At 45.1% G+C, this 144,179-nt stretch overlaps 3 protein-coding genes, 1 long non-coding RNA gene and 1 pseudogene across 7 annotated transcripts; all 5 read right to left on the bottom strand.

Moving 5' to 3' along the window:
• Positions 1–1,335: 1,335 nt before the first annotated feature.
• Positions 1,336–2,441, bottom strand: LOC140589033 (uncharacterized; annotated as a pseudogene).
• A 36,977-nt stretch (positions 2,442–39,418) lies between these two features.
• Positions 39,419–82,828, bottom strand: LOC111852564 (MAM and LDL-receptor class A domain-containing protein 2). Its single transcript, XM_072711706.1, has 49 exons — positions 82,705–82,828; positions 81,133–81,232; positions 80,350–80,512; positions 79,274–79,517; positions 78,697–78,828; positions 77,966–78,093; positions 77,254–77,488; positions 76,338–76,600; positions 73,637–73,727; positions 73,380–73,523; positions 73,161–73,289; positions 72,723–72,850; positions 70,930–71,098; positions 70,400–70,519; positions 69,526–69,680; positions 69,160–69,255; positions 68,532–68,622; positions 68,185–68,307; positions 67,742–67,844; positions 67,089–67,239; positions 65,767–65,983; positions 65,497–65,623; positions 65,284–65,413; positions 64,898–64,973; positions 64,598–64,759; positions 62,411–62,536; positions 62,116–62,331; positions 61,872–61,991; positions 60,989–61,156; positions 57,823–57,899; positions 57,530–57,703; positions 56,543–56,707; positions 56,274–56,382; positions 56,010–56,126; positions 55,455–55,569; positions 55,107–55,269; positions 54,753–54,861; positions 53,740–53,883; positions 43,559–43,746; positions 43,048–43,213; positions 42,661–42,867; positions 42,384–42,565; positions 42,036–42,267; positions 41,758–41,917; positions 41,517–41,631; positions 41,229–41,340; positions 40,985–41,081; positions 40,815–40,881; positions 39,419–40,239 (listed from the first exon to the last, which is right to left on the bottom strand). Exons 1-49 carry the CDS (start codon positions 82,757–82,759, stop codon positions 40,150–40,152), a joined length of 6,951 nt encoding a protein of 2,316 aa, XP_072567807.1. The 5' UTR covers positions 82,760–82,828; the 3' UTR covers positions 39,419–40,149.
• Positions 82,829–82,959: 131 nt separating this feature from the next.
• Positions 82,960–84,324, bottom strand: LOC111859696 (uncharacterized). The gene is made up of 3 exons (XR_011990221.1): positions 84,172–84,324; positions 83,215–83,262; positions 82,960–83,071 (listed from the first exon to the last, which is right to left on the bottom strand). It is a non-coding gene; the product is annotated as an uncharacterized lncRNA (long non-coding RNA).
• A 5,786-nt stretch (positions 84,325–90,110) lies between these two features.
• Positions 90,111–103,513, bottom strand: LOC111852554 (voltage-dependent L-type calcium channel subunit beta-2-like). The gene is made up of 14 exons (XM_023828613.2): positions 103,389–103,513; positions 98,799–98,888; positions 97,974–98,096; positions 97,644–97,780; positions 97,251–97,300; positions 95,829–95,845; positions 94,945–95,025; positions 94,783–94,841; positions 94,315–94,412; positions 93,900–94,051; positions 93,597–93,692; positions 93,247–93,435; positions 92,043–92,090; positions 90,111–91,458 (listed from the first exon to the last, which is right to left on the bottom strand). The coding sequence occupies exons 1-13, from the start codon at positions 103,404–103,406 to the stop codon at positions 92,085–92,087; spliced, it is 1,116 nt and encodes a 371-aa protein (XP_023684381.1). The 5' UTR covers positions 103,407–103,513; the 3' UTR covers positions 90,111–91,458; positions 92,043–92,084.
• Positions 103,514–111,914: 8,401 nt separating this feature from the next.
• LOC111852555 (macrophage mannose receptor 1-like) lies at positions 111,915–139,868 on the bottom strand. Of its 4 annotated transcripts, none has more exons than XM_072711003.1 (31): positions 139,687–139,868; positions 138,573–138,971; positions 137,978–138,151; positions 137,671–137,826; positions 136,991–137,110; positions 136,743–136,886; positions 134,691–134,873; positions 133,692–133,849; positions 133,468–133,578; positions 132,681–132,796; positions 132,449–132,597; positions 132,042–132,241; positions 131,730–131,845; positions 130,700–130,829; positions 130,070–130,211; positions 129,509–129,547; positions 129,243–129,409; positions 126,627–126,706; positions 126,457–126,557; positions 126,210–126,349; positions 125,976–126,090; positions 123,551–123,690; positions 123,369–123,404; positions 122,439–122,550; positions 121,126–121,355; positions 119,146–119,311; positions 116,971–117,111; positions 116,205–116,321; positions 115,879–116,040; positions 113,463–113,495; positions 111,915–113,040 (listed from the first exon to the last, which is right to left on the bottom strand). In XM_072711003.1, exons 1-31 carry the CDS (start codon positions 139,751–139,753, stop codon positions 112,811–112,813), a joined length of 4,374 nt encoding a protein of 1,457 aa, XP_072567104.1. In that variant the 5' UTR covers positions 139,754–139,868; the 3' UTR covers positions 111,915–112,810. The 4 variants fall into 4 exon arrangements, with proteins under 4 accessions (XP_072567104.1, XP_072567106.1, XP_072567107.1 ...); XM_072711005.1 differs by having other exon boundaries at positions 129,243–129,406; XM_072711006.1 differs by having other exon boundaries at positions 130,700–130,784.
• Between the last annotated feature and the right edge of the window lie 4,311 nt (positions 139,869–144,179).

Here is a 144,179-nt window from a genome sequence, read left to right as displayed (position 1 = left end):
CCAAAATGCGCGCGGGAAGGAAAGTGATCTCGCGTGACACCGGTGTATTTCACGGGAACACAGAAAATGCATTTACACAGGAAAGACATGATCAGTAGGGGGCAGTCATGTAACGCACTGAACTGAAGCGGCAGCGAACATCACCGCGAGCTACTGTACAGTAAAAGGCTCGTTTGAGATGAGCCAAATCTGCGCAGAATCGATGGGAAACGACTGGCTGACACAGTAATATGAACCAATGAGCAATAAACTATCAAAATCTAAAATACATGTTTGTGTTAAAGTAAAAAATGGATGATAAATACGCCTTTCGTATGGAATTAAATGGCAAGCAATTTGAGTGTCTTGTGTATTGTATTTATTTCCATATAAAAGCAACAGAACTGAAACTCATGTTTATCAGCAACACAGCACGTGAATGTGAATAAAGTGATATCCACATTTGATCTCGTAGGTATCTGGTCCGCTTCGAGCTCTGTTCCACTTTTTTAACTTGACAACCTGTTCATTATCAAAATCGAATATAGTTAAAGGAACATATAAAACGTTGCACTGCTCAATTTAAATAGTCCATACAGTCTGTGCCATTCAGCATGAGCACCACCTCACTGTGATTAGGCCTGTAAGTAGTATTTTTAACCAGCAATATAAATAAAAATTTAAAATATCTTGAATTACATTTTAACCCCCCAGAGCCAAGCCTGCTCTTCTCACCTTTATTCATAGGGTGGGGGAAGGTGAAAGGTGAATTGGCACGTTTAAAAGTGACAGGAACGACCCCCTCATTAACATTTGTGAGGTTAGATCTTGTAATTTGAAGGGTTGTGAATGCCATAAGGTATTGCTAGGGTGCAAAGTCCAAGAAGCAAGGAATATCTGCGCTGTGTTACTCGTTAGTTGTGCAGTAATATTTTATGAATCACAAGAATAGGCTAACATGCAATTACAAAATACAATGCTCTGCAGTTTTTAATTTAACTTCTGAAGGTCATTTTGCGATCTCAATCGTCATACACCAGCATAGACCACCGTTTTCTCAATTACTTTCTTAGATTTTTGTTTTAATATGCCACTCAAACGCACATAATGCTATGCCTTTATTCTAAAAATAGACTATTACGATCTCATATTGCTACAACTTTGTACACAACAATACGACAACAACTTTACAACGGGACACGTTATTTTTATCATTATTATTTTATGTTTTTGATAACAGCAGATTCTGAACAACAATGCCAAAAAAACTTTATTTAAGTGATCAGAAATGTACAGTATATTTTCATTTTACAGTTTTGCCAATGCTTAGACATTTTTAAACAACTTTAGACATTGTTACATTCCAGTATGTCCACCCTGACGCTCCACCACAGCCGGAAGAACTTTAAACAATCTGTTTATGTACTTGTTGCATGCCATTGCTGCAAGTTCCTCGAACCAGAATTTATTTATGGCAGCAATTAAGTCAGACTTTGTAGTTGGTTTTGCTACCTTTCGAATATAATCTTTCAGAGCATGCCACACCATTTCAATGGGATTCATGTCGGGGGATTCGGCGGGAGTCTTAACCCAGTTTATACCCTGTTCAGCAATGAGTCTGTCTGCAGCAGTGTGCTTCGGGTCATTGTTTTGGAAAAAACGGTGATGTGCTCCGAAGTTTTCCCTAATGTATGGGGCAGCAGTTTGTTACATTAGCATTTTCAAAGAAAGACCGGTCCATTACACCTTCGAAGATTGCAATCGGTCCCGGACCCAGTCTGGATATTGCTCCCCAAACATGAACTTTTAGCGGGTGCTTTGGCTTTGGTTTAGACACGTGTCTCCCACTCTTACGAAATGACATGGTGGCAAAGCGGTCCAAAGCCACTGTTGTTTCATCAGTGAAAATGACATCGTGAAATGACTCCTTCTCAGCAATCCATTTGTGGGCTTGTTGGAGACGTAACTCTATTTTTGTCTCTGATCATGGGACAATGTTAAGTTAAGTTTTCCCATACTTCCACCCAAGCTTTTGCCTTATCCTCCGAATGGATCGCTCCCTTATTTCCACTCCGCTGTCACGCCATAGCTGTTTTTTCACGGAACATGACACCAGTTCATCATTCTGACGAGTGATATTCTCTATGGATAGGACAATGTCCCTAAAATCAAGGGCAAAACAGAAAATAGTTAAACATTTGACATTTTATGCATAACCACCACTTAGCATTAACCAGTATTTAGGCTAGTGTTTGTGTTCGCCTCATGCAGTGGGTAACTTACTCAGTTATTTTGCGAGGATTACGTTTGTGCGATGATCGTTCTTTGTAATGTCTTCTGATAGTGTTCAATGTAGCGTGTACACCAATGGATTTCAGATGTCGGGATATTTCTTGAGTAGAACTTCCAGCAGACCTCATCACCCTGATGTCTTGGGAATGCAGCTTGCAGATTTTGGTCATTGTGAGATGACTTTACACGTGGACGGACTGTATTTATCCGTACAGTGTGTCAGGGGTGTGGATGGTAATGTTTTGTGAAAAGAGGGTGCGTCATACTGTAGGTGGAGCGTGTGAGGAAAGCTTTCCCCTTTTCCCTGGCATGCATTTGAATGCTGAATCCGAAATGAAACTGAATGCTAGACAGTCAGAATCAACCCCCCCCCCCCACAAAAGAGTCTCCAATAATATGTTGATTACAAGGCAACAGACAGCATTCAGCCCCCCCACCCCCATTCTGCTATTCATAAACATTTCACTCTATATAGCACCTGATAGCCCCTCCCTAGTGCCACCCATGCCGTTTTACTGTCTTTTAAATGCGAGTGAGCAACTGATAAAATAGACCTATTATCAAATTGTCACTGCATGCATTTGTATTAACTGTGGGAGAAAGAAATGGAGGCTACAGCATTTTATTCAAAGAAGAGCGCTTCCACTTGGAGCAGCAAGCGAAAGGTATGTAGGCTATAAATTGCTATGTATTTGGCTATATTTTTTGCCTAACGCTTCCTTACATTTTTTGTACACTCAGCTGTTTGTTGTGTGCTAACCATCATACATATTGTCTCAATAGAATTCTGGCAAAGGGAACAAGCAGAGCCCACAGACCAAAAATAAAAAACAGGGACTACCCGGCTTGTAAAAAAGAAAAATCAGTGGGTATTTGCCAATTTATTATTACGCAAGCAGCGCCATGTGCAATATAGCTTCATATGCCTGTCTGCGGTGTGAACATGTTACCATCTACAGGCTGTTCTAATTGAACGTAGATGTTCTGCTGCAGTCACTGTTTCCAAGGAACAGATATCACAATTCACAAGAAGGCTTCTGAATTTAGGGGCAAGGATTGGTTTGTTGGAGGCGCATTTCTGTGAGAAAACTCATCCTCCGACAGTGGATCAATCCACATCCACAGATCCATCCGTTGTTCCTTCAACGTCTGTGGATACTCAGATGGACTGCCAACAGTCTTTTGAGATGTGGTCATCTCCTCAGTCTGCTCACGAAGACCATTCACTGTCAGCGCACCTGGGTAATGCTGATTTTGGTGTTCCTTCTGCAGCCTCTACACCATTAACTGTCCAGACTCAACCTACAAACCAGTCCAGATCATTCGTTAGCGGGCTCAGCATCTGTAGGATTAACCAACAACCCAGTGGTGACTAATTCGATGCTCCTTAGTGAAAATTCGCCGAATCAAAATTATTCAGCATTTTCTCATCCTTCTGTGATGACACTATTCCATTTGAGTTTGCCTGAAACACCTCCCGTTCTCATCACCATCATCATATTCGCCGGTCTCATGCAGGGGGTAATCCTTCCAGATGTACTTTTAAATCATGTTTCAGTAGAGACCGAGAATAAACTATCTGGACTCAACAGGACCAGACGGGAAACCAAGGGCAGATCGTTTCGCTGTTCTTTTGTTTAAAAGGTTAATTCCTCTCAACCTTTATCAGAACTGGGCAGGTTCTGTTAATTTTGACGGCTCCAGGAGGAAAAATGCACTACCCAACAACCTTCGTCAAGCACTTTCAGATGCTGTTGGTCGGAGATTCAACCCCGCAGTTTGTGACTGGAAGCTGATAAGAGACAGACTTAACGAACTTCTCCGAAATAGAACAACTTTTCCACTTTTTTTTTGGTTTGTTTTTTTTTTTTTTAAACTTTCAGAACTCACTGGAGCACTTGATACTTAACAGTTGTATTCGTTGTCAGTCATATAATAAAACCTTTATTGTTTTGAAAAGTGAGCCTTCTGTTTATTTGTCTAAATTATTTTCAATATTAGGATATAGGGCCGGCATGGGGATACTAAATTGCCCGTAGGTGTGCATGTGTGAGTGAATGGTGTGCGAGTGTGCCCTGTGATGGGCTGGCCCCCCGTCCAGGGTTGTTCCCTGCCTCGTGCCCGTTGCTTCCGGGATTGGCTCCGGACCCCACACCCCCCAATAGGATAAAGCTGGTTGGAAAATGGATGGATATTAAGATATAATACTAGGGTAGGCTGTAGTATTTACATGCACATTAGACCAAATCTAAATGGGTTTCTTCCCTTTTCCTTCAATTATTTTTTAAGAAAAAAATAAATAAAAAACTGCATGGGCAGCACGCCATTATAATAAACAGCACCAAGAATGCAAAAACAAATCTAAAGAAAATACCACTACCACTACCACCACCACCAAAAAATAAATCTAAAACTACTAAAACTATAGTTTATATTTCTCCTCTCTACCCAAATCAATCAAATCAAGTGTATCTAAAATTGTATATATGGTATGAAAAAGACGAGCTACCTCTCAAACATGCATATCTTCATTTGATGCTTTAAAATGTTGAAATTTATAATGAATTTCTGATCGCGCTTGCATCTTCATGTCCGAAAAACGTGTTTTACCTTTCACTCTCCGCACAAATGATTGGATATGCACCTAATAGCGCACATTTATATCTATTATTTATATCTATTATTTTACCTCTATAGATTTTATTTTATCCAATTCGTGATTTGAGAAGGCAAATTGAAACAGAGTAGGTCAACTCACTGTCTGCCGCTTGGTCTTTAAGAAACAAAAAGCTTACGTTTAACGAAAAAAATGCTCCAAACTTTTTTTTTTCCCTAAATTAACTTAAAAAAGAAACGAAATTATAAATACCTTGCCATTACATACAGAATGAATTACCGATATGGCGCGAGACATAATGACGATATGGCGCGAGAAACAATGACACCGGGAAAAAAATCCAATTCTCTCTGGCCTGCGGTGAAAACAGACATAAATACTGCCCAAATAGCCATCTTTGAGCGCGGAATCACTGCTGAGTTTGAAACGACCGAGGCATTGCTGTCTTTGCAAGCCATACCAAAGGTGATGATTTGTTTGAGCAAGTTGTTTTGGCAATGAACAAATTTGAATTACTGTACCATTTGACAAGTTAAGTGGCCTTGCCACCGATTGAGCTTCAGTCATGCTTGGCCAGCAAAAGGGACTAACTGCAAAAGGGACTTTAAAAAAAAAAAAAAAAAAAAAAAGAGGTTAATGATATTGTAAAGTGTAGCGAACTAGAACTCCTATGTCCGCTACAACTTAAACGGGTTCACTGGTAACCGCTGCCACCCTTTGTTATATGTACAAAGTTGCACAATTTTTGCCATGGTTTTTTTGTAACAAGTAAAAACAAAATGACCATGGCAACCATCTTTAAACGGGTCGAGTGTCCGGAAGTGAAATATAAGTGTTAATAAAATGAAAACTAAGCACTTCGAACTATTTCTTTCACGACCAATAATTCATAAGCTGTCACAGTATTAAGACAAAAGACACATTTTTCCATAAATATGATGTCAATGCTCTCAAATAGCTAGCTCACTTCGCAGAAAAATGTCAGTCGGCATTGTTTACATTCGTGCTATGTTTTTCATCTTTGGAACTTTATAAGAAAACCATTGAATAGAATGACAAAGTTACCCTCGTTTGAAAGCTTGATCTATTATGTAGATAATTCAATCACTGTCATTTTTCATTGTCAAGTATTTTTTTTTAGATACATGCTCTGATTTCCTGCTAGAATACCATTTTTTTTTTTACACACTAAACCTTTGCCCATGGTTGTGTTTCACCATAAACTTTTTGTATGAACATCAACTTAGTGTCATCTGCTTCATCCAATAGAGGTGCGTCTAAGGTTTGCAAAATGGTATGGGGTGTGCTGATTGGGCATTGTTTTTCGCACTGGGGACATAAATGTGCAAATTATTCTCTGCCGGTGCAGTAGTTGTGGGAGTGTCTCGAGTACGCATTGCGCAGACAGACAATCTCCGTGACTTTACCCAGTAATTTTAGGACAACCACTTTTTTGACCGAAGGAAAAATGGCTCGGAAGACGTTCACTGCTGAGGAGGCACAGGGGATGATTTTGGAGAGTGATTCGGGGGAAGAAAGTGAGGCATCCATCGCTGACTCCGTCGATTCGATGGAGGAGGATGCTTTTTTGCGAGGAGAGGATGTAATCCTCGACATGCAAGTACATTTATTTACAGTTTACATTTTACTATTGTATAGATTTTTATAATTCCGTAATTCAAATTATAATTAACATTCCCTTTGGTAACAACTGTATTGTGGTACATTGGGAAAAGTTCCGCATCGCCTTTGTCAAGCTTTTGGCTGTTACTTGTCAGGCTTTGCGCAAGGTTACGCGGGGCACTTCTTCGGCTTTCTTATGTCCGGGGCACTTGTCGGCTTTGTTATGCATACAGCGATTGTACATATTTTTGTTGCTTATATCCTAAATATTTTTCCTTTTTCTTTCTTTTAGCCCCCAGAGGCCGGCTTCTCCACCTGCACGTCACACGCAATCTACTCGTGCGAAGAGAAGAAAGGTTAGCCACCCCAGCTCTTCTGGCCCAGAAAGCAAGGGTGGATGGCACAAGGTGGAGACTTATGATCATGAGCCTCAGCCATTCATGTTCTGCCCGAGGAGGGATCCTAGAGTTCAGCTGGACCTACATCAAGAATATAGCCCTCTTGATGTTTTCCGGCTGTTCTTCACGAAGGCTGTGCTGGCAACCCTGTGCCTGTATACTAACAAGTATGCAAGGCATAAGCACAGCCAGGGATCCAAGCAGACTTGGAAGAACATTGACCCAGATGAATTGCTGAGGTATCTTGGTCTCAGCATTTACATGGGTTTGGTAAGGTTTGCGCACATCATGGACATGTGGAGGACTGAAGCTGCACCACCACCCTTTCCCATCTTCTGTTATATCTTCCAACAGGTTCAAGGCCATCTCTTCGTTCCTGCACATGAGTGATCCAGAAGCTGATGTCACCAACGACAGGCTGAAAGGTACTCCCGGCTATGACCCCCTGTTCAGATTGAAGCCCCTGCATGATGACATCATATCCTGCAAAGCATACTACCACCCACATCAGAACATCACCATTGATGAGCGCATGGTTGCTTCTAAAGGTAGGCACAGGATGAAACAGTATATGAAGGATAAGCCAACAAAATGGGGCTTCAAGCTGTTTGTCCTGGCAGACAGTCTGACGGGGTACACATTCAACTTCAGTGTGTACCAGGGCAAACAGCTTGCACCTAGTGGGAAAGGACTGAGTTGATTCTGTGGTCAACCTTCTTCCTGTGTCTTTTCTTGGAACTGGATATAGACTTTGTGGATAATTTCTATACCAGCACTGCTCTTTTCACCCATCTGTATTCTCAAAACATTGCGGCCTGTGGCACAATCAGGCAAAATCTGTTTTGCAGAGTGGCATTTGCAGAAAAACACAGATGGGCAGTGCACACAGGGGCACACTGTCTTGGTTAGGTTTGGCACAAGTTGTGTAGTAATGTGACGAAATGTTTCTTGTGTTTTGCGTGCAAACAAAATGCAGTTTTTCCCCCAGCATGTGTGGTCATTGTGTGAAATCATTTTTCTTGAGTTGTTTTGGACATGTTTGGCACAATTTGCATGAATAAAATATAGATTTCCCTCCAAACGTGTGGTGGTGATGTGTGACAAAATGTTTATGACCAATACGTGGTAATGCATTTAGAGAGAGAGATGCTATCCCAAAAAAACACTGCTAGTTACACTGTGGCTATGTGGCCATTTGGATAGATTTCGGATAGAAAAGGCTCCCAGTTGCACCATTTGCTCTTTCCTCTGTAAAACCTGTTGGGCTGCATCAAATATGAAATTGGGCACACATGTAGAAAACAAGTTTGGGAACCAGATTTTTAAAATTGAACCTAATCCATCATGTAGTTTTTGAAATATTTACAAAAATCCAAGACACAGACAGGTTTTTGTATTTTTCCAGCTGTTTGTTATATTCGCCTGTCCATAAATTACACACAGGTTATTCATTTCGTTATTGAACTTTCTACAATCCATTGTAAAGGGGTCAGCTTTGATTTTAGGTATCAGGCATGTGTCTGACTTTTATATCTGAAGTTAAGGTAATTATTCCAAAGAGGGAAGAAATGCCCCCCCATGCAAGGGGCCCCTGGTTCACTGCATAGGGTTAAAGATATACACTCACCTAAAGTATTATTAGGAACATCATACTAATATGGTGTTTGACCCCCTTTCGCCTTCAGAACTGCCTTAATTCTACGTGGCATTGATTCAACAAGGTGCTGAAAGCATTCTTTAGAAATGTTGGCCCATATTGATAGGATAGCATCTTGCAGTTGGAGATTTGTGGGATGCACATCCAGGGCACGAAGCTCCCGTTCCACCACATCCCAAAGATGCTCTATTGGGTTGAGATCTGGTGACTGTGGGGGCCATTTTAGTACAGTGAACTCATTGTCATGTTCAAGAAACCAATTTGAAATGATTCGAGCTTTGTGACATGGTGCATTATCCTGCTGGAAGTAGCCATCAGAGGATGGGTACATGGTGGTCATAAAGGGATGGACATGGTCAGAAACAATGCTCAGGTAGGCCGTGGCATTTAAACGATGCCCAATTGGCACTAAGGGGCCTAAAGTGTGCCAAGAAAACATCCCCCACACCATTACACCACCACCACCAGCCTGCACAGTGGTAACAAGGCATGATGGATCCATGTTCTCATTCTGTTTATGCCAAATTCTGACTCTACCATTTTGAATGTCTCAACAGAAATCAAGACTCAGACCAGGCAACATTTTTCCAGTCTTCAACTGTCCAATTTTGGTGAGCTCGTGCAAATTGTAGCCTCTTTCCTATTTGTAGTGGAGATGAGTGGTACCCGGTGGGGTCTTCTGCCGCATACTGGATGTTTTTCCCTTTGCACACCATTCTTTGTAAACCCTAGAAATGGTTGTGCGTGAAAATCCCAGTAACTGAGAACATAAGAAATTTACAAACGAAAGGCCATTCGGCCCATCAAGCTCGTTTGGGGAGAACTTGGCTAATAGCTCAGAGTTGTTAAAATCTTATCTAGCTCTGATTTAAAGGAACCCATGGTTTTAGCTTCCACTACAATAGCAGGAAGACTATTCCATACTCTGACTACACGCTGTGTAAAGTGCTTCCTCAAATTTGTTTTAAAATGTTCTCCCACTAATTTCCACTTATGGCCACGAGTTCTAGTATTTAGACTAATATTGAAATAGTCATTTGGCTGAACAGCATCCAGACCCGTTAGAATCTTATAGACCTGAATCATATCCCCCCTTAGTCTCCTCTGCTCAAGGCTGAACAGATTCAGTTCCGCTAACCTCTCCTCGTAAGACATTCCTCTAAGACCAGGAATCATTCTCGTAGCTCTTCGTTGCACCTTTTCTAAGGCAGCAATGTCCTTCTTGAGGTATGGTGACAAAACCTGCACACAGTATTCTAGGTGAGGTCTTACCAAGGAATTATACAAGTGTAACATCACCTCCCTTGACTTAAACTCCACACATCTAGAGATATAACCCAACATTCTGTTCGCCTTTTTTTATTGCTTCCCCACATTGGCGAGAGTGGGACATGGAAGCATCAACATACATACCGAGATCTTTCTCGTAATCAGCTACCTTTATTTCAGTGGAACCCATAAAAAAATACACCCACCTTACTTCCATAAAGATATTAACCCTTAAGAACCCAGACCTATTTCTACTTTCATGAAAATTACGGGGGTTGTAAGTTGTAAAGGGGCGGTGACACCAGTGTCATTGTGGGTCCTTAAGGGTTAAATCACCTTTCTTTCCCATTCTGACATTCAGTTTGGAGTTCAGGAGATTGTCTTGACCAGGACCACACCCATAAATGCATTGAAGCAACTGCCATGTGATTGGTTGATTAGGATAATTGCATTAATGAGAAATTGAACAGGTGTTTCTAATAATCCTTTAGGTGAGTGTATGGCTGTTTGCGTTTGTCTAAACATGCAATTAATCTGCTGCTTCTGAAATGCAGATGGCTGTCTAATTGGTCTTTGTAAGCTGACGTAACACTTGCTATGGCCACAGTTTGTTGTGGGTAGAATCGCCATTTCGGGTGTGTGCTACTAAAGAGCGACCATTTGCAGCGTGGCATTGCTCGGATAAACGTAATCTGCCGGTTTGAAACGAACGCTGCTGTTACAATGTATAACGCTGTTTAATTGCACGTTTAGACAAACAAATCAACAATCGGCGCCTTAACAGTCGATTGTGCATATGTCGCTTTGAAGTTAATGCTTAGTTGCCTTCCAGTTACGTCAACCCCTTCCTATACAGTACGTGCGTTACCACAAGGTGTGCCAGTTCTTCCACCAATGGGTGTATGCTCTCATTTAACCTATAATTGAAATTAAATGGTTAAATAAAATACTTGGTACCACTAGATGGGTAGAGCAATGGACTCTGAACCATATGTAATCAAGTGTGCCTCTTTCTAGATGGTTAATTTTGAAATTTCTTCTTTATTTCAGGTACTGTTTTTCCATCATGCCCCGCAAGCCCCAGGCCTGCCCCCTTTGCCGGGTTATGTACAAGAACGTTTCGGTCCACCTCCGTGACGTGCACAAGGTGGACAGCAACGCAGAGAAGAGGCTGCTGAACTCCGTGTCGTCAGGCAGATTTGCCGGGCCGATAGATTGCCCTTTCCCCTCTGCCTGGCGACAAACCTCAGCCGAGTTGACCGCCATCTGATGCTCTGGCACTCACTGGACGGCGACGAGCTGAAGCGACTGGTATTCCATCCCATTCCATTTAATTGTATCTGTATAGGAAATCTCTGCAGCAGTTCATAGTCTTAAAGAATCTCACATGATTATCTCCTGCCCAAAACCCAGATCGGTCGCCAAGGTGGCGGCACGAAGGTCGTTGCACGACTTGGAAAGCACATGCAAGCAGAGGGAGGATGAAATGGCACGGCTGAAACGCAGCTCCGACGCCTGGAGGAGGAGGTGGCCGAGCTCAAACGACAAAGCTCCTCTGTGCCACAGGGGTCGGGATCCGGGTCACATTCTCAGCATTCTGGCGGTCGGCAGTCTCGGAGTGAGGGCGGCGTGCCCTCCCTCAGCTGCAGACGACGACGATCAGCCCCTGTACTCATCACCTCCTGGAGGAGGTGGTCAACACAATGGTCCAGCTCTCGGGGGAAGGCCCCAGTGGCGCCACATGTAGTCAGGGTGAGTCCAGCCAGGTGCAGTTGCTACCCCTAATATGTTCCACAGAAGGTGGAAACGACATGTCAATCAGTTCAGCAAGGGAACAGCTATGGTGAGGCTAAAACAACAACATTTCTTCCAACAGGTGGCACTGCCCAGATGGAGGGAGACCTGGGGGCACATGGCGCGCAGCCATCGTGTAAGGTGGTGGTCGTCCTCCAGCAGCAGGAGTCGGAGCAGCTGTAGGAGTCGGAGTTTGAAGTAAGTTTAACCGGTTAATTATTTTGGTAATTGAAGCATTAATAACTTGTGTGAACAGATGTGTACTGTATATACACATCAAACTGAACACCTCTTTGACGGGTCCCAAGTCCTCTGCCAAAAGCAGTGCCGTTTGCTCGGGTAATGCCAAGGCGTCAGATTTTTTTTTAACTTTTAAATTTATGCCTCTGTGGTAATATGCAGTGATCAAAGAAATGCAATTTCTTTAAAATCACAGAAGGCACTCGTCCGACGCAAGATGATATATCCTGAGACCTTGAAGGATATGCTTCGGCAGGAATTCAAGGACCATTGGCAGGAACGGCCAATAAGAACAGACATGGTTAGTATGCTGTTTGGTATGATATCAGTTACTGCCACCGATGTATCACACGACTGAAATGGAATACTGTCTTTCAGATCAACAGAGTCTTGTCCCGGTCTCCCAGCCTCCTCCAGCACTGCAAAGACCTCCGACTGATGATTGACAACGTCCGAGGCTTATTGAAGCAAATGCAACAGTAAGCCACCTTCACCGAACATTTAAAATGTTTAAGATGGTGGTTGTCACTACTACTTTACTGTTGTGCTTGCTGTTGCTGATATGCTTTTTTTTCTGCTTGTCTACATTTCAGATCAATCCTTCCATTATTTATTTTATTTATGTTTGGTCACAGCTGCTGTGTTTTTATTTGTGTTGCTTTGCACTTAAGCTTTGAAGTTAAAGGAAATGTGCCACAGGAATAAAAGGCCTTTGTTTAATTAGTGTCTCAGTTTTCCCTTGTCATCTCCTCCACGAATCACTGTGCATGGGTTTATGGTAGGCACACTTTTTAACTGATGGGTTCATTAAACACAAGGTGCTGATTGCAAAGTGTCCAAATGACAGACTTAGACATTACAGATTATTAAACATTATGGCATTACGTGGTTTTAAACAACCTCAGTCCGGATACTTTGACATTGTGGCTTTCAAATATTTTTTAATTCCTGGATTTCTAGTCATCACAGCTTTTAGACCTTGAGTGAGCCATGGGCGAGGTGCTGCAGAAGACTGGGTGAAATCTGCCTAGCGACCGCTTTCTTTACTGGTCAATTTTTGGTGGGAATCTGACACCATTAATGTTTCACTGATTTGGGGGGGGGGGGGGGGGGGGGGTGTCTTGGGTAAGGGGCAAGGCTTGCTTGTGTACAGCGCAGGCTGGAAGACAGTCTGAGCAGCTTCTGGTAAGTAATGTGAAACCCTTTTTCCATCGCATTTAATCTTAAGTTTTAAGCCATGTCACTACTAGACAAATATTGCACTCGATCATTTTGCTTGCACTGCCTCTGGTTTCCTCAACTCTGGCTAATACACAATTTCTTACTTCCTCCCTCACCCCTTCTGGGGTGTGCTGCCTGGAGCACAATGTCGTTGAAGAATTTATGCCTCTGCTGCCTACAAGACAACTACCTCCACCACCGGCAACTACCCTCCAACCTGCCTGCCCTTGGCTCAACACGATGCCTCGCCATCCTTCCCTGCGGCTGTGCCTCTATTAATCCTGCCATCGTGCATCAAGCACCACGTGCCTGCACCGGTCGGCCGCTGCATTGAGACATATTTCAACCCCTGTATTAGCTTAGTCGTCATTTCATCTTGTTTGACTCATCTGCTGGCCCCTGGAGGATGGGCTCCCCCTTTGGGTCTGGTTCCTCCCAAGGTTTCTTCCTCTTAGGGAGTTTCCTTGCCACCGTTGCCTTTGGCTTACTCAATGGGGGGTCCTTACGAGGCAGAAATGTAAAGCGTATTGAGACAATGTAATGTGATAATGCGCTATATAAATAAAATTGAATTGAATTGAGATGGTTGGACTCAAATCTTTAAAGTCGATCAATCACGCTGTACCTGTTCTAATACTGAGAAATGCTTGCTTAGCTAACGAAGACACAAAACAAAAACACTATAGCTTTTACAGGTAATTGCTTAAAAAAGATGTAAACAAATGGTAAATAAAGGGTGTTTGTAAACCAGTGTCTCAAAGTTTATCATCTCTCCTGTGTCCATGGGTCATAGTAAGTATGCAAACACAATAACTGAGCAGTCAGCTTTGCCATGACAGTCAATACAGAAGTGTCTTACTGATCACTTAATTTAACAGAAGGCACTAATTGCAAAGTGTTAAAATGACAGACTTAGACCCAGTCCCTTTCCCACACTCATACCCAAGTTAAGGTTTGGTGCTTGTAAGTCATTCCAGTTAAAAATTTGAGCATTTGACAAGGCCTCTTCCCTCAAGTCAGAGTCCCGGCAACACGTGTTGCTGCATCTGATTCTCAACTTTCCATTCTGTTTTTTTTCCTGAGGGACCGTTGGCTCCAGAGACTTTGAATTTGGTAGACGTGGCTCTCAGGCTATGCCCATTCAGAATCTGCAAGTCCCCAGTCTCCAAGTCGCTACATTCTCCAAGTGGCCACCGGGTGGCACTACGGCAATGGGGCTAAGTGCATCCCAATCCCATTTCCACACTCATGCCTAAGCTAAGGTTTGTTGGTTATACTAACCCTACCCAGATTTGCTAAGTAAAATTACAGATTTCAGGGTTAACCTTACCCAGATTTGCCAAGTCTAAGTTACGGATTTGATAGTTATGCTAACCCTACCCAAATTTGCCAAGTGAAATTATGGATTTCAGGGTTGTGGTTATAGCATGCGGTCAGTGGAGAGGTGTTAGGGAAGAGTGTTTTATGGTTAGGGTTATGGGATGGGGTTAGGAACCCCAGAGCCTGCGACCCCAGCATCCCAGGGCCACAGTAATGCATGGGCAAATCTGGGCCTATCCGTGCATCCACCCGCTTGCACCCCACACATCCCTTTGGTTGGGACTTGTTTATAAATTTTAGTTTGTTTTTTAGGGGGAAATGGAGAGAAGATCCAAGGAGAATCCAAGACACCAGGACCGACCGGAGGAACGACACCATCAGGTAGGTATTTGCCTTTAAACTTGACTTTTACTAGTCATCTATCCCTTTTATAGGTTTCATTGTTGGACCCATCAACACTGGCCTCCAGGAATCTGGAGCCCCACCATGGCATTGTATCCCCCCCAGATGGAGGTACCTCATAATGCCCAGGACACCCCACAAGGTCAATCCACATCCATCCTGGCCCAATAAATAAAACTTAATCTCACCAGCACTGTGTCCCGCTTTCTTCCTCTACAGAGGCTTGATGGTTATGATGATGTCACAGGATTCATATATAAAGGGAGAAGGTCAGTGGTGTGGTGTTAGGTTTAGAGTATGCGGTCAGGGGAGGGATTTTATGGTTAGGGAAGGGGGTCTTCGGGATAAGTAAAGGTCAGACATGGGGGTTATTTTGTGGTTACGGCTGAGGATTGGGGTGAGGGGTTGATCGTTGGGGATAGGTTAAGATTAGGGGTATAGTTTTGGGGGTTTGGGTAAGGGTTAAGTTTAGGTACCGGAAGTGGGTTGGGGGTTAGGTTAGGAGTTTGCGGTTAGGGAAGTGGTTTGGGTAAGGGTTTGGAGGCCCCCATGCTAACATATATGCACTGGCCAATTATACCATTCACTAGACCAGGCCCCCATGGTGTCAGGGGATACATAGTGCCTGATCGTTGATCCTTATGCATGCCTATTTTCCTTCCATCTGTCCTTTCAAGAAGCCATGTCCTGCTTAGTAAATTTGGTGTCACCTCCGACATGGTCGTCTGCCATCTGAGCTTACCCTTCAGGGTATTTGCTTGTGACCCAGGTGGTGTGCTGAAACCAGGCCTGGTGTTAGAACCAGCTTGCGCAGGCACCCTAGGACGGGTATCGGCTTGGGACAGAGGTGGCGTGCTGTCACTAGGAGTAGTATTGAGGCAGGTCTGTACAGCTGCCTTAAGACTTGTAACCTGACTAAGGCTTAGGGTGTCGCCCTGAGGATTGGTTCGCCGGGTGCCCCCTTGGACTTCAACTAGAATTATGTCCTGATCTAGTGCAACCTCAGGGTTAAGTTGTGTGGCCATCTGTAGGCCTTTTGGAGTGGCTTGTTCCTTTGGGGGACTAGTCTGGACATGGAATTGACCCCCTGGGGAGGTCATAAGGAGGCCCAGAAGACTGTCTAGGGGGCTCTCCACAAGTTCCTCTACCCCAGGGGATGCTTGCCCTGCTGGGTCTGTTATGGTGGCGACCGTTGCCTGTGACTGCTCCATCTCAGGACCAGGTGCTATGAGCTGGGACTGTGGATTCACCTCAGCCTGGACTATAGCCTCAGTAACCACCATATTGTCATCTCCACCTTGTATGAGGAAGGACGGCTATAAGTCACTCCGGAAGACTGGTTCCTGTACACTGACTCTGTGGCCCTCATTTGGAACAGGCCATAAATCTTGCAACATTTAAAAAGCTTCATCACATGTTGCTTCCTTAAGCCTTTTGCCCATGTCCCTTCTAGCCCATCTACGGGCTAAGTAGAAACAGTCCTCCCAGTCCTGTGGAGGAAAATTATAGATTTCTAACATCTGTGTATGCAAAGCAGTTGCATAATGTCAGTGAAGGAGCGACATAGTGGTAACGGCCCAGTTTTTGGCATTATCCTTGATCAGGACTTGTGTATCAGGATTGGGCAGGGCAGGCTGGATAATCTCAGCCAAATATTTATCTAGTTTGCTAATGGCAGGGGGTTGGCCCTCTGCTCTATTGTTCATGTGATGTATGAGCATAATTAATTTCAGGATGCTCTGGGTTCTATGAATAAATTCTGGGTCATTGGGGTCTAATATTCTGCGTACTTTTATCCTTCCCTTGCAGATGTCTACAACCACCCCCATTTATCCCCAGTCTCCCTACTACGAAGCCCTGTCTCAAATGCAGCCCTATGGGGGGTAAATCTGGCAGGTCCTGGTTGGACCTGTGGTTAAAAAAAATAAATAAAAAATTGTGGTCCATTTGACCATTGGTGAGGATTCTGATGGTAAGCAGAAGTGAACCTTCTGTCTGTACCATATCTGGCTGCATTTGCATAAGAGAACCTTGCTCCCTGCCGTGCGCACTGCTGAGTCTGCCCATGTGGATGGAATAAGGCCCTATCCAGGCTTTGTTTGGCACGCCTGTGTCTGCATGCTACCGTCGTCCAGCCTTCCCTATCCAGAGTGGCATTATTTTAAACAAGCAGATAAGTAAATCAAAACAATGCAAATAAGTAACTCAAATCAATAGTCGATCAATAACTGTTTTTTTTTCTCTCCAACAGGTAAACGAAGATAGGGGTGCAAACTCAGGTAAGTAATGCTACAAAGAAGTATAATTAAATAAGGTTCAATTAATATTCTCCTGTTTTATTACCCAACAGATGTATGGACATCATGGGAATCACACCACAGGTAAGTATATCCTCTGGACCTATCCAGGTAAGTACTAGTAATCCAATAAATTAAATTAAATTCAGTTCAGTTTGTTTTATAAAGAAAATGGACAAGCTGTTGAGCAATGTTTCGGTCCACCCAGGACCTTCTTCAGGCAGGCTTGCTAGATAATGTTAATAGGAGTAAAGGAAAAATAATGCTCAAAGCACTAACCAAGCTTTCTGATATTTAGAAAATAAAGAAAAACTGTTTAAACTTTTGCTTCAAAAGTGTTAACCCAAACTTAATATAGAAAGAAAGAGGGCTCATTTGTGCCTGCAATATAAGAGGCTTCCTCTCCCTGCAGTTGCCAATGTCCAACTGACACTCTGTGCCTGCAGTGCTGTTTTTATAACCGCAAGGGCGGGACTTAAGTGCATTTTTTGAGGGGGGCCAATCAATGGCTTCAAAAGTGTTTTAGCACTGAATATTATTTAGAAGGGTTTGGAATATATAACATATCTATTTCAACAATTAATAGATCTAAATGTTTTTAAACAAAATTATTTATAAATAAACAGGTTTTAGTAAAAACCAAACCCACTAATTAAGTTTTACAAATCCATAAAACTCCACTAGTAATAAGGATGAATTTTACAGTGTGTTCTTATATATTGTGACGGTTTCGCTCTTTTATTTTAACTTGTCAATGCAAGAGTGATGACAATACCAGAGAATGAACTCTAAAGGAGAGAATCTCCAAGCTTTTATTTTTTAACTAGCGCCAAGCATGTAAATAGGAACAATTTATGCTCAGCACCAACTAACTCCTTGGCTGAAATCTTGCCCCAAGGCATACAAACAACACAGCGTTTTGCCGACGGTAACTTTCACACATTAAATGAAACTAACTGAAATTATCTAAACATTACCCATAACAAAAAACACTAAGAACTCTAATTTAACCACTAAAACAGACCCAAAACAACCCAAACAAAAACCCGGCAGGAGCAGTGCATGCTGGGAGCTACTCCCCCCTGTCCCAACTCCGTTACACTGCCCCCACCTAAGCTGTGGATGTCCCCAGACACTTAATCCAACACAAAGTCTGTGAGGTGCTGAGGCCGCTGTCGCTTCCCCCGTGGCCGGCCTCCAGCACTTTCAAAAGCAGGAGGAGAACAAACAGGGGGCTAGGGCTTGTCCTCACCCCGCGCCCCCACCTGAATCACACCCATAGGCCGGTAAGGCGCAAGACGGTCCCGGTGTAGCACCACCAACCTCGCCCTCCTGCTGAGTCGCACCCGATAAGTCACTTCTGAAAGTTTTTCCAAGGGGCCTTCCCAGTGAGACATGAGCTTAGGTGACAGCCCCCTCTTTCTCACAGGATTGTATACCCAAACCTTCTCCCCAACCCCAAAATCCCTGCCCTGGGCACGCACATCATACACCGGCCGCTGTTTGGAACCAGCCTCTGCCAGCACCTGGCGGGTGAGCCCATGCACCACCCGCAGCCTGTCACGCAGGTGGTACAGGTACTCCAAGCCCAGCTTACCAGGCACCTCTGGCTCTGGCAGGGAACCAAACACTAAGTCCACAGGCGTCCTCAGCTCTCTCCCGATCATCAGCGCCGCTGGGGTGGATTGTGTTGACTCCTGGACCACGGTGCGGTACGACCACAGCACCAGCGGCAGGTGGCGATCCCAGTCCCTCTGGTGTTGGCTGGTCAGCATGGCAAGCTGCGTGGCAAGGGTCCGGTTGAAGCGCTCCACCAGACCGTCACTCTGTGGGTGAAGAGGTGTGGTGTGGGTCTTCCGCACCACCCAAACCGGGCACGGACCTCTCCAAACACTTCCGCCTCAATGTTCCAGCCCTGGGCCCTATGTATGACGTGCGTAGAATTCACACTAAAACATGGCGTACGGACAAAACTAACAATGTGCGTAAGCAAGAAAAAATCCAGATGCATAAAACTTTGCGTAAGCACAGATCTACGCACATTCCCTTTATAAATCCCAATGAGCGCAAAATTTTACGTATGTGAACAAGCCCACAGCCACACCCCCGACCCACCCATAATTATGTATATTTGCATATGTAAATCTGTATAAATGCCCACTTTGTTCTATGTTTTTCTTAAACAATGGATAAACCACGAGGGAAAAAGTATTTCAGCGAGTGTGAAATGGAGGTCATGTTAACAGAAATCGAGAAAAGAAAAGTGATATTATTTGGTGGTATAAGTGGCATCAGCAATAAACGAAAGTTGATGGAGTGGCACCAGGGCTGTGGAGTCGGAGTCGAGGAGTCGGAGACAATTTTGGGTACCTGGAGTCGGAGTCGGGGCGGTACAACAAAACGTCCCGGACGACAAGGTTACTCCACTGAGAAACTAGTGCGTTTAGTTCCTGGTCAGCATTGGAGACATCAGTGTTCCCGTGCAGGCGACCGGCACGGTGCTGAATCTCAAAGTCGAAGGTCTGGAGAATCTCCAGCCAGGGAGCCATCTGGCCCTCCGGCTCCTTGAAGTTCATCAGCCACCCCAGCGACGCATGGTAAGTACGCAGATTAAATTTCTGCCCGTACATGTAAGGGCAAAAGTGTTTCAGCGCCACCACCACAGCCAGCAGCTCGCGGCGTGTCATGCAATAGTTCCTCTCTGAACAGGAAAGAGATTGGCTAAAATAGGCGATGGTGCGGCCATATCCAGATGCCTTCCTGACCGCTCCGCACAGACTGTGCTCTTTTGTAGTTTTTTATTTATTTATCATTTGGTTTCATGCTCCAAACTCAGCTGGTTTAATAGTTTATGATAGCAGAACGCTTTTCAATATTGGAAATAACTTTGCACACTTAATTTCGGACACTTTTAATCCCGAACCGTCGTGGCCGACTGAGATACTGCACGACTCCGACAACAACAATGGACGCGACACTCGCCCGGGGCGCAGAACAAAGAAACGCCGGGGGACACGCGCTGGCGTCCGTGACAGGCTGAGACAAGCGCACCATGCACCACTGCCCAGTATCCTGCTGGCTAACGTACAGTCACTGGAGAACAAGCTGGACGACCTAAGGGCCAGAGTTACTTTCCAACGAGACATGAGGGACTGCAACATTCTGTGCCTCACTGAGACATGGCTGACCCCCTCCATACCGGACCGTGCTGTAACTCCGTCAGATGCATTCTCAGAGTTTCGCACGGACAGAACAGCAGAGTCAAACAAAACCAAAAGTGGAGGAGTGTGTCTCGTGGTTAACAGAAAGTGGTGCGATGTCAGGAGCATTTCAACTCTCTCCAGTGGCTGCTCGTCTCATTTGGAATATCTGAGCATTAAGTGTCACCCTTTCTACTTGCCCCGCGAGTTCACCTCGGTCATCGCCACAGCGGTCTACTCCCTCCCCACGCGGACACAGGTATGGCTCTGTCTGAACTACATGATGTGCTGAGTGCGTTTCAAAACAAAGATCCAGGCACAGCCCTCATTGTAGCAGGAGACTTTAATAAAGCAAACCTCAGACAAGTTATGCCGAACTTTTACACGTTACGTGTCCAACGATGGGAGACAGAATTCTGGATCATTGCTACACGCCATACAGGCAGGGCTACAAAGCGGTTTCACATCCAGCTTTTGGAAAATCCGACCACAACGCCATTTTCCTCATCCCTCAGTATAAACAAAGCATACGTAGGGATGAAGCAGTCACGAGGGAGGTGAAAGGCTGGTCTGCCCAATCAGAAGCTACGCTACAGGACACGCTCGAAGACGTAGACTGGGACATGCTCCGGTCATGCGCGGACGACATCAACGAGTTTACGGAAGTAGCAGTTAGCTTCGTAAGCATGCTAGCGGAGGAGATCATCCCTACAGTGAGGGTCAAGTCGTTCCCGAACCAGAAACCGTGGGTGGACAGATCGATCCACGCTGCAGTGAACGCCAGGACCGCCACGTACAACGCGGGTCTCGCCACCGGCGATATGAGGGCCTACAAAGTGGCTTCATACGGCGTTTGGCGCGCAGTGAGGGATGCCAAACGCCGGTATCGGGAACGCGTGGAGTCTCACTTCCACCAAGGTAACACACGGAGCATGTGGCATGGACTGCGCACCATCACAGATTACAAAGCCAAGGTCACCGCGCCGATTAGCGCCGATTCTGCATTTACCAACGAGCTGAACGAGTTCTACGCCCGTTTCAAGGTTAGCCAGGCCGCTAGTGCTAACTACAGCCTGACAACGGAGGACGGTGACGTCATCAGAGAGGACCGGGTGATCAGCTTCGCAGAGTGCGATGTCCAAGCGGCGCTGAAGAGAGTGAACACCAGGAAAGCAGCGGGACCAGACGGCATCACCGGTCGTCTGCTGCATTGCTGTGCTGACCAGCTAGCAGGTGTGTTCACCTCCATCTTCAACGAGTCCCTGGCAAAGTCCGTGGTCCTCACGTGCTTCAAAAGATCCACCATCATCCCCGTGCCCAAGAACAACAAGCCCTCATGCCTGAACGACTACCGGCCAGTTGCACTGACTTCGTTGGTAATGAAGGTGTTCGAGAGGCTGTTGAAGAACATCATCTCCTCCTCCATCCCAAGTACCACAGACCCACTCCAGTTCGCCTACCGACCCAGCAGATCCACAGAGGACGCCATCTCACACGTCCTGCACACCACTCTCAGCCACTTGGACAAGAAACAAGGCAACTATGTCAGATTGCTGTTTGTAGACTACAGTTCATCGTTCAACACAATAGTGCCCAGTAGACTGTTCACAAAGCTGAGGGATCTAGGACTCAGCAGCCGTTTGTGTGCATCGGTGTTGGACTTCCTCACTGGCAGATCTCAGGTGGTGAGGGTGGGTAGGTGTGTCTCCAACAGCGTCTCCACCAATACTGGGGCGCCACAGGGGTACGTACTCTCACCACTGCTGTACTCCCTCTACACTTCTGACTGTGTGGCCACTCATGGTTCCAACACCATTGTGAAGTTTGCCGATGACACAGTGGTGTTGGGCCTCATCTCCAACAACGATGAGGAGGCCTACATGGACGAAGTGAAGAACCTGACATCGTGGTGTCAGGACAACCACCTCCAGCTGAACGCTTGCAAGACCATGGAGCTGGTAGTGGACTTCAGAAGGAGTCAGCAGCGAGTCTACAAACCCCTCAACATCAACGGAGCTCCAGTGGAGAGGGTGCTGTCCTTCAAATATCTCGGTGTCCACATCTCCTCTGACCTGACATGGTCTGCTCACATTCAGGTCCAGTCCAAAAGGGCTAGGCAGTGCCTGTACTATCTGCGACAACTTAGGAAGTTCGGGGTCTCTCCAGTAATTCTCAGGACTTTCTATTCAGGCGCTGTGGAGAGCATCCTCACACAGAACATCACATCCTGGTATGGGAATAGCTGTATTCAGGACCGTAAAGCTCTTCAGAGTGTGATCCGGGTGGCAGAACGCTGCTGCAGGTCTATCCTACCTTCCCTGCAGGACATTTACATTAAGAGATGTTGGTCCAGAGCAGTCCAAACATTGAAGGACTCATCCCACCCCAGTAACGGACTATTTCAACTTCTGCAATCAGGCAGAAGGTTCCGCACTATCAGGGCAAAAACAGAGAGACTCAAGAGGAGCTTCTATCCTCAGGCCATTCGAGTCCTAAATCAGAACATGCCCCCACTCCCCTCATAGCATTCCTTAACGGACTGAAACAGGACTTTATATGCACTCTGTTTTTATATTGCGGTGCTATTATGGCACAATGCACTTTAACACTATTACACTGCCCTTACATTTATACATTTATACTTATTTAATTGCACTCATTTCTTTACTTATTTTTTTACTTTTGTTCATAATGTTTGCACAGTCAAGGAGTGGCTCAGGGTACATTTCACTGTGTGTTGTACTTGTATGACTACGCATGTGACAAATAAAGATCTTGAATCTTGAATCTTGACATGCCCCCTCTCCTGAGACAACATGACCACAAGTCCGACAACGCTCGCGTCGGTATCCAGTACAAAGGTCCGCTGGAGATCCGGATAACCCAGAATGGGTGCAGAGATCAACGCGGTTCGCATCGCGATAGTGGCAAAGTCTTTTACAAAGCGCCGGTAGTATGACGCTAAACCCAAGAAGCTCCGGAGCTGACGGATGTTAACCGGCATGGGCCGGTCTCTTACCACTGTGATCTTTGCTGGGTCAGCGGCTACTACTCTCTCGCTAATCACATGCCCCAGGAACGTGGTATCATGGCAGAACAGATGGCACTTTTTCGGGTGCAGACGCAGATTAGCGTGGCGTATCGCCACAAAAACCTTGCGCAGATTCCACAGTTCAGTCTCAAAGTCTCTAGTGTGTACCAAGAGGTCATTGAGGTACACCACACAGCGCGAGCGTGGAGTACTTCCAAGCACTTTTTCCATAAGCCACTCGAACGTGGCCAGTGCGTTGCATAATTAATCCGAATAGCATGACTCTGAATTGCCAAAGACCCTGTCCAATAGTTAATGCCATCTTCGCCCGCACCTCTGGGGCTAATTCCACCTGGCAGTAGCCGTTTCGAAGATCCAACGAGCTGAACCAGGAAGAGCCGGACACACAATCCAAGGCCTCGTCAATATGAGGATGCGGATACGAGTCCTTCCACGTCACCGCATTCAGCCACCGGTAATCCATGCAGAACCGCCATGAATCGTCGTTTTTCTTCACCAGAACCACTGGAGCAGACTAAGGACTGTCAGACGGTTCAATCACCCCCGCCTCCAGCATTTCCCGTACCTTTTGCTCTGCTGGAGCGTGGAAATTAGCGAAATCATGGACCCGGTATCCACCAACGCGCGGCATGACACACCGTTCAGTGTACAGTCCACATATAACCCATTCTGTCCCAAACGCGCACTTAACCCAACATATGGGGAAGAAAGCACCGAGGTGGGTGGCGGGTTCCCCTCCTCGCCACCCCGCCTGAGTTTAACTGCTGCTGGGGTACTAAGTCCACTGGTGTAGGAGCTGGGCAGTAGCATGCGACATGCCCTAGCTCGCCACAATGAAAACAACGGCACTCTGCTCCAGTTGCATCGTTTGATGCTCCCCTCCGTCTCTGCCAAGGTCCAGCCGTGGAACGCCGCAGCCAGCCGTACCTGGGTGAGGAAAGAGTCCGGCGGCTCATCCCCTCTGTATAGCGGTAGTTTTACTGGTGCGCCGCCGGCTCGGCATCGTCGCTTGATGACATCATCAGCCGCTGGCAGTGAGGAGGGCACGCTTCCGTCTTCCCAGTGTTGCTGACCTTCACCGTCGGTGATCAGAAAACGCTCTTTAGCTTCGCCGGAAAACATTCCACCGTCCTCTGCAGCTCTGCTTCTCCCGGGATTCTCTCCTTCGGCCTCGCTCCTGCCAAATAAGCTTTTCTAATCTTTAACCCCCTGGGGCCTGAGGCCTTTTTTCCACTTTCGAGATAGTCTGACATGCCTTGACATTTTAAAATATCTCACCTATCTAAAAAACATTTATCCCAAAGTGATACATTTGCTTTTATTCAGCACAAACTCAGCACCAATAACCTGAGACCTCTTAGAATGTTATTATTCTATTTTTTGTTAAAATAAACTTTAAACATATACTTTTCAAAAACCTATTTTCAGACATGCTGAGAAATTGTAAAAAATCACATTATAGACATTTCTAGGTAAGACTTTTGAGCTCTGAAACTTATAGACACAGGGGTTGGCTACACATAGGTGAAAGTGACATTCTGAAATTTTATGTAGTTTGATTACTAAAGTGTTAGTACTTTAGAGTGACACTCTTTTTCTCAAAGTCAGTGGCCTTCAAAATGAATATTGATGAGATAGGTGTCCTCACACCTGTAGTAGTTTGCATGCTGTCAATGGCCCATCAGTCTGGAATGTCACTGCACCCCACACCCATCACTTTGGAAAGGCAGTTTGAAACGCAAGAAAAGTAGCAACAATAAAATCCCTTTCACAGTTTATTGGTAGATGGAATGAAAAATGAAAAACTGTTACTATATAAATATAGAAAGCGATAAATATGATGCAGTGACTATTATTAACGCTCTGGGGACGAGGGCATCGTCGACCGCGTATCTTTCTCGTGTATTTCAGTTTATATCTCGCTGAAATCATTATGTAAAATCATGAAAAAAACACTGACTAAATCCGTTATCTGTCTTCTTTTCAAAACTTCCATTGTCAGAAGTATTAAAGTTTTTAAAATTAGGTTAAATAGGCAAAAAGGCAAATCGTGTCACCTTTCTTTGTTTTACTTGTATCGCGAGCGTTTAGTACCGCTCTCAGCGGAAGATCGCTATTCATGTTCTAAATACGCTGCGTTTGAATCGGCGACCACGTGATTGCAGGCACACAGGCTTAGCCCACTGAGCCATGAACGCAGTTATGAGCTTCGCTGCTGAAAGTGGCAACACTGGCGCAAAGCTTCAGCGGCAGAGACGTATCCGTGTGCTATATTGTAGCCGATCAGTGTAAACACTACCCAGACATGTGCTCTTGTTTATTTCGGTCAAAATGGGCGTATTCACATATTTCGTTACCCAATACTAACTGTCGGATTATCATGTTATTATCATGCGAATAGTGCGATTTGCAAGTGGGTGGGCGATCAGAGCCGCTTCGAGACGCAGACGCTTAAGTCAGTCACTCTTGTTCTTTCTATTCGTATCACGAAGCTGTAAAAATATATGAAACTAACTGAAATTATCTTCTAAACATTACCCATAACACAAAACACAAAGAACTAATAAATAATTTAACCCCTAAAACAACCCGAACAAAAACCCGGCATTAGCCGTGCATGCTGGGAGCTACACCCCCCTGTCCCAACTCTGTTATACTATGTATTTTTGGTCCTTGACCTTGTGTGTAGGATCAAAATGACAAATGGCCACAAATGACTGTATTAAACTGTGGATACTTATTGTGGACAAAGAAGAAGGCGATAAAAAATATTTTAGGTCGAGTTTACTGGCATGAGGCACGGGCTCCATCTGGTTAATTGATTATTTTAAAATTTTAACTTTTCCATTTTGTTTTCAGGGGGTGATGAAGACATGAAGGACCCAGAAGAACTGCAGACGCCAGGCAGCCAACCCGGAGGAACACACGGCGCAGCGTTGACACCGACAGGTAGGTATTTGCCCTTAAGTTGACCTTGAATCAGGTTCAATAATCATATAATAATGCTTTGTATTTTCCCCTTTTGTTTACATGAATTGGCACCCCTTCAGATCTGACCTTCAGGATAAATTGGCTTCAAGCGTGGCAACCACAACCAACGCAGCCTCAGGGACAAGTGGCACCCCCAACAGATCTGGCTATCCGCTCTATTTTGAGAGGATGATCAACTTCACCACAGGTCTCGTGTATGCTCTGCCCTTGATCTTCACCTCTGCAGTCTGTACTTGGCCGTCACTGCCCTGGAAGACCTATGTGACTTGACTAATCGCCATTCGGCCCTTGGAAGTTGGTGATCTACTAGCATGACCACTGATCCGACTGCAAGAGTCGTTACCAAGCTATGCCACTTCTGTCGGTACTGCAATGTAGGTAGGTAATCCTTAATAAAGGCAGTCCTGAAGCGATCGACAAGGACCTGACTGTCGCGCCATCTCCTCCGACTCAGTAGCTTAGCTGCTGGGTAGTGAACCATCTGGCCGCCCCATGAGGAGGTGATTTGGGGTGATTGGATCAGGATCCGCTATGCTGGAGGAGATGTATCCCAAAGGCTTAGCGTTGAGAATGGCCTCCACTTCTATCAGAACTGTGGCTAGAACCTCCTCTGTAACAGTTTGGCTGCCCAGGGCGGCACGCAGTGCGACCTTCACAGATCGAACTTCCGTCTCTCATACACCTCAGAAGTGAGGAGATGCTAGGGGATTGAAATGAAAGGCGATCTTCTGCCTAGCCAATTTGTGGTGCAGCTCAGGACTCATGAGCTCAAAGGCTTCCTTGAGCTCCCTTTCCCCACCACGTAAATTCGTCTCCTGATCTGAATACAGTTCGGCTGGCGTACCCTTCCTAGCCACAAACCTCTTCAAACTCATAAGGAAGGCATCTGCTTCTATACTTGGTAGGAGATCCAAGTGAACTGCTGACGTTGTGAGGCACTTGTAGATGATTCCCCACCTCTTCTCCTGACAACGTCCGAGCTTCACGGTAAGCGGCCCAAAACAATCTACTCCTGTCGAATAGAAGGCTGACTTGAACAGTTGTAAGAACATAAGAAATTTACAAACGAGAGGAGGCCATTCGGCCCATCAAGCTCGTTTGGGGAAAAATTAACTAATAGCTCAGAGTTGTTAAAATCTTATCTAGCTCTGATTTAAAGGAACCCATGGTTTTAGCTTCCGCTACACTAGCAGGAAGACTATTCCATACTCTAACTACACGGTGTGTAAAGAAGTGCTTCCTCAAATTTGTTTTAAAATGTTCTCCCACTAATTTCCAGTTATGGCCACGAGTTCTAATATTTAGACTAATATTGAAATAGTCATTTGGCTGAACAGCATCCAGACCCGTTAGAATCTTATAGACCTGAATCATATTCCCCCTTAGTCTCCTTTGCTCAAGGCTAAACAAATTCAGTTCCGCTAACCTCTCCTCATAAGACATAAGACCAGGGATCATTCTCGTAGCTCTTCCACACACCTGGAGATATAACCCAACATTCTGTTAGCCTTTTTTATTGCTTCCCCACACTGGCGAGAGTGGGACATACATATCGAGATCTTTCTCGTAATCAGCTACCGTTATTTCAGTGGAACCCATAAAATATCTGTACTTTATATTTCTGCTCCCTGCATGGATTACCTTACATTTATCTGTGTTAAATTTCATCTGCCAAGTATCAGCCCATTCACTAATTAAATCCAGATCCCGTTGAAGCCTCTCTGCTGCTAGATCAGTATCTGCTACACCGCCCACCTTGGTGTCGTCTGCAAATTTAACCAGTTTACTGTATGTATTTCTGTCAATATCATTAATGTAAATTAGGAACAATAGTGGTCCTAAAATTGAACCCTGCGGTACCCCACTATGAACGGAGGCCCACTGTGACATTGTGCCTCTAATAACTACTCGCTGCTTGTAGGCATGAAGGGGGTAAATCGCCCATTCTTACAAGTGTGTTGGTGTCGTTTAATTGCTTCACATCCTCTCAGAATCCAAAGGGAACGATGCATCTCAGCAAACATGTGTCTTGGACCAGGGAGGTACAGGCAGTGGTCGTAATCCTTAACTCTTTCACTGTCGCCGCCTAGTGGTTCGGACGCAAACGTCCAAATTTTCAATAACAAAAAAAAATGACGTTCAATAAAAGAAACAAATGTATCACATCAACCAAAAACGGCTTGTTACACTACAAAACACCTTTCAGATAATATCTGTAGAAAGTTGTGCAATTTTTGTGCCATGGTTTTTTTGTAACAAGTAAAAATAAAATGACCATGGTAGCCATCTTTAAACGGGTCGAGTGTCAGGAAGTAAAATATAAAAGTGTTAATAAAATGAAAACTAAGCACTTCAAACTATTTCTTTCACGGCCAATACTTCATAAACCGTCACAGTATTAAGACAAAACACGCATTTTTCCATAAATATGACTGTAATGCTCTCAAATAGCTTGCTCACTCATCGCGGAAAAATGTCAGTCGACATTCTGTACATTCGTCCAATGTTTTTTATCTTCGGAGTTTTAGAAGAAAACCAATTAATAAAATGACAAAGTTACCCTCGTTTGAAAGCTTGATCTCTTATGTACATAAATCAATCACTGTAATCCTTCATTGTCAAGTATTTTTTCAGATATATGCTCTGCTTCCCTGCTAGCACATTATTTTTTACGCACTGAACCTTTGCCCATGGTTATGTTTCACCATAATAAACTTTTTACATGAACATCAAATTACAGTGTCATTTGCTTCATCCAATAGAGGTGTGACTAAGGTTTGCAAAATGGTATGGGATGTGCTGATTGGGCATTGTTTTTCACGCTCGGGACATGAATGCGCAACTTATTCTCTTCAGGTGCAGTATTTGTGGGAGTGTCTCGAGTACGCATTGCGCACGTAGTCTCCGTGAGTTTACCCAGTTATTTTCGGACAACAACTTTTTTGACTGAAGAAAAATGGCTCGGATGACTTTCATTGTTGAGAAAGCACAGAAGATGATTTTGAAGAGTGGTTCGGGGGAAGAAAGTGTCGCTTTTATCCATTGATTCGATGGAGGAGGACGCTTTTTTGCGCGGAGAGGATGCAACGCTCGACATAAGTACATTTATTTACAGTTTACATTTTACTCTTTTATTCTATAGATTTTTATAATTCCGTGATTCAGCGAATTACAATTAACATTTGCTTTGGTAACACTTGTATTGTGGTACATTGGGAAAAGTTCCGCATCGCCTTTGTCAAGCTTTGAAGTGTGCAAAGTAATGCAGCGCTTTTGGCTTTCACTTGGGCAAAGTTACGCGGGGCTTTGTTTGGGCAAAGTTATGCGGGGCACTTGTCGGCCTTGTTTGAGCAAAGTTATGTACAGTACTTGTCGGCTTTGTTTGGGCAACATTGTGTACGGTACTTGTCGGCTTTGTTTTGGCAAAGTTATGCGGGGCACTTGTCAGCTTTGTTTGGGAAAAGTTATGCGGGGCACTTGTCGGGCTTTGTTTGGGCACAGTTATGCGGGGCACTTGTCGGGCTTTGTTTGGGCACAGTTATGCAGGGTTAGGGTTAGAAACAAAATGTTTCTTATGACCCATAAGTGGTAATGCATTTAGAAAGAAAGACGCTATCCCAAAACACTGCTAGTTACACTGCGGCCATTTTGGATAGGTTTTGGATAGGTTTGGCACAAGTCGTGTGAATAAAATATAGATTTTCCTACAAATGTGTGGTGATGTTGTGTGACAAAATGTTACTTATGACCCATAAGTGGTAATGCATTTCGAAAGAAAGACGCTACCCCAAAAAACACTGCTAGTTACACTGTGGCCAGTTTGGATAGGTTTTGGATAGGTTTGGCACAAGTCGTGTGAATAAAATATAGATTTTCCTACAAATGTGTGGTGATGATGTGTGACAAATTGTTACTTATGACCTATAAGTGGTAATGCATTTAGAAAGAAAGTTGCTACCCCAAAAAACACTGCTAGTTACACTATTGCCATTTTGGATAGGTTTCAGATTAGTTTAGGCTAGGTTTTGGATAGGAAAGGCTCCCAGTTGCACCATTTGCTCTTTCCTCCGTAAAACCTGTTGGGCTGCATCAAATGATATGAAATTGGGCACACATGTAGAAAACAAGTTTGGGAACCAGATTTTTAAAATTGGACCTATTCCATCATGTAGTTTTTGAAATATTTAGAAAAATCCAAGACACAAAGACAGATTTTGTATTTTTCCAGCTGTTTTTGTTATATTTGCATGTCCATAAATTATACACAGGTTATTCATTTCGTTATTGAACTTCCTACAATCAATTGTAAAGGGGTCAACTTTGATTTTAGGTATCAGGCATGTGTCTGTGACTTTTATATCTGAAGTTATAAGGTAATTATTCCAAAGAGGGAAGAAATGCCCCCCCATGCAAGGGGCCCCTGGTGCACTCCATAGGGTTAACAGATATCACGTTTAGTGCCCTATAATCTACTACTGGTCGGAGACCACCATCCTTCTTCTTAATGAAGAAGAAACCAGCAGTTACGGGTGATGTTGAGGGCTGGATGATACCTTGTTTTAGCCCCTCCCGGATATAAGTGTCCAACGACTCTCGTTCCTGGAGGGAGATAGGATACAATCTACTTCGTGGCAATTGCGCCCCATCCAGAAGATCAGTCGCGGTGAGGGGGAAGGCTGAAAGCTTTCTCCTTACTGAAGACATCCCGGAAATCCCGATACTCCTTGGGAACGAGGTCGAGGTTTTCAGGTTCAGGACTCTCTATACCTGTAGCTTTGCAGGGGAGAGACATACATTCGCATCGACATCTATCGGACCAGGCTGTTATTTCCCCAGTACGCCAGTCTAAGCACAGATTATGTTTCCTTAACCAGGGAAGTCCCAGAATCAGTGGATCTTTAGTCTGGGCCACCACAAATACTTCTATTGACTACTTTTGAAGGGTCCCCACCTGCATTTCAAAGGGGTGAGTACAGTGGTGGATGGTACCTTCCTGCAGACGCTCACCTGTTACTCCGTGCATCACGAGGGGATATGTCACTCTTTGAAGGGGAACCTGCTGCTGACGTGCCAGGGTAGCATCTAAAAAGTTCCCCGCTGCTCCGCTGTCAATGAGTGCTTTCACCTTACAGCGTCTCCCATTCCACCCTAAAACCACAGGTATAGTGAGTGAGAGAGGAATATGGTAAGGAGAAAACACCTACCGGAAGAGGGGTCTCGTCATGGCGGGGACGAATAGGACAAGTCGGAAGGGTATGGCCAGCCTCTCCACAATAAAGACATAACCTTTCTCTTGTTCTTCTTCTGCGTTCGGTCGAGGTGAGCGGGGATCTGCATGGGTTCAGATGCATCGGCGCCCGGTCCGGGTAAAGCACGCGTGTTCTCAGCCTGGTGTCTGTGTCGCCTGCGATCCCTCACGGTGTTGTCTAGCCGCACGGCTTGGCGCACCAGCTCTTCAAATTAAGGGGTTTCACCTCTTGCAGTGAGCTCGTCTTGCAGATCCGGATTGAGGGCTCGTATGAAGATAGTCTGCAGGCAGTCATCCAGCCAGCATAGGGTGGCAGCGATGGTTCGAAATTCCAGGGAGAATTCAGCGGCGGTTCCATTACCCTGCCGGCAATCCAGCAGGCGCATCCCTGGTCTTCTTCCCACCGCCGGATGATCGAACACTTCCATTAACGCCCGGTGAAATTCTCTTCCAGAACCTAATAAGGGGCTGCAATCCGCCCATTCGCGGGCTCTTCCAGTCAGCAGGGAGATGGTGAACCGTACCTCCGCTCCTGGAGTAGTAAACATCTCGGGGTGCTCCTCCACGTATATGCCCACCTGCATCAGGAATCCCCTGCACTGGTTGGGGTTACCATCATACCGTTCAGGTAAGGCTATGGGCAAGGGAGCGATGGGGCATGGTGGAGATGCTGGGAGTGGAACTTGAGCAGCTTGAGAAGAGAGGATTTGCTCTACAGCTGTGATTCGGGTCTCAAGATTCCCCGCTGGATTCATTCTTGTGAGGCGAAGTATTCTGTTATACCAAGCTGGTGAAAGAGGCACAGGTCCAGTAATGCGGGGTAAGCAGAGCTTTAATGAAGCTGACAGGTAAGCACGGGTGTTCAGCAATAACACAGAGCCCCGGAGGGAGAGCGCCGCCGTCCAGAAGAGTGGGGCGGCTGCACCCGGTAAACCGGCTTCTCTAGAGATGTCACTCAAGCAAACAGTACGGGTGCGTGGGTCGTCAGCCAGAGGGTTAGTCCAATGGAGAAACACGGGACTGGAGTACAAGAGGAGAGGAGGACAGGAGGTACTGGACTCAGCAGGGCAGGACGAAAAAACGCTCGGTACGGCTTCTTTGCATCGGCTCAATACTTCGCGAGTAGAAGGTAGCTGAGCTCTTCTTTTAAGGAAGAGCTAATCCTGGGCTGTGGTGTTGCACCTGCTTGACACCGCCCTCGTGGGCGTGACAAGAAGTCATTGAAATTTATATACCTATACAAGCTGTGAACACAAGACTAACTAAGTGTTCTGTGAATGGTTATGATCTGCAACATTGCTCTCAGCATTGCAAAAACATGCTATATGATTTGTTCTTATGTATGTGTACTGTAATGTGTTGTACATTTGCATGTAGAAATAAGTAAGTTCTGACATGGTATTTTTAGTGCACTTCAAGTCAGGGGTTCAAATAATTCTGAAGCTCATTTGCATATGCTGAAACACTGTCATTTTGCTGAAACAAAGGAATCTGCCAAGTTCAGATCTAGACGGAACAAGAAGAAAACACTTTCATATAGTATACTGCTAATTCACACTGTAAATTCAATTTCTTACCAGCTGCTTTGTACAGCATCCAGGCCCCATCCAGAGCTGCCATTTTTGGGAAGGATTCTATGAGGAGTGCTGAAATCTATGGGATTGAATGCGAATACAAGTTGGGTTTGATATAAAAAAGATGTGGCTTTTTATATCTTTTGAGATCATTTCAATATAAAGGAAATAACCTAGTGCCAATTTTCACATAAATGATGACAAAAAATTCCCACTAAGGGAAATTCTAAGAATACTAACAGGAAAATATATCTATGAAAATTAAAATTTTGGACTTGCCTCAGAGTGGTCAGCATCTTCTGGAATATAAATGGTCCTCCGGCCCAGCCCAGCCTGGAGAAGTACTATCTCTTCACCTGTCTTGGGGGTACCATCACTCATTTTGTCCAACAGAAAAAAATGAATAAGTTTGGACTTCATTGGCATTTTTCGAGGTTTAATGTAGTTTTTCTTCTTAAAGAAACCAGGAAAAGCTCTGGAAACAACTGTTCTTCATTGCTTTAAATTTTCAATAAATTCAAACCTGGCCATATTCTCGTCCAGTCTGCTGCATGACCTGCCTGAGGCAGCGACGTGGTTGGCTGGACCTGCCTCATGACCACTTCTGTTCTTTGGCCTGCCTGCTGCCTTGTCCTTGGGGGTGCCTGTTCCCTCCGTGTTAACGTATGGCCTCTCTGAACCTGAGCTGGCATCTAAATGATTAACGTAAACTAAATGGATAAAGTCAGTACTAAAAACATTACACTAAAGTCTTTATCTGGAACTAGTTTGGAACAACTCAGTGTGTCACCATGTGAAGATATTTTTTGTAAATCAATTCCCAAAGGGGCATTATATTGCAGATTTAAGTACTGTAGAACAGAATAGTTTATCTAACCCACAACATTCAAATAGCTACTGAAAGCTTCGATACAAAATCCTACAACTATGTTAGTAATACTCATCGTATGTGATTGCATGACGAGGTGTAGAAATTATGTATTGTCTATGGAAACTCGTAACACATGATAACGTTACTTTACCATATGGAGATGCCGAACCTAATGCCTGCCTCAGCATCCCAATGACTTGTGTCACTGCATTCTGTAACTGTATCTGTTTTATATTGATGGGGAAACAGGCAAGGGGGCAATGAGAATCGGTGAAAATATACTTATAATATAGATAAACCATACTTCTCACTTAACCTACCTGTCGCCGTTCCTCTTCGTCCACCATTTTCCTCTTCTACTTCTGCAGATTTTATGCCAGATTAGACTCTTTCGGGCGCAATCCTGCCACTTATAGTCGGCAGTCATCCTGGAAAGCTTACATCCAATCACAAAGCCAGGAGCCACCCGGCAATAGCATTCGCTGTCAGAGATGGCATGACTCCGCCCCCAAACTGTCAAAACCTTCCCCTGGCAGAACGTGAGCGCAGAAATTTTCTTCAAGGGCAGAGCGGCCGAAAGATATTATGATGAATGCGCATGCAGCTCTTCGTCCTGTGCTCGCGAGTTTCACTTTTGCGCTCGCGAGTGGCATATTTACGTGTGGGAGTTTTGACTTTGCGCTCACGAGTGGCATATTTACGTGTGTGAGTTTTGACTTTGCGCTCGCGAGTGGCATATTTACGCGTGTGAGTTTTGACTTTGCGTTTGCAAGTGGCATATTTATGCGTATGAGTTTTGACTTTGTGCTCGACAGTGGCATATTTATGCGTGTGAATTTTGACTTTGCGCTCGAGAGTGGCATATTTACGTGTGTGAGTTTTGACTTTGCGCTCGTGAGTGGCATATTTACGCGTGTGAGTTTTGACTTTGCGCTCGCGAGTGGCATATTTACGTGTGTGAGTTTTGACTTTGCGTTTGCAAGTGGCATATTTATGCGTGTGAGTTTTGACTTTGCGCTCGCGAGTGGCATATTTACGCGTGTGAGTTTTGACTTTGCGTTTGCAAGTGGCATATTTACGCGCGTGAGTTTTGATTTTGCGCTCGAAAGTGGCATATTTACGCGTGTGAGTTTTGATTCTAATGAGCGCTGTCCCGTGCTCAACCAATTGTCATGCCGAATGGTCGGCTCCACCAAACTCAATTGCGGTATCCCAGTGAGTCTGTTAATGTGAGACTTAAATGGGATTCACTAATTACCAATATCGCTTAGTAACCTGGGTTAGAAGGCTCGTCCAGCGAGCTGCATCACCAGGTAGTGTAAACGATCGGTAGCGAAGCTCTCCTCACAGCTGATGAGAGAAAGTCTCGCGATATTTCAGGCCAGTTTGAGGTTTCACAGCATGTAGCAAGATCGCACAGAGGCAGGGACTATTGTGAGAACTCAATGAAGGGAGGCTGAAATTGTGTAAAAGACATGCATTTATTCCTAACACACTACAACTAACATAAGACAAACATTACACTTAAGACAAACAACAAACACAAAATAACGGAATAGAAACAAACAATGTAATTGTGGAAATGCAATGACCGGATTTAATTGAGTAACTTTAAAAGGAAATACTGTTCTGCAAAGCAAGCCCAGTTTGTGGAAACACGACCCAGTAGGCATTCAGTAGGGTTAACAGCACAGCTTAGGTTGTTAGAATGAAAGGAAGTTGGTTTACTTGGTTGCAGAGCAGGGGGGGGGGGGGTTCTTGGCAGTTGGTTGCAGAGCTGATGAGCGGATGGGATGATGACACTCAGGAAGGCATGGCGTTTGGAGCAGTATAGTATATAGTATGGTAGAACACAGAAACTTGCTAACGGACCACCAAGATCAGATAAGGACCACAAGGGAATGTTGGAAGAAAGGGGGGGGGGTTGTCAAACAAAGAAAGAAGAATCTCTGAAAGGTAGGACACACTGGTTACACTAATTTTCCAGATTCTTCTGGTATACCATGAGAACATATATACAATGGTAGCTATACCTATTTATTTATTCAAATTTATATGTGTTCAAGTGCAAAGGGGTAAAATAGGTGATACTACGTGAACATGGTTATAAGGGTGGCACACAAATCACTAAGATTGTTTATGGGTGGAGAAGATGTCAGTCCATTAAAACCAGTGTATCACTGTGTAGGACACGTCACAGGTCAGAAGCTGACGATCCCTGAGCAGTGTCTGAAAACTTTTTGAGGGGCAGGTGTTCAGTACTCAGTACATTTAAAGCTCGTGAACAAGTTTACATGAAATAGTTTGGGAAAAATAGGCAGATGCTCAGGAAAACAAAGACCCTCTTGCTTCATATCTCTGTGAATGACAGCTGTCAGCCAGAGGTGTGGACGTAGCTTTAAGGTGTTTCTATCTGCGAAGGAAAAAATATACGAAGGAAATTATATTAATCCATGCTGTGAATCTGACAAATTAACAATGACAAAGAGGAAATATGCTTTTAAATCAGGGACTGCAGCAAACATTTTCTTTTCTCAAACCAATACTGAATGATTGACTAAAGCTTTATGCACTCATCACAAAAGCATTTATTCTATTGTACACGGAGGACAGTAAGACATTGAGGACCACCTGTGCACTTCCAAGCACAAAAGATGGCTGAGGACTGTGAACGGAACCAGTTCAGTATTTCCTTTGGCACTCTGACGGTGAGAGGGAGCTAAAACGGGCCACTCGAAGGGCACTGTAGCTCACCGTACTGCGAAACACAAGCGGCGCTTCAGGTCAATGCACTGCACATGTGGGATAATCAGGACGTTCTGTGTTAGAGTTCATATGTTAGAGTCTTATTACCAATGGATTTTGCACAATCGACTGACAATGGTCAATGAATGCATGGAGGAGCTTGACAAACAGAAATCCACCATAGTTTACTTAGTATTCCTCTTGAACAGCCTGCAGGAGAAGCTGATTGAGAGGACTGCATGCTTCATTGGACTGAAGGTCTCTTTGTCCTAATGGTCTGTACCACACCATTATTATTTGCATTTTAGAAATATGCATAAAATAATAACACTAATTTAAATTGTTTTATATCAGGAAAAAAGCATCCTGACCACCTTAGATGACCCACAAAAGCAGTAGGTCCATAGATGAGATGTGTAGCTTTTATGACCGGTGAGTTGGGGGTCAGTGCTTTGCACACTGCTTGTGAGTATGGCCCAAAGGCAGGAGGTAATGAACACTGTTTTTAACACAGTGTCTTTTGGTTTAATTATGAATACACAAGGAGAATCTATGTCCTTGTGCAGTACTTGCCTTATGAACAATGGTAAGTAAACCAATCAATACAGTTATTTTTCTTAGCTGTAACAGAAAGACACAAAAGATATTTATGTTGGGTGACAGAATAAAGAATCCTGTAAAATGTGTTTCAGCTGAATGAAATGTTTGGCATTATAGACTTGAAATGGTAACAGCTGAAATGATGGTAATGAACTAATATGTACCAAATATTTTTCTGAATTTCAATGAAGTATCTGACCTCAGAGGTCCAGTGCCAGATCAGTGACTAGGAGCTCTTTGATAGGACAACTTGCGTCAGGAAGGATGCAGAGGAGAAGTTGCCAGAGTGCATGTACCCCAGCTGAACACTGGGTGGATACATATGAACCTTACAGTAGGATATAGACCTTTAGAAACAAACTGAATGCACTGGATTTGTCCAGAAAGCAATAGTGAATGTTTGTACACTATTGAATAGCCTTAGTTTGTCCATAGTCAGTATTTATACAATGCGCATACATTTCTTTTTAAGTTTCTTAAAAAAGCAACAGTGAATGTTAATGCACTACTAATTGCACTGAGATGTTTAAAGGAACATTACAAATTATCATAAATTATAGAATTAAATTTTTTAAAAGTATAGTGATTTGATGTAGAATATGTGTTTATTTGTGTAACTGATTATTCCCCTGATCCCTTCCTGATAATGATGATGATGAGGAGGATGAGACAAACTTGTCATTAACTGACTGAGGAAGGGCGCTATGTGTGCACATGAGATAACACATGTACAGACAGCAGCTACACAAGTGTCCTGTTTGGGTGCTTTGAAAATGTGGTCACTCTAGTTAAATACTTAACTTGTCATGTCCCTACATGAATTAAATTATTTGATGAGAATCGGAAAGTTTGACTGGCCTCTGGACCTCCATCCTCTCAGCCAACCAAGCAGGATCGTTAATTTCGTTATTGCTTCCTGAAGGCTTTTATAAATGTCAAGAGTAACTATTATGAAATAGTAAACCTGAAACAGACTGTTCCTGAGGTAATGTACTCTATGCCTTAAGAGAGACTCCAGCTGGAATACACTTAATCTAATGAACGCAACAAAGGTAATATACAATTTCAGGGTAATGTAATACATAGTCTTACTCTCCAGCTAATAGGCAAGTGAAAATTGAGGAATGCCCAGTTCATTGTTTTTCATTACTTTTTTACTGAAAGATGCTTTGAAGATCATAATAGTAACAAATTAACTTTTTACTCAAAATATGTTCTGAAACATTCTGCCAAAAATTTTTTTTTTTTTAAATTATGCACTTTGAGATGAGCTACAGGGTGGCACGTGGTTAGCGCTGCTGCCTCACAGCAAGAAGGTCCCAGGTCCTTTCTGTGTGGAGTCTCTCCCTGTGTTTGTGTGGGTTTATGCTGGGGGCTCTGGTTTCCTCCCACGGTCTGAAAGTGTGCTGGGCAGGTTGATTGACGAGTCTAAATTGGATGTGTGTGTTCTGTGCCCTGCGATGGGTTGGTTCCTGCCTGTGCCCCTTGTTCCTGGGATAGGCTCCGGTTCCCCCTGCGACCCCAGTTGGGATTAATTCAATTCAATTTTATTTATATAGCGCATTATCACAACATTACATTGTCTCAATGCGCTTTACATTTCTGCCTCGTAAGGACCCCCCATTGAGTAAGCCAAAGGCAACGGTGGCAAGGAAAATCTCCCTAAGAGGAAGAAACCTTGGGAGGAACCAGACCCAAAGGGGGAGCCCATCCTCCAGGGGCCGGCAGATGAGTCAAACAAACAACATGAAATGACTAAGCTAATACAGGGGTTGAAATATCAGTCTCAATGCAGCGGCCGACCGGGAGGCACGGGGTGCTTGATGCACGATGGCAGGATTAATAGAGGCACAGCCGCAGGGAAGGATGGCGAGGCATCGCGTGAGCCAAGGGCAGGCAGGTTGGAGGGTAGTTGCCGGAGGTGGAGGTAGTGGTTACAGTGATGGATGGAGATGAGTTACTATAATATCTAATTGCATGCTGTGCACTAACATTGAATAACCGCAGTGTGATTAACACAACAGAAAGTAATTTCCTATATTTTATTGCTCATAGTTCATATTACATGTGTGGAGGGCCTTGACATGTCTTGACCACATTGTGGAACTTCTCATCACATCCAACACTTCTGTCCATCATTGATCTCCGTACCAGTGTTTGAGTGTGACCAGACCCCATACTTTCAGAAATTGCAGTAAGAAATGACAAACCCATCAAATGCTGAAGTGAATATGGACAAAACGTGTACAATGTATGGTTTTATCATCCCATCATGTCTTGGATTGCACATGCGGGTGTAGAGGCTTTCAGGAATATTTCATTATATGAAACATTTGTAAACCCTCACTAGCTGAACCTCACCAAAAACAAACTAGTATGAAATGCTGAAATAATGTCTCTTAAAAGAATTAAACTTCATAAATGTACTGTGTAAACATCGAGGGGGGCGTGTCCTTCCAGAGTCTCCTCTGCCAATAACCACATTAACCCCATAATACATGAGGTAAACGTGTACTAACAGTACATTTCTGAGTGACTGTTGAAAGTCAACATAACAGTTAACGTCTAGTGATATTGCCCTCTTCATGATAATGTAATTTTTGAAAAAGATTTGGATAAAGGGATCTTGCAAGAAAAAAATGCTTTGGCCTGGAAATCTTTCCGCTAGATATCCGAGGTCATGCTTGGAGGGTCCCATTCATATCGGCAAACTTTTATCTAACTTTAAAAAAGTCATCAGTGTTGATTGTTTTTTCCTGCTAGGCTTCCGATGACGATGTTTCGGTGTCCATGTCAACAGCGGGGGACATATTTGTCAGCTTCTCAGAGGAACCTGTGGTCTCCAGTTCCTGGAAAAGGGAGCCCAAAGACCAAACATTACAGGTCTTGAACATTTCAAACTTTTTTTCCATAACCACTTATCCAGATCAGGGTCTTGGGGAGACTGAAGTCCCCGGAGAAGAGGCAAGGACACCAGTCCATTGCAGGGCAGACACTCACAAACTTTGCATAACTCTGGTTCATCATATTTTTGGAGGGAAATACATAACAGACTTACGGAGAATAAGAATTGATACAGCAACAAACCTGAGCCTAGGAATCAAACCCACATCCCTGGAAGACATTAGGCAACAGGACTACACAAAGTATGCCACTTTTGAGCCTGAACAACCAAAATGTGCCACCTCAGCATCTGAAATTATTCCTCTTGCTTCAGAGCGCAAGGTAAGCCAGCATGCAGAGCATTTGAGGTTATGTCCAATGCTCAAGGGCTGAACAATGATATGATTATTTTGCTGGTCATGAGATTCGATCTCACAAGTTTCTGGATGGACAGCAGCACGGAGCCATGACCCATAGCAGAATTATATATAATAGATTTTTTAGGTATATATTTTCTGTCTGTTCACCACTGCTCACTCACATCTAGTTTGCAGTCATGCATGTGGAAGATGATGTTGTCCAAGTCACGGTCTCCCGCACTGGGTATCCTACACTCACAAAACAGAAGACGACGTCATGGTTACAGAAGCAGGCATTCGTCACTATCATCCCCAATCTCATCCTCTTAAATGCCTCGATGAGTCAACTTACATGGTGGACAAACTCCTCTGCAGTAAGACCACGCTAGCGATGACCCCCAGTGCAACAGAAAGCACGAGACCCAAACCCACGCCGACATAAACTGCAGCTGAGTGACCAACATGGAGAAACAAAGGGCTCACCTGCTAAAGTCCTCTTACATTAACAACAGCATTATAATTATTAATAATGACGTTTTGCGGAACTACCAGCCTATATTTAACAGACCAATAGTAATAAAATGATCAGCTAGTACCTGGAGAAGACAGGGATGAATTGATGGTGGAGCATCTTCCTTTGATGAGCTGGATGTCATCCAGAGCCAGGTGTCCCAGCCCGCCCTCCCCTCTCTGGTATATAAAAACAAACTACAGGGGGGAGGCAGAGTATTAGGGTTATCTTTAGAATGTTACTGAAGGTATCTCAAAGAAATACTGCTGGCTACATACCATATAGGTCTGTTCCAGGAGTGACATAATAGGTATGACTTTACATTATAGACAGGTGGTTGTAAGCTAGCTTTAGAACATGTATGTTCATTTACCCAAAATGGCTCCATGTTGCTGACTGCCACAGTGGCCTCTATCCAGGTGTCCCCTTGGCTGCCGGCCTCTGTCCACAGCAGTGCCAAGTCCTTCTCGTCATCACCAAAGGGGTTCCTGGGTTTTTCGAGAGTGCTGTGAGGACCCAAGACTAGCCAGCAGTCCTTGCCTATGAGGTGTTTATGGGAGGGGCTCTTTTGGGAGACTTGGTTTTGTTCATCACAGATTTGCTGTCTGAGCTACCTGGTGCCGCTGTAGAGGCTGAGGTTGCCGATGTTCTGACCATGCCTGTGGTACCAGAAGCTCAAGCAGCCATCTCCCTGGGTTGGTTGGAAGACCTCACTATACAACATGGCCTTGTCACCCTTCTGTCCCACTGCACTGTCCACGTACACGTAGTAGCCTGGCAAGAGACCAACTGTCAACTCAAACATTCTCAGAGCCTCTCAACGTATTGTTTATAAGTTTGGCTAATATCGTTCTGCCCTTGTCTTGCACCACGTTCTCCATGGAGACACCACCTTGGCTGGAGCCCATGGTGTGGTCCACGCGGGGCCCCGTGCTGGGAAGAGGGGAGGTCCCTCTCCCTCGTAGCCAATCGGCTTGGTCGCCTGCCTCAATGTTGGTCCACCCGCACAGACTCCCCTGGAAGTCACAGACTCCAGGTGGTGGGCAGGCTCCATTAGACAGCACCACATCGTCAATGGCGACGCCTCCAGATACCCCTGTCCCCCAGACACCCTCTACCACAATCTGAAACATGATAATGACAGGAATTGTCCAACAACCTTATCTTCAGAGAGAGTTTGCTATGTGGTGACATGAAGATCGCAAATCTATCAGTCATGACCCAACTAAGCCAGCCTTACCCGGAATGCAGATGCCTCCATATGATCCAGCCTGACATTGCCAAGCCTCCACAGCTCCCCCTGGCTGCCAGTCTTTGAAAAAACAAGTTTGCGACCGCCATCCTCGCTCTGCTGATACATGTTTAGAGTACTTATGCTGTCCCCATCCATGTGGTACCAGACCTGTAGACAGTCACCTTTTCCTGTGATAGGCAGATACAGAAGGTGAGACCATCAAGCACATGGAGTGGGACAGCGAGACTTCAGCAGGATGTGGGTAAATTTCACTTCGATTTACCTGTAGCGAATTGTGGGGAGATCAGTGAGGCCATGTGACTGGGGGGGTGGGAGCTTGAGGAGCCCAGGTAAAAGTAACGCCCATGGGGCGTGTCGGTGGTGTGATCGGATCCTGGCTCCCTACTGGGACCACCACCGGAACGCCGCACCCAGCTCTCTGAGGTCCAGTCACAGTCACTCTCCTCAAAGTCACACCGGTCTGTGGGTCCTGGGTCCGTGGGATGCATGCAGACCAGAGGAATAAGGATGAGATGATTGTGGTCCCAAAGCCGCGGATCAGCACTGGACATCCTTAACATTTAACAGTGTTATTCCTTCTAGGTTAATACATCATAGCTGATAACCAAGCATGGGTATCAACAGCCAAGGTCACCAGCAAAGGGTGTACCGGAGTGACGGCAAGCTCCAGGGGTAAGGCTGATGTCATCCAGAGCAACGTCTCCCGCCCAACCACCCACCGACGCCTCCAGCACCACCTGATGGACCTCTTGCAGGGTCACATGACTCTGGGTCATCTGCCACATGTCGCTTTGCATGCCCTGCCTCTTCCACATCTGTGGGGGAGGGGATGCGGGGTGGGAGAGGAGGTCTAGTGAAACAGAAGCAACTCAAAGCCATCTCTAATAACTGCTCATCTCGGTCAAGCCGATTTCTCAAAAACTTTAATTGCTAATTATCACTGCCCCCTCCTTGGGTGACACACTTTTCCCACATGTTAGCTGAGGGCTCCTTTAAGCCCTGAGACATATACCTTTCAGTTGCTTACTTTCTATTAGTGACCTTGACACAGGGACCAGAATTGCTTGTTTGTAGAAATCCCCTTGTACAGTATGTTGTGTCCGGTTTGTTAACTGTAACTGCCCCCCCACATCCCAGGCTTGATCACAGACCGGCCTTACCAGTGTCCTCTGTAGGGGCTGAGTTTCTTGCAAGTACAACCTTAAGCTTCCAACTGTGGCACCAAACATGTGGTACCAGAGAGTGATGCAGTAGCCTTGGGGGCCAGCAGGTGGCAGCAGAGGGGACTTCAGCTGGGCCACGTCCCCTACTCTGCTTGGAGAGGAGCTCTCAACATATAGGTAATTCCCTATAGACCACATCAAATAAGGGCAAATGAGAAGTCAGCAATAATCCACTTAATGATCACTTATCAGGATGCAGTACAGGCTTCCCCCACTATCCAGAAGTACAACGTTCCTATGACACCTTTTGTAACCTGAAATGGCGTAATGTGAATGACCAATTACCATTAATTTATATGGAAAAAAGTTTTTAGCATTCCCAGACCAAAAAATAACCTACGTAATCATACCAATAACATATAGTAAAAGCAGCCTATATATAGTAGAAATAATGTATGTACAATATAGTATAGCCTACTACACACCTGCGGGGTGTTCCACAAAGCAAGGTTTCTCAGTTAGCTGGGTTAATTTAAGCTATAAGTCATGATTGTCCAATAGGAATGCTCCTTACTTATTTTTTTATTAGACAATCATGACCTCTAGCTTAAGTTAACCCAGCTAACAGAGATATCCTGTTTTGCAGAACATCCCATAGGCTATATGGCATAGCCTAAATAGCAATAAAAAGTACAGTGTAGGGGGTTCATAGTTGCTCAGAATTCCAATTGCAGACATGTTTTTATTTTGAAGTTTTGTTTTTCTTCCGGCCAGTTTTTTGTGCTTTTTTTGCACTTTTTCTGCCCCTGGTGTTGTCGCTGCAGCAAAGCGTGGCTCTAAAACCGCTTACTGTTTTTATCATGCCCATTTTGTTGTGCGCGCCAAGAAATGCATCCCACCCTGCTCTTTCAAGCCACCAGAAACATCAGGATCTGCGCCCTGTAGCTGTGCTGGGCGTTGGGGGGCAAGACAGTTTGCTGTTTATTGAGGACTCCATTTCTGGCTGGCGTTTTCTTTGTGACACTGGTGCTTTGGTGCGCATTCTCCTGGCGTCATAGCTGAATAAACGGTCTGGAGAGCGTGGTTTTCCCCTAGCGGCTGCCAACGGAACCTCGATTGACACTAACGAAGAGCGGCCAGTGGACCTCTGTTTTCATGGGCAGTGTTTCCGGTGGGTTTTTGTTGGCGTCTGTTTCCACCCCATTCTTGGGGGCTGATTTTTTTGTGTGCCAACAATTTGCTGGTGGATGTCAAAAACAGGCATCTGATCAATGCGGAAACTTTTTGCTCTTTTCCGTGCACCCTTAGTGAGGCTGGCCCTTCCAACCTGTCTGGTATTTCGAATTCAGCCGACATTTTCCAGCACCTCCCGGCAGAGTTTCCTAACCACACCGTGCCCACCTTTGCCGTGTCCTTGGTTAAACATGGTGTGGAGCACCACATCACCATGGCAGGCCCACCAGTGCATGCCAAGGCTAGGCGCCTGGACCCTGAAAAGCTGGCTGTTGCCAGAGAGGAGTTTGCCATATCTGAGCGTTTAGAGATTGTTCTGACAGCCCCTGGTCTTCTCCTCTCCACATGGTGCCCAAACCTGGGGGTAGAGGCACCTGCGTGGCGATTATAGGCACCTTAATGATGCCACCACCCCTGACCATTACCCTATCCCTCACATCCAAGATATCTCTGCCCGTTTGGCAGGAACTGTCATTTTTTCAAAGGTGGACCTGGTTAGGGGCTACCATCAGGGCCCAGTACACACTCAGGACATCCCTAAGACTGCTGTCGTCACACCTTTTGGTTTGAGTTTCTCAGGATGCCTTTTGGGCTAAAGAATGCGACCTAAACTTTTCAGCGTTTGATGGACAGTGTTGTGTGGGACATGCCTTTTCTTTTTGTTTATTTGGACGACATCTTGGTTGTTAGCAACACTTTGAATGAGCATTTGAGGCATTATTTGCATGTCTCAGTGCTCATGGGTTGATTGTGAATTAGGGGTGGGCGTTTATTTCTGAGTTCACCACAGACATCCATGATGTCACTGGCAAACACAATGTAGTGGCTGATTGTCTCTCGCGTTGCCACCGTCCCGTGGTTACACACACCTTTTGACCATCGTTGATCGAACGACTCACTGGCCGGAGGTGGTGCCATTAACCTCCACAACCATGGCAGATGTGGCTCAGGCTTTCATCAGCTCTTGGGACTCTTGTTTTAGTGTGCCTGCTGACCTGTCGTCTGACGGTGGAGCACAGTTCACCTCCGACTTGTGGAGTGCAATTGCCTGTGAGTTAGGGATCACTCTCCACCGCACCACTGCTTATCACCCACAAGCTAACGGGTTGTGTGAGCGCTTTCACCACTCTCTGAAGGCTGCCCTTTGTGCATCTCTTCAGGGTGCTTCGTGGTCTGACAGGTTGCCGTGGGTTTTGCTTGGTTTGTGGACAGCGATTGGTTTTTTCGGACACTGCAGCCGCTTTCGGTCCAACACCCACGTCGCGCCATGGTTTTCCGCGGTCTCATGTTCTCCCGAAGCAGGCAGATGCTTGTTTTGTTTTTGTTCGGCATGACGCCCGTCATGAACCTTTGCGGCCCCCATACGAAGGGCCTTTTCATGTGCTGCAGTCTGGGGACAAGTTTTTTGTTTTGGACAGGGGTGGTAAGGCCGACCGTGTTTCTGCGGATCGTTTGAAGCCAGCCCATTTGGATTTAGATGCTCCTGTGCCGCTGGGCCAGCTTTTTCATAGAGGTCATCCTCGCTGTTCAGTCCTGGCACCAGTCCCGGTTGTGCCTGCTCCTGCAGGAGATACTGTGAGCCGGTCCGGGCGAGTGATCCAACCCCTTAAGAGGTGGTTTCCTCTGCCCCTGTGAATTCTGGGGGAGCCTGTGTAGCGGGTTCTTAGTTGCTCTGAATTCCAAGGGCAGATGTGCTTTTATTTTGAAGTTATGTTTTTCTTCCAGCCAGAGTTTTCTGCACTTTAGTGGCAACTGGATATGTTCCTTTTTTTATTATTAATAAAGTTTTCATTCAAGCTGTCTCCTATCTTTTCTCCCCTCTCCAGAACAGAATAGTAAATACATAAATTGTTGTTTATTATCATTATCAAGGATTATGTACCATATATGATTATATGTGATATACTTTTATCCAATGGGCATTCAGTAGGCTTGTTTACACCAGCATCACAACAAACACGTGAGTAATGTGTTGCACTGTGACTTTACAATGGCTACGATGTCACTAGGCAATAGGAATTTTTCAGGTCTATTAAATGCTTAAGGACAATATGTGACAGATCCATTTTAATCTTACGGGACTACTCTCATATATGTGGTCCGTCATTGACCAAAACGTCATTATGCTGCGCATTAGGGTGGGGTGGAAAAAATCAAAATTTCCAATAGCAATTTCCAATAGTGCGGAAAAGTTGTCGCTGGACCTCGTTATTATACGTGCAAAATATCTTTGAAATAGGTTAATATTTTCAGGTTCCAAAATGCGATCGAAGTTTTCAACTGTCACATCAATGCGTAGATCCACGCTACGTATCATACATATCATAACGCAATGTAAAATACTGGCAATATACTGTACACTATCCATTATCTATACCGCAGGAGCATGCTTACACTGACATACTGGTAATATACACTATCCATTATCTATACCACAGGAGCATGCTTACACTGACATACTGGCAATATACACTATCCATTATCTATACAACAGGAGCATGTTTACACTGACATACTGGCAATATACACTATCCATTATCTATACCACAGGAGCATGCTTACACTGACATACTGGCAATATACACTATCTTTATCTATACCACAGGAGCATGCTTACACTGACATACTGGCAATATACAGGTACACTATCCATTATCTATACCACAGGAGCATGCTTACACTGACATACTGGCAATATACACTATCCATTATCTATACCGCAGGAGCGTGCTTACACTGACATACTGGCAATATACACTATCCATTATCTATACCGCAGGAGCATGCTTACACTGACATACTGGCAATATACACTATCCATTATCTATACCGCAGGAGCATGCTTACACTGACATACTGGTAATATACACTATCCATTATCTATACCACAGGAGCATGCTTACACTGACATACTGGCAATATACACTATCCATTATCTATACCACAGGAGCATGCTTACACTGACATACTGGCAATATACACTATCCATTATCTATACTATAGGAGCATGCTTACACTGACATACTGGCAATATACACTATCCATTATCTATACCGCAGGAGCATGCTTACACTGACATACTGGCAAGATACACTATCCATTATCTATACCGCAGGAGCATGCTTACACTGACATACTGGCAATATACACTATCCATTATCTATACCACAGGAGCATGCTTACACTGACATACTGGCAAGATACACTATCCATTATCTATACCACAGGAGCATGCTTACACTGACATACTGGCAATATACACTATCCATTATCTATACCATAGGAGCATGCTTACACTGACATACTGGCAATATACACTATCCATTATCTATACCGCAGGAGCGTGCTTACACTGACATACTGGCAATATACACTATCCATTATCTATACCGCAGGAGCGTGCTTACACTGACATACTGGCAATATACACTATCCATTATCTATACCGCAGGAGCATGCTTACACTGACATACTGGCAATATACACTATCCATTATCTATACCGCAGGAGCATGCTTACACTAACATACTGGCAAGATACACTATCCATTATCTATACCACAGGAGCATGCTTACACTGACATACTGGCAATATACACTATCCATTATCTATACCACAGGATCATGCTTACACTGACATACTGGCAATATACACTATCCATTATCTATACCATAGGAGCATGCTTACACTGACATACTGGCAATATACACTATCCATTATCTATACCACAGGAGCATGCTTACACTGACATACTGGCAATATACACTATCCATTATCTATACCATAGGAGCATGCTTACACTGACATACTGGCAATATACACTATCCATTATCTATACCACAGGAGCATGCTTACACTGACATACTGGCAAGATACACTATCCATTATCTATACCACAGGAGCATGCTTACACTGACATACTGGCAATATACACTATCCATTATCTATACCACAGGAGCATGCTTACACTGACATACTGGCAATATACACTATCCATTATCTATGCCACAGGAGCATGCTTACACTGACATACTGGCAATATACACTATCCATTATCTATACCACAGGAGCATGCTTACACTGACATACTGGCAATATACACTATCCATTATCTATACCACAGGAGCATGCTTACACTGACATACTGGTAATATACACTATCCATTATCTATACCGCAGGAGCATGCTTACACTGACATACTGGTAATATACACTATCCATTATCTATACCGCAGGAGCATGCTTACACTGACATACTGGCAATATACACTATCCATTATCTATACCGCAGGAGCATGCTTACACTGACATACTGGCAATATACACTATCCATTATCTATACCGCAGGAGCATGCTTACACTGACATACTGGCAAGATACACTATCCATTATCTATACCACAGGAGCATGCTTACACTGACATACTGGCAATATACACTATCCATTATCTATACCATAGGAGCATGCTTACACTGACATACTGGCAATATACACTATCCATTATCTATACCGCAGGAGCATGCTTACACTGACATACTGGCAATATACACTATCCATTATCTATACCGCAGGAGCATGCTTACACTGACATACTGGCAATATACACTATCCATTATCTATACCGCAGGAGCATGCTTACACTGACATACTGGCAATATACACTATCCATTATCTATACCGCAGGAGCATGCTTACACTGACATACTGGCAATATACACTATCCATTATCTATACCGCAGGAGCATGCTTACACTGACATACTGGCAATATACACTATCCATTATCTATACCGCAGGAGCATGCTTACACTGACATACTGGCAATATACACTATCCATTATCTATACCGCAGGAGCATGCTTACACTGACATACTGGCAAGATACACTATCCATTATCTATACCACAGGAGCATGCTTACACTGACATACTGGCAATATACACTATCCATTATCTATACCACAGGATCATGCTTACACTGACATACTGGCAATATACACTATCCATTATCTATACCATAGGAGCATGCTTACACTGACATACTGGCAATATACACTATCCATTATCTATACCACAGGAGCATGCTTACACTGACATACTGGCAATATACACTATCCATTATCTATACCACAGGAGCATGCTTACACTGACATACTGGCAAGATACACTATCCATTATCTATACCACAGGAGCATGCTTACACTGACATACTGGCAATATACACTATCCATTATCTATACCACAGGAGCATGCTTACACTGACATACTGGCAATATACACTATCCATTATCTATGCCACAGGAGCATGCTTACACTGACATACTGGCAAGATACACTATCCATTATCTATACCACAGGAGCATGCTTACACTGACATACTGGCAATATACACTATCCATTATCTATACCACAGGAGCATGCTTACACTGACATACTGGTAATATACACTATCCATTATCTATACCGCAGGAGCATGCTTACACTGACATACTGGCAATATACACTATCCATTATCTATACCATAGGAGCATGCTTACACTGACATACTGGCAATATACACTATCCATTATCTATACCGCAGGAGCATGCTTACACTGACATACTGGCAATATACACTATCCATTATCTATACCGCAGGAGCATGCTTACACTGACATACTGGCAAGATACACTATCCATTATCTATACCACAGGAGCATGCTTACACTGACATACTGGCAATATACACTATCCATTATCTATACCGCAGGAGCATGCTTACACTGACATACTGGCAATATACACTATCCATTATCTATACCGCAGGAGCATGCTTACACTGACATACTGGCAATATACACTATCCATTATCTATACCGCAGGAGCATGCTTACACTGACATACTGGCAATATACACTATCCATTATCTATACCACAGGAGCATGCTTACACTGACATACTGGCAATATACACTATCCATTATCTATACCATAGGAGCATGCTTACACTGACATACTGGCAATATACACTATCCATTATCTATACCACAGGAGCATGCTTACACTGACATACTGGCAATATACACTATCCATTATCTATACCACAGGAGCATGCTTACACTGACATACTGGCAATATACACTATCCATTATCTATACCGCAGGAGCATGCTTACACTGACATACTGGCAATATACACTATCCATTATCTATACCACAGGAGCATTCTTACACTGACATACTGGCAATATACACTATCCATTATCTATACCATAGGAGCATGCTTACACTGACATACTGGCAATATACACTATCCATTATCTATACCACAGGAGCATGCTTACACTGACATACTGGCAATATACACTATCCATTATCTATACCACAGGAGCATGCTTACACTGACATACTGGTAATATACACTATCCATTATCTATACCACAGGAGCATGCTTACACTGACATACTGGCAATATACACTATCCATTATCTATACCACAGGAGCATGCTTACACTGACATACTGGCAATATACACTATCCATTATCTATACCGCAGGAGCATGCTTACACTGACATACTGGCAATATACACTATCCATTATCTATACCGCAGGACCATGCTTACACTGACATACTGGCAATATACACTATCCATTATCTATACCGCAGGAGCATGCTTACACTGACATACTGGCAATATACACTATCCATTATCTATACCATAGGAGCATGCTTACACTGACATACTGGCAATATACACTATCCATTATCTATACCACAGGAGCATGCTTACACTGACATACTGGCAATATACACTATCCATTATCTATACCACAGGAGCATGCTTACACTGACATACTGGCAATATACACTATCCATTATCTATACCGCAGGAGCATGCTTACACTGACATACTGGCAATATACACTATCCATTATCTATACCGCAGGAGCATGCTTACACTGACATACTGGCAATATACACTATCCATTATCTATACCGCAGGAGCATGCTTACACTGACATACTGGCAATATACACTATCCATTATCTATACCACAGGAGCATGCTTACACTGACATACTGGCAATATACACTATCCATTATCTATACCGCAGGAGCATGCTTACACTGACATACTGGCAATATACACTATCCATTATCTATACCACAGGAGCATGCTTACACTGACATACTGGCAATATACACTATCCATTATCTATACCACAGGAGCATGCTTACACTGACATACTGGCAATATACACTATCCATTATCTATACCACAGGAGCATGCTTACACTGACATACTGGCAATATACACTATCCATTATCTATACCACAGGATCATGCTTACACTGACATACTGGCAATATACACTATCCATTATCTATACCACAGGAGCATGCTTACACTGACATACTGGCAATATACACTATCCATTATCTATACCGCAGGAGCATGCTTACACTGACATACTGGCAATATACACTATCCATTATCTATACCACAGGAGCATGCTTACACTGACATACTGGCAATATACACTATCCATTATCTATACCGCTTTATCCATCTGGCTCTTACCAAAAATATTGGGACACCCCTCAAAATCATTGAATTCAGGTGTCCCAATATTTTTGGTAATATAGTGTATCTAACCATTTTGACTGTCATGCTTAATGGCGCTGGGCCTGGGCGCTGCTACGGGTGGCTGCCCTTCGCGGACAACTTACTCTGCAAAGAGCAAGCTGAGGGAGGCGTAAAGACAATTTCCCCAAGGGGATCAATAAAGTATCTATAATACTTTTCATTTTAGTGGCACTGAGGAACAATTTTACATTGCGTTATGATATGGATGATACGTGGCGTGGATCTGCGCATTGATGTGACAGGTGATTAATCGTAATGCACATAGAACCGCAGAGCGATGTAATGTATGTGTATGGCTGATACCCAGTAAAAATCTGCGTTACCTGAACGTTGGTATTTTGTAGTGATTATCATGTTGTGAAAGAGCACAAACACAACACCGATGAGTACAGATAATGCATAGTGTATATTGCCCATTGATGAGAGAAGTAAAAACTTCGATCGGGTTGCAGAACTTGAAAATATTAACCTATTTCAAAGATGTTTTGCATGTTTAATAACGAGGTCCAGTGACAACTTTTCCGCACTATTGGAAATTGCTATTGGAAGTTTAGATTTTTTCCACCCCACCCTACTGCGCACACCTATACCTGTACCTATACCTGTACCTATAACTATTCCTGTATCTATACCTATACCTGTACCTATTCCTATACCTGTACCTACAGTATACCTATACCTGTACCTGTACCTATACCTATAATTGGTTCGCTGATAAACAAATGATAAAGGCTATTTTGCTTTTCTCCCTTTTTCGTAAAAGCAAATATCCTCTTTGGATTTCTTTCGGTTAGGGAAAACAGGGCTAAGTGGAGTAAAACAGGGGATACCTGTAATAAATCATGAATACAGGTGAATCATCAGACCTGCAGTTACTGACTGCCGTACAGTACTGTGGCATAACATGTAGTTTAAAATGAACTTTTTGTCACTAAACGTTTAGCCCTTCTGCTTAGTAATGGTGGACTGTAGCTTTCCTTCCCAAGGAACAATTACAATACTGGGGACTTGAACCCACAACCTTTGCATTGTTAGTATAATGGTCTACTTGTTGAGCCTCAAGAGCTTAATGTGTAAATTTGTTTGTGGTAATGATGACAGGGAGCAGGTCTGAATCCCGCAGGCCCCCCAAGCCCATGAGAACTGTTTGTAATTCCTATCCATTACTTGCTCCTGTGAATTACTGTTCAAAATATACTGCATTGTTTGGCCAGAAGGTGGCGTGTTGGTTAACCACCTGGCCTGCAGTACGTAAAATTGTAATTGAATTTTCTTTACATCCAGATACTTAAGAGGTAACCAAACGATGGCCCTCAGCTGACCTGAGCCAGTGGTGTGGTCCCCCGCGGGTCCGGTGTTAGCGGTGACTGAAGGTCCGGTCCAGCGCTGCCAGTCCAGGTCATCACTGGCTGCCTGGATCCAGCCACAGGAGTGGTCCTCAAAGGAGCAATTGTGAGAGGAGGGGTCTGTGTTGGGGAGGGAGGCGTTTCAACACAAATAGGAGCTGTACCTGGCCATTGAAAAATTATAGAAAATAAAGTAATTTAATTAATTTCCTTATTATTGCAGCAGCTCAGTGGGAGTAACACCAGCTGGGTGGGAGTCCAGTCTGCATGGACTCACTGGGTTTGCACTGCATTCCTCTCACAGTCCAAAAGACATGCAGGTGGGTGAACTGGTGCCTCTGAATTACCCCTGTGTGTGTGTGTGTGTGTGTGTGTGTGTGTGTGTGTGTTTATGTGGTCCACGTATACCTTACCTTGTGGGGACAAAATGCCCCCACATCGTGATAAATACCCATTTTTTTTACTTATGGGGACCAGTTTCCTGGTCCCCATATGGGAAAACTGTATAGCCATGACTGCAGTAAAAAAACTAAAAATGCATGACTGCAATGAAAAAACTAAAAATGTTATGGTTAGGGCTGGGTAGGGGTTAAGGTTGTCATAGTTAGCATTAACATTTTTCCCATAGAAATGAATGAGCAGTCCCCAAAAAGATATGATTACACGACTGTGTGTGTGTGTGCGTGTGTACGTGTGTGTGTGTGGTTGCCTGGCATTGCTTTCCGGTAATTCATTTTTGCCCTCTGTAGAGGACATTATGTTTTGCTCAAACCCCTCATACTACACATGCCGCTCTATTAAGACCTGCTGGTCCTTACAGAGGGCAGGTGAGGACCCTAAGATGACAGCACATATGTAGTGGTGCTAACTTCTGCTTCCTGTCAAATCAAAATCTGATATATGTATGAATTAATATGAATTAATATGGATCTCTTTTATCCTTCACGCTCCCATTTCTCACAGCACTAGGTATGGGACGAGGGTGCCACCTGGTGGCTGGTAGGATGCCTCGCAGTTGTGGAAGGAGATGTCATCCAGGGAAATGCCCAGAGAGCCGTCGCTGTTGGACGTCGACACGAGGGAGCTGTTGAAGACAATCTGCAAGGGGAGGGGGGCACAGCCAGCAGTCAGGAGGAGGAACTTTAATTTGTATTTAATGGGGGGGGGGGGGGGGGGGCGTGGGACTGAACCATGATTTTTGTGGCACACTGTGCCATTGCAAATGTATACCCTGCATTTGACATCATTAACATGCACGTGCAAAGCTAGCCAGGCAGAGAGGCTGGCTTTTTTCTATTAAACTCTGGTCAATGAGATGAAGGGGCGGGTCCTCACTGACTCACTTTGTATGGCTGAGGCATGGAGCCCACATTGAGAATCTCTGGAACCCACTGGCCGCTGTCCTGCTTAGGGCGGGACCAGAGCAACGTCCCTGATTTGGCACCAGACTCCAACAGGAAGACATACAAGCCAGCCCCTCCTCCAGGGGTCACCCGGAAGTGAAACCTACGGGGGGGGGGGGCAAACCCAGAGTGCGTAACGTCAGCAAGCTGGGGGTCATGCCCCGCCTACCTGATCGGTGGTCAGAAGTTCCATTTTTTGGATCTTCCTGACACCCATCTGTCACCCCAAGGCATGTTACACTGTTACACTGCCACCACTGTGGAGTTTGTCTGCACATGTTAACTCACATCATCTGGCAGTAGGGGCTTGACGGGGGGAGCCTTGGACTCAGCAGACGGGCATTGCCCCTGGATTTGCTTTGGCCAATGTTGGATTTTCCTTGGACGATACTCATGTAGGAGCCTGAGGAGAGAGCAGGACGACGCATGACTGGGATGCTTAAGCTGGGGCTTCTTTGAGAAATACAGTAGCAGTCAAAGGTTTGGACACACCCACCCATAGAAAGGTACATTCGTACTATTCTCTACATTCTAGAATAATTATAGAGACATCAAATCTTTGAAATAACATACATATGAGTATTATATACTGACCAGAAAAAGTATGACACTTTTTTCCTGCTGTCCTGAAGGAGGTCCCACATACAGTATATGCTGAACACTCATTGGCGGCTTTTCCTTCACTCTCTGGTTAAACTCAAAAACCTTTTCTATTTTCTTTAGGTCAGGTGGCCAAGTCCTTTGATACAACACTGTCACTCTCCTTTGTAGGCAGCTTTGTGTGTCCAAACTTTTGACTGGGACTGTACATTCTCCCTGCTCCAAAGTCAGAAGGGCAGGTACCTGTGCCTGTGGTATGGTCGGGGTCTGTGGACACAGTCGCTCTCTGTCTCTGCCACCTGATGTCCCTCTTACTTACATCCGTCCATCCACACTGATTGTTCTCAAAGGTACAAGGTCCTGGAAGAGACATAAAGATTTAATATGTTGAAGATGCAATTTAAACATTATTACTGAAGTGTACAACTTGGCTCCCTACTTGGAAGCAGTCTAGGAATCGTTTAAAGGGTTTAAGATATTTGTACTAAAATTCAATGTCTGCCTCACCGCAGCTTTGCTCATCTTCCCCTAGAGGGCAGTCTTTGGTGTAATCACACTGAGAACTGGCAGGGATACAGGCCACATCCTCTGACAGCCAGCAGAAGAACTCATCTGCCTGGGGTGCAGAAGGGATGGGAACAACAGACACACAAGCAAGATTCAAAGAAGTCATCTTGAAGCACTGTGGTGATTGACTGAGAGCCAGAAGCAGGGTTGTTTGCAAGCACTTGGCACTTGGGCTTAACCTTTGACCCAGCTAGCTCTGGTGGGCTGACCTTGCAGGGTGTGGTGGAGGGTGGTGTAGAGGGCGGGGCTGTGGGGGTAGCTGGTTGGGGTAGTGCACTGTTGTTGGGATCATGGGCACACTGGAGGGAGAAGGAGACGTCGTCCACTGCCACATCAGCTCCAGCGCGTGCTGGTCTCTCGTAACGCAACACGACCTGAGAGCACACAGCACAGGACTGGCCTCAGTATGCTGACCCAGTATGCTGACCCAGTATGCGCCAGTACTGTGAGCTGCTACACTGTGAATCAGGTCTGCTTAAGAACAACACAATGCTCTTTCTGCCTTAAAACAATGATTCATGAGTAGCAATAAACAAAAATTAAAAATTAAAAATGTCTTCAAAAATGAAGCAAACATAATCCCAAATTAAAAACCTCATATTTATCATTTTTCTTTTTCTAAATAATTCATTAATTCTATATGATCAGGGCTCAGGTACCAAACAGGACTATTCCTGCTTTCTGGGACTAAAATTGCCGCTAATTCTTTTCAATCAGCAGGTCACGATGCATTCTGATGCTGATGAAATTCATCACACTGTCCATGCTAGTCACTGACCTGTTATGCAGAGAAGGGGCAAGAAAGACCACCTGCAGGACTGTGTCCCCCTGTGTCCTCTCACCTTGCTGCGCACAGTGGTAAAGACCACCTGCAGGACTGTGTCCCCCTGTGTCCTCTCACCTTGCTGCGCACAGTGGTAAAGACCACCTGCAGGACTGTGTCCCCCTGTGTCCTCTCACCTTGCTGCGCACAGTGGTAAAGACCACCTGCAGGACTGTGTCCCCCTGTGTCCTCTCACCTTGCTGCGCACAGTGGTAAAGACCACCTGCAGGACTGTGTCCCCCTGTGTCCTCTCACCTTGCTGCGCACAGTGGTAAAGACCACCTGCAGGACTGTGTCCCCCTGTGTCCTCTCACCTTGCTGCGCACAGTGGTAAAGACCACCTGCAGGACTGGTTCCCCCTGTGTCCTCTCACCTTGCTGCGCACAGGGGTGGAGAAGGTGACCTCCGCTCTCTCCCAGAAGAAGGCCCGTGACCCCTCTCTGACCCACAGCACCTGGTCGCTGCTTGCACTGAAGATGCTTCTCAGCCTCACTGTCAGCTCTCCAGAGCCCTGCCCAGTGTTCTGGCTGTAGTGGTAAAAACGCACCTGTAGGGGGCAGCAGAGATCACCTCCTTGGAGCTTGGTTCGAATCACCATGTCCCAATAAGGAATGGGGTGCATGTGGCTTTTCCCACAGGATGTAGAGGGAGGACCTGCTGACGTACAGTGCAGTTTACGCTGGGCAGTAAAGTGGAAGAAACCATCTCTGACACGTCACTCCGTCCAGGAATCGCATAGTGGCCTGTAAAGAGATCTAGTTTGTGATTCCTCACACCTGCAGGAAAAGGTTACATTTCTGACACTAAGGCTACGTTCACACTACAGGACAAATGTGGCCCAAATCCGATTTTTTTGCTCATATGTGACTCGGATCACATTTTTTCATGAGAGTGTGAACAGCACAAGTCACATGGAATCCGATTTTTTCAATTCCGATTTGGGCCACTTCAGTATTTGGTCATAAATTGGATACAGGTATTTTTTGCAATGCGACCTCAGTCTGAACAGCGAAATCGGAATTCATGCAACTTTTACGTCACTCTCGTTCGACGTTCGTCACAATTCTGCGCAGGCGGAAGTCACCATATTTTTCCGTCAGAGTGCCAAACATGGAGGAGAGCACAGAAGTTGGCCAGTGGAGGGACAGGGAGGGGCTGGATTATATTTTGAGCAGACACGCCGGTGCCTCCATGCTGGAGATTGACTTCCTGCATTTCTTCATTTTTCTTTTGTTGTATAAAAAGAATAGATAGCCTCACCTTGTAGGAAAATTTTATGTAAAACGATTTCATACACCCCTAATGTGGACCGTACCATTTTAACCACCTCGGCGCTAGAAGCAGTCAGTCGGTTGCGTCATTCATTCTCATTGAGACCTGTTCATTGTGTTCGTCTGTCATGGTACTGTTTGTCGTGCATTGGTAAATGTAAGTAGGCAGCAGAAGTCTAGCCTGTTGAAAATGTGTTATTTTACAACCTTCATTTATTAGTTTAAGTGTTTCATCTACTAATGCAAGCTGACGGCTTTATAAGTTGAATTACTTACCATTGTCCTTCTGAGGCCGGTGTTCTGTCGAGTTGAGCTACTTTGTTGAGGTAAGCTACTGTAGTGCTAATCGATAGCCCTAACCATAGCTTACCTCGACAAAGTAGCTCAACTCGACAGAACACCGGTACAGTCAATGTTAGTTACGTTAACTAGCAAGATAAGCTAAGTTCTCTATTTAAACCAGGCTTATTTGGTGAGGTAAAATCGATCATGTAAATGAAAATCGGTCATTTTCCAAGGAGATGACCTCCCTATGCTTTCATTCTCACTCTCACGAATAAATTGTGCCTTTCTGAAATTAATTCACCACTTAGCCTGTGTGGTTTATTAGGCTAATGTTAACGCATAAGAAGGTCTAACGTTATGGTCTGAAAAAACATTACTATAAGTGAAACCTATAGGGGCAATGTAAAAAAAAAATAGCTAGCAAATAATAAGCCTTATTATTTTAATTTTAATTGTATTGATTCTGCATTCCACAATTTTATATTTATAGACATTTTTTTGAAGCTTCATCTAATAGCCCATATACTGTACTGTTTTGTTAAATATAGATAAGATTTTATTCACAGACACACTATGAGGAAAAGGAAAGATGGAGACATCAGACACTTTTTTGGTGGTAAAAGAAGTAGGAAGATAGTAGTGTTAAGAGCTACAGAACATTACACCAAAAGTATAGGTGCAGTTTTGAAAACTGTTAATGTGTATGAAGGAAAGTGGTGGTCAGCAGTAGGCAGGAGGTGAGTTCGAAATTAGGCTGTACCTTAAGATCTACTGTATCATCAGGACAGATATTAGCCTAATAGGCAGATATTTATTTCTGAAGGCTGTTCTGTTTGCCTGGCGATTGGAGGGAGCGTTGGCACCAGCTTGCCATCTTCCCCCTGCTCCCCGTTTGTGTCTCAAAATTTACTGTATTTGACTCTCCCTGCCGGCCCCTGGAGGATGGGCTCCCCCTTTGAGTCTGGTCCCTCCCAAGGTTTCTTCCTTCTAGGGAGTTTTTCCTTGCCACTGTCGCCTATGGCTTACTCACTGGGGGCTTTGGGTGGGGATGCTGTAAAGCGCCTTGAGACGATGTAATGTTGTGATAATGCGCTATACAAAAATAAATTATTTGTTGTTGTTGGAGCTGGGGGGACTGAGAATGCAGAAATAACACCAGACTGCTGGACCAGACCAGGCTGTTTGTAAATGTATAGGCTTATTACTTTTACTAGTATAGTTCTTCTAGGATAATTCCTGGGAGTTATCAAAACCAAGTTCTTTTGGATAGGGATAAGGATAATGATATCTTCTGTATTGATTCTCATTGTGTCGCATGTTCAGACCATGACCGTGTGTTGCATACTGTACATGTTAGTAAACACCCCTCGCGCATCTTGCACTCTTAACATTGATCCTGGTGGCTATTCGTATTGACGCGGTAGCGGACCATAATGGTCATAGAAGTATTATGAAGGCAGTACCCCCCAATTATGGAGGGGTAATTCGCACTCTGAATAAAGTGATGCCTTTGTTTTTGCGCATGCACATCATTGTGTCTTTGTTGTTTTGTGTGCACGCGAGCCAGTTCAGTATAGTGAACTGTTCACATTGAAATCTGATATTGCCCACATTAAAAATAGTAATGTGAACAGGCAAACAAAAAATCCGATCTGAGCAGAAAATCAGAATTGAGCATTAAGGCCTGCAGTGTGAACAGGCAGCACTTGACTTACCTAAAACTGACTTTGGTAAATCAGGGCTTACGGTACATTCACAGCATTTAGGAGACACTCTTATCCAGAGCGACTTTCATTTTTCCAAAATTCAGGGACAGTCCCCCTGGGGCAAGTTGGGGTTAAGGGTCTTGCTCAGGGACCCAATGATGGTAGTGCCAGAGGTGGGACTCAAACCAATAATCCCTTGGTCCAGAGGCAAGCGTCCTGACCACCAACACCCCACCCCGATACACATAAAGAGTACGAGTAAAGACTCCAAGGTTGAGCTTACAGAAGCATTAATGCAAAAAGGTGACATATGTGTTCTTTAGTACGTACTACTAGTAAATTTTAGCTTATGTGTTTTTTGGCCTGAATGATAAGATAAGGTAAAGCGAACATGTTAGATTTGACTTACACAAGGGTTTTTAGAACAGATTACTTATGTTATTCAAAAATTGCCTGTATTTTAATAATATACAGTAGATGGAGGAACCATATAAAAATGTGTGTAAGCACCGATACGCGCTTCTGATCTCAGCAGCTTTCTTGAAGGAACAGTCCTTCAACAGCTCTTACCCGCTGCCGAGTTTCGGGTGTGGTCCACAGGGGGGGCAGAGGTGAGGGGGGTCCAGCTAGGCGGGGCTCTCTGCCTCACCCACTCGGCTCCGGGGGCCCCCATGCTGCTGGGCTCCCAGGCACACAGGCCGTGCTCGAAGCTGCACCTCCCCAGGTAACCCTGTAGCTCTGCGTGGAGGTCGCGCCATTAGAGGAGGGCTTCACAGAGCTGGTCTCCATGAAGGTGCTGCCTAATTCTGCCATTACTTCAGGAAATGTTAGCATTTTGCATTGAAAAAGGCCCCTCTCCACACACACACACACACACACATACACACACAGATTAGTAAATATATCTTTGTGGGGACTCTCAGTTCATTTCTATAGGGAAAACTCTAATCCCAACATGAAGACCTTAACGCCTACCCAGCCCTAACCTTAACCATAAGTAACCAAACAAAATACAAAACTTGGAATTGTTATAAAATTGAATTTCTCTTGTGGGGACTGAAAAAATGGTCCATATAATGTCAAAATATTTTTTTTTTTAAATCAAAATGTCCCCACAATGTAATGTATACTTGGACCCCCCAGCCCTCCCCCCCCCCAACACACACACGCACGCACACGCACATGTAGGGTAAACATATCCTTATGGGGACCGCTCATTCATTTCAATGGGAAAAATGCTAACGCTAACTATGACAACCTTAACCCCTACCCTGCCCTAACCATAACCATAAGTAACCTAACAAAATACAAGAGTTTTTGCATTTTTAGTTTTTTCATAGCAGTCACCGATTTTTATAAAATAGAGTTTTCCCTTATGGGTTCCTGGTCCCCATAAGGGAAAAAAACGGATATTTATCATGTTATGGGGACACTATAGGTTGTCTGGCCTCACCGCAGTCTGTCTCATCGCTCCGGTCCCCGCAGTCATCGGTGAAGTCACACACCCTTCTGGGCTCGACACACACGCCACTGGAGCATCGGAAATTATCCGAGGGACATTGGGCCTGGGGCTCTGGGGCAGAGAGAAGAGGACTGTGACACAGCAACTCTCTTCCTGCCTCTGTCCTGCCCTGGCATCCAGGACATTTTTGTCAATAATATTTTAGTTATAGCGAGACAGTATGCAGAACTGTTACCTGGCAGTGAGCAATGCAGAAGGGAGATGTCGTCTATGGCGATGTCTCCCAGCGTGCTGTAGGTGCGAGTCGCCTCAAAGAGCAGCCGGAACACCCCCGGGATGCGACCCACTTGTACGGAGGCGCGCCTCCACTCCCGGTCCTGGTCCCCCGAGAGGCTCCAGAGCCACGTGAACCCGGAGATCTCATGAAGGCGCACTCCCAGCTGCCCGATGCCTGGACACCCACACTGGACTGAATGATTCCCACGCAGACAGAAGTAAACACTCACAGACAGAACCAAACGCACACCTACCTTTCCCGTACATGTGATAGTAGAACTCCAGTTGGCACTGTGAGCTCGCCTCTTTCATAGCTGGACTCCACAATGCCGCAAAGCTGTTAACGTCTCCCTGGCTCGCATCCACCTCCATGTACCACCCTGAGATGGTCACAAGTGTTTATATAAATGTACTGTAAGGGGCAGTCTAACCAGAATCAATGTCTGTAGTGTATACTGTACGTCATTCACTTGTACAAAAGTGTTCGATAAATAAATATAAATGTAAATGTACTCAAATAGCCTCATATAGCTGAGTGTGTAGTGCTTACTGTAGGGGGCAGTCTCACCCAGCTCAGTGTGCGTAGCGCTTACTGTAGGGGGCAGTCTCACCCAGCTTAGTGTGTAGTGCTTACTGTAGGGGCAGTCTCACCCAGATCAGTGTGCGTAGTGCTTACTGTAGGGGGCAGTCTTACCCAGATCAATGTGTGTAGTGCTTACTGTAGGGGGCAGTCTCACCCAGATCAGTGTGTGTAGTGCTTACTGTAGGGGGCAGTCTCACCCAGATCAGTGTGTGTAGTGCTTACTGTAGGGGGCAGTCTCACCCAGCTCATTGTGTGTAGTGCTTACTGTAGGGGGCAGTCTCACCCAGATCAGTGTGCGTAGTGCTTACTGTAGGGGGCAGTCTCACCCAGCTCATTGTGTGTAGTGCTTACTGTAGGGGGCAGTCTCACCCAGATCAGTGTGCGTAGTGCTTACTGTAGGGGGCAGTCTCACCCAGATCAGTGTGCGTAGTGCTTACTGTAGGGGGCAGTCTCACCCAGATCAGTGTGTGTAGTGCTTACTGTAGGGGGCAGTCTCACCCAGCTCATTGTGTGTAGTGCTTACTGTAGGGGGCAGTCTCACCCAGATCAGTGTGCGTAGTGCTTACTGTAGGGGCAGTCTCACCCAGCTCAGTGTGCGTAGTGCTTACTGAAGGGGGCAGTCTCACCCAGCTCAGTGTGTTTAGTGCTTACTGTAGGGGCAGTCTCACCCAGCTCAGTGTGCGTAGTGCTTACTGTAGGGGCAGTCTCACCCAGCTCAGTGTGTTTAGTGGTTACTGTAGGGGGCAGTCTCACCCAGCTCATTGTGTGTAGTGCTTACTGTAGGGGGCAGTCTTACCCAGCTCAGTGTGTAGTGCTTACTGTAGGGGGCAGTCTCACCTAGCTCATTGTGTTTAGTGCTTACTGTAGGGGGCAGTCTCACCCAGCTCAGTGTGCGTAGTGCTTACTGTAGGGGGCAGTCTCACCCAGCTCAGTGTGCGTAGTGCTTACTGTAGGGGGCAGTCTCACCCAGATCAGTGTGCGTAGTGCTTACTGTAGGGGGCAGTCTTACCCAGCTCAGTGTGTAGTGCTTACTGTAGGGGGCAGTCTCACCCAGCTCATTGTGTTTAGTGCTTACTGTAGGGGGCAGTCTCACCCAGCTCAGTGTGCGTAGTGCTTACTGTAGGGGGCAGTCTCACCCAGCTCAGTGTGCGTAGTGCTTACTGTAGGGGCAGTCTCACCCAGCTCAGTGTGCGTAGTGCTTACTGTAGGGGCAGTCTCACCCAGCTCAGTGTGCGTAGTGCTTACTGTAGGGGCAGTCTCACCCAGATCAGTGTGCGTAGTGCTTACTGAAGGGGGCAGTCTCACCCAGATCAGTGTGCGTAGTGCTTACTGTAGGGGGCAGTCTCACCCAGCTCAGTGTGCGTAGTGCTTACTGTAGGGGGCAGTCTCACCCAGCTCAGTGTGCGTAGTGCTTACTGTAGGGGGCAGTCTCACCCAGCTCAGTGTGTGTAGTGCTTACTGTAGGGGCAGTCTCACCCAGATCAGTGTGCATAGTGCTTACTGAAGGGGGCAGTCTCACCCAGCTCAGTGTGTGTAGTGCTTACTGTAGGGGTAGTCTCACCCAGATCAGTGTGCATAGTGCTTACTGAAGGGGGCAGTCTCACCCAGCTCAGTGTGCGTAGTGCTTACTGTAGGGGCAGTCTCACCCAGATCAGTGTGCGTAGTGCTTACTGTAGGGGCAGTCTCACCCAGCTCAGTGTGCGTAGTGCTTACTGTAGGGGGCAGTCTCACCCAGCTCAGTGTGCGTAGTGCTTACTGTAGGGGCAGTCTCACCCAGCTCAGTGTGCGTAGTGCTTACTGTAGGGGCAGTCTCACCCAGCTCAGTGTGCGTAGTGCTTACTGTAGGGGGCAGCCTCACCCAGCTCAGTGCCCGTGGTGTGGTCCGTGGAGGGACCTGTGTTGTCTGTGGCTGAGCCGTTACGCCCCCTTTGCCACACGAACTGACCCGAACTCACGTCTTCCCAGCCACAGATGTCGGTCTCAAAATCACAACCCGTAAAATTTGCTGACGTTTCATTGTCTGTGAATATAAAGAGCAAAATCAGTTCATAAGGGAAGAAAGTTACAATAAAAAAGGATCGCTGTAACAGTAATCTAGCAGTAATCCCACTCCAACGAAGGCTCAAGGCTTGGGAATGCCAAATGGACGCCTGGGTACCATGACAGGGTCCTGGAGTCACTAGGAGGTCGTCGATGGCAACGAACCCTGTGGTGGTTTCAGCCTCGATCAGCACCTGTGAGGTCAGAGCTGTGAGAGAGAGCCACACCCACTCGCATAGGCAGATCCTGACAGATCATACAACCCTGGTTTGTGCGTCTTGCATGAGCTAGTCAGCTACCATTGTGTATAAATGACCAACTAACTTAATAACCAGACCCTGTTCTGCTTTGTTTGCACCCAGTTGCCTTTGGCTATGTTTTTTTTTTCAAGCAGGTCCAAAGCCCATAACGTGAAATTTGATAGCTGAGAACGATCAGTCAGTGTATTTTTAATAGGATTTACAGGCTATAGTAACACAATACCTCCACTTTCAATACCAATACCTGGAATCCTTTGGGCCCTAGAACTGTGTGGGAAACCTGGGTCCAATTGCTCCAACCTTCTGTGGTCTCGTAAAACTGGTCCTTCTTGGTGACCCCAGACTGCAGATGGAGCCTCAGGACCCCGGGCCCACTGCAGGCACAGGTGATCCATCAACTCCAACAAAGACCTCTCAGGATGCTCCTTCAACTAAATACACGAACTTTCAGGTGTACCTGACATTCATTTGGTACCAGAACGAGAAGCATGTGGTTCCACTGTTCTGGAAGCGCTCAGAAACCAGGATTGCCTTCCTGCTTTGGTTCTGGACCTGGTTCCGAACTGAGCTCAATAAATACCTACCTAGAAAATCCATTAATGCATTAGTATCTTTTTACAAGTAACAGTGCATTTAGGCAAATCATGTGCTTTGCCTAAAGTCCATATAAAGTTAAGCCACTGGATGAGCACAGCCAATCAGAGCGACTATACTAGGGGAGGCTTACCCTCAGGGGTCTGGGTGGTGTGGTCAACACTTGGCCCATGAGAATGCCCATCTGCCTGGACCCAGTCATGACCATCGTCTTCTAAGTTCCTCCAGGTGCCCTGACCCTCCTCGAAGTCACAGCTTCCTGTGGGGACACAGGCTCCGCCCCTCAGTGACACCTCATCCAGCTGCACTGAGGAGCCAGGGGCCGCGTCCATCTCCGCTCTAAACACCACCTAGGTCAGAATGGGCTAAAGTCAAGGCATGCAATCCTAATGAATTGGATTTCAATACAATGCTGTGATAGAAAATGTTTATGAGAAAGGATCCAGGCCAGGAGTGAGAGTGTAAAATTAGACAAAAATGTGCCAAACAACAAAATGCATGAAAATAAAAAGAGGACTAAATACACACACCGACACACATGCATATATATAGATAGATAAAATGAACACTTCCTTCACAAACAGCAGAAGGCTGCCCTCAACAGTCAGAAAATCAGTCCAGATGAGTTCATACTTCTCTGCATCTGCCATAGCCTCTTATCTACAAAAGTTCTCAGAGGTCTCTTATACAGCGGATAGCAAGGCAACAACTCTGAACATGACATAGACCACCAACATGGCCCCCGTGGCTGAGAACAGGTAGGTTAGTCTGTCCTCCCTCTATAATCCAAACAAATTTACCTCAGTTTTCTACTGGCACTCACCGGCAAGCTAACAGGGAGACAGAATCCCGTACTGTAGTTTTATGTATTTATTTTATTTTTTTTTATTTGAAGTTGAGGTCTTTGAAGTTTATACGTGCTTATAGGGTATGAAACGGTGTGTGGGCACTGGTTCTTATGTGTGGCCTGACTTATAACCATCACACTCACTCTAAAGTTTCATGAAGGAGGTGACAGGAGGGAATTTTCCTAGGAGGAACAGGATGGTAAAAAATGCTAAATGGATTGCATTTATATAGCACATTTTTGCTACTCTTTTGAGCACTCAAAGCACTTTACAGTTATGCCTCACATTCACCCATTCATACACACATTCACCCCTCCACACTCACATTCACACACCAGTGGTGGAGGCTGCCATGCAAGGCACCAACCAGCTCACTGGGAGCAATTTGGGGTTCAGTGTCTTGCACAAGGACACTTTGATGGGGTCAGGAGGACCCAGGACTCAAACCTGCAACCCTCTGGTTGCAGGACGGTAGCACTACCTCCTGCACCACAATTGGGATTTTAGAGTCAACTATGAAATTCAAAAAGGGAGAAATGGAAGAGCTCAACATTAATTGGGAAGATTCAGCACTGAGACTTTGAGATTTATGGAATGGGAAATTTACCCTGAATTTGGAAGCAGCAGAGACTGTAACCTCCGCCACCTCCCAGTTCTGACAGGGGGCGCCAGAGAGGACCCACAATGCGGGGCTCAACTCCTCACCCTGCGTGACATGCACTGAGAGTGTGTCATTACCACGCGCTGACAGCCAATACCTACAAAGAAAGGACAATTTATAACCAATCCAAGATCAGTGTTGGGGAAATTACAAAAGTAATTCAAGTACAAATCCAGACCAAGGTTTTGTTTCAACCAACCAATTGAGTACTCTGCAACAGTGACTCTTTATACTCAACTGGTTGATTGAAACCAAACCTTTGTACGGATTTCTACTTTCTGGACCTGAACTTTCCACCTCTGTCTGTAATGGGTTACTTTTGTGAGTAATTTCCCCAACACTTTCGATGATAGCCAGTTAGATACACCAATAATTGGAGTCATTTCCACATGTTATAAGCCATTACACCTTGCTGACACCTAGTTATACAGTATATACAGATAGGGAAGTCATTACCACAATCATGTAGTCTGTTAGATATTTAGGGTCCTATTACAGTCAGCTACAATCACAGTCATCGAGTCATTGCCCTGGCAGTGGATTCATGGTTCCATTAAAGTAGGTTCTACACCAGCACTGCATATGTAACAGACACTCACCAGAACTGTAGACAGGACTCTGTCGTGGCTGGGAACTCTGGGGTCCTTAGCATGGTGACCTCTCGCTGATGTAAGTCTTTTCCAAACACAGCCATGGAATGGCCTGTCAGAGAGAGCAAACAGCGTGAAACCATCAGGGTTCGGATCATTCCGGAATGCATTCATCAATTCCAATCCAGGTCAGGAGATAGAACTGGAGTTGGGTTTGGAAAAAAAACTATAGGGAACAAGAATTGGAATTGAATTTGAATTTCAGGGAGATTTAAATTCCAACTCCAGTTCCATTTCCTGATTTAGATTGGAATTGATGAATGCATTCCAGGAAAGCCCCAACTCTGCAAACCATCTCTCAACCACATGCTGCTACAGCAGAAATGGAAACAGCGATAATGTATATCTGGCAGTAACACTGGTCCTGCCTGAGTAACACTGCATCCTCTTACCTTGTTGCGTCCTGTAGGTACGATCAAATTGGCCATCTGGGCCAGTGGTGCGGACCCAGTCAACTCCATCTGTCACGTCCTGTTCATACTCGCACATAAAGGGGCTCTCAAACCCACATGGGTCTGGTAGGGGGGACACAGGAATTAAGAGTCAAGTCAAGGCTGAACACACCATGCTGGGTGATCATTGACAGCGACTAGTTAGTTTGTGGTTGAGTTAGCTTAGTGACCTAACTCATTGGTATATGGCTCATGGTTTTGAGAAAATGGGGAATTATTTCAAGAACAAATCTGCAATTGTGGCTCTTGGGTCATCTCATCTCATCACTATAGCTGTCGATCCTCACCTTGATCCACACAGTGCCCCTCTCTGGCAGTAATGTCGTCAATGGCAATGTATCCGATACTGAAGGAGTTCCATCTACCAGACAACTTTATCTGTAAAGAGTAATCACTCAAGGTGATGTCATACGATTACAAATACTGAAGTGTGTGGAGTTTGCATGTTCTCCCGATGTTGTCATGGGGTTTCCTCTGGGTCATCTGGTTGACCCCCCCATGGTCCAAACATATGCTGAGGTTAATTGGAGATATCAAATTCCCCGTAGATGTACATGTGTGTGTGTGAATGCCCTGGGATGGGTTGATGTCCCATCTGAGTTGTTCCCTGCCTTACGCCTGTAGCCTCTGCGATAACCTCCGGAACTACCATGACCCTGAATAAGATAAGTGGTTACAGAAAAATGCACGAATGTTGAAGATTGAATATTGGGTTTTGTGGATGGCTGTTATGTCTTCAGTCCAGATATTAGCTGTTGGGTATCAGGTATTGTGGCTGGGTGTTGGGATTAGGTAGTACACTTTAAGTACTGAATGCTGGATGTTGTGAGGTGGGGTCTGGGTTTAGGTTGAATCTTTCCATACATCTTCAAGTAGCAAAAGAACAGGAAGGAAGATCGACAGCAGTCATCTTACTTTCTGCACGTTGGCCTTGCTTATGGTGACCTGTGCATTCAGCCACTCGGCATCCTGGGTACCGTGTCTTCTCCACATGACCGTTTCAGATTCGCTCTATGAAAAAACAAAACAAAACAAAAAACAGAAGAATTATATTGTAAATTTAAAAATGTTTGATATATCTGTGGTTACTTTTACTTGTCTCATATGAGAGTATTTAGTAAATCTATCTGAAATGTTAAAAAAGATAAAATATATGAAAACATAATCAAATATTAAGCATATAAATAATGATGTTCATGAAAATCCATCACCAGTGTAGAACAGCTGATGTTTTATGCAAATGATGACGCCCAGACTGGACATTGCTATGCGCCCACTTACGGTCTGCACCAAGAGCTCCAGGCTGGAGACAGACGAGCCCAGCATGTGGTACCAGAAGCTGATGCACACATCTGTGGACTGGAGCATCATGGGTATTGATAAGACAGCTGTCTCTCCATCCTTGGAGCCCAATGCAGGGATGATCAGGTAGAACCCTATCAGTTCATGCCAAACACGTGTCAGAGAAGGCAACAACATTCAGCTTAAATTCTAGAATTAGAATAAGATTTTTTCTATATGCTACACATTCAGACATATTGTCCATATGCCATAGGGACTATGCCTCATTGGGTAACACTGTTCCCTCACACCTCCAGGGTTGGGGTGGAGTTTGCATGTTCTCCCTGTAATGTGTGGGCGTCCTCTGTTTCTTCCTGCAGTGCAAACTTAGGTGAAGTGGTGTCTCTAGACTGTGTACCGTGTGTGAGCATATGTGTGGTGTTCCATGCAACGGACTGGCATCCTGTCCACGGTGTCCTTGTCATAGTTTCTGGTGTTTCTAGGTTAGGCTCCAGGTTTTGAGAGATTCTGCACTGGATAATTGGAATCTTGAGCATGACAGTTAACATTCAAGGCAAGGGATCCAGTACAATTTTTTTTTGACAAGCCAGGAAACTGTACCCTTTGGACAGAAGTGCACAAGCTTAATGATATATGTAAATTTCACTGAAGATAGCGCTTTCACAACATATAACACTGCTTTCAATTTACTGAGCACCCTTATAACGTCTCTGCGGAAGCTTATTAGGAATATATATTGTAATAAAGTAAAGGAGCCTTGTTGAGTCCATTGAATGCAAGTATGAAGACATGCAGAAGTCTGTCTCTGTTTGTACTTATGACCCATAAGGTTAACAGCAGCTAGGGGGCGCACCTTCTTCATTGCCGACACTGTGATCATAGCGAGGCCCATCTGCAGGAGCCTCCACCTCCCGTCCTGCTTGCCTGCTCCAGTCGAAGGAATCGCCAGTCTCCTGGGACCAGCGGCATAGTCCTAAGGACCAACACCAAGACCGATATGGGTCTTTACCCCTGAGCAATGCACTTAGCCAGTAAAAAATGCCACAGTACAGTCATACAGTGTATAAGCCAGCTTATCATGATACCAAATTGAAATGGATGCAGGAATCAATGAACTTCTGGGGTGTAGGTTTGTGGGGGAAGGGGTCTATGCCTGAATCTGGATTATCTTGGGTTTGAATCCCATGGCTGATAGAGTAATAATTTCACTGTAGGGCCCATGATCAAGGCTCTTAACCCTGACTGCTCCATGGGCACTAGAGGATGATTGAGCCGGTGCTCTGACCCCTAAACTTGCTCTCATCTGGCACGTGTCTGTGTCTATCATGTAGCACAAGTGCAGCCTGTTCCTGTAGCCTGTTCCTGCATCCCATAAGCGCTCACCCTCCTCAAAGCTGCAGTCCATCGGGCTTGCCGGGGCAGCTGTTGGTATTGTGGTGGGGGCCACCGTGGTGACTACGAAACCTGCGCAGGTCTGGTTTGTCACGATGTAGATGTCATCCAGGGCGACATCCACTGAACTGCTGGATAGCGCTTTCGCTTCAAACAGGATCTACACCCCAAAATAATAGTAGGTTCACCAATTCCAACACGAAAAGTGTTCAAATTGTGTCTGAAGTAAGAATTGGCCGACATGTGACTTTCAGACCTTTTCTTCACCAGGATGTCCATCTGGAACATTCTGTCTTTGTTATTTACTGCTGAAAACTGGTTGCACACAGGTCAAAATTTACTGATTCCATAAAACCAGTGCAACAGAGGTGATCATTGTTTTTTCCTCTTTGGTTACTGCTTTTGTGCTGACCTGTTTTCTGCCATTATCTCTTAACCTTCCTGTTCCTGATGCAGGTAGATAAACGTATCTGTGCTTAAGTGCAGTACTGGCATAGAAAATTATGATCAGCAATAAAACGCTTAGTCTGGGGTTCTATAAATCTTATGTAGCTGTTAGTAAGTCGGATTCATTCATTCATTCATCTTCAATATCACTTGTCCTATGCAAGATTGTGGGGGTCCGGATCCTACCCTGGACACAACAGGAACAAGGCAGGGAATAACAGGGAATGATGGGGCGCCAACCCATGGCAATACATATTCTGTCAGGGTCAGCCCCTGCTGTGGTCCTACCGTGTCCCTTCCCTGTTTGACCAGCAGGCGTTGCTGGTCATCTCATCCTTCATGTTAGTCTTTGTTCTCTCCTGTTACCTGTCTGGTCATGTGGCTCAATGTGTTGAGCATGTGGTTGTCTGTGTACCTTCTGTCCTGTGTTTGAATCCCGACTCCTGTTTTTGTATTTTGCTCCCTAGTGTTTCATTTGAGTTTCTTTAGTTCTTGTGTCTGATTTTGTAGTTGGTTTTGGTTTTGTTCCTTGTGCCCCTGCTTGTGTCTTTACCTGTTTAAGTCCCTAGTGTTGGTTTCTGTTTCCCTGTGTCCTTGGTTAGTTCTTAGTTTCCCTGTTTTTTAGTTCCTTTGAGTTTATTAGTTTCACCTGTGCCCTGTTTCCCTGGTCTGTGTTAATTAGTCTCAGCTGTCCTGTGTTAGTCTCGTTACCCCTTTAGTATTTTAGTTCCTGCTTCTGTTTAGTTCCTCAGTGGTTCGTTGTGTTGTTGTTGTTTGCGATGTTCAAAGGTTTTGCTATTTTCAGTGTTTGATCTGTATTATGTTTCCCTGCCCAGTTTATGTTTATTTGTGATTTATAGTCTTTATTTATCCCCTTTAGTTTTTTGATCCCGCGTGGTCCTTTTGGTTTAGTTGTGTTTGTAGTGTTTTCTGTTTTATTTAATAAACCCCATTTTTGTTCCTGGAAGCCACCAGTGAGTCGTCCACCCTTTGTTGTGCACCATGCCTCGTTCTCAAGCCCGAGCCGCCCGGATCATGACATATTCACACAAACTCACTACTATGGATAATTAGACAATTCACCTTGTCTCTTTTCTGGACTCGGGGGGAGTACCCAGATCGGATTCTTTTTAATTTAAGAATTTTTGACTATACTGCCAAACAATATTGAAAACTTCATAGTTCATAACATTTTGATGAAAAAAATCTGTATTTGATGAGGATAAAGTGAATGAAAGACACTAAATATTATACAGGATCTGCACCACAGAAACGTTACAGTGATGTCTCTGAGTGGAATTTTGAGTGAAGCTATTGATTGTGGAAGATTGACTTACCTGGTGGCGGCTTGACGTGGAGTAATCCACCATGGACTTCAGCCAGACGTTCCCTTGGTATCCCGTGTGGTTCCAGATTAAACGGAGACTCCCAGACTCATTCAAGTGCACTGTAAACTTCACGTCACCTGGAACAAGCACAAAAAGTCAGCAGACCACTGCAGTAGATCAAAGCCCAAGTAGCGTTGGCATAAAGTGTGGACATCGATGAGCTTCAGGAATGGGAGTGACCAGCATTTTGGGGATCATAAGCATCCCAGCAACTAGCATCTATGTCACCCAAACCAAAGGCCGGAAGTCATACTTATGGAGAACAATATAAAGCATTCATATTCCTTCTGAACAAAAGATGGGGTCAGAAGGGGTCCTTAAACAGTTTGCAATAGTAATATAGTGCAGCTTTTGTTTTCTGATTCCACAATTTTCTGCCTTGCTTACCATGATAGAGCACACTGAGATGGTACCAGAAGACAAGGCATCCCATAGTGGTGGGATCCAGGTATTCACTCTGCAGGTTAGTTGTCGTGGGGGACGTCAGCATCGATTTGCTATAGTACATGTAGTGACCTGCAGGAAGTAGGTCCAGGTGTATGTGTCATAACAACTACAAGTAAGAGTGAGCGACAAAGGCAGCCATCTTGGTTCTTGTGGTCCTACCTTGACCTGAATTTGTGGTGTGGTCCACGGGTGGGCCGCGGCCACCTGCAGTGCTAGACGCCGAAGTCCAGTCCCAGTCCATACCGCTGACTAATGGACGGACACTCAGCCAACTGCAAGGATCTGACTCAAAGTCGCAGAACCCTATTGCCCAGGATGGGCACAAGTCAACACCCAGACAGAACCTTTGGCTCCCTTCTATATTCTTATACCAAGTTCGATAAGGATTACCTATATGCTAGGTACAGCCCGCTTACCCTGAGGGGGGCATGGTCCATTCAGGATCAGGAGGTCATCAATAGCTATGTCCATCCCAACACCATCTCCAGTAACAGCCTCAAACACAACCTGATGACCAGACAACCAGCTGTGTCACAAATCCACATATGCCCACAATATACCCAGACGTGCAACCCCACAATTTAAACCAATTGTGGCTCCAATGCACCAACATATCTACCTATGTTAAATCTATATATCTATCCAAAAGTCACAAACTCAGATGCTAAACTGGTCTTCATTCCCACATATAACCAATCCAATATCCATTTTTTATCTAGTAGGAGAGTCAGGCATCTTTAAAGAAATGCACCCTTTTCTCCAGGGGTTCCAGAAGGGATTACCTTCACTGGCCAAAGACTGGCTGAAGATGATATCCCCCCCAAACATTAAAACCATTAAATGTGGAGAAGAGGGACAACATATGTTACCAGCATGCCATCTAAGTCATGTATGTTCAATTCAGATGTGAATTTGCAGTGGCTTTTAAATCCTGTTCCTCTATTCATCTTCAATTGTAAACATCACCAATTCCAATATGAAAAGAGTTAAAATTGTGTCTCTAAGTGCCTGAAGTAAGAATTGGCTGATATGTGACTTTCAGACCTTTTCTCCACCAGGATGTCCATCTGGAACATTCTGTCTTTGTTATTTATTGCTGAAAACTGGTTACACAGGTCAAAATGCCCAGATTCCATAAAACCAGTGCAACAGAGGTGATCATTGTTTTTTCCTCTTTGGTTACTGCTTTTGTGCTGACCTGTTATCTGTCATTATCTCTTAACCTTCCTGTTCCTGATGCAGGTAGATAAACGTATCTGTGCTTAAGTGCAGTACTGGCATAGAAAATTATGATCAGCAATAAAACGCTTAGTCTGGGGTTCTATAAATCTTATGCAGCTGATAGTAAGTCGGATTAATTAATAAGAATTAGAATTTGGTGATCAGTGGTCATTGTTAACACACCACAGCACACAGTGCGCAACAACAAAATGTGTCCTCTGCGTTTAACCCATATGTGACAATGTGACATAGCAGGGGGCAGCTAATTCAGCGCCCGGGGAACAGTGCTTGGGGGCGGTACCTTGCTCAGGGTACCTCAGTGGTGCCTTGCTGGTCGGGCATTCGAACCAGCAATCTTTCAATTACAAGTGCGCTTCCCTAACCATCATTCAATTAATTAATTAGTTCATTCATTCATTCATCTTCAATATCACTTGTCCTATGCATGATTGTGGGGGTCCGGATCCTACCCTGGAAACAACAGGCACAAGGCAGGGAATAACTCAGGACAGTGTGCCAACCCATCACAGGGCACATTCACACACTACTCACACACACATTCACTCCTACGGATTATTCGACAACTCAAATTCACCTTGGCTCTTTTTTTTTTCAGCTGGGGGGGGCACCCAGATCGGATACAGTTTCTTTTTAATTTAACACTTTTTGGCTATACTGCCAAACAACATTTGAAATGTTCATAGTTCATATGATTTGGATTAAAAAAAATCTGTATTTCATGAGGATAATGTCAATGAAAGACACTAAATATTATACAGGATATGGGTGGTATAAAGACAGAGAGACAGATGTAATGTTTCTATGTGTGGTCACAACAATTCATGCATTGAGAATATCTGTCTTTTAACATATTAACTTAAGCAGATCATTATTTAATGCATTTGGGCCAATGGAAATAGGTGAATTATTTAATTTAATTTAGCACATTCTCCATTTTTCCATTTTTATGCTATTTATGCTCTATGGATTCTGCCGTATAATAGATCAATCAGTATTAGCAGTATATTTTACAAGGCAATGTCTGGTTTTAATTGAACTCCAAACTTATACCTATAGGCTGAAATTTTCAGAAATAGGCTTGAGAATCATTTTTTTCCATTTTGAGAAAACTATGCAAAAAGTACCTGCTTATTCTGCACAAAGTCCAGGGTACTGACCTGATAAGGCATTTTTTTCCAGAATACATGCTTACATTCATGAAAGAGAATGGAAATGTAACTCTTGTACTGCATGTCAGATAGCGTGTTGAGCGTGATGTCAATATACAGAATATGATAAGGAGATAATCAGCTGGGGTCAGATGCATTGAGGTGCATAAGTGCAGCACACACACATTTTATATGATGAACCTTTCTGAACTGCATTCCAGCAGCAATCATGGAGAAGAACAAGGAGCCATCTAAGTAAGGTTCTACAGTCTTAATAGACCAGGATGGCACAGTAGGTTACGATGCTAGATCTCATATCTGATGGATGGTCGGCCATATGGGTTCAAATCCTACTCTTGGTACCGGGCTTTTGGTTGGGTCCTTGGCAGTACATTATTATTGTCTTTGAATTAGCAGACAGCCACACTTTCTGAACTCTGGTAAAACACTTTAGTAACAGAGGAGTAGCTATTGGGACTGGTGTGTCGCTTACTGGGTTAGGATACTGTGCTTGGGATTGGAAGGTTGCTGGTTCAATTCCCAGGATCAGCAGAGTGATTTCACGGTTGAGCCCTTAAGCAAAGCCCCTACCCCAATTGCTGTAGGGATTGGCTGACCCTGTCTTCTTAAAAATGTATGTCACTTTGGATAAAGGTGTCCCCTAAAGAATAAATAATGTAAATGCTATAGGAACGCCTAATGAACTGTGTGACGAGTTGGGTCTCACCTGGTATGGGGCATCATGGCTAAGGACCGTAGTCCTGCCCTGCCTCCAGAGGTCCCCCTGGTTCCCATGCTCGCTCCACAGAAGCACCCTGGACCGGTCCAGCTTTTGCAGGTAGATGCTGAGGGTCCCGACACCTTCGCCGTCCATGTGGTACCAGAACTTCAGACATTCCCCACTTTTCGGAGTCGGGTCATGGAGGCGGGTCAGCACTCGGCCCACGTCACCAACGGACCAGCGCCAGATCTGGGCACTCAGATAGTAACCTGAAGGCAGAAGCATGACACACCAAGAGTCCTCTGTGGGCTGAAATTTTTAAGCACCAACCCATCGCAGGGCACACACACACACACACACACACACACACACGCACACACATGCACACACAGACACACACACACGGACACACACACACACACACAGACACACACATACACACACACGCACGCACATGTAGGGTAAACGTGAAATCATTCATTTCTATGGGAAAAATGCTAGTGCTAACTATGACAACCTTAACCCCCACCCTGCCCTAACCATAACCATAAGTAACCTAACAAAATACAACAGTTTTTGCATTTTTAGTTTTTTCATAGCAGTCACCGATTTTTGTAAAATAAAACAGATATTTATCACGTTATGGGGACATTGTGTCCCCATAAGGATAGGTAAACCCACTCGCATATCCATATATTTTAAAATTTATCTTTAATATATATTTTAATAAAGAGCAGATGTAATCATTTGATTGAATCTTTGGTTACAGTTTACCCTGATATGTCAATATAATTATAAATCACTCTGTCTATAGTCCAGACTCATATATTATTACATATATTTCTTACATACATAACTAATATTAAAGAGATTGAATTAAACAAACAGAAGTTATTAAGATCATAATGTTTTTCACTCTCACCTTGAGCCGTCCCCAGGGTGTGGTCGTGGCCGGGACAGGAGGTGTTTACAGACTGCTCCCCTGTGGTTCTGCTCCAGTTGAAGTTCCCCGTGTGGTCTTGCAGTAGGCCGCAGAGGGAGCCCTGGAAGGTGCACTCTCTCTCGGCGGGGCATGACCCGTCCGCGGCGGCGGAAACAACCACGTCGTCGATAGCGATGCTCCCATAGGCCCCGCCTACTGTGGCCTCAAACACAAACTGGGACGTGCCGACCATAAAGCTGGTTAAGACACATCATCAGAAGCTGAGCACAAACCCTCTTACATGCACCTCGTTCAGATGCTCTGCCATTTAGCAGTGAAACAACTGGACCTCATTGGCTTGCATATCATTGCCTACCCTCCCATCCATTTTCCAAAGTCACTTCTCCAGTACAGGGTCACTATGAGCCCCAATTAGCCTTAGAGCAGGAGTGTCAGACTCCAGTCCTGGGGGGCCGGAGTACTGCACATTTTTAGGTTTCTCCACACTTAACACACCTGATTCAACTCGCTGCAGCTCCTTGTGCTAATTACCGCACTTGAGCTGAATCATTTGTGGTGGAACAGGGAAATAACTAAGCTACACAGGGCTCCGGCCCTATAATAATAATAATTATTATTATTAATAATACTGTACTGAGCTTGACAGAAGAGATATAGGGGACAAGGTGGGCTGGATGAGGTGACCCTGTACCTGTGCTGGTGTGTCACTCTCTTCGATTTGGAGGTCCACAAAGTGCCACTTGTTCCCCTGTGTCCCAACTCGCACCCACTGCAGTCTGTCACCCCCTCTGGCATGTCTGGAAATAAACTTCAGGGATCCTGGAAAGGAGGGGGGGGGTCCAGTCAGATTTATTATCTCTAGCCCAAACGTAGGTTAAGCTGCTCACTGAGCCTTTGCTATGGATGCAGAGCTACAATAAAATAAATAAATGTAGTTATTGTAATGAGTCTTATTGATAAACTGTGACACTGCTCCAGTGAGTCAGTTTTAACTATTTGATTAAATAAAAAATATATCAAGTCATTCTAAGGAGCTGTGCTTCAATCTGCTCCAGTGAATTAGTTTTTACAATTTAAAGTATAATCACACTAAGTCTTAACAATTGACAGTGACTCACTGCTCCACTGGGTCAGTTCTTATTGTTTAATTAAGTACATAAAAATCACATTGTGCCTCGCACTGCTCTAGTAAGTCAGTTATAATTATTGTATAACAACTATAAAATCACACTGGTAGAACTGCTAGGTGCTGTGAGTCACCTGTGGTATCTAATAAAGTAACCAATGAAAAGAGAGTTAAGTGTGATTGACAGCTGACAATGAGGCTCCGTGGCTTTGGAGTTTTGTTTTCCCCATCCTGACTGGCTAGTTCCCCACAATGCCCAGGACCACCAAGCAGTGCAGAGGAGAAGCTGCTCTCACCAACGGTGCCTCCAAACATGTGGTACCAGAAGCTGAGACACTGTGCTTTTCTGGCATCCTGGGGGTAGCTCAGGAGTTGGGCTTTAACAGCGGGCGCTGTTCTGGACTTTGAACCCACAAACATGTAGTAACCTTGAAAGACAAAAACAGACAAACACAAAAAAGACCAATTTCGCACACCTTAGAAGAATAAAAGAAACGTCTCTTAGTTGTCATGGTGCTTGTAGAAAACGAGTAATAATACTCATTAAAGCTCATTAAAATAAGACATGAAGTTGCTCAGGGAGAAGCTGTAACTATGCGCTGATCGCTCGTGAATCCAAGCCTTCCTCCCCCAGTTCTCATAAGTGTCTTATCATTGCTTTTGAGACCACTGGCTGAAGTAGTTTATCTTATCAGAAGGGCTAAGACCTTCATAAGCACTAGGTTTCTTCTCACATGTCAGTCAACTTTTTTGTGTTAGTTTCCCATAAATACGACTTAACATCCATTCAAGATATTGAGCCCAAGCTCAATGGTGCATCAGCAAGGCCTTCTGGAGTGCGTGTAACCCCCTGACAGCTAGGGGGCAGCATACCGGTGCCGCTGGTGTGGTCATGGTCTGGGCGTAGCTGCTGGCTCCATGGGTCTTTCCCGATGACCCTCTCCCAGGAGGCTAGAGAACCTTGGTCATTGTACCAGGCACAGGCGTCCGCCTCGAACGAGCAGGAGAGCCGAGAAGAGCCGGCGGGAACGTCCCGCTCTGAGCAGTCCAGCAGCTGCATGTCATCCAGTGCCACGTCCTGGTCACCGATGAACGTGGGCGTCACCATGAACTGCAGCTATGGGTTTATGGGAGATACAGGGAAAGAGGGGTGGATCAGGAATGAGGGATATGAGGATGACATAGGATAGATCCAGTGGGATTTTTCCTGGGATAATCATTAATCTCTTTCATTTGTTTAGACGATTCACAGACATTTTAACTGGTTTACACTGGATTTACCTCCCCTGTTTATGCTGGATTTATCTCCCCTGTTTACACTGAATTACATCAGCACTACACAACCTGATTTCAAAATCACTATGTGTTAAAAGACAACTATTGAAAATTATTCCTACTGCAAAGTCATTGTTACAGACCAAAATCCAATTTTATATTATGATAAGATATAAATTATGCTATTAAATATAACTTTAAGTTTTTAATGCAAACATCATAAATATAGATACTGGAATTGTATATCTTACATTGGGGCCGACATCTGAAGTAATCATTGTAAATATCAACCAAATTTTTATTTAAATTAAAGGTATAATTAAAGTAAACTTAAATATTTAATGTATAATTAATGTAATTCATTTAATGTATAATTATTGTATAATGGAAATGTATAATTTGATGTATAATTCAATATATTTTTTGGTTGCTAATGTAAATGTCTTGGCTGCTGTACTGTCTGTATCAGAACCCAGTAAGTGAGCTGACAGGACAGATGACAGATTCCCAGTGAATCTCTGTGCCGGGTCTGAAATCATGTCTCCTTGTAGCATCAGAGACAGAGATTAGGCCTACATGTGTTTGGGCCCCCTGGAGGTTTAGGGGCTCCAAAGTGACTTTTCAGTGGGGCCCCAGAACCACCCAGCCCACCGCTGACGCCAGAGGAGGCCCACCTTGGAACCTGGGGCTCTGTTCCCGATGTGGACAGTTACATTTTCCCAGCCCTTGGTCTGTGCCTTCTTTATCTCCCACAACTTCTGGAGGGATGAGTTTGTGGTGACGTGTAAGGAGACTTCTGAGGAAAGCCCTATGCTGTCAAACAGGTGGTACCAAAAGCTAGAAGCAAGGAAAAAATAATTCAGTCAATGGATCTGTTGCCGTTAACAATCCATCGATTTATGTGTCCAGGAGGCTTTAAAGGAAGCTGCTCAGCAAGGTCATTGCAGTTATTACACACTGCAGGTCAGCAAGGTCATTGCAGTCATTACACACTGCAGGTCAGCAAGGTCATTGCAGTTATTACACACTGCTGCTCAGCAAGGTCATTGCAGTTATTACACACTGCAGGTCAGCAAGATCATTGCAGTTATTACACACTGCAGGTCAGCAAGGTCATTGCAGTCATTACACACTGCAGGTCAGCAAGGTCATTGCAGTTATTACACACTGCAGGTCAGCAAGGTCATTGCAGTTATTACACACTGCAGGTCAGCAAGGTCATTGCAGTTATTACACACTGCAGGTCAGCAAGGTCATTGCAGTCAGTACACACTTCAGGTCAACAAGGTGCTGAAATATAGGGAAACCTGACCACACCTTGACCACAGGAGATGGACCAATGGCAGTTGTGTTCCATGGAAAAAGAACTAGGCAGCTAACGGCATCAAGCTAATGATTTAGCTACTGACTAACTCCAGACTCAGGCTATAGTTTCCAAGCGAAAATGTGATCCTCACGTGATGTGACAGCCTATTGCCGTGGGTTTGGAAAGAACGGTTTCCAGCTGGGCTTTGGACAAGGGAGATGGATTAGATCCCTCCACGTGCATGATGCTACCTGGAGAAGGACAGAAGAACGTGGTATGTGACAATATGCGCAGCAAGCTTACAGTGTGCTATTAGTCTCTGGGTGGCAGAATCGCTGAAAGAAAGCATGACATAGCAAGAGTGGTAAATGGAACAGAAGAACAGGCAAGAATAGAAAGAAATATCAGAAGAAAACAAAAAAGAGTCATGTTAGAAAATGAACCTATAATAGAGAGGGAACTTGGGTAGTTGTCAAACAACCTTTCTTGATTTCCATAAAAAGTATAGAAACACGTGTATATATATGGAGGATGAGAGTGGGTTTTGGAGTCAGAGCACAGGATCAGTCAGCATCAAAGACAAGGTCAGCCAGAGTCAAGCACCGGATCAGCCAGCATCAAGCACAGGATCAGCCAGCATCAAGCACAGGATCAGCCAGCATCAAAGACAGGGTCAGCCAGAGTCAAGCACCGGATCAGCCACCATCAAGCACAGGATCAGCCAGCATCAAGCACAGGATCAGCCAGCATCAAGCACAGAATCAGCCAGCATCAAAGACAGGGTCAGCCAGAGTCAAGCACCGGATCAGCCACCATCAAGCACAGGATCAGCCAGCATCAAGGGGATAAGCACCATGCTCAAGGGACCAGAAGTGGTATGAGTACTCTGCTAGCTACAGAGATGAATACAGCATGAATACCATAGCAGATTCAGAGGGCCCAGCACTTTACAGGGGTCCCTGAGTACATAAAATTGGGTGAAAGGCCCCTAGGTGACATTTTGTCAGGGGGCCCAGAATTCCTAGTCACGCCCCTGTTCCTATTGGCCATGGCCAATGGGAACCGCAATAACTAACCCAAAGCCAGTTAGTGCCTCCAGCAGCACAAGGGAACAGGGATAACCAACCCTAAGCCGGTTAGTGCCTCCAGCAGCACAAGGGAACAGGGATAACCAACCCTAAGCCGGTTAATGCCTCCAGCAGCACATGGGAACAGGGATTACCAACCCAAAGCCGGTTAATGCCTCCAGCAGCACATGGGAACAGGGATAACCAACCCTAAGCCGGTTAATGCCTCCAGCAGCACATGGGAACAGGGATTACCAACCCAAAGCTGGGTAGTGCCTCCAGTAGCACATGGGAACAGGGATTACCAACCCAAAGCTGGTTAGTGCCTCCAGCAGCACATGGGAACAGGGATAACTAACCCAAAGCCGGTTAATGCCTCCAGCAGCATATGGGAACAGGGATTACCAACCCAAAGCTGGGTAGTGCCTCCAGTAGCACATGGGAACAGGGATTACCAACCCAAAGCTGGGTAGTGCCTCCAGCAGCACATGGGAACAGGGATAACCAACCCAAAGCCGGTTAGTGCCTCTAGCAGCACATGGGAACAGGGATAACTAACCCACAGCTGGGTAGTGCCTCCAGTAGCACATGGGAACAGGGATAACTAACCCACAGCTGGGTAGTGCCTCCAGTAGCACATGATCAGGAAAACCTACCGAATGGTGAGCCGGTGGTGTGGTCCACCCCGGGCTCGGAGCTGACGTTGGCCATTTCTAGCCTCCATCTGTAGGAGCTGCTACTCACATCTTTCCACCCACAGGAGTGCAGGTCAAAGTTACAGGACCCTGTAGGATCAGAGAAAAGATCACATAACAGTAACAGCCTTACGTGGGATTCGACCATGGTTGCCACTCTAGATCTTTAAACACCAGCTCATGAGAGCAGCGGATCCAGAAAGCGACTTGCCACAGAACTCTTCATCCGATCCATCGGTGCAGTCACTATGGTAATCACAGATGTTCTCCTGGGAGACACATTCTTGGGAAACACACTGGAACTGTCCTTCAAGACACCTGTGAACTGCTGCTGAAACAGACAGGCCGGCAGTGCCAGGGAAAGCCCTAGTGAACAGTCTGCATTGGCTGGAATGTTTTTCAAGCAGATATGAGAACATGGTGAACTCCGTCTGATAGTCCATCATCCCTGAGTATCTGGAGAGCACGTACCTGTCACATGTAGACCCCAGAGCAGGACCTCCAGAAAGCCAAGGAAACCTGCCAGTCGAAGAACCATCATCAAACATCAGCGACAACCAATCTGTGTTGTGATCCAGAGCTCCAAGGGGTAAATGACACATCGTACCACGGACAACGTTAATGTTCAATCTTAAAATGAACACACAGCTTCCTACCTCCACTATACACATAGTTTTTTGGGAAGTTTTTGTTGTAAAGTCAACAGTAGTTTTTTTGAGACAAATATAAACAGTACTGTTGAAATCAGATTGAATAGCTTGCAGTTGCTCTTTAATAAATTTGATCGGACTGGGAGAGACACAGTGTATGCAGCAAACTGTTTCACAAAGTTCCTCAGAAGTACAGCGATCTTGAGCTTCCTTTAATACTGTATTTGTTATCATCTCTGGGTTTTGTGCACCACATTTCTTACCTGTTTCTCTGCTCCACTGCATCCTTTGGCTTTCGTCACCAGAAGTAATTACGATTCTCACCCTTCACATATTTTCGTGACACACGCAGATTCTTATCTTGGTGAAATAACTACCTAAGTCTCTATCAGAAAATATATCTTCTGTTATTCTGATATTCTATTACCACATGAATGTTTCCTTTCATGTCGGGGAATGTGGAGCATGAGACACCAGGACAGACGAACCAGAGAGTGTCACTTAAACTGCAGATTCCCACCACACACGAAATCACTGGCATATGCACAGTAACGGGCTCACAGTATCTATGGGGCAGGTAAAGTCCTGTCTTCAGACAGCCAATCATATTAATGGAGCCCTCGTTGCATGGTGCATCTCCCACTCCCACATTCAGCTGATATTGGCCAGCCCCCTCTCCTACACCCCCCAGGCCCCTGAGCTCACTCTCCCCTCATGGAGCACTGGATCTGGTGTCCGTGAGTCAGGGTAGAAATCCCAGCAGTCTGAAGCATCTTACCGAGCAGCAGGTGTGCTGACCTTCCCATGTTGGGTCAGAACGGGTCAGACAGAGGCAGGCGCAGCCCTCAGTCCACAAGGCGAGCGTCGTCCCTCCACAAAGAATCAATTAGCAGCCTAACTTATAGTCTTTATCTGGGTCTCTCTCCTGGATTACCTTATCTGTGCTGAAGCTAAAGTCCACTGTGAACTCAGCATGCCTTGCTTGGAGGACACGCCCCTGACTGCTACGACTCTTTCAACATCACTAACACAGACCCGCTAACGCAGACCCGCTAACACAGAACAGCTAACGCAGACCCACTAACACAGACCCGCTAACGCAGACCCGCTAACACAGAACAGCTAACGCAGACCCGCTAACACAGACCCACTAACACAGACCCGCTAACACAGAACAGCTAACGCAGACCCGCTAACACAGACCCACTAACACAGACCCGCTAAAACAGACCCACTAACACAGACCCATTAACACAGACCCGCTAACACAGAACAGCTAACGCAGACCCGCTAACACAGACCCACTAACACAGACCCGCTAACACAGACCTAGTGTCTGGTTTGTTTCGCTGTGGGTTTTCCTTTTGCAGAACCCCAGACATTGTCACTTTGCTGTCGTTTTTCCATAGCGTGCTTGTAAAAACACCTGTATACCTCCATATCGCAAGTACAAATGCTACAGTTTTATGCCATTTGTTCACACATTCTCACACTCTTAACCTTCCCATGGTGTTCGGCTCGGCACCAACCTGTTTGTAAGTTTAAAATGCATAAAAGCACCACATAGATTTGTGTACTGCATCAAGGCTTTTTGACTTTGTCAGGAACCTCTATTTAAACAAAATAAATTTAAACAGTTTTTTTCACTAGGCAAGGCATGCCCAGACATGTAAGGCAAGATAAGACCAATTCAGTTTATTTATATAATTCTCTTGAGGTTTATTTTACCATAATTTTTTTTTTTATTGAAAACGAGAGGCATGCTGTCAAAAGAAAGGTCCAGAAAGCCACACCAAAAACATTAAAACTAATCTTTTAATGGATAAGGGAGCTTAACAAGGTAACTAAGAGGTAAGAAACAAATGGGATGATAAATTATTGTTTTGAGGGTATTTTATGGCTGATTTAACACACGGATCAGCACCAACCCATAAAACATAAGCGAAAGACATATGACAAAGTTTAAGCATCTGACATGCACAAAAGTAAGATACACAAAATTACAGTAATTATATATATATATCAAGACACTCATATCCACCTGGCAAAGAGAAGAGATCTGATCCATACAAGGACTTGCCAGCAGAGGGCAGTGTGATGACTAAACACTGGACTATGTGTGATTCAGAAGGGCTAAAATGTGAGTCAATGAAAGGGATACAGTTTTAAAGCCAAACAAAAGCTTTTATTGACCATTTTTATAACCAAACAATTATCTGCTAATTTATTCATGCACAGAAATGAAACCCTACAATGGTTACCAACAATTCTTCTGGTCGGAACTGGAGTGCTGAAATTGGGCCATAAAAGAATCCACTGAGGAAAACAAGACGACAAAGTCCTCCTTCCTAATTCTCACTCTCCTGAAGGGTTTCTGTGAGAAGCTATCAAATCCTAGGAGCAACATCCATATTCTTCTGTATAATAGGCAGCAATTCATGAAACACTAGACTGGGACTTGCTTGAGTTTTCTGAGTAACGTGTTGGACATCCAAGATGTTGATGTTATTCCTTATAAATAATGCAATTTAAGCACAGCTCTTTTTACCTTAACCTCACACAGAAGATCCTCTCGGTCCTGGTGAAACATCGAAGCTGCATTATGTTTATAAATTATGGAACAGATGTTATATTAAATATAAGTATTTTAATAAAACTAACTCTGCATTATGTACTTACAGTATGTAAGGAGACAGACAGGTAAATGGCATAACAGTCACAAACATGTATTTTATTTTAGTTTGCAGCCACATGGGAGTCTTTATAATCCTATAGCAGGGAATCGCGTAAATGCCAATATTTCTGCACTTCTGTAGCTAGCTGTTCTTCAAATACATGAGCCATGTTTTTTTCAGTCCAGTCAGAGGGGGTGGGGATGTTTTCTCAATATGCGTACTTGATTATATTTGTTGTCTCACATACCTGTTTTATGTCATCTTCAATTGCTGAAAACCAGGTCCAATACTAAGAACAAAAGTACAGGGGATGTATCATGGGATTGCTCTGGCTGGTAAGGATGCAACAAACGCATCCTTGATATTTGGGACGGTGCAAGAACAACATCCGGGGATTTTTACCATCAACTGTACTTCTGTTATTGAGTATTGAAACTGTACTCTGGCAATGGAAGATAATGTCAAATGGGTACGAGAGAACACAAGTATGGTCAAGTACACATATTGATAAACACCTGAGGTCTCCGTGCCTGACCTGAGTGGCGAGAATTACACCACAGCAGCACACACTGTGGTGCATCCATGTCTGCAGTATTGCTAAAATGAAACATCAGCAGTTCACATCAAGAAAACTGCAACTGATCTATGAGGCAGATACATCGCAGGACAAACTGTATTGTGTGGATCAATCAGAAGCAAAACAAAAATGAACAACATGGACTCGTTGCAATATGACCAGTTCCTCCAGCAAGTCTACTGACAAATCAGAGGCAATGCAAAATACAAACACAAAATGTCTGGGAAGAAGCAAAACAAACTACAAACAAACAAAAAATCTGGCTCTCTGAGGCAGGAGGACCAACAGCTACTCCTCTGTATTGCTACCTATCTGTACATATGTAGTCTTATAGAACGTACAACTGCGGAAAAAATTAAGTGACCACTCCATATTGTTTTTAATAAATCTGGATTTTTAAATCCTGGTTTAATCCTGGTTCTGCTGACAGAAGGCTACACTGTGAGGCAGGCTGCTTCCAGGCTACACATAAGAACATAAGAACATAAGAACATAAGAACTATACAAACGAGAGGAGGCCATTCGGCCCATCGAGCTCGCTTGGGGAGAACTTAACTAATAGCTCAGAGTTGTTAAAATCTTATCTAGCTCTGATTTAAAGGAACCCAAGGATTCAGCTTGCACTACGTTATCAGGAAGACTATTCCATACTCTGACTACACGCTGTGTAAAGAAGTGCTTCCTTAAATCCAGTTTGAAATGTTCTCCCGCTAATTTCCACCTATGGCCACGAGTTCTTGTATTTGAACTAATGCTGAAGTAACTATTCGGTTGAACAGCATCCAAACCTGTTAGAATCTTATAGACCTGGATCATGTCCCCCCTCAGTCTCCTTTGCTTGAGGCTGAACAGATTTAGCTCAAATAACCTTTCCTCGTATGACATTCCTCTAAGACCAGGAATCATTCTTGTGGCCCTACGCTGCACCTTTTCTAAGGCCGCTATGTCCTTTTTAAGATATGGTGACCAAACCTGTACACAATATTCTAGGTGAGGTCTCACCAAGGAATTGTATAATCTTAGCATTACCTCCCTTGACTTAAACTCCACACACCTGGAGATGTACCCCAACATCCTATTGGCCTTTTTTATTGCTTCCCCACACTGGCGAGAATGAGACATGGAAGCATCAACATACACACCAAGGTCTTTCTCATAATCAGCTACCTTTATTTCAGTAGGTCCCATAAAATACCTGTACTTTAAATTTCTGCTCCCTACATGGAGTACCTTACATTTGTCTATGTTAAATTTCATCTGCCAGGTGTCAGCCCAGTCACTAATTAAATTAAGATCCCGCTGTAGCTGCTGAGCCGCTAGTTCAGTATCTGCTACACCACCCACCTTGGTGTCATCTGCAAATTTCACCAGTTTACTGTATATATTGGTGTCTATATCATTTATGTAAATTAGGAACAAAAGTGGTCCTAAAATTGAACCCTGCGGTACCCCACTATGAACGCAGGCCCACTGTGACATCGAGCCTCTTATAACTACTCGCTGCTTCCTATCCGTTAACCAGTTATCAATCCAAGTCGCTACAGTTCCTAAAATACCTGTCGCTTTGAGTTTAAGTGAGAGCCTCTTGTGGGGAACAACATCAAAAGCCTTTTGGAAATCTAAATAGATGACATCATAGGCCTTCTTATCATCAACTTCCTGAGTAGCTTCCTCAAAAAACTCCAACAGATTTGTTAAACAGGATCTACCTCTCCTAAATCCATGCTGGCTATCCCTCAAAATGTTATTTGAGTCCAGGTAATCTACCATTTTCTCTTTGATTATAGCCTCCATAACTTTACCAGTTATACAAGTTAGACTGATTGGCCTATAGTTTGACAAATTACTTCTATCCCCTTTTTTGAAAATGGGCGTTATGTTGGCATGCTTCCAATCAGAAGGTACCACACCTTCAGATAAGGATTTTTGAAACAGTAATGTTAAGGGTCGGCAAATAATATCCCTCATCTCTTTTAACACTATAGGTAAGATGCCATCAGGGCCCTGTGATTTATTTATTTTGAGCTTAGCTAGGCTTTGCAAAACATCAGCTTCAGTTATATATATATTAGTTATAGACGATGTTGAATTAGTAATAAGAACTGGTAAGTTACTAGTGTCCTCGACAGTGAATACCCGTGCAAAACTATCATTGAACTCATTTACTATGTCAATGTCGTTTTCAATTATAAGACCCTTACTATCCTGCAGATTAGTAATTTCAGCTTTTAGAGCTCTTTTAGAGTTAAAATACTGGAAGAAACTTTTAACGTCATCCTTAGCCTCCAATGCGATCTTCCTTTCGACATTCCTTTTAGCTCGTCTAATGTCATTTTTTAATTCAGCCTGTAGATTTAGATACTCTTGCTTTATTATGTCATCATCAGTTATTTTCCATCTCTGGAACAAAGCCCTTTTCCTCCTTACTTTATACTTTATGTCCCTATTAAACCACCTAGGTTGCAATTTCCTAGATTTATTCTTGCTAGAAACAGGTATGAAGTCCTCTTGTACTTGCAATAATGTGCTTTTAAAAAATTCCCATGCCTCTTCAACAGTTTTGTTATTTAACTCCATCCAGTTCACGGTTTCTAGTTTTAATCTCATACAATTGAAGTTAGCCTTCCTAACATTATATATTTTTGATTTGGACTTTGCTCTTCGGGCACTAAACTTAACCTCAAATTTAACCATGTTATGATCGCTACTGTCAAGTGGTTCTAAAACATCTAATTTACCAATCCTGTCCTGGTTATTAGACAAAACAAGATCAAGAATGGCATCTCCCCTGGTAGGGGTGTTAACAAACTGAGTAAAAAAACAATCCTGTACTAATTCCACCATCTCAAGTTCATTTTCAGAAGAGCCAGCAACAATGTCCCACTGTATCCCCGGTAGATTAAAATCACCCATAACTACCACATCATTTTTATTGCTCATAATCCTAATATCACTGTATAACAATCTGCTTTCCTCAGCAGCTACATTGGGTGCTCTGTAACAAACACCGACAATTAGGCTATTTGAGTTTGTAGCATCTAATTTTACCCATATAGCTTCCGTACTTTTACTTATACAGTATCAGTAAGCTCCCTTGCCTGCAAGATTTCCTTTACATATACTGCAACACCACCTCCCTTCTTACCTATACGGTCTTTACGGAACAATGTGTAACCATCCATATTATATTCTTGTCCATCCTTATCACTCAACCACGTTTCAGTTATTGCTATAATATCATAAGAGTCCGCATTTCTAAGTCAGCAGTACAAAAGAACAAGGAGAAGCGGGAGACACTGGGAACACAAGTGCATTGCCAGGGCAGTTCGTATCAGGCTCCTAGAAGCAGGAATGAAGACCCATAAAGCAAGGAAGCAGCCCTTCATCAACGAGAAACAGAGAAGATCCAGGCTGCAGTTCACAATATATATATATATATATATATATATATATATATATATATATATATATATATATATATATATATGTGTATATATAGTATATATTCAGAGAAGCATACACTAAAATTGAGAAATGAGTGAAACAAAAAATTGTGCTGTGGTCTCTTGATTCTTTCCAGAGCTGTTTATATACCGATAAACTAAACCATCATGATCACCCCCACATGACGTGAATGACACTGACTATCTTGCTAGAAACAGAGCATGTCAAAGTCTGGAGTAAAGACCAGAGTGACGTTGGTAAGAGCCAGATTGTTATGGCCAGATGAGTGGATCAGTGCATCTCTGAACGGCAAGTCCTGTGGGAAGCTCATGATCAGCTGTGGTGAGTACCTACCGAGAGGGGTCTGAGGAGGAGGCAGCAGGACAGGGTGTAGGCCAGCCTAGACTCCTCAAGGCTGGTCGTGAGTGAAGGCTGTTCCATCTGTGGCACAGATGGTAGCTAATATATCCCAGACCATCACACTCACTGTTTTTTATGAGATAGTCAATTTTATTCACTTCACGTGGGTGTGATCATAATCCTTAACGTAGGTTTCAGTGTGCATCTTGATTTCCGAGGAAACAATGCTGTTTTTATATAGTAACAGCCTGTTACATTTATTTGTACTCATAGGATTGACAATGGAGCAAGAAGGGCCACTGACAGGAGAGATATCACAAAAAGTATTATTTCCAGCAACTTCAGAAACTTCACACGCAACCACTAGTTGCTTGAGTGACAGGGTCGCCAGTGATTGCAACAGCAGAAGTAACATTTACAGTGTAGCCATGGTCACCAGTGATGGTTAACGATGGATGTAAGTGTTCCTTCTCCATCCCCCCATATCGCCATGTTGTCTGTCCCCCGTGTCCTCATCCCCCTCACAGTGAGGGGTCCACTGGGACTGGGGAAAGCGATGTGAGTGGTGACCGTGTGTGTCCGTGTCCTGGCTGTGATCCATCTTCTGAGATGCGGCTCTGTGAGCCCCGTGTGGCTCATCGCCACGGTGACGATAGTGATGGTGGTAATGGCTGCGCCCCCAGTGTAACGGTGTACCATGATGCAGCTGGCTCTCCTCTTCCTCTTCCCCTTCCTCCCCCCGTTGCTGGTTTTCCTGGTGGGGGGGCTCCCTGCCTTCATTCCCATCCTGAGGATTCTGCTTCTTGCTGAGCAGGATGTGCTGCCTGGGGTGTTCTGGTTGTGTGTGAGCGGGGCGGTGTTGGGTACGTTGAATCCTCCTGACCTCGGGCCGGAGCAGGCGCTTTTCTTCCTCCTCCTGCTCCTCCCCCAGATCCTCCCCTTCCTCTCCATCATCCTCCTGTTCCTCCTGGGCTTCTTGGTGGTGGGACACTGTAGTTTTCTCATACTTCTGGTCATTCACACACACAATGCAAAAGGTTAGCTGGCTGTACGCACACAGCGCTACAGTACCTAGCTAATTAGAAATACTCTGATGGTGTATCTACTGGAATCTCTGAGATACAATTATGCAAAAAACAGTCTAATTTAACATAATTCAAAACAGAAGGCAATGAAAATATACACTAAAATGTTATAACAATTTCCCTAGTTTAAAATCCATATAGTTGCAATAATTAAGTTTACTTATAGGGGTTATCATTATTCTGACTGTGGCCTCTTTTGCAGGTTCTATTCTGAATGTGGAATGTTTATTTGAAGTTCCGGTATAATGTGAAAAGTCTCCAGTTGTCATGTGACTTGAGATTTTTCAGGCAAGAACACTCTGAAAAAGCCTGAAAAAGGACACCAAATTTGTTATGTCTATTCTGTTGTGTTCTCTTAAAACTTTATTCACGCACACACCCACTACTCCACACATAAATCCGTGCCAGTCCAATTTTTAGATGCTGCAGTACCAATAATAACCACCTGAGGAAGTATTTTGGTATCTATGAATGGGAGAATGGGATGAATGATTGATCTTGCACTCACCAGCGGCATCACTATCAACCAATGGCATTTCTCTTCTTGTTACTATTCCTGATGGGGAGAAGGATGAAGGGAGGCACAAAATGAATGAATGGGAGATGACAGAAGCACAGCCAGCAGCCCAGACAGCACCTTCCGGTTCACTGGCACACGGACTGGACTCGGGGATTTGTGGCGTGTGGATGGTGAAGGATCTGGACTTCGCGTCCGACAGGAATGCAACAATTAACTGCCACGTCTGGCATAAAGAGCCCCCAGAAGCAGGTGCCTAATTAGTGAATAAATTATACTGCAGGAATGTGATTGTTCCTCAGATTCCTTTGATATTTGAATGTTTTTAATGGAGTTTAAAATATTTTAAGATATTCAGAAGACAAGGATAGAGGGAGAAATGTTAGTAAGTCTGTAATATATTTCAGTCTTTTCTGAGGGAAAAAATGTAGACTTCAACAAATAAAAAATAAATAGCAAAACCGAAAGGGATGGAAAGCAGATGACTTAGTACAGATGGATGGCACTAATTTAGTAGCTAAAGAAAATATTCATGAAAACAAATGAAACTTCAAAACGGTGTTGTAGGCCATAAAAGAATCTTTTTTGCAGAAGTTCTGAGGTAAACAAGACGACAAGTCCTCCTTCCTAATTCTCGCTCTCCTGTAAGGGGTTTCTGTGAAAAGTTACCAAACCTTAGGAGCTACTTCTGCATTCTTCAGTATAAAAGGCAGTCACTCATAAAATGACAAACTGCAACTTCCTTGAATTTCTTGAGCAATGACTAGACAGGAATTCACATTTGGCTTCTAAAGCAACCATCACATAATCAAGTGCAAAACTAAATCACATGCAAAACACACCGGCACACATGCTAATCACATGGTAATGCTAAAGACACATGCTAATCACATGGTAATGCTAAACACACCAGTGCACTGTCCTTTAACTCGATTATGTTGAAACCTTGTGACCATGGAACTTGGATAGATAAGTATGTGTTGTCATCCATCTGTATATTACAATAAATTTTAAAAATAATGTCAGAAAATTATTTTCATTATTTTAAATGTTGCAAATGTGCAAATCCACTATAAGGAGCATACAATCCAAACCAAAGATCTCAGTAAAATGCAATGAAGTCGCCACATCCTTCACCAACATCTTGTCACCTCTCTCCAAACAAGCCCATCCAAGCCTTTAACTAGCTGGGTACCTGCAACTCCAAAGAGCCCCCAGCTGTGGGGATGGTTGGCAGGGTCGCTGCAGCCAGCCTTGCCAGAAGGTTGTTGGATTCCTGCTCATAGGGTGGGTGTGTGGCCTTCCAGTACTCCTCCAAGTATTCTGCTATGTGATCACATGCCTCATCTAACTGGTTCTCGTCCAGGATAACGTCAAACATTTCCTGGTGACCGAACAATGACACTCTTAGTGCTTTAAATTTCAAAAATAGATCGCTGACACCCTTCTAAGAAATACTCAATATCCTTCACGGAGTGACACCATTACCCGCAGCATTTATTTTAAGTAACACATATCGTACTTGCAGTACTTGACAGCACTCACCGGGGGGCACTGCAGTAGCTTATCAGTGGCCACCATCTGCATATTCATGTGCTTCGCCTCTACCTTCCCTCTGGACTTTATGAGTTTTTGTAAAACCTTCAGACGTAGAGGAAGAGTCAAGAGTCAGGACGAAATGCTATATTGCATCACTGATTTCATTAGATTTGGCAATATTCTCAGTTCTGATTAATGTCCAGTGAAATGCCAGTCAACAGCAGCTATAACCCTAAATCTGTAGCCTCTTCCAGTGTGTTATTGCGTTACGGAATTTTCACAATTTACGACGATCCTGGAAATTTTCACCTTGGGAGACTGGACCTTGATGTAGACCAGAATGGGTGCCAGGGAGCTCCTTGCTAACTGGTTTGGGTGATTGATAGTGTCAGCATCCAGAATCACCAGTTGCAGGCACCGGGCCAGCTCAAATATCCGCTCAATCTCACTCTGGACCTCGGCTGTGCAGAGAGAGAACATTACGAAACGATAACGCAATGTAACAATGCTTGAAGCTAAGAGAAATGTGCATAGTTAAACTATAACAGCACATTGCAAGGTTAACAACACACTCTAACCTGCTCCCTTACCAATAAACCTGTTTGTTAAACTAAATAATAATAATAAAATGTACGAAGACGGCCTTTCTGTCCTGTCTCCTGTCCTCTCCCACTTGTGAGGACCCTGCCTGGTAGGAGGCCTATAGCTACCCAGAGGCCCTCACCCAAGTTGGATCGCTCGACCATTCCCTGTTTGCTGGTGCTGTTTAGAATGGACGGTTTTGCCAGGGAGATGTCTGCTGTGACCCTGGTGATGGAGATCCTGAAAAATCAGAGGAGCAGAGGGAGAGGGACATGACTAATATAGGGGAGCTGGGAAGGTTCCGGATGCACATTGGCTACGTCAAACTACCGCATGTACCAACCACCAATAATGAACTCACAATTAGGTATCTAACAATACCAGCTGCAAATACACACAGTTTGTAGGCTATATCGCCCCCTGTGGAGCTTTCTGCAAATGCAGGTGAGCAAAGTGCATCTCTGAGCATTTAAGCTTTTGCTCACTTAGAGTATCAGTGGACTATTGTTCTATACCCACCCTTCTGTACCAGCCTGCTCCCAACATCTATCTTCTTTGACCACAATTTCACAATTTTCAAACTACGATTTGCCAAGGAAGTGAGACTCACTTTCCCTCGAACCTTTGCTTTAAGAAGTCAAACAGGGCTTTCTGCATCATGTCTGTGACCTGAAATACAAAAGACGTATGAAGCAGTGCAGGGGAAGGAAAATAGGATCAGTCGGGTTGTTGCAGTGTCCTGTTTGTGTCAGCAGCGGGCGATGGCTCTTACCTCGTAGCCTTTCAGAGACGGGCCCACCAGCACCAGGGGTCGCATCGAGGGCACGACGTCGTAAGTTGCCATATTCTCACTCTGTAAGGGGGGGGCAGAGGTTAGCACATTAAGACCATGTCCATCCATCCATGTTTTGAAACTGCTTGTCCTATTTAGGGTCGTGGGAAGACCAAATCCTCAAAGCAAAAAAAATGAGTGCTAAATCAGGGTTAGACCAAATTGGCCATTAAGGGAGCTTATTAAGGTTTTCCAGGAGCCATGGAGACCAATGACGATCTCCCATAATGCACTAAAGCAGTCATTTAGCCAATCACCAGTAGCCAATCACCTTTTATAAAAATTCACACCAATCAAAAATTGCTTTATCAGACTGCTGCCCCCACCACCTGACACCGGATAAGGGGTGGATAATGGATCGAGGGATGGACACCAATCAAAAATTGATTAGTTCTAAAAACAGATTTCCCACATCTTTTGGTTGTTTGGTGTATAATAACATAATATGTATCCAATATGCCTATAAAATAAGCATAATTCCCATCCACCCCACTAAAATTCTATATTTATTTAGGGTCTCGTAGGTAGGCTGGCCTCATAAACACCTTTTGGGTTGTGAAAACAAAAAACAAACAGTTTGCCAGAAAAAAGTCCAGATTGCATAACTGTTATGAGTAAACAAACTCAAACAACCAGCCAGTCAAAACCAAGCCCTAGTGACAAAAGCAAAACAATTATATGACACACATTTATTTCTAATGATATAACATATAATAATACATTTATTAGTAATGATATAACATATAATAGCAACACAAAACAAAGGAGGGGAAATACAAGCCCAAATGAAATCACTCCCAGATTCGAGGGCCGCTTTGTCTTACCTTCTTCTGTTTTGCCACTTTTGGGGACGGGGGTGGGGGGGTGGAGGTTGAACAGAAAGAGAGAGAGGCATTGATTAGAGAGAAGCATATAAACACTGATTGGACACAAAATGGGAACTGGCCATTTCCAGGATCAGAAGGACAGCCGGAGCCAATGTCAAACTTCAAGCTGGATTCAGACAGGCATAGGTCTCCACCAGGGGGCAGCAGCAACAACCGTGCTGGTTTACAGGTCCGGGAGGAGCTCAGTGTGTGTGTGTGTGTGTGTGTGTGTGTTATGTTTATATTACATTGTGGGGACCAAATGGCCCCCACAATGTGATAAAAACATGTTATTTTGATGATGATGGGACCATTTTTCACTCATATGAGACAGAGAAAATCACCAATTGTGTTATGTAAAGTAAATTAGCAAAAACAATCATAATACATATTCTTATTACAAATAACACAAATGTATTATGAAAGTACTTAATGATACTCCAGAAGTTCATATTGTGCCTAAGTAGAGAATTATAGCAGATAATTAACGAACAGAGCAGAAGAAACCAGCATCAAACACAGGAATTTCCTGTTAGCAAACATTCATAAATTTACCAGAATAATATTCTCATGCGGATGGAAATGGTAGAATTCTGATACTGCAACTATGAAAAATATCTCTTAAAGTGATAAGAAACAGGGACAGAGTGCAAGCTGACACCAGGTTTAATTAGGCCAGTGGATGCAGTGGTTGAAGGATTATCATGACCAGGGGCACCGCCAGGGGGGGAAAGGTTAGAACGATTCTAGGGACCCAGCACTGACATGGGGCCCTGTTAGGGGCTTTACCTTTTCGCAAAAAGGGGGGGGGGGGGGGGCAAAATTCTAATCTTTCATGGGGCCCAAGATTTCTGGCGGCGCCCCTGATCATGACACAGTCATATCCAGCACCCTCATGAACTCTGCTAACAGGTTGCTATTCACTTAAGACTATGTATGATATTGTGATGGTATATGTGGCATTTCGGCAAAAGGATAAACATGAAACAGGTACCAGCTGGGTAACTGGAACACTATATGGGGGATGAGGGGGTCGAAAAAGACGAGGACAGTGGAAAAGATCAAACTACTGAACTACTGCTCACGAACTTGGGTTGGGTAGCCAAATAATTGTGAGAGGCAGAGAGATGATTTTCTGAATATTCTAAAAAAGCTTGTAGTGTTTTATCATTGACACTGTATTCGATAAATCTTTTCGCCAGCCTGTAGCATTTGCCAATCACTGAGGACTGCCTCTCCGGCAAATCTTATTATACTGAATGGGGATGCGAGACTTGACCAATATTTTTTGCAGGGTCTCCAGACAAATAGTTTGAGGACCACTGGAACTGGTGATCTGAGGGGCGCTAAAGCAGTGAGATACAGGAGGTCTTGCCGTACCTGACGCGGCGCGAGCGGCATTTGCCAGGGGGTTGGTTCCTCCCGATTTGCTGGGATAGACAGAGAGCAGACTCTGTTTATACCTCTCCACACCTCCCAGAGTCCAGCAGCACACCAGCTTAAATATACACATTAATTAGCCAAAAACCTTCCCATAAATCAGCTCCAACACTTCCGTATGATCCGAAAAAAGCCCCCAGGACACCCCCATCTTTCACTTCAGGTGCAGATACCGTCCTAAACTACCATACTAACACCAATATACAAAGAATCACTAAGAAGGAATATTTGACAATTAGAAAAAGTTTAGCTAAATGTAGCCATATACCCATGTGTTCATTTCACCTGTGTGTCCACCCACTCATAGGAAACTGCGAGTCATGTGAGTCATACCTGGCCTGCAGCTTGGCTTTCCTAGCTGCCAGTCCGTGCTTCATTTGTAGGATCTCCAGGTTGGTGGGGCTGGGGATGAAGCCCACCTCGGCATCCACCTTAACGTGACGCCCGATCCACCAGTCGTTGTTATACTTCTGTAGGATCAGTGAGGTCCACATGCTCAGAAAAGGCATTAAATCCCTCCTACTCATCATCTTCCTCATCCAAAACAAATTCATATATCTACTTTCACCATAAATTTGATGTACCTCCTACAGACACTCAGTACGAGAAGCATGGATCTCTTGCGCATATCTCTAGTTTCTCTTGCATGCTCTAGTCTCTGACCTCTTTGATATGGAGGAAGTCTTTGGCCTCAAAGGAGATCGCCTTTCCAGGTACAGGAACGCCATCTTCGTCGGCAGCCACGTAGGTGACATTGCTGCGGATGGCAAATGTCACGGGCTTGCGCTGTCCAGGGAAGGGAAGGAGGGGAAGTGACATGGATGCTTCTTGTCTGAATATAATTATCAAAGCTTCCCCCCTCCCTCTCCTACTTCTGATCCTTTGGGATTCATTCCAACATATAAGTTCAATATTAGCGCCCTCAATTCACATAAAACCCAGACTAGCTGTCAGCCTGGACAACACCAAGTGAAGATGAGCTAACATCAATTATTTAGCTCAGTAAACTGATGTTTCATAGGCCTCTTTTATCAGCCTTCAAGAACAAAGGCTTGGCAGATACACCTGGAAGACCAGAGGCCTGCTTAGTGTTGACGCACAGTAACCTAAAACCTGTCAACACAGAAGGTTATTTCGAGTTTCAGTACCTTTACTACACCATTAACAGTGTTGGGCATTTTAGGTCGAGAAGTTACAAATCTAGACCAAGACTTTGTTTCTACCAACCGGGTGAGTACTCTGTGACTGTCACTCTTTATGCAGAGCTGTTGGTAGAAACAAAATCTTGGTCTGGATTTGTAGCTTCTGGATCTGAAATGCCCAACACTGACTATTAACCTCATCTGGTGGGTAGAGGAGAGGAAAATAATGAATTATATATCCTGTGCATAGATATACAAACACCACAGAGGCTATGAGAGGAAGTGCAGGGGTGGGGGGGGGGAGGGGAGGGATGCGTGTAGCAGGGTGGGGGTGGGGGGCGGTTACCCTGGCTTTCTCCAGCTGCACCACCGCCTGCTTCTGTGCAGCCTCCTTCTCCGCTTCCTGCAGAGCTTTCTTGTTGGACTCCTCCGAACCCTGCGTAGAAGACCGAAGGTGTGAGCAGATGAGTCTGGGGCTGATCCCACTCCCTGTCCTTTTCTTAGCCAGCCAACGTTTCCATCTCCACTGATAAAGGATACTGAGCCACCCTCTTACATATTGCCATGGCAACGATTTAAGACACAATACAGTAGGCAGGTATCTATGGGAGTACAGAAGTCATACCAGTTACAGTCTTTTTGCTATATGGTCAACTGATGTTACACTGTGTCTTTAATACATTACAATACAATTACAATAGCAGGCTGAGTATGTGCAAGGTGGTCCAAATGTCTATGAAGATGTTTACTAATCCAGGATACTATGCTAATGCGCACTATCACATATTTCTTTAAAAGTACACCATGGGCTGCTCCAGCCATTTCCCAATGAAAGCCAACACAGTGTGCCAGGAACCAACACAGTGTGCCAGGAACCTCTGTTCTCTCTGTAGCACACGTGCTAGCAGACGCACTAGTCTGGACTGGTCATCCTGTCACAAAGGTGTATAATTTAGGATTAAAGAGCCTTTTTATGTGAGCTCCTTTTGGATTATCTTACTGGATTAGAGGAGAACATGGATCACAGAGTTTTCCATTTCTGCTGCCTTCTGGTCACTATGACAAAACCAAATCCTTTCCCAAAAGTACTTCAATCCCAGCCAGTCCAGTCCATCCATCCATCCACCCATGTGTTTATCTTCCTTTTTTCTAGCATCTGGTTAATAAGCAGCTTTGAATATTCATCCATCCATCCATGCATGCACAGAAATTTCTAACAGCACAAATGTGCATAAAATAAGTTTTTTTTTTAAATTAAAAAAAAAAAAAAAGTACTGTGGAGGAAGAATGCATCTGCTGTGAAGAAAATTGTAAAAATGACCTTGAATTTCAACCTTCATACCACAAATTCATACTTGCGTACCAGTTACGTCAATCCCTGTTTATTACTGTCAGTATTAGTCCAAGTTCTCTTATTTCAGCCCAACACCATGACATCCTTGCAGAAGCCAGTCCCTTTGTCGGTCCATAGCTGCAGCCTCCAGTCCCTTTGTCGGTCCATAGCTGCAGCCTCCAGTCCCTTTGTCGGTCCATAGCTGAAGCCTCCAGTCCCTTTGTCGGTCCATAGCTGCAGCCTCCAGTCCCTTTGTCGGTCCATAGCTGCAGCCTCCAGTCCCTTTGTCGGTCCATAGCTGCAGCCTCCAGTCCCTTTGTCGGTCCATAGGTGCAGCCTCCAGTCCCTTTGTCGGTCCATAGCTGCAGCCTCCAGTCCCTTTGTCGGTCCATAGCTGCAGCCTCCAGTCCCTTTGTCGGTCCATAGGTGCAGCCTCCAGTCCCTTTGTCGGTCCATAGCTGCAGCCTCCAGTCCCTTTGTCGGTCCATAGCTGCAGCCTCCAGTCCCTTTGTCGGTCCATAGCTGCAGCCTCCAGTCCCTTTGTCGGTCCATAGCTGCAGCTTCCTCCCACCCTGAGCTGTTGACTCTGGTCACTTATTATTTTCTATTTTCTATTTTTACATAATTCCTCCACCAAGGGCTGCAGACTCAAATCAAAGACGTTTAGATGTAGGTTCTAATCCCAGAACGGCCACCTAATGATACTAGACACAGTGTGCTAAAAGTGTTCCTCTTAACCTCTGGACAAACCTGAGCTTTTCCTGCCAACAGACAGACAAAGATGGGTTTCACGTTCACTGCACACCCAGCGGGATCCAAGTGGCCCGGTGCCTGGCACATTCAGTCCCACCAGACCGGAACCAGGGTGGAGGGCGAGGTCTCCGGTCCACTGTGTGATCATAGCAAACAGCACCTCATTGTTACCTGTGGTGAGGTAGCAGGTTCAGATCCCCTCACAGACCCTGACTGTCCATATGGGTACAAACTACTTAAGAGTGCTGGCGTGCAGTTCAAATCAAATCTGCATATGCAGCTTCATCCATCCACTTGCCCTATTCAGGGCTGCAGGGGGTCCAGAGCCCATGAGCACAGAAGAACCCATGATGTTGCACCACAGGGATCGCTTACATACATACACACATATGGGCAATTTGGTAACTGCAATGAACCTCAGCATGTTTTTTGGAATGAGGGGGAAAACCAGAACTTGGAGTAAACCCCACAATGACATGGGGAGAACATACAAACATGGAGCCATGGCAGAGACTCAAACACTGGTCTCAGAGGGGGGAGGTAAATGTGCTGAACACTGCTCCACCGTGCCACCCATACAGAGGGCATCCATTCTTTTGTGATGGTGGGCTCTACATACAGTACTGTTGTTAGCATATGCTTTCAAAGCCAGTATTCCGCCATGTGTTTAACCTCGTTCCCTATTGGTTGCAGGTAAGCACATGGTCAGTCACATGCTCATGCTTAGCAGCAACTCATCACATTGCTGTAGGATTACTGGAAATCCCTCTCTCATCCTGGTCATTTCCAGGGTTTCCAGGGAATCCAATTATGCAAACGAAAATCCTGTAGGATTATGAAACACAGAATGCAAAGTTTGTCAGGAGTAATTCATTATGTGTTGAAATCTCAGTCTTCCATACTTGTTAACCCCTAAATCAGTAACCATCTATTTAAGGACCCCATATAATTTACTGATAAATAGGTTTCTTCAGAAACCAGGAGCTCCAACTTATGTCTCACGATGCGTGAAGCGTTTGATTTGTGATCTCCAGGGAGCTTATGAACATTTTGTACATTTCAGGTTAACAGCCTTGCTGCACAGGTAAGTCTGAGATATGAGACATTATTTTGGCACAGCTGGGGTGGTTTTCCGCTGTAATGCTAAACCATGCGGCAAACGCGAAGCACGTGAGGCACGCAAGGCAAACGTGAGGCATGTGAGGCACGCAAGGCAAACGTGAGACAAACGCGAGGCATGTGAGGCACGCAAGGCAAACGTGAGACAAACGCGAGGCATGTGAGGCACGCAAGGCAAACGTGAGGCATGTGAGGCACGCAAGGCAAACACGAGGCAAACGCGGGGCATATGAGGCAAATGCGAGGCATGTGAGGCACGCGAGGCACGGTGAGCAGAGCTCTGCCAAGGTCTTGCCTTCCAGCTTTTACTTCTGTGAAATGGTGAGGTCCACTGGTGGATTTAGGTATAGGTCACATGGACAGCTACCCAGGGTGTGATCTTACCCAGACAAAAAAGATTTGATTGTGATATTTGCGCGATTGGTTTTCTATTCCTCATTTGTGCATCACTTGCACGTCATGTCAATGACATCATGTCACTTGTGGGTCATCTAATCTTTTCAGAGAGGGCGTCCTGATTCCAGTTTGTGAGACAGGCAGGCTGCCACTCACAAGTACGAGATGGGGGAGGGGGGGGCTGGGCTGACCCCAGGTCGCCCCGCTGGAAGCCAGAGGAAGGGGGAGCGGGGGAATCTATTGAACAGCACACCTTTAGCTTTGTACAATACTAATGATTTACATGGAAGCCATTTAGCAGTAACGTACAGCATGGTAAACTCAGGTATATATCTAATATCTAAAAAGGTTTTTGTATGTCTTACTGTGAGTGACTATCCAGGATGTGTGTTTGTGTGTGTGTGTCCACAATGTGATAAAATCCTGTTATTCTGACATTGTGGGGACAATTTTTTTCAGTCCCCACAAGGGGATACAATTTCATAAAAGTCTGTAACTGCAATCAAAAAACTAAAAATGTCCAAAGTCTTGTATTTTGTTTGGTTACTTATGGTTAAGGTTAGGGCTGGTTGGGGGTTTGGGGTTGCCATGTTGGGATTAGGGTTTTTCCCATAGAAATGAATGGATGATCCCCACAAAGATATGAATACTAGTATGTGAGTGTGTGACTACATGGCTACCATCCATGCCCCACCACTAATCAGCATGAGTCAGATCAGGATTTGGGAGAAAAAAGACAAACGGCAGGTCCTGTCCTCCAGGCCACCCAGCGTGCCCGTCAGTGCATAAGAGACGGCCCCGGGTCTCCATACGGCTTCCGGGAAGCTTAGTGCGGCTGAAAGGGCTGGCCACTATACTCCTGCATTTCACAGGAAGGATGGCCCAAAAACAGGAAAACAATGGATGCATCCTAAAATTGTTCTGCCTAACATAGGCCCTAAGTTTCACAATAGCTTGTTCTACTTATAGCAGTCAAGAAAGAGGATATCCTGAAGCTTTCTTGCATCTTCTGCAACGTGAAATGGTTAAATAAAACTTCATCATTCAGTCAAATACACTGGCTTTGCACTGGTCTTACAAAATTGGTGCAAGTTAGCCTGTGTCTGGCTCATCGGCGCCTAGATAAATCCATCACACACCCGTACACTGTGAGTTTTTGTAATGGTATAGGCTGATACAGCGTACCAGAAATTTTTTTTGGGATTGGTGTGTGTGCCCTGTACTGTACAACATCCCACTGGGGTCAAAAAGGCCCAAACCCGTCAAATGAGAAAAGCCCTGTAGCATGTGTGACATCAGACATATGAAGATGGAGAACGGTAGCGAACACTGTACCTTTGCTTTCTTGGACATGATGGCCCATTGATTAGCACAGAAGGTCGCAGTGAATCATGTGAATGTCTCTCTTTCTGGACGAGGAAGGACGTTGGTCTGCACCTAGACTAACACGTCCAGTAGACCACTCTCATTCCACAGCCAACAAAAAGTTTCCCCAACAGGCTCCTGGTCCAGATGATTATCACTTCTCAGGGAGCAATAGCTGAAAACTGGAACAGCTGAAGTTTAGTTAGGATGCTCCAGACTGACGGAAGAGGAGGCTCCTGTGGGAGTCCAGAGCAGGAGCTGTCTTTCTAGAACATTCCATCCAAACAGCATCAGCATTTAGGGCTTACTGGCTGGAGGGCATCTGCTGCGTCTACCCGGACTCAGATGTCATTTCTTAAGTCCAGCTCTTCACATGACTCTTAGATCTTGGTCTAGGAGGAAATTCCATAACTGGCCAGGTGCAGAAGCTCTGTTTCTACCTCACCTACTGTCTGGGATAAAACTATCCACCAGTGACAGCATCGGGGTGTATTAGTATATTTAAGCCGGCCTTTGTGGGTGGTGCCGGAGGTGGAGGGGTGGGGGGAGGGGTAATTCAGGTTAAGCACCTTGCTGACAGGTTCAGCGCTCCACATGCGAGACAACAGTGTGTTGAGGGCTTCCCATCGCCAGCAAAGCAGATTTCTGGGGAATGTTGCTCTCTCTGTATCCCTCAGGTGAATATCCAGACCTCATTTTGATCTGTGGATCCCTGAAACAGCCTCATCTAAGCTGCCAGTGTGAGAACACTGGGCTGAAGCATGTCAGACTGAGGATTATATTACCCACCTTTTAAAAATTAAAGATGCAACACACTAGAGCCAGACAAAACACTTTTGATACTGTCAGGGGGACAACAGACCTACAAAAAAAAACATTTATAATGACAGTCATGGTCAGAACTCCAGCTAATGGAACAACGTCTCCTAAAGAAAATCGAGGAAAGCCTACAATTTTCACAGAAAATAAAAATGTTTAATTCGTAATTCAAGAATAGAGCAGTTCCCATAAATACAGACCTGCACAGATACACATAGAGGCAAATTGATAAAAGCAGGGGCTTTATGGCCCCAGGGTTGTCTCCTTTCTGTCCATGAACATAATAAACACCAAGAAACTCGATTCCTGTCCTGTTCCACCGGTATGGAGCTCAGAGGTGTCCTGTGTCAGGGAAAATGTGATCTCACTCAAGCCCCGCCCACTCTGAGAGAGGACTTTCTGTTGGTCCCCCCTCCCCAACCAGTGGGGTATCACTTTGCTTGCCGATGGCACAGATCCTGCTGGGGACTGAGCACAGAGCTTCTCTCTAATCTCTCCCACACCATCTGCTGCTACGTCTGCAGATCCCAGGCAGAGAGGCCATGTCTGACAGCGGACACACACGCATGCATGCATATGAACACACACATGCACCACACACACACACACACATACGCACACACACACATACTCAAACACACACACACACGCACACATGTAGGGTAAACATATCCTTATGGGGACCACTCATTCATTTCAATGGGAATTAATGCTAACGCTAACTATGACAACCTTAACCCCTACACTTCCCTAACCATAACCATAAGTATCCTAACAAAATACAAGAGTTTTTGCATTTTTAGTTTTTTCATAGCAGTCACCAGGAAACTGGTCCCCATAAGGGGAAATAAACTGATATTTATCACGTTATGGGGACATTATGTCCCCATAAGGATAGGTAAACCCACTCACACACACAAACACACACACACACGTCTTTCTTTCTGAGGGTTTTGCCCTGACTCTCATTATAATTAATGATTTTCAACCCTATAAATAATCATTCAGCAGGATTCATCTATTTTTGACACTCAAAATTTGTCCACATAAAAACATGAAAGCCTGTACTCACACATAAATACTTCCAACTACAGAACGTGGAACAGATCAGTGGAGTTTCTCAGGTAGGTTTGTTTGCAGGTCCAGCTCCACCCCCCTCCCCCCTAGGTCATCCCAGTAGCAGCTGAAGGCTGTGAGGCACCCTAGGCCAGCTTCATAACTGGCGCCCCCCCTGTCCAAGACAAAGTGAAATCTGCTTGCTAAGTCAGAGCCTTGTCACAAGAGGGCACCCTTGGTGACCACCCATGTCGATTAATGGTTTGACTGGCACTGCCTGCTCCTGTGAGAACAAACGGCTCACATGAGGCAGAAGTCACAGCACCCTGTGACATCGGGGCCGGGGAGCCACGCAGGGTCACCGTGCTCAGTAACAGGCTGAACCTCATCAGGACCGTGGAGCCACGCGGGGTCACCATGCTCAGTAACAGGCTGAACCTCATCAGGACCGTGGAGCCACGCGGGGTCACCATGCTCAGTAACAGGCTGAACCTCATCAGGACCGTGGAGCCACGCGGGGTCACCGTGCTCAGTAACAGCCTGAATCTCATCAGGACCGTGGAGCCACGCGGGGTCACCGTGCTCAGTAACAGCCTGAACCTCATCATGGCCAGGGAGCCATGCAGGGTCACCGTGCTCAGTAACAGCCTGAACCTCATCAGGGCCAGGGAGCCACGCAGGGTCACCGTGCTCAGTAACAGCCTGAACCTCATCAGGGCCAGGGAGCCACGCAGGGTCACCCTGCTCAGTAACAACCTGAACCTCATCAGGACCGCAGAGCCACGCGGGGTAACCGTGCTCAGTAACAACCTGAACCTCATCAGGACCGCAGAGCCAAGCGGGGTCACCATGCTCAGTAACAGCCTGAACCTCATCAGGGCCAGGGAGCCACGCGGGGTCACCGTGCTCAGTAACAGCCTGAACCTCATCAGGACCCCGGAGCCACGCGGGGTCACCGTGCTCAGTAACAACCTGAACCTCATCAGGACCGCAGAGCCACGCGGGGTCACCGTGCTCAGTAACAACCTGAACCTCATCAGGACCGCAGAGCCACGCGGGGTCACCGTGCTCAGTAACAGCCTGAACCTCATCAGGACCGTGGAGCCACGCGGGGTCACCGTGCTCAGTAACAGCCTGAACCTCATCAGGGCCAGGGAGTCACGTGGGGTCACCGTGCTCAGTAATAGCCTGAACCTCATCAGGACCGTGGAGCCACACGAGGTCACCGTGCTCAGTAACAGCCTGAACCTCATCAGGACTGTGGAGCCACCCGGGGTCACCATGCTCAGTAACAGCCTGAACCTCATCAGGGCCAGGGAGCCACGCGAGGTCACCGTGCTCAGTAACAGCCTGAACCTCATCAGGGCCGCAGAGCCACGCGGGGTCACCGTGCTCAGTAGCAGCCTGAACCTCATCAGGGCTGCAGAGCCACGCGGGGTCACCGTGCTCAGTAACAGCCTGAACCTCATCAGGGCCAGGGAGTCACGTGGGGTCACCGTGCTCAGTAACAGCCTGAACCTCATCAGGGCCGCAGAGCCACACGGGGTCACCGTGCTCAATAATAGCCTGAACCTCATCAGGACTGTGGAGCCACGCTGGGTCACCGTGCTCAGTAACAGCCTGAACCTCATCAGGACCGTGGAGCCTCGCGGGGTCACCGTGCTCAGTAACAGATCAGCACAGAATCACAACGAGGTAACAGCAGAACCCGGCAGCCCGGCTCCTGATGGGGCGCTGGCAGATTAGACAGACATTTATATAACGTCTAATGCTTTTTTAAACCTTGGCTGGATATCGTTAATCCTGGGTGTGGACCAGCTGTGAGGAAGGGCGATGATCCGGGGGCCACCTTGGAAATGGGATGTTAATGTTCATGGTGCTTTTGTCACCTAAAAGGTTAAGTACTGATTTACGACTGAAATCAACCACACAGGCCCTTTCATCTTTGATCAGATTCTGCTCCATTAAAAATGCTTTTATCTACTGAAATTCTTTATCGTTTGTAAAAAAAAGTTCAGTCCAAAGACCTGCAGTTCGGGTAACTGGCGCCTCTAACTTGCCCATAGAGTGTGATTTTTGGTGTTTGTGCCCTGCGATGGACTGTCTGTCCAGGGTGTACTGAAGCCAAGAGTCCCATGCTGCCCTTGATTGGCTCCCGGCTCCTGGTAATCCTGACGGGATGAGTGGTTAGAAGATGGATGGATGGATGGATGGAGGGATGGATGGATGAATGGATGGAGGGATGGATGGATGGACACACCCTAAGATGCTCACAGGGAAGGCCAGCTCTGTTTCTTTAATGCTTCCAATCTACCCATCTCTAACTCCACATAGTAACCCAAAGTTCATTGCTGTACTCCACCTGCACTGGATTACACACCTTCCAGGTTTACAAGGCATCTTTCTGCCTCAGTCACGCCACCTGCAGTTGATCGCACGGCACAGACAGCTAACAATAAAACTGCACGATTGCTCAAGGGAGACCTTTCTATCCCATATGATTGGCTTCAACATAGATCATGAGTTCTATAGAAGCTACAACCAAAGTGTGGTTGATGGGACAGTTAGCTCGTGAGGGAGGTTAAGGTGATGGTCTAAAGGGCCCCACCCCATCCAAACTTTCGTACTTACCCAGGAGACATTTTTGGCCTTGGGTGTTTTGGGCATGGCACCGGACCTCATGGACAGGAGAGCACGGAGACAGGGTCGCCTGCTAAGGTCTGACACGGACTTGGGAGACTCACGCCTCTACCTGCCGGGAGCAGCTCTGTGAAGCTCATCCATGGGAGGGGGTCACACCCCTAACTTCCAGATCCGCAGTCCAGTTTGTAAGTGTCCAGTTAAACCTGACCAGGGATCCTAAACACACCCCTACCTTCCAGATCCGCAGTCCCGTTTGTAAGTGTCCAGTTAAACCTGACCAGGGATCCTAAACACACCCCTACCTTCCAGATCCGCAGTCCCGTTTGCAAGTGTGCAGTTAAACCTGACCAAGGATCCTAAACACACCCCTACCTTCCGGATCCACAGTCCCGTTTGTAAGTGTGCAGTTAAACCTGACCAGGGATCCTAAACACACCCCTACCTTCCGGATCCGCAGTCCCGTTTGTAAGTGTGCAGTTAAACCTGACCAAGGATCCTAAACACACCCCTACCTTCCAGATCCACAGTCCCGTTTGTAAGTGTGCAGTTAAACCTGACCAAGGATCCTAAACACACTCCTACCTTCCGGATCCACAGTCCCGTTTGTAAGTGTGCAGTTAAACCTGACCAGGGATCCTAAACACACCCCTACCTTCCGGATCCACAGTCCCGTTTGTAAGTGTGCAGTTAAACCTGACCAGGGATCCTAAACACACCCCTACCTTCCGGATCCACAGTCCCGTTTGTAAGTGTGCAGTTAAACCTGACCAGGGATCCTAAACACACCCCTACCTTCCGGATCCACAGTCCCGTTTGTAAGTGTCCAGTTAAACCTGACCAGGGATCCTAAACACACCCCTACCTTCCGGATCCACAGTCCCGTTTGTAAGTGTGCAGTTAAACCTGACCAGGGATCCTAAACACACCCCTACCTTCCGGATCCACAGTCCCGTTTGTAAGTGTCCAGTTAAACCTGACCAGGGATCCTAAACACACCCCTACCTTCCGGATCCACAGTCCCGTTTGTAAGTGTGCAGTTAAACCTGACCAGGGATCCTAAACACACCCCTACCTTCCGGATCCACAGTCCCGTTTGTAAGTGTGCAGTTAAACCTGACCAGGGATCCTAAACACACCCCTACCTTCCAGATCCGCAGTCCCGTTTGTAAGTGTGCAGTTAAACCTGACCAAGGATCCTAAACACACCCCTACCTTCCAGATCCGCAGTCCCGTTTGTAAGTGTGCAGTTAAACCTGACCAAGGATCCTAAACACACCCCTACCTTCCGGATCCTCAGTCCCGTTTGTAAGTGTGCAGTTAAACCTGACCAGGGATCCTAAACACACCCCTACCTTCCGGATCCGCAGTCCCGTTTGTAAGTGTGCAGTTAAACCTGACCAAGGATCCTACACGTGTAGGAGGTAACAGAAGTTGCGCTGAAACACAGTTCCAGTGAGATCCGTCCCCCTATCCCTCCGCTGAAAATAGGAAAGGAGGAAGCTGAAAGCTTCATCTTCCTCTTCTTCTTCCTCCACCTTGACCCTTTCCCCTCCACACGCCTGTTTGCCCGGCTCAGATGCGTAGTACCTCCCCCCCCCCGCGTGCAGGAAAGCGAGCTGATGGCTGCACGCCTTCCTGAGCTGCCAAACCAGAGCTTATGAGGATGTTAAGATGCGCACTCAGGGGGGGGGGGCTCTGGGCGGGCACTGTACAATGGAGAGTTATGGGTAAACAGCTGCTCTTCTTGTGAGGTGGGGTGGGAACCTTCCAATGATTTTGAGAGTATCTGCTCCACATATCTTAATATTTTTGGTGTGGCTTTCTGGACCTTTCTTTTAACAGCATACCTCTCGTTTTCAATAAAAAAATAATGGTAAAATAAACCTCAGGATAATTATATAAATAAACGGAATTGGTCTTATGTTGCCTTACATGTCTGGGCATGCCTTGCCTAGTGAAATTTTTAAATTATTATTAATTTTGTTTAAATAGAGGTTCTGATGCAGTACACAAATTTATGTGGTGCTTTTATGCATTTTAAACTTAAAAACTGGTCGGTGCCGACCCGAACATGATAGCAAGGTTAAAACCAATCTTTTCATGGATAAGGAAGCTTAACAAGGTAACCAAGAGGTAAGAAACAAATTGGATGATAAATTTTGTTTTGAGGGTATTTTATGGCTGATTTAATACACGGGTCGGCACCGACCCGTCTAACATAAGAGATAGGAACAGAAAGCTAACACAGGACAAAGGTTAAATGTTATATCTTAGCATTTCACCTTATTTGCAAACAAGTAGTTTGTTCCACACTTACCATCGCCTCCCATCACTCATTTTTATGAGATGGAAACGGCTGCATAGTGACTGATAGCAGCACTGCCCCCAGCCCTTGCTGTCATGGCCGCACCCCCGCAGGGCACCAGGTAACCTGACAGCCGATGAATAAGTGACATAATGCTGTGGATCAGGGAATGCTATCGAGTCTAGAGCTTTATCTACCTTAATAGCCTCTTCTCCTCCTTCTGTTCTCCCACTTCTCTCCGTTTCTCTCTCTCTCTACTACTCTTTTCATTCCATCCCTTTGTTTATGCCTGATGTGAATTTAGATTACCTAAAATCCAGGCCAAGTTCTGCAACTATGGCAGATGATTACGAAAGAGTTGGAGACAGGATTACGTGGAAAGAGCTCGGCCACCCTGCTGATCCGTGCGTGGAAAGAGCACGGCCACCCTGCTGATCCGTGCGTGGAAAGAGCACGGCCACCCTGCTGATCCGGGCGTGGAAAGAGCACGACCACCCTGCTGATCCGGGCGTGGAAAGAGCACGACCACCCTGCTGATCTGGGAAGGGCTGCTGTTCCCTCTTTAGGGAGGTTACGCCTCAGTCCTGAGAGCAGCACTGTAAAGATGGGACATCTCAGCTGAGCCAAAAAATGCCACCAGTAAGTGTGGATGGTCAGGCAGGTGCCTTTGGACTTCATGGTCATGCCTGGATACTTCAAGAGTATGAATCGTGAAGGCAGCATGAGGAAGTTCCTGAGTTTTGAAGCCTTCCTTTGGCTGTCCACCTATGTGAACATCAATGCCATGAAGCCCCAGGTATGGAGGATCAGCCTTGAATGAAGGAGACTCTGACTGGATAAGCAGCCGTAACGGATGGCAGGTCATCCTCCCCCAGACCCAGGGGTGGAGTTTGCTGGAGGATTCAGGACAGACAATTCAGATTCCAGCATCACCTGGGGACCCCTTTGATCAAGTTAAAGCCTGTGGCCTGCTGGGTAAGATAGGGCCACAACCCTCACCAGGAGAAGCAGTATGGTGATGACGATGATGATGAAGATGAAAACACAGAAGTTAACCCATTTTCCTACCATAAGTCCCTGTGGAATGCATCCCCTTTACACCCACCTGCCTGTAGTCAAATTAGGGCACAGACACAAAATCAGATTATAATGATCTCACTGTGGGCTCACATTCGCAGAGAGAGAGACACACAGGCAGATTAGACAGCTACCTACAAACACACAGTCTGAGAGATTACACTGATCCCCACTATACAAGGACATGTGCAGGCATATGACAGCACAGTTTACACACTTCCCCACATACAAACTCAGCCAGATTAGAGCAATTCTCCATGTCTGGTGTATCTGCCCCTAAAGTTCTACTAGTGCATTATGAAACAGGAAACTGAAGCAGAATTCTTTGTTTCACCCCCTGCAGTAGGCTTTATTACGCTCAGAGTGACCCTGTACTAGATATAAAACATGTACAGCCAGGCTACAATTTCTCTTTCTTTGCTTAGGTATTTCTCACCAACTGGGGCCTCCTAACATAGACTAAGAACCACAGACTGACACCTTGTCAGAAGAAATGTGTCACGTGAACTCATTAATCCTCAAATCACTTTCCAGTTTCCAAAAAATGAATAGTGAAAACACTGCAAAGTCCCCATCATGAAAGACATACACATTCATATGCATAAGGTGGTTTATTTTTAAACATTTCAGTTGCTTAGCAGTGTGCAACCGAGCATAGAAATATTAATCTAGTATTACAATGTGACAGCGACACCGTTTCCCCTGCCTTTCAGGGGTCTAACCCTAACCCTAGTATTACAATGTGACAGCGACACCGTTTCCCCTGCCTTTCAGGGATCTAACCCTAACCTTAGTATTACAATGTGACAGCGACACCGTTTCCACTGCCTTTCAGGGGTCTTAAACACAGGAGGATTTTCTTTTCAAATTCACAGTTGTCTTAACTTCTTAACTTACACTACAAAAGACTGCTGTGAAATAACCAAAAGGAACACATTTACGCAAAGTTGGCTGAGGAAAACATGACATTGCATCGGCATGGTTTTATTTTACAGTTACCGTGACAATTTCTGTAGTGCCTGTTTCATAAGAGCCACTAACATGAAAGCAGGTCCAAAGTGCTCAGGTCACTCTCCAAAGTCTATCACTCCTTAAACCTCAGGGCTAAATAAATGAGGACTGTGTGCTGCACTCAGCTGACCTTAAACCCTCATTGTGAGATTTAATTAATCAATCAATCAATTAACCATTTAATGCTTTTATTTCACCTGAGGGAGAAGATGACTAGGCACTAGTTTGTCAAATTTAATGTGTACATGTTCCATTTGCCAAAGATTGTACAGTCCTGAGAGCCACGAACGAGCATTAACAAGAAGCATTTACAAAACAATCGAAAAATGCGGTAAATCGGAGCGTCGTGTTAGCTTTGTTGCTAACCCGCTATGTACACGAGCTTATCAGAGTCAGAAGGACACCGAAAAGGCTGGTAAAATGTGAGCATGTTTGCGGGAGATGTAGTGGACTCAGCACCACAATTTCCCCCCAGAATCCTTCATTTGCTCCCCTCGGGGTGGACCTCCATGTTCTTGGTTAAGATGTCTACGTCGGGTCTGCGGTTCGAGCCGAAGTACAGCATGTTCTCAAAGCTGGGTGGGACTGTGATTGGGGCACCGCCCCTCCTGCGGATGAACAGGAAGGCCAGCACCGCCAGGGCAACGAGGAGGCCAAGCACCACCACCACGATGCCAGCGTATCCATGGGGACTGACGGGCCTGGGAGGAACTACAGGAGGGACAGCACAAGCATATTCCAACAGGACCACAGAACTGCCCGGCGACCTCACATCCCATAATGTGCAACTCTTCATCTCCGCACAGCAAGTGAAAGTGGATAGACGTTAGCATTTTGGCTAACAAGTTCTGTGCTAAATAAAAGAGGATCTGTGACAATCCCAGATAAAGCGTCATAAATCTTACAAACATATGATATCAGCAGGTAGCCTGCAAATTTCAGACATGTCCGCTACCATGATCACACCGGCTGCGGCAGGAAAGGCAGCGTTAGCGTGAAATGGTGTCTAACTGGGAGAGCCAGGAGATTGGCAGCAATCGCCAGACCAGCGGGACGTAGGGGCGGGAAGTGAAGGGCCGCTTCCCTCTTCACGGACAGGGAAGGTGCACCACTAAACAAGAAAGATGTCTCACCTGTTTGGGATGGAGTCACTGGGGGAGGTGGAACTGAAATGAAATGGATGCAAAATCAATTTACGAAAACTGAATGTATATAATATCATCATAAATAATCCAACTGATGCATTTAAAAGGGAAATTTAAAAAAAGACATACATAAGGCATTTTGTGTGCTGTTTCAAATGTCCCTCTTCTCAGATAGTTTATGAATCATTCCATTGTAACTCTGATGGAACGAGCTTGATGGGCCGAATGGCCCCCTCTCATTTGTAAATTTCTTATGATTTTTGCATCACCATTTTAAAATTTTCTAAAAAAACCTAAAAAAGCATTTGCATTTTTTTTAACTTGTAGACATTTGTGGTGCTTATCTGATGAAGATTAACAGGCCAATGTTTTTTATACAAGTAGTACACACACACACACACACACACACAGGTTTGTAATTATATGTTTGTGGGGACTCTCCATTCATTTCTATAGGGAAAACTCTAATCCCAACATGACACCCTTAACCCCTACCCAGCCCTAACCTTAACCCTAAGTAACCAAACTAAATACAAGAGTATTTGCATTTTTAGTTTTTTCATAGCAGTCACCGAGTTCTATAAAATAGAGTTTTCCCTTATGGGGACCAGGAAACCGGTCCCCATAAGAAAAAAAAAACGGATTTTTATCACGTTATGGGGACATTGTGACCCCATAAGGATAGGTATACCCGCTCACACACACACACACACACACACATATATATATATATATATATATATATACTCAGCAAAAAAAGAAACGTCCCTTTTTCAGGACTGTGTATTTCAACAATAATGTTGTAAAAATCCAAATAACTTTACAGATCTTCATTGTAAAGGATTTAAACAATGTTTTCCATGCATGTTCAATTAACCATAATCAATTAATGAACATGCACCTGTGGAATGGTCGTTAAGACCTTAACAGCTTACAGAAAGTAGGCATTTAAGGTCACAGTTCTAAAAACGCAGGACACTAAAGAGACTTGTCTACCGACTGTGAAAAACATCCAAAGAAAGATGCCCAGGGTCCCTGCTCATCTGCGTGAACATGCATTAGGCATGTTGCAGGGAGGCATGAGGACTGCTGATGTGGCTAGGGCAATAAATTGCCATGTCTGCACTGTGAGACGCCTAAGACAGCGCTACAGGGAGACAGGAAGGACAGCTGATCATCCTCGCAGTGGAAGACCACGTGTAACAACACCTGCACAGGATCGGTACATCCGAATATCACACCTGCGTGACAGGTACAGGATGGCCACAACAACTGCCCGAGTCACACCAGGAAACACAGGCCACACAATCCCTCCATCAGTGCTCAGACTGTCCGCAATAGGCTGAGAGAGGCTGGACTGAGGGCTTGTGTGTTCCTGGTGTGACTCGGGCAGTTGTTGTGGCCATCCTGTACCTGTCACGCAGGTGTGATATTCAGATGTACCGATCCTGTGCAGGTGTTGTTACACGTGGTCTTCCACTGCGAGGATGATCAGCTGTCCTTCCTGTCTCCCTGTAGCGCTGTCTTAGGCGTCTCACAGTGCGGACATAACAATTTATTGCCCTAGCCACATCAGCAGTCCTCATGCCTCCCTGCAGCATGCCTAATGCACGTTCACGCAGATGAGCAGGGACCCTGGGCATCTTTCTTTGGGTGTTTTTCACAGTCGGTAGACAAGTCTCTTTCATGTCCTGCGTTTTTAGAACTGTGACCTTAAATGCCTACTTTCTGTAAGCTGTTAAGGTCTTAACGACCATTCCACAGGTGCATGTTCATTAATTGATTATGGTTAATTGAACATGCATGGAAAACATTGTTTAAACCCTTTACAATGAAGATCTGTAAAGTTATTTGGATTTTTACAACATTATTGTTGAAATACACAGTCCTGAAAAAGGGACGTTTCTTTTTTTGCTGAGTATATATATATATATATATATATATATATATATATATATATATATATATATATATATATATATCTCAATTTCAATATAAAAAATTGACTTCTTATTCCAAACCCTAAATGAAAATGAAAAACAGCAGTTATGTAAAAGTGGAAGAGTACTCCTGTACCCTTTGAGATGTTAAAGAGCTACAGCTAAGCTGTGTGGCTGCTGTAATAATGAGTCACAGCTCATAAGGAAACAACCGGAGTTTCTGCTGCCTGGGCTGTTTCAAGGTGATAATTCAAAGAGAAAATGTAAACAATAATAATGTAATTCACATGTTAAATCTCATCAAAATCAAAAAAGGTGTTGCAAATTCCATTTGATGAATTAAAATGGAATGACCCTTATGTAATATTCATTTAATACTTTATATGCCATTATAAGCCTTTCTAGCCCTGTTGTTGAAGGTTACGTCTCTGGCCAGTGGAGGGCGCTCTCCAATCACTGCCCACCTTTGTCCACTTTGCAGATGTAATATTCGTTGCCCGAACAGCTGCTCACGCCCCACTTGGAGGTGAAGGGGTTCAAAAATGCACAGACCCTTTCTTCGGCCACAAATGCATCCTCCCAGTTTGTGTAGTCCACTGGACTTTCATCAAACCACACCCACTGCCCTGTGACCAAGAAACAAACACACGCACACACTGACGCAAGATAAATATGAAAAGGTTACTATGAAAATATCCGTGTGTGTCAGCCTTGAAATGAGCCATCCGCATCACAGTCCATCGCCACGGTGACACCCATATGACCTTGTCACCACTGCTCTTCCTGTTACCTCGGCGATTCTGGTAAAGGCCGATCCAGTATTGCCAGTTCCGCCGCTTAATAGGCTCCACTTTGCTGTGTAAAAACTTGTTTTCCTCCGGATCTGTGATGGTCACCAGGGACGCTCCTGTTGGAGAGAACACGCTGAGCCTTCACACCCTTTGCTAAATAATATGCCATGCTACATTAAATACTGCGACACTTTACATTAACTGCACCTTCATGCCTTTATAATGCATTCGTAGAACATTCCGTGCACCTTCATAATGCATTCATAGAACATTCATAAGCAGCATGTAAGTATAGCATAAAATCCAATGAACAGCAGCAATATACCTTAATACTAAACATTATATCATAACAAACATTATAATTGTATAATCATTTAATGTTTGTTATTAATGTATATTAAAGGCATGTTTGGATGTTAAGGTATACATACATGCAGCCTATAAATGTTCTACGAACACATGCAATGAGACGCAGCTAATGTAAAGCATTACCCTGACTGCTCTCGCTACTAGAAATCTATCCCTCTACCCATCTTCTGACTGCTTATCCTGGTCGGCATGGTAACGGGCCTGGAGTCTGTGCAGAAGGTTGGGGTACACGCTGGACTGAGTGCCAGTCCATTGCAGGGCACACAATCACACATTATGGGTGATTTAGAGATTACTAGACTTTTTAAACTGAAGAATATAGAATTTTGATAGGATTTATAAAAGCCCTCAATTTCCTGCTCACAGTAGGAGGGTGCAGAGCGAAGCCGTCTGTACCTAATTTGTGGCACTCAAAGGCAGCGTGGGCCCACGGTCCACCAGAGGAGGACTCTATCATATAGCAGTGCCCCCTGAAGGGGATCCATTCCAGATCGGGGCACTTGCCGGGAAGCTGTGGTGCATCTGTGGGAATGGTACCTGCACAGGGACACAGCAGTCACAGTCATGCTCTACACGCTGAAAGCTGACCTACTCTCCAGTCTGAACCAATACAGGGACACAGCGGTCACAGTCATCCTCTACACGCTGAAAGCTGACCTACTCTCCAGTCTGAAACAATACAGGGACACAGCGGTCACAATCATCCTCTACACGCTGAAAGCTGACCTACTCTCCAGTCTGAACCAATACAGGGACACAGCGGTCACAGTCATGCCCTACATGCTGAAAGCTGACCTACTCTCCAGTCTGAACCAATACAGGGACACAGCGGTCACGGTCATGCCCTACATGCTGAAAGCTGACCTACTCTCCAGTCTGAACCAATACAGGGACACAGCGGTCACGGTCATGCCCTACATGCTGAAAGCTGACCTACTCTCCAGTCTGAACCAATACAGGGACACAGCGGTCACGGTCATGCTCTACATGCTGAAAGCTGACCTACTCTCCAGTCTGAACCAATACAGGAACATAGCGGTCACAGTCATGCTCTACATGCTAAAAGCTGCCCTACTCTCCAGTCTGAAACAATACAGGGACACAGCGGTCACAGTCATGCCCTACATGCTGAAAGCTGACCCACTCTCCAGTCTGAACCAATACAGGAACACAGCGGTCACAGTCATGCTCTACATGCTAAAAGCTGACCTACTCTCCAGTCTGAACCAATACAGGAACACAGCGGTCACAGTCATGCTCTACATGCTAAAAGCTGCCCTACTCTCCAGTCTGAACCAATACAGGGACACAGCGGTCACAGTCATGCTCTACATGCTGAAAGCTGACCTACTCTCCAGTCTGAACCAATACAGGGACACAGCGGTCACAGTCATGCTCTACAAGCTGAAAGCTGACCTACTCTCCAGTCTGAACCAATACAGGGACACAGCGGTCACAGTCATGCTCTACATGCTAAAAGCTGCCCTACTCTCCAGTCTGAACCAATACAGGGACACAGCGGTCACAGTCATGCTCTACATGCTGAAAGCTGACCTACTCTCCAGTCTGAACCAATACAGGGACACAGCAGTCACAGTCATGCTCTATACAGTACACTAAAAGCTGACCTACTCTCCAGTCTGAAAAAATACAATACGGTTCCCCACATTCCTCAGACATAATATCGTTCATAGGACAGAATCCTTACGGACATTATACATGTACATCGAAACTCTGTGTGCTTTCCTACCAATGCTACCCAATATACATAACATTAGATAAGATTTTAACAACTCTGAGCTATTAGTTAAGTTCTCCCCAAACGAGCTTCATGGGCCGAATGGCCCCCTCTCGTTTGTAAATTTCTTATGTTCTTATGTTCTTAACAAAAATTTGGGTGCTCGTAATGTTTTGGTGCATATACACAAATGCACAATACAGATGTAGTGGATAAAGCTGAATATAGAGTCGTTCGGATTTGGTCTGGGTCTGGATTATCAGCCCTCTGTCCGGACTGCTGTTGGTTTCCTCCATTGTGCCCCCTTGCCCACCTTTTTCCCTGCCCCCCTGTCAACAACCAGCGCCACTCCCCCCCCACCTATAATCAGCCAAAAAATGTGGAATCGCCATGCACACATACTACTGAGGCTGAGATCATTTTCGGCTTCAGTCGTATGTGTATGATCCTACACACCTCAACAACTTTTAATGGGTGGCCACCTTTTTAACCCTGGGTCTGCCTTTTTGGACACAAGTCATAGTGCAACATATATTATATGCAGCATTTGCAGCATTAACGTAACATTGTAGTATAAAAAAGTAAATAAAAATCTGCAGTAGACAGCAATTCAGGGGGGGGGGGGGCGTGCAGAGTGGCACATATGGACTGTGTATTAAATGTTTGCACCATGTATACTGTCCTGCACCTCGTGTGTTTGCACCCGTGCATCTTATCTTATTCATGTTCCCTCCAGAAATTACAGTCAGGCAGGACATTCAGATACCAGGTATCCAGAAGACTTGTTTTCCAAACACCAGGTAGATAACACACGGTTGGTACCAGGACGTCACCTAACCAGGTCTTGCACACAGGGTGATAGGTGCTATTGCAATGGTCGGTCTTCCACTTCCCATCCACGTCCACAAACACACAAGGAAGGTCGCTTTGTGGTTCGCCGGGGCCCCAGTTAGTGAAATGGAATGACCAGTTATCACTCCATTTGAAATATCCATCAGTCTAAAGAGACACAAAATTACTTAAATTAACCAGATGGAAACACCAGTCTGGCATCAGGAGCTTTAGGTCACCACCAAAAAGCCACAGTTAAGAGCATCATCAGATTAAGCTTATTAGGGAAAACACACCTTTGGTTTGAAAAGATTTTAGCAATCCAGCCACAGCACATTCTCTTGCTTAATTGAGTATTTAATTCCTATTAATTTAGTGTTATTAACCCTGTTGTTGTGTAAGTGTGTATGTCAGTGTGTGTGTGAGTATGAGCCCCTGTGATCTGGGTGTGTTCAGCTGAGGTCGTTTAGGTGTGACACAGCCCATGTGATCTGGGTGTGTTCAGCTGAGGCCGTTTGGGTGTGACACGGCCCATGTGATCTGGGTGTGTTCAGCTGAGGTCGTTTGGGTGTGACACGGCCCATGTGATCTGGGTGTGTTCAGCTGAGGCCGTTTGGGTGTGACACAGCCCATGTGATCTGGGTGTGTTCAGCTGAGGTCGTTTGGGTGTGACACGGCCCATGTGATCTGGGTGTGTTCAGCTGAGGTCGTTTGGGTGTGACACGGCCCATGTGATCTGGGTGTGTTCAGCTGAGGTCGTTTGGGTGTGACACGGCCCATGTGATCTGGGTGTGTTCAGCTGAGGTCGTTTTGGTGTGACACAGCCCATGTGATCTGGGTGTGTTCAGCTGAGGTCGTTTGGGTGTGACACGGCCCATGTGATCTGGGTGTGTTCAGCTGAGGTCGTTTGGGTGTGACACGGCCCATGTGATCTGGGTGTGTTCAGCTGAGGTCGTTTGGGTGTGACACGGCCCATGTGATCTGGGTGTGCTCAGCTGAGGCCGTTTGGGTGTGACACGGCCCATGTGATCTGGGTGTGTTCAGCTGAGGCCGTTTGGGTGTGACACGGCCCATGTGATCTGGGTGTGTTCAGCTGAGGCCGTTTGGGTGTGACACGGCCCATGTGATCTGGGTGTGTTCAGCTGAGGCCGTTTGGGTGTGACACAGCCCATGTGATCTGGGTGTGCTCAGCTGAGGCCGTTTGGGTGTGACACGGCCCATGTGATCTGGGTGTGTTCAGCTGAGGCCGTTTGGGTGTGACACGGCCCATGTGATCTGGGTGTGTTCAGCTGAGGCCGTTTGGGTGTGACACAGCCCATGTGATCTGGGTGTGCTCAGCTGAGGCCGTTTGGGTGTGACACAGCCCATGTGATCTGGGTGTGCTCAGCTGAGGCCGTTTGGGTGTGACACAGCCCATGTGATCTGGGTGTGCTCAGCTGAGGCCGTTTGGGTGTGACACGGCCCATGTGATCTGGGTGTGCTCAGCTGAGGCCGTTTGGGTGTGACACAGCCCATGTGATCTGGGTGTGCTCAGCTGAGGCCGTTTGGGTGTGACACAGCCCATGTGATCTGGGTGTGCTCAGCTGAGGCCGTTTGGGTGTGACACAGCCCATGTTATCTGGGTGTGTTCAGCTGAGGCCGTTTGGGTGTGACACAGCCCATGTGATCTGGGTGTGTTCAGCTGAGGCCGTTTGGGTGTGACACAGCCCATGTGATCTGGGTGTGCTCAGTTGAGGCTGTTTGGGTGTTACACAGCAATGGTGATTACTTTAGCCCTGGAATAGGCACACTGATCCTGGAGTGCCAGTATCCATCATGTTTTCCAACCTGGTCTCTGATGAACCACACCTGATCTCAGGCAGACAGTAACTCATCAGGTTGGATATAAAACCTGCTGGGTACCGGGACTCCAGGATCAGGGTTACTACCTCTGTGTTGGCGAGACACATTGGCGCATCCCAATGGACGTTTTTTACAAATACCTCATTGGAGTTGAGTCCGATCCAGATGCGTTGTTTAAGCTCATAGGCTAACCGGTGCAAGACGGACTGGATTAACATGTCTGGCACGCTAGCCAGATTAGCCGCTTTCGCCTTGCAGTGCTGATTGGCACTGTACCAATCCATCTGCTCTGGCACCACCACCAGGGTGCCATTTCCGATGTCATGCTGAGTTCCAGGTTGCTCAGGTGTAGGTATAGGTCTCGCAGGATCTGAATGGGGATGACCAATCAGCAAAAAGTCTCAAAATACAGAAAACACTGCTACGCTGTTCCTGCTGCTAGCTTAACATATCCAATAAGACCAGTGTTTCCCAACCTGGTCTTTGGGGACACACAAATAATCCATGTTTTTTTTCCCTCCCAGCTCCCAGCCAGAAAGTCCGTGTTTTTGTTCCCTCCCAGCTCCCTGCCAGCCAGTCCGTGTTTTTGTTCCCTCCCAGCTCCCTGCCAGACAGTCCGTGTTTTTGTTCCCTCCCATCCCTGCCTAATAGTCCGTGTTTTTGTTCCCTCCCAGCTCCCTGCCAGACAGTCCTTGTTTTTGTTCCCTCCCAGCTCCCTGCCAGACAGTCCGTGTTTTTGTTCCCTCCCAGTTCCTTGCCAGACAGTCCGTGTTTTTTTTCCCTCCCAGCTCCCTGCCAGACAGTCCTTGTTTTTGTTCCCTCCCAGCTCCCTGCCAGACAGTCCTTGTTTTTGTTCCCTCCCAGCTCCCTGCCAGACAGTCCGTGTTTTTGTTCCCTCCCAGCTCCCTGCCAGACAGTCCGTGTTTTTGTTCCCTCCCAGCTCCCTGCCAGACAGTCCGTGTTTTTGTTCCCTCCCAGCTCCCTGCCAGACAGTCCGTGTTTTTGTTCCCTCCCAGCTCCCTGCCAGACAGTCCGTGTTTTTTTTCCCTCCCAGCTCCCAAGGTTTCTTCCTCTTAGGGAGTTTTTCCTTGCCACCGTTGCCTTTGGCTTACTCAATGGGGGGTCCTTACGAGGCAGAAATGTAAAGCGCATTGAGACAATGTAATGTTGTGATAATGCGCTATATAAATAAAATTGAATTGAAAATTGAATTGAATTACATGATCGTGGAGGGTTGTCTTAACCCATCTTAGCTAGCTAGCCACAGTGGTTCTGATGCTGCTTTTATGGTACTTAGCACTTGGCAGAGTGAAAGAGGGAGTTTAATGGCAGATGTGAAAGTGTGTCAGTGAAAGATGCACCAGAGAGTCAAATCTGAAGACCAGACAGCCAGTCCAGAGAAAGTGAAGCCTAATCCCTCCATGTTTTCTCGTCTGTCCCAGAGAGAGCATACCAGAGTCCTTCTTGCAGATGAAGCCGTGGATCTGCAAACACGAAGCTGTTTTCCATTTCCCCACCGTGTTTTCCAGATGTCTGGACAATAGTGTGCATTTGGAGTCTTCATTCTGTGACAACGTTGATCAAATGTTCCCATTTGATTACATGTTCTTCAATGACACATGCTATTAACAGGGACTGACATAACTGGTAGGCAAGTACGCATTCACCCTTAAAAGCGATACATGCGGCAATCGATTAATGTAACAGCACAAATACATACGTATTTTATGTGCATTTGTGCTGATATGACAAGAAATTATCTTGCATTTTAATAATAATAATAATAATAATAATAATAATGCATTTTATTTGTGGGCGCCTTTCTAAAACCGAAAGTCACCTTACATAGTCCATAAAAGACAGACAATAAAAACAAATAACGAATAACCTTTATATGCTAATTCGTACTTCATTTCCAGTATAGAGGTTAAAATGCAAGATAATTTCTTATCATATCAGCACAAATGCACATAAAATATGTACGTATTTATGCTGTTACATTAACCGTTTGCTGTACGTATCGCTTTTAAAGGTGAATGCGTACTTTTCTACCAGTTATGTCAATCCCTGGCTATTAAGATACCAAGATACACACATTCATTCTTGATTTGATCCATTCCTTTCTTCCCCCACTTGGGGAGAACATGCAAACTTTACAAAAGCACAGCTGGAGGTCGGAACCAAATCCCACACCTTGGAGATGAAAGGTTACAGCGTGGGGAATTAAGCCATCAAGCTGGCCAATCATGCTATTTACCTGTGTTCACAGGCTGGGACAAAGGTCTGACAAAGCATATTAAACGTGGCTAAGCTGCAAGCAGAAAGTATGAGTGTTCTTTCGTTCATTCACATGTCTGAAAAGAGCAATAAAATGGTACAATACCTCTATAACTTCTCCATGGTGGAACATCCATGGAAGCTGAGAAGACCCCGATAGAGAATTACAGTTAGTACGAAAACTTCTAAATATTTCTCCAGTTATAATGATGTCATAGTAGCAATAGAATGATAGTGTCTACTAATCAGTATATTAACTGTAAGGAAGTGTGCTTTGTGAAGACGTACATTATAGGGATGTGCCTGGGCCCAGTTCAGGTACTGGACACGTTTCCCATCGCTCCACAGGAAACGAGAGTCTCTGTTCTGCGAGTTCAGGCCGATCCACATGTCCACGGGCGTGTCGATCAACTCGCTGACCACAAATGCTGTTGACCAGAGCACAGGTTGAGTATTGCGACAATAAAGTTTATCAGCAGTGAGTGAGAGTCACTCACTACTGATAACTGAGGGGATTCAGCAACAGACTCATGCAGCTGCACTGCTCTTGGGTCTATCCGCCCCAACCACATACCTCCAATATGACCAACAGTTACAAACACTGATACCTTCTTGTGCCACGAGTGGTACACATACCATAGTTTGAGAACTACTGCTCTACGACAAGTCAGCAACATCTGATTGGCTTGAGAACCATCTGCACTACGTCAACTTATCCTTTTCGCCCTTACGGACACAGTGCAGAGGCCCCCTGACTAGGTCTGCCACACGATATCCCCCAATCAGAACATTCATGGATGACATTGATCACCAGCACTACACCTCCTCCAGGCAGCAGAATCTCGTCACCTGGGCAAGGATGAGTTTCAAACCTGCCAAATCAAGGTCCATGCTACTAAATAAGGGGAAAGTGGTGGACAAATTCCACTTCTCTCTAGCTGAAATCACCATCCTGTCCATCACAGACAAACCAGTTAGGAGTCTGGGGAAGATTATCAAATGCAGTTTGAGTTCATTCCCATAATTTTTGCCAGTATTCCCATATCGTTTGCCAATGTTATGCGATTGTCTTCTCAAAGTCGGCAGAGAACATACTGTACTCTTACTACAACATCAATAACTGGAACATTATTTACATGTTTTACATTTTACAATAACATTATTACCTGAACATTCTTCCAGCATAATTGATGTTAAAAATATTGTTTTACAATAAAAACATTATTTTATAAAAGCGCTCTATATGTACACGATGGATGCACCATCCACCCTTGAACCCAAGACTGAAGAGGTGCAAAGCAACAATGCTACCTGCTGCTCTACCAAGCCCTTCGCCTGGATGAACATTATTATTCTTAGTTGTAGCAGTAGTTATGGCAGTGGGATAACATTATGGGTAACATCAGGAAAACTAGACACTTCAAACATTTCCATACTTTAATTGTAATGCTCCTACAATGGATAATTGTTAGCTAAGTTGCGGCATGGTTCGCAAAGGTGGACAACTCAAGTCTGCCTGGTAGATTCAAGGCCTGCCACCCTGCCTTGAATACTGTGGCCTTAGATGATATATTCAGTCCCCATTAGTACAGTTGAGTCCCAGGAAAGGACGATGAGGTACACTATCTGCAGGTGGCTTGGTCTAACTTGCAGCCTAAGCAGTGCAGCACTGTACAGAAATAGTAACATCTTGCAGCTCCCGTTCAGTGGCCTCACTAAAGAGTTCGTGGTAGCATGAGCGAGAAAAGCTGTCGATTCCTGGGACCCAAAAATGTAAGCAACTGGAATAGAGGTAAGAACATGGAGATGGAAAGCTGACAAAGTGGTGGAGATGGCAGAGTCACACCTGAGGACGAGCCTGCCTAGGCCTCCTTGTAAAGACCCTGGCAGACAAAGCCCAAGGCAAAGAAAGACATAATCTCCTTCAGGAGGATGTTCAAGTTGGTGTGGAGGAAGAATAAGGGGTGGTGAGAGTCAGGCAGCAGCAAGCACAGATGAAAGCACAATCCAAAGCAGGATGACCTGGAATAACATCTGGCAGGCAGATCCCTATCTATGAAGGCAGCCCAAGCCCTGGGAACCTTCACATCTGAAGAAAGAGCGACATCTGCCTGCCCTAGTTGGTTTGGGAGATGGCCACTGGAACATCTCCTCTGCAGCTTCCTGAAGGTCCTTGGCGTAGGCCACTATGCTGCTGCCATGACCAGGCACTCAAGGCAGTTGCCAACAACATACTATCGCTGCACAATTAATTGCATAAAAATCGAAATCACAATATGGACTTGTGTAATTATCTAACAGCCAATGGCTGCAGTTTAATACAAGCATTGTGCCCCCAGTCGCTGCACGAAAACATATAGAGTTTTGCCTGAAGCATACAGAACGTGACCTATGCATGGGATACTTGTGTTAAAACTGGGTGAAATAGATATGCTGGCAAAAACTAACGGTAGATTAATAATTATAAGTTAAAGTGCGCTGTGCCAGTCTGGCGTGAGATGTGAGTAACCTCAGGAACGGGTATTGGGTAAGATGTGCAGCAGGGTAATTCAGGTTGCAGCATGGGTTTGGAATACAGGAGGACAAGTGTGCAACATAGGGGACCATAAAATCCACAGGGGACATGCCTTGAGGCCATTGAGCCGCTGTGCCTCCCAGGGTATTCCCACGGTGACGTGCCCCCCCCCGGTCGGTGTGGAAGCGAGATTCATACCTTGTTCTTCTTCACTAAGGATGGAAGCCAACCTGGATTCCTTTACGATGCAGTGGTTCCGGGCGTCTTGCCACGACTTCTGCTCATCTGAGTTCTTCCCGAAGAACCTGTAGCACTGTGTGGACATCAACTTGGTCAGAAAACGAGAGAGGAGCATAGTGGGCCTACGGAGAGGATACTACAGAATCTGTCAAGGGTACAAAAGTAAAGCCCATTGTACTGAAGGCCCCTCACTTTTCCATCGAAGTGGGTCCATCCAGGCATGCAGCCTCCCTTGCTCATGGGGGGGGGCAGAGTGGCGTTGGGGGGGGACCCACTGGCTCGCTTACAAACAGAAGGCGTGGGCCTGCCACAGTTAGTGTTCATCCAGAACCCTGTGGACGCACACACACCTCACCTAGATGGCCAGCCACATACAGTTTCAGTGAGAACACTGGAAAGACGGTCATGGCATCGTGAACCGACAAAGCTTTCCATTTACCCATCCCAGAAGTCATGACCACACAGTTTTCATCGTAATTGGCAAACCCAGGCTCGTTTTTGTCCCAGGCCAAGAACACCGTGGGTGATCCATCCATCCACCTGCAAAAATGTCAGTGTCAAGCAAATGGCTCTAAATGAAAACCATAGAAAAGTTATGACTATGCTTACTGAATGGACTGGTCAAGGTCAATGGTCAGGCCAATGTAATATTCACTGGATCTCCAAAAAGCTCTTTCTGTCTGGACGATCTGAAACACAGAATGAAAGTTCACTCTAAAATTAATTTTGACATGTTCCGACTAGATATCTGCCAGGGCCTGTTTTAGGTGAATATGTCATGCATAAACGTGCAACAGCCACTTGTGAATATGTCATGCATAAACGTGCAACAGCCACTTGTGAATATGTCATGCATAAACGTGCAACAGCCACTTGTGAATATGTCATGCATAAATGTGCAACAGCCACTTGTGAATATGTCATGCATAAACGTGCAACAGCCACTTGTGAATATGTCATGCATAAACGTGCAACAGCCACTTGTGAATATGTCATGCATAAACGTGCAACAGCCCCTTGTGAATATGTCATGCATAAACGTGCAACAGCCACTTGTGAATATGTCATGCATAAACGTGCAACAGCCACTTGTGAATATGTCATGCATAAACGTGCAACAGCCACTTGCTGATACACAGGCTAGCATGCATGATAACAGTGTGAAAGGTAGACAGTGAACAGTTAAAACTGTAGTTTCACTTTAGCAGAGACTGAACTAGCGGCTCAGCAGCTACAGCGGGATCTTGATTTAATTAGTGACTGGGCCGATTCCTGGCCGATGAAATATAACATAGACAAATGTAAGGTACTCCATGTAGGGAGCAGAAATATAAAGTACAGGTATTTTATGGGACCTACTGAAATAAAGGTAGCTGATTATGAGAAAGACCTTGGTGTGTATGTTGATGCTTCCATGTCTCATTCTCGCCAGTGCGGGGAGGCAATAAAAAAGGCCAATAGGATGTTGGGGTATATCTCCAGGTGTGTGGAGTTTAAGTCAAGGGGGGTAATGCTAAGATTATACAATTCCTATACAATATTGTGTGCAGGTTTGGTCACCATATCTTAAAAAGGACATTGCGGCCTTAGAAAAGGTGCAGCGTAGGGCCACAAGAATGATTCCTGGTCTTAGAGGAATGTCATACGAGGAAAGGTTAGTTGAGCTAAATCTGTTCAGCCTCAAGCAAAGGAGACTGAGGGGGGACATGATCCAGGTCTATAAGATTCTAGCAGGTTTGGATGCTGTTCAACCAAATAGTTACTTCAGCATTAGTTCAAATACAAGAAGTCATGGCCATAGGTGGAAATTAGCGGGAGAACATTTCAAACTGGATTTAAGGAAGCACTTCTTTACACAGCGTGTAGTCAGAGTTTGGAATAGTCTTCCTGATAATCCTTGGGTTCCTTTAAATCAGAGCTAGATAAGATTTTAACAACTCTGAGCTATTAGTTAAGTTCTCCCCAAGTGAGCTCGATGGGCCGAATGGCCTCCTCTCGTTTGTATAGTTCTTATGTTCTTATGTTCTTTAATAGAGAAAATGACAACAATTGACATACAATTGACACACATCTATTATTTAATAAGATAGGAAGTAATGCAGGTAGGAAGTAACGTAGGTACTGCTGACATTACTGTACTTGTCCTAAATCAATTGTCAATTTGTAATTGACTGTCGGTTTGATTATCGGCTTGTAAAATCACCTCAGCTCAGGCGAAATAAACTACTTTAAGTGATGCTACTTTCTTTACTTCTGTCACTTCGCTCATTTGTCAGGTATTTGTTTTACGTGAAATTTCCCATCTACCGTCTGCAAATACAGTTGGTTTGGTTTGGTTGCAGGCAGGTGTTGTGCACTGCACTGTGCACTGCACTGTGCACTGCACTGTGCACTGCACTGTGCACTGCACTGTGCACTGCACTGAATAGCATTTATCTCCCACTGCTGCTGGGACATTCTGAATGTTTAGAATAAAGATATTTTTTTATATATCTAAACATTTGTCCTTTTTTACCTTCATGAAATCAAAATGGGTAATTGATAAAAACCAAACTGATAAGTAGAACCGGAATCGGAATTGATAAAATTAAAACAGCACCCAACTCCAGTTCCAACCCTGGACAACCACAAGCTAAATTGTACCTCTCCACACAGAATATTTATACACCTCAGAGCCATTGAGCTACGATGATTGTAGTACTATGAATCTTTGGGGAAATGCAGCGCTGGACTAGGACAGTTGTGATGTATGGAACTCTCAACTTTAAAGCATAGTTGGTAGAACATTTAAGCAAAATAAATCATTAGGGGCTCATTCAGATTCATTCAGGGTTTCAGCCCCAGGCTCTTGGCACATCTGATACACCTTATTCATCTTAAACAGAAATAACTCATAAAAATTAGTACAACCACTCCTCATTTAGCGACCAAGTTCTGGTTCAATTGGCAGGTTGTTAAGCTAAGTGGTTACTAAGTGAAAATCACGGCAGATCAGATGTTACAACAATGGGCTTATGATTTTATGACTTTACTTCAGCTTTCCATACTCAATATATTTTATCCTTCAGCATTATGCATGTGTGTGTGTATCTGTATAACAGGGCAGGGAATAGGAATATCTAGAACTGGTTCGGGGTACCCCCTGATAAAATGACTGGAAAGAAAAATGAGAGTATGATTTACCTAAAACAACATTACTTCCTACCTACATTACTTCCTACTTACCGTTTTCCAGAGGAAGACCCTCTCACTTTCGCCATTTATGACGACGAGATCACCACTCCGCTTCCGGCAGTATTCTCTGGCTTCTTCCATCGAATGAAGGTTGTGGTTAATGTAGTACTCTGAGCCATTATAAATGATCCAGCCGTCCTCTGTCTTGTTGTATGCTGCTATACCATGTCAGGGCAAAACGGCAAAGGTCAGGGGTCAGGGCTTCATCAATGCCCACCCAGAGTCATTGACAGCGGTCACCGTCGGGCATGACTTACCTGGTGGGCTGTCAGTTGGCGCAGGATTTGGGGTCACACCTAAAAGTTGGAGTGGAAGACAGTTAAATTAGCTTAAATAACTGCCATCAAACAAGATGAAAAGTTATATATCAAGGTTTACATTCCAACATCAATGCTCTATAGTAGTGTTTCCAATCTGGTCCTCGGAACCCACAGACAGTCCACGTTTTTGCTCCCTCCCTGCTCCCAGCAAAAATGTGGACTGTCTTGTAGGGAGCTCAGAGGGAGGAAAAACATGGACTGACTGTGGGTCTCTGAGGACCGGATTGGGAAACACTGCTCTGTAGCAGTAGTGGAGAATACCTCCAGAGCCACCAGAGGTGTTAACTGCATTACTGACATCAAAGTTACACATCCAAATCAGTTTTTAATGTGGGATACTTTACTGGAAGAATTCAAGTTCATGTGCTTCAGTTTATGCACTGTAGCTGAAGCTCCAGGCCACCTGCTCTTTTAGTAGAATAGTCCAGTTTCATGCGTTCTATTCTCGCCACGATTTGCAGTGGGAGGTAAGCAAGCGTGGGAGGGTGGGGGACGTACCTTTGCGAATCTGGCAGATCCAACTGCTGAGGCTCTCACAGTGGCGGTCGTTCCACTTTAAATTGTACGAATAGATTTCCCCACAAAGCTCTACTCCGTTGTAGTTGTTGGGCTCTTCGGTGTCCCAGTTTTCAAAGGCGGACTTGAAGAAGAATCAAGAGCAAATTAGTGTTGTGTCAAAACAGTGTATTGTTGACAGGGACATACTAGAACCAAAACCATCTTCTGCTAATCCTTTATCCATGCACTACCACACACACTGATCTGACCCGGTGTTATGCCAAAAAAGACATCCCCGCCGTAGAATGCATGCCGGTGTTCTGACGAGTTGAGCTTTTAGGGGTTTTTTTGGGGGATTAGGGTTAGGGTAAGGGCTATCGATTAGCACTACGGTAGCCTAATTCGACAAAGTAGCTCAACTCGTTTCAGATCAGCAACCAATCGGTCATTTAGAGACAGGCATGCATTCTACGGCAGGGATGCCTTTTTCGGCATAACACCAGCACTGAAATTTGCCAAGGAACAGATATCTGATATGGCAATAGGAGGCTGTCAGCCTTGGGACTTTCCGGCAACAGTGCAAGCCACCATGTCATCCTGTTTCAGCACTTGAAACAGATGAAAACTCACTGCGGATCCGTCGCTCCACACAAATCCGGAAGTAGGATCAAGAGCGCTGAAACCGATCCAAGCTGTGTGGCGCCATGACCAGGGTCTTGAAAGGCGGAAATAATCATCCGTGTCATCATAGTCTGAATGACTGTGCATCCAAGACAGAATATGCTAGATGAACTTCACATCAGTGTTATTATCGTTCATGAAAACTAACGAAATAACGAAAGCTGAATGTGAAAAAAACATTTTCGCTAACCAAAATAAACATAAAAATAAAGCTTCACGAAAAAATTCTGACAAACTGAAACTATATTGTATGTTTACAAAACAAACTAAAATAAACTAAAATTGCAGAGAAAATGTCTTCAGTGTTCATTTTCATTTCATTTTTTCATACAAAGCTACAGGTGGGTGATTTCTTTCATTGTTTAGCTGCGCCAGTTTTACATGCACAAACGACAATACTTTTTCTGACCTATGTGAATTGCACCTCTGACACATACTGTCAGGTTGCGTGTCCGGGCGATCCGGGAAGCAGGCAAGTGAGCCGTGAACACGGTCAAAAAGGATTTATTAAAGGAACCAAAGCAGACAGGGGAGCTTCACAGCAAACGACGTCAATGACAGACCTGGGGAAACTAACTCAGACGTGGACTAAATACACAAGACAAGCAGGAAAGAACGGGTAACAGGTGATAACAATCGGTAATCACACAAGGTAATGAGGGGGCGTGGCACACATCAGGATCGAACGGAGCGGATCGTGACACATACCTTATGTTAAAAAAACTAAAGCTAACACTGAAACTAATAAAAACTAAACTACAACTAAGCATTTAAAAAAAAAAATAAACTGAACTAAACTAGCAAACCCACTTTAAAAAGTAATAAAAACTAAACTGAAATTGAAAACAAAAGGTGAAAATGAAATAAAAATGAATGAAATATGCAAAATTATTACAACCTTACTTCACATCATCTCGACAGTGGAACACAGTCCCACAAGGACTAGAACCTACATTAGATCAATGGAGCAAAAAATTACCTCTGTTGTGAAAGATCCAGTTCACTATGAATGCTGACAAGGTCACCCCCGATGGCTCTGCAGTATTCCTGAGCCTCAAACCACGTCTTCTTACCATCCCATAATCTTTCGTAAACCTTAAAAACACAAAGCACCCATGTTTGTCACTCACCCTGAAACAGCTGAAATACTTTCAACTTGGGAAAAAAAACATAATCGATACTGATTAGTGCTTCATCTAAACATGTAGCACTTAAAAGTGGTTAAGGAAGCCACACAAACGCTACTATCTGCAGACAAACCTCCCCCCACTAAGGTAAATGAGTTCAATACCTTATAACAGAAATCCCTCGCCCCCAAAGGTGTCCAGCCATCAGCGCATCTGGCCGGCACTGTGGTGAGCGGGGCAGTCGTTGGCTCCACCCCTTGAGCCAAAGTCTTACAGATATATTTTTCCCCCCTGGTACAACTCAACACATCCCATAGGCCAGCGGCGGTACCGGTCGTCATGGCAACACAACCCTGCTGCTGACCTTTATTCAAAGAATTAAAAAAATAAGTCAGTCAAACAGAGATCACTAGTGGCTCATAATGTCTATTAATACAATAAAGAACATGCTTTAACAATTCCGAAAGTCTGAAATTAGCACGATTGTATCATAGCAACGCCGAGACACAAGACCCCAGTTATAGGCCAGGAACACAAGGGCGTATGATCTATGAGCGTTCATGAATGGTACCTGGCATTCCTGGCCCAAAGTGCGTGAACCTGACGTTTGCAGAGTTGGTCCATACAAAAGTTTCTTTCTGCTCCTTGTTAGACAGTCCAATCCAGAAATACCTCTCAGGTCTCATTCCCACCAAGCTAGTGAGGAAAGCATTCTCGAACCTGAGAGGGAAGGGCTCGACATGTGGAACGTGCCAAAAAACACATGAGAACAAGTTAATTGAATTTTGGGACGGCGACCAAACCTGTTCGCAACATTAATCAAATGAGAATCCTTCCTCAAACAATCCTGGTTCGCATCTTCAAAGGTTTTTTCTTCTGAACCTATCTGGTAGCAGAATGACCCATGTCTGGTCCAGCCCTTGATATGACACAGCAGGAGGTTCAATGAAAAAGATGTGTGATCATTGTACCCGGAAGAAAACAAACAAACATATAGTAGTTTTGAACTCGTCGTGTTCAGAGAATGTAAAATTTATGTAAAGCTTTGGTTTAGGATTTGGGATTACTTTTATGCTAATATTTTATTGGGTAATGCTTTAACTACAGCCATAAGTAAACTAATGAGCAAAATTATGATGGTGCAGTGAATATTTGTATGAGTGCATTATAAAGGCATTGTGAAGGCTTTATAATGGACTCATAGAACATTCACTGCACCTTCATAATGTCTTTATAATGCTATCATAGAACATACATAAGCAGCATGTAACTATACATTAACAGCTTTAATATACATTAATAATAAACATTATATAATAACAACAAACATTATCATATATTGCGTGTTACTGAAGTATACTAAAGCTGTTAAAATATGCTAGGATGTTAAGGTATAGTTACATGCTGCTTATGGATATTCTATGATTGCATTATAAAGGCATTATGAAGGTGTAGTGAATGTTCTATGAATGCATAATGAATGCATTATGGAGGTGCAGTTAAGGTAAAGCGTTTCCATTTGATACCTGTTTAAATCTGTTACCTGTCTGAAATGCTTCACGTTACAGAAGTGTGCACCCGTTCTCTCACCTCGGTACAGCCTGGAGCTGTGGTTACCAACCCCCCAGGGACAACTTCAGCCTTTTTCTTACAGATGAACCCAAAATCATTCTCGCAGTTGTCGTCTGCCCACTTCCCTTCCTATCAACAGAAGAGTGGGACTCTCTCAGTGCTGCATGGTGGCTCCCCATTTATATTCAGAAGTACCTTACCACCACTAGGGGGTGAAAAAGAGCCCGGACAGGTGAGCCTACCTCCCCTCTCATCAGCACACAGTCCTCCTTTAGGACGGAGAAGTGGGACGGCTCACCCAGCTCCCACTTGGTGAACGTAACCGCGGAGCCGTCGCTCCACTCGAACAGCTGTTGGATCTTCTGGTCGTTTAAGCCAATCCACAGTTTGTCTGTCGGAACTGAGTTCAAAGGGAACATCTCAAGTTTTGTCTACTTATTTACACCTATTCTAGTAAGAACTCCTATAGTGTGTTCCATTTGAACTGGGAAGTTACTAATCGGATATTTCAACTGAAAAACTCAAAATTGTGACTGAGAAAGTCGAAGGATCCTCTAGAGCCCCAACTGCAGAATTCAAGATGGCCGCGCCCTTCATCAACAAAAGTGAAAGCTGTAGTCAAATGCTGTTTATTTGCACTTTTTTGTGTCTTGTTAAATGGTACTGTGCAACTTCTATCGGTGGACTTATTACTATGTTGTTCGTATGCGCCAAATACCGTGTATTGCATTGTTATTAACTGGTATTGCTAACAATGGTTAACAATGAACCCAGCTAGGACTAGTATTGCTAAATAGCTTTGTAACTTGATGTACTGGAATGTGGTGATGTCATTCTCAGCTCCCGACTTCCAACCTCCGAGGTGAATAGAACGCAGCATTAATATCGTACATAAAATATGCTACTCAAGCTTTATTTATTATTGTAGCACAGGAGTTTTCTAAAGGGGTCCCCCTGGAGTTAAGAAATATTAAACCTCTTAGGTACTTATGATAGAGGCAGAAACTTTGATTTATTTGTATTTCTGTAATAAAACTGTAATAAAAACCATTGACAAGATAACTCCCCCAAGTCGCCATTTACATTAATCTGCCAAAAATCAGCACCTACTTACTGGTAACCCGCCGCCATCTTGCCGATGAGACGCAGACCATTTTCCAGACGGTAAGCAGTCTGTGTAGCGTGACCGAGGTGCGCAGCTAACAGAGAGCTCTTTATTTTTTATTCATTTGTTTACTCACGGTATCCGAGCTGTGAAATGATGAAGTCTTGCTCTGCAATGTCGTGGATGCTGGCGAGGTCGCCTCCGTCTCTGCGGCACTCTGCCAAAGCCTCCTTCCACACCTTCTTCAAGCGCCGTAGGTCAAAGCACTGGTCCCGATATGTTAGCCATGGCTTGGGGCATCTGTAGGAGTTCCCGTCTGCTGAATAAACGGACGAGACGTTACGAATCTGACCCCTCGATAAAACCAAGGTTGTTAGGGTAGGCTTGGCTGTTAGGATTGCTACGCTGTCACACCCAAAAAACAGGACATCCTGTATGTCTGATAACATACACTAAACATATATATTAACAATATATTTACATTCATTTATTCATTTAGCTGATGCTTATGTCCAAAGTGACATGCAAACAAGGCAGATAATACATCACACGTATTGAGCTGTTATGGAGCCAACTAAGCAGCTTGGGTGAGCTTCCAATTAATGATAAGTAAGAAGTGCAAGTTAGTGCTGGAGAAAGAGCTGTACAATGTTACAGTACAAAACATGGTAAAAACAAAGCATCAGAACAGTTATCCAAAAGAAACACCATGAGGACTACAGTTCTATATGACAAGTGTAAAAAACACCTTGCCTTTAATAGCGAAGGACAACAGAGTGACTAGTCAAACTCTGAATCAATGGTGTAGGATTGGATTCAACATCGATGGGGACCAAATCATCCCCGAACCCCCCACCCCACTAAACACACACATATGACAAGACCCTACTGCTCATCTCCACATCTATGGGTTCGGCATGTGACTGTTACCTGGATGAACGGCGGGGGTTCGGCATGTGACTGTTACCTGGATGAACGGCAAGGGTTTGGCATGTGACTGTTACCTGGATAAACGGTGGGGGTTCGGTATGTGACTGTTACCTGGATAAACGGTGGGGGTTCGGTATGTGACTGTTACCTGGATAAACGGCGGGGGTTCGGCATGTGACTGTTACCTGGATAAACGGTGGGGGTTCGGTATGTGACTGTTACCTGGATAAACGGCGGGGGTTCGGCATGTGACTGTTACCTGGATGAACGGTGGGGGTTTGGCATGTGACTGTTACCTGGATGAACGGCGGGGGTTCGGTATGTGACTGTTACCTGGATGAACGGCGGGGGTTCGGCATGTGACTGTTACCTGGATGAACGGCGGGGGTTTGGCATGTGACTGTTACTTGGATGAACGGTGGGGGTTTGGCATGTGACTGTTACCTGGATGAACGGTGGGGGTTCGGTATGTGACTGTTACCTGGATAAACGGCGGGGGTTCGGTATGTGACTGTTACCTGGATGAACGGCGGGGGTTCGGTATGTGACTGTTACCTGGATAAACGGCGGGGGTTCGGCATGTGACTGTTACCTGGATGAACGGTGGGGGTTCGGCATGTGACTGTTACCTGGATGAACGGTGGGGGTTCGGCATGTGACTGTTACCTGGATGAACGGCGGGGGTTCGGCATGTGACTGTTACCTGGATGAACGGCGGGGGTTCGGTATGTGACTGTTACCTGGATGAACGGCAAGGGTTTGGCATGTGACTGTTACCTGGATGAACGGCGGGGGTTCGGCATGTGACTGTTACTTGGATGAACGGCAAGGGTTTGGCATGTGACTGTTACCTGGATGAACGGTGGGGGTTCGGCATGTGACTGTTACCTGGATGAACGGTGGGGGTTCGGCATGTGACTGTTACCTGGATAAACGGCGGGGGTTCGGTATGTGACTGTTACCTGGATGAACGGCAAGGGTTTGGCATGTGACTGTTACCTGGATGAACGGTGGGGGTTCGGCATGTGACTGTTACTTGGATGAACGGCGGGGGTTCGGCATGTGACTGTTACTTGGATGAACGGCAAGGGTTTGGCATGTGACTGTTACCTGGATGAACGGTGGGGGTTCGGCATGTGACTGTTACTTGGATGAACGGCAAGGGTTTGGCATGTGACTGTTACCTGGATGAACGGTGGGGGTTCGGCATGTGACTGTTACTTGGATGAACGGCAAGGGTTTGGCATGTGACTGTTACCTGGATGAACGGTGGGAGTTCCCCTGGAGCCTGATCTGTGGCAGATATACCCCATGACCTGCGAGCAGAAGCTGGTCTCCCAGAAGGATGCTCTCGCCGTGTTCATGATGCCGCAGTTATGCCCAGGAGTAGAAGATGGGTACCCTTCAGGGGGGAGAAGGACAGACGACACAGAGCAGAGGCATCAGGATCAGAAGGTTATAAGACTGTGATAACTGTAAGCCCTCTGCCGCCCAGGTGACACTTACCAGGACCCCAGTTTAAGTACCGAAAAGGTCTCCCATCAACCCACTGCCAGCCATTTCCAGACGACAGGCTGTTTAGGCCGATCCAAAGAAGGGCGGCAGAACTCTGGCTTTGGGTCAGTCCTAGATGGAGGACATCATATGAATTTTACACAAAACACAAATTAAGCACTCTTTGGCCGTAGTTGTGTTTAACCGACCTACTGTGTGTTTAACTGACTGACTGCTGTGTCATTGGAATAAGGGCATGTTTAGCCTCAGGTTTCTGAGCAATATAGGCAGTATTCAGAAATTCCTCCTCTACTAAGATATCCATCTTTTGATGGTCGCACTAGAAGATGGGCTGTTTTAGTTACGACACACTGTGTTCCTCGAGAGGCCACACAAGACCCAAAAGACAGACAAATATCATCCAGATGCAAGAACCCCAAGAATAAGAATACCCGAGATTAAGAGTACCTGAGATTAAGAGCATCTGATATTAAAAGTACCTGAGATTAAGAACAATTGATATTAAAAGTACCTGAGATTAAGAGCATCTGAGATTCAGAGCATCTGATATTATAAGTACCTGAGATTAAGAGTACCCGGGATTAAGAGTACCCGAGATTAAAAATATCCAAAATTGAGAGTACCTGAGATTAAGAGAACCTGAGATTAACAGTACCTGAGATTAACAGTACCTGAGATTAAGTTCTGCTCATGAGGCTCGAGGATACTCAGTAGGTCTGCCCCCATCTGTCTGCAGCTCATCCTGGCTTGATGCCATTTCAGCTGAGCACTAGGATTGATCAGGTACCAATCCTGAGTTACTGAGTTTTGGACCCAGTTCTTGGTAGCTGTCAGAAAGAAGGAACACAACAAGCAGACAGAATGAGTGGCTTCCTATGTAGGTGAAGGGGCTGGAACTGGAGGTGGGTGGCAGAATTTGCTCAAGCCAGTACCTAGGAGCTCATCTTAAAGAGGGGTATAAGATAGGAAGACACTCACATTTCGATGGGCACAACCCCCACTTCTGATCACTGTCATAGTCAGTGACCGTAGCGCACCACTGCTCGTCGCTGGCCTTGCCGTTTGTCGTGCACTCTGTGTACCACCTGTTCTCATATTTGAAGGGGAACATGCAAGGCTTCCCCTCAGAATTCCCAAAAATGGTAAACGGATCTGCAAGAAAACCAGAGCTGAAATTCACCGCTTTTCAGTCACTGGTTGCATGCGAAAAAAGTGCTAAAGCGCAGTTATAAAGTGGTTATAAAACTGGTTAAAAAGTTATAATTATTGTGTGAGCGCCATCTGGTGTCCAGCAGCTGAATTATTCATTAATTCCATATTTGATACTGCTCCTCCTTATGCAGGACCGCAGGGCTCCAAAGCCTATACCTGAGGCTACGGCAGGCAAGGCAGGGAATAACAGGACACACACACACACACACACACAGATAATTTTGCAACTGCGATCCACCTTAGCATATTTTTGGACCATGAGGAAACCGCAGGATGGCCAGCAGAGAACATCCACACACAAAGAGCCAGAGCGGGGTACCCGGTCTCGACCGTACTAACTTGATAACCATCAGGCACAAACCTTCTTGCGGTTGTGAGCAGATGTTCTCCGTAGTCCCATAAATTCTCCATTTACTTGTGCATTCCGAGTCATTGCAGACACGCAGGTTGTCTGGGACGGAGGTTTTGTAGTGCAGGTGTAAGCGTTTATCTTTCAGGTCCACGAAGGTGTCATCCTTACATTCCCATTTCTGTAACTCCTCGTTTTCGTTGCACACTTTCAGCGCTACAGTCGCCCAGTTGACATTATCATTCACGACCAGACACCGTTGCACGTTGACGCTGTATATGCGGTGCTGTGACCCCCAGAGGAATTTCTGGTACATAGAGTTTCGGTTGCAGTTAGACAGCTGCAACTTGCCGTCGTTCATCACCGCTAGACATTTTCCCTCGTTCTCATGATAGATTTGGAAAACACTGCCTATGATGAAGGAAACATTATTATTAGTCTTTGCCAAAAAGAACAATGAAATCCGGCAATTGTTTTTGGAGGAAATTGAGAATTAACCGACAGCTGTATACTGTAAAAAGTTTTATAAGGAATAAACTGCTGAAGAGTTTACGTTACTCAGTTTTTTGCTGTTAATTGCATTAAATCTGGGGAATACTCTTAGATGGGCAAACCAGGAGATCCAGAACAGCAGGTTGCAGGATTTCTGTCCACAGGATGTTAGACACTATTTTTCTAACCTGTTCATCTTTATAATCAATTTATGTAGTTTTAATAAACATTTAATTGATAAACACAATGTGTCATCTACTGTGTATTTGAATTTGCCGAGCATTCAGCCAAGAGCAAGTTTTCAGTAGGAAGACTAAATTGGAACTATGATTAAGCTGTTTTTTAATATTATAAAATCAGGTCAATTTGAAATTGTGCAAATTAAATTATGCAGCAGAATATTAAATAGTCATTTTGCATATCAATATAAAATATTACTATATTAAGGAATGAAGAAAAAACAAAAGATACCCTTACAGTAACATTCTGTAAATGTATAGGAATTTAAAGCTATTTCTGGTGCCAGGACTTATTGCAAAGTTAGAGAAAATCTGTTGTATCCATACCAAAACTTAGTCTGGAAATTTTTTCATGCTGGAAAATCAAACTCTCAAAAGGGTAGAAGGAGACCTACCTGTTTGGGCAAAAGCAACCCAGGTGCAGAATAAGAATAAAACCACAACACTTCTTGGCTGCGTCATTTTCCAAGACGCTACTTAATACAGTCCTCTGATACGATGTGAGAAAGGATCTGTCTGCGGCTCACTTAAGTAGAAGTGGAGATGAGTGGACACTCCCCTCAAAAAACACAATACAGCATTATACCGCTGACTTTTTATTTGCGCAAAACTGATATTAAGCAACACATATTTTTCCTGTGAATTTATTTGGTCAGGAAGTACGTAGCAGATCAGAAAAAAGGGAAGATGTTCAGTTTCCACCTATGAGACAAGGGAAGCGGACAGAGTAGTCAGATGATCCGCGGCACATATGTGGTGCCATGTTTATTTCCACAGAAAAGGGCATAATTATTAAAAAAATCTGGAGTCTGGAGCCTTTCACAGTAAGATACATATGCAGAATATAGTCCAGTTGGGTTTCTTGGTTAATTTTCAAGTATATAAATTTGATTTCACAAGATTTACACACTATATGTCACAGGAGCCCAGTGTCTTCGATAGGAGTTTGGCAGAGTCCAAACCTGCAAGCAGGACAGTGAGGTCTGCAAACTCAAAGAGACACAAGAAATGGGCCCAAGGATCTTTGAATGCACATGCATCCTTCCAAGCTTTTTAGGTCTTTTTTATGAAGGAATTCAAGGATGGATGGATGGATAGATAGATGGATGGATGGATGGATGGATGGTTTTTACCCCAGTATGGTGCCCTTAGAATAGTGTTTGAATACTTGCTTAAGGATGGTTTAATAAATAAATCATTGTAGGTTAAATAGTCAAAAGTTAAGCCAGTAGCAGAGTTAGAAAGGTTAGCCTAAGACACAGAGTGAGGGGCTCGGACATTCGGGAGGAGCTCAAAGGAGAGCCGTTGCTCCTCCGCATCAAAAGGAGTCAGTTGAGGTGGTTCGGGCATCTGTTTAGGATGCCTTCTGGATGGCTTCCTGGGGAGGAGAGGACCACCAATTGACGCTTCATTTCCTGAATGGTCCATTGGAATCCTACAATGATGGGCTTCTGGTCAGCACAGTGCTACAATATGGTGAGTAACCTGAGTGAGGCATTGCCAGTGTAGTTTTCTAACAGGAACAAAGCCTTTCAGGGAAATATCTGACGGTAACTTTTGTCTGAAAATATGAGCAGTGACTGATGCTTCTCAGAAAGGAACGTCTTTGTGTCACAAGGCCATGGGGAGGAGCAGATGGGGAACAGGGGGTTTTCATTTGTGAAAAGGCATGTACCCGAATCCAGATAGGCTAAGCAGCAGTGGCGGACTCAGGCTGGTTGGAGGGCAGGGGCGAAAAAAATAAAAAGGCCACTTATTGCATGATATGTGCCCCCGTCAAACTCGTGTAGCATGGTATGCTGTGCTTGATGAAGTAGTCCCTGATTAAGATTTTTCAAGTAGTGTTTTGTGGACTACAGAGGCAACCTATATGTCACATTTTCTTACAAATAGGAACACATAGAGGGTATATTATTCATCTACTTTGATAACATGCACAGGAAGCTGCACCCTTTTCCATATGAAGGGTACCCATAGAGTCCACTTAGACCACTGTAAGAGCACTTATAGGGCACTGAATCACATTCTCTCCGCCAGAAGGGCACTTCATAACGGCCTTCTTTTCCATTGGAAGGGTACTTGCCCATTAGTGCTAAGTAAAACTAAGTGTGTTAAATGCTAGGAGTTTGAATAAGGGAATCGGGAGGGGGTGCTGGTATGTGGAATGGTGACACTGTCAGCAGCCAAGAGGAAGACCTGCCCCCTGCACTCCACTGGATTGGAGGATGTGCCCAAACCTGCAAGGTCACTTAGGGGTCACATAAACAGCTCTGCACTTTCATTTCGTGAAGTCATTAAAACACACAGACACAGCTGGACTGCAAAGGAAACAGGGAGTATGAATGGATCAGTGCTTTTCGCCATGTGATCAGTCACCAGGCCTGGCTGGATGGGGGGGTGGGGGCAGGGGGGGTCGGTCAGAGTGTGCTTGACCAACCCAATCATAAGCTTGCTCCACCCTGCCAAAAAGTTAGCCCACTTGCTATTAAATCTGGTTCACAGATTGATCCATCAAGCTTTACCCTAACTAACATTAATAATCCCGTGACCCTCCCGATAACTCAGAACTGGAAGCAGGCCTGTCTGTCATGTGGAGAGTGCAGCCCGTTTTCCTCCAATTAGATTGTGGCTTCAAAGAAAAGACACATCAAGGCATTTTTTTTTCAGCCACATGCAGGTTGAAGCAGTACAGCACACAGGGGCAGAGCAGCCAGGGGAACGTGTATAACATGCAGGTTTCAAGCAATACAGCAGACAGGGGCAGAGCAACCAGGGGGACGTGTATAACATGCAGGTTTCAAGCAATACAGCAGACAGGGGCAGAGCAACCAGGGGGACGTGTATAACATGCAGGTTTCAAGCAATACAGCAGACAGGGGCAGAGCAACCAGGGGGACGTGTATAACATGCAGGTTTCAAGCAATACAGCAGACAGGGGCAGAGCAACCAGGGGGACGTGTATAACATGCAGGTTTCAAGCAATACAGCACACAGGGGCAGAGCAGCCAGGGGGACGTGTATAACATGCAGGTTTCAAGCAATACAGCACACAGCGGCAGAGCAGCCAGGGGGACGTGTATAACATGCAGGTTTCAAGCAGTACAGCACACAGGGCAGAGCAGACAGGGGGACGTGTATAACATGCAGGTTTCAAGCAATACAGCACACAGCGGCAGAGCAGCCAGGGGGACGTGTATAACTTGCAGGTTTCAAGCAGTACAGCAGACAGGGGCAGAGCAACCAGGGGGACGTGTATAACATGCAGGTTTCAAGCAATACAGCACACAGGGGCAGAGCAGCCAGGGGGACGTGTATAACATGCAGGTTTCAAGCAATACAGCACACAGCGGCAGAGCAGCCAGGGGGACGTGTATAACTTGCAGGTTTCAAGCAGTACAGCACACAGCGGCAGAGCAGCCAGGGGGACGTGTATAACTTGCAGGTTTCAAGAAGTACAGCACACAGCGGCAGAGCAGCCAGGGGGACGTGTATAACATGCAGGTTTCAAGCAGTACAGCACACAGCGGCAGAGCAGCCAGGGGGACGTGTATAACATGCAGGTTTCAAGCAATACAGCACACAGCGGCAGAGCAGCCAGGGGGACGTGTATAACATGCAGGTTTCAAGCAGTACAGTACACAGAGGCAGAGCAGCCAGGGGGACGTGTATAACATGCAGGTTTCAAGCAATACAGCACACAGCGGCAGAGCAGCCAGGGGGACGTGTATAACATGCAGGTTTCAAGCAATACAGCACACAGCGGCAGAGCAGCCAGGGGGACGTGTATAACATGCAGGTTTCAAGCAGTACAGCACACAGAGGCAGAGCAGCCAGGGGGACGTGTATAACATGCAGGTTTCAAGCAATACAGCACACAGGGGCAGAGCAGCCAGGGGGACGTGTATAACATGCAGGTTTCAAGAAGTACAGCACACAGCGGCAGAGCAGCCAGGGGGACGTGTATAACATGCAGGTTTCAAGCAATACAGCAGACAGGGGCAGAGCAGCCAGGGGGACGTGTATAACTTGCAGGTTTCAAGCAGTACAGCACACAGCGGCAGAGCAGCCAGGGGGACGTGTATAACTTGCAGGTTTCAAGAAGTACAGCACACAGCGGCAGAGCAGCCAGGGGGACGTGTATAACATGCAGGTTTCAAGCAGTACAGCACACAGCGGCAGAGCAGCCAGGGGGACGTGTATAACATGCAGGTTTCAAGCAGTACAGCACACAGCGGCAGAGCAGCCAGGGGGACGTGTATAACATGCAGGTTTCAAGCAGTACAGCACACAGCGGCAGAGCAGCCAGGGGGACGTGTATAACATGCAGGTTTCAAGCAGTACAGCACACAGAGGCAGAGCAGCCAGGGGGACGTGTATAACATGCAGGTTTCAAGCAATACAGCACACAGGGGCAGAGCAGCCAGGGGGACGTGTATAACATGCAGGTTTCAAGAAGTACAGCACACAGCGGCAGAGCAGCCAGGGGGACGTGTATAACATGCAGGTTTCAAGCAGTACAGCACACAGAGGCAGAGCAGCCAGGGGGACGTGTATAACATGCAGGTTTCAATTAGTACAGCACACAGGGGCAGAGCAGCCAGGGGGACGTGTATAACTTGCAGGTTTCAAGCAATACAGCACACAGCGGCAGAGCAGCCAGGGGGACGTGTATAACATGCAGGTTTCAAGCAGTACAGCACACAGCGGCAGAGCAGCCAGGGGGACGTGTATAACATGCAGGTTTCAAGCAGTACAGCACACAGAGGCAGAGCAGCCAGGGGGACGTGTATAACATGCAGGTTTCAAGAAGTACAGCACACAGGGGCAGAGCAGCCAGGGGGACGTGTATAACATGCAGGTTTCAAGCAATACAGCACACAGGGGCAGA

The sequence above is a fragment of the Paramormyrops kingsleyae genome, chromosome 4, assembly GCF_048594095.1.
Source record: "Paramormyrops kingsleyae isolate MSU_618 chromosome 4, PKINGS_0.4, whole genome shotgun sequence".
Taxonomy (NCBI): Eukaryota; Metazoa; Chordata; class Actinopteri; order Osteoglossiformes; family Mormyridae; genus Paramormyrops; species Paramormyrops kingsleyae.
Note: the sequence above shows the minus strand (reverse complement) of the source record. Positions and strands in the feature narration are given on the sequence as shown.

Excerpts from the sequence above, each read along its gene's own strand:
- LOC111852564 (XM_072711706.1), bottom strand. The coding sequence starts at position 82,759 with ATGGCCAACGTCAGCTCCGAGCCCGGGGTGGACCACACCACCGGCTCA. Across the intron at positions 68,308-68,531 it reads GGGGCACTGTGTGGATCAAG|ACCCATGTGGGTTTGAGAGC; the intron begins GTGAGGATCGAC and ends CCCCCCTACCAG. Across the intron at positions 43,747-53,739 it reads GGACCACACCACTGGCTCAG|GGAATTACCTATATGTTGAG; the intron begins GTCAGCTGAGGG and ends TGTGGTCTATAG.
- LOC111852554 (XM_023828613.2), bottom strand. Across the intron at positions 98,097-98,798 it reads TGCAGCTGGAGAAAGCCAGG|CGCAAGCCCGTGACATTTGC; the intron begins GTAACCGCCCCC and ends TTCCCTGGACAG. Across the intron at positions 94,842-94,944 it reads CGTCTCTGAAAGGCTACGAG|GTCACAGACATGATGCAGAA; the intron begins GTAAGAGCCATC and ends TTTGTATTTCAG.
- LOC111852555 (XM_072711003.1), bottom strand. The coding sequence starts at position 139,753 with ATGACGCAGCCAAGAAGTGTTGTGGTTTTATTCTTATTCTGCACCTGG. Across the intron at positions 129,410-129,508 it reads GCCAACTGACAGCCCACCAG|CAGCATACAACAAGACAGAG; the intron begins GTAAGTCATGCC and ends GACATGGTATAG. Across the intron at positions 116,322-116,970 it reads CTTTGAGTGCCACAAATTAG|GAGCGTCCCTGGTGACCATC; the intron begins GTACAGACGGCT and ends TCTCTCCAACAG.